General features: G+C 41.0%; 6 protein-coding genes across 6 annotated transcripts; 1 reads left to right on the forward strand and 5 right to left on the reverse strand.

The window, feature by feature from the left end:
• Positions 1-14,040: 14,040 nt before the first annotated feature.
• On the reverse strand, positions 14,041-17,260 carry LOC148100778 (collagenase 3-like). The gene is made up of 10 exons (XM_087847068.1): positions 17,154-17,260; positions 16,750-16,997; positions 16,513-16,661; positions 16,229-16,357; positions 15,609-15,770; positions 15,364-15,487; positions 15,113-15,246; positions 14,850-15,009; positions 14,638-14,741; positions 14,041-14,464 (listed from the first exon to the last, which is right to left on the reverse strand). The coding sequence occupies exons 1-10, from the start codon at positions 17,250-17,252 to the stop codon at positions 14,355-14,357; spliced, it is 1,419 nt and encodes a 472-aa protein (XP_087703194.1). The 5' UTR covers positions 17,253-17,260; the 3' UTR covers positions 14,041-14,354.
• Positions 17,261-19,116: 1,856 nt separating this feature from the next.
• LOC102792335 (matrix metalloproteinase-18) lies at positions 19,117-28,191 on the reverse strand. Its single transcript, XM_087847067.1, has 10 exons — positions 28,060-28,191; positions 24,913-25,178; positions 24,383-24,531; positions 24,145-24,270; positions 23,635-23,796; positions 22,808-22,937; positions 22,550-22,686; positions 22,280-22,439; positions 19,754-19,854; positions 19,117-19,377 (listed from the first exon to the last, which is right to left on the reverse strand). Exons 1-10 carry the CDS (start codon positions 28,189-28,191, stop codon positions 19,229-19,231), a joined length of 1,512 nt encoding a protein of 503 aa, XP_087703193.1. The 3' UTR covers positions 19,117-19,228.
• A 10,050-nt stretch (positions 28,192-38,241) lies between these two features.
• Positions 38,242-49,426, reverse strand: acer3 (alkaline ceramidase 3). Its single transcript, XM_006807238.3, has 11 exons — positions 49,301-49,426; positions 46,335-46,445; positions 46,123-46,175; positions 45,933-45,985; positions 45,157-45,238; positions 45,023-45,058; positions 42,084-42,142; positions 41,849-41,950; positions 41,432-41,536; positions 41,302-41,347; positions 38,242-41,213 (listed from the first exon to the last, which is right to left on the reverse strand). Exons 1-11 carry the CDS (start codon positions 49,401-49,403, stop codon positions 41,160-41,162), a joined length of 804 nt encoding a protein of 267 aa, XP_006807301.1. The 5' UTR covers positions 49,404-49,426; the 3' UTR covers positions 38,242-41,159.
• Positions 49,427-50,711: 1,285 nt separating this feature from the next.
• On the reverse strand, positions 50,712-55,467 carry serpinh1a (serpin peptidase inhibitor, clade H (heat shock protein 47), member 1a). The gene is made up of 5 exons (XM_087847073.1): positions 55,290-55,467; positions 53,822-54,445; positions 53,636-53,734; positions 51,795-52,027; positions 50,712-51,714 (listed from the first exon to the last, which is right to left on the reverse strand). The coding sequence occupies exons 2-5, from the start codon at positions 54,417-54,419 to the stop codon at positions 51,412-51,414; spliced, it is 1,233 nt and encodes a 410-aa protein (XP_087703199.1). The 5' UTR covers positions 54,420-54,445; positions 55,290-55,467; the 3' UTR covers positions 50,712-51,411.
• Positions 55,468-59,688: 4,221 nt separating this feature from the next.
• On the forward strand, positions 59,689-92,730 carry gdpd5a (glycerophosphodiester phosphodiesterase domain containing 5a). Its single transcript, XM_087846765.1, has 16 exons — positions 59,689-59,976; positions 66,204-66,378; positions 74,566-74,669; positions 75,038-75,131; positions 75,211-75,270; positions 75,362-75,460; positions 76,870-76,963; positions 77,243-77,388; positions 83,932-84,014; positions 84,243-84,393; positions 84,674-84,895; positions 85,161-85,306; positions 86,621-86,768; positions 87,112-87,194; positions 91,395-91,507; positions 92,240-92,730. Exons 2-16 carry the CDS (start codon positions 66,262-66,264, stop codon positions 92,329-92,331), a joined length of 1,752 nt encoding a protein of 583 aa, XP_087702891.1. The 5' UTR covers positions 59,689-59,976; positions 66,204-66,261; the 3' UTR covers positions 92,332-92,730.
• A 2,055-nt stretch (positions 92,731-94,785) lies between these two features.
• Positions 94,786-112,795, reverse strand: samsn1b (SAM domain, SH3 domain and nuclear localisation signals 1b). Its single transcript, XM_087846766.1, has 15 exons — positions 112,757-112,795; positions 111,343-111,477; positions 111,137-111,180; positions 111,007-111,047; positions 110,810-110,890; positions 106,922-106,998; positions 103,702-103,813; positions 103,236-103,621; positions 99,820-99,897; positions 99,572-99,697; positions 97,633-97,765; positions 97,235-97,386; positions 96,771-96,953; positions 95,305-95,455; positions 94,786-94,984 (listed from the first exon to the last, which is right to left on the reverse strand). Exons 1-15 carry the CDS (start codon positions 112,778-112,780, stop codon positions 94,794-94,796), a joined length of 1,914 nt encoding a protein of 637 aa, XP_087702892.1. The 5' UTR covers positions 112,781-112,795; the 3' UTR covers positions 94,786-94,793.
• Between the last annotated feature and the right edge of the window lie 31,384 nt (positions 112,796-144,179).

The following is a 144,179-nucleotide window of genomic DNA, read 5'->3' on the forward strand; positions in this document are numbered from 1 at the left end:
TAAAATACAAAATATGAGTAACTTGATTCAGTTACAGCTACTGCTTAAATGGGTGGTAATCAGAATACAGTTACTTTGTTGAAATAAATATAATACACGGCAGTCATTTCCAGTTTCTCCAATTTTGGTGATTAAATGCAGTCAGGCGCAGGTTTAGCTCAGTTGAATAAGCATGTAGTCATATTTTGAATGGCTGTGAACGCATGGCCCGGGTTCGAGTGCAACTCGATTGTTTGTTTGTTTTTTTAACTCAATTTCCATGTGGGATTATAATACAGTTTCTCTGTATTACAAAACAAACAATTGGAGGCTTTAAATTAAGCGTCCTGTTAATGTTGGTGACGTCAGTTACACAATAGACCCACAGCAAGCAGTGCACGGGCAGGAATGCAGCTAACATTGTTAGCTGGCGTTACCTGAGGTTAGTGCACAGACTGCAGACTGTTAGGCCGTTTCTAAATACTCAAGTACGCAAGTCTGTACTCGTGTTCTCACGAGTCTGGACTTCGTAAGTTCACACAGGAGTCCAGACTTCCAGAGAACTCGAGAAGTGTACTCGATGACATCACAGTTCTGGAGTTTTTACTGCCATTCCCTCTTAATTTAAGCACTTTGGCAAAATTCCCTTTTACATATCATCTGTTGCATAATAAGCTTCATACAGTTAAGCACAATCACTACATGACAGAAACACAAGCTTAATCTCTTAATAAAAATAGTATACATATATGACTGAATAAAAACAAACAACTGAGATGTTAGAATGCTTTTATTTTTATATTAGTAAACACTCAAAACTTACAATAGACAGCTGGGGTTTGGAAGAGAATTGAACAAATATTTAAAATATAATCTGATCATTTTTGGAGTAGCCTTCAGGATCTCCACTTATTAATATGCTGTTTTTAGACTTGACGGACGGCATTAACAACCTGCTACCTGCAAATAATCATGTGCTGTTCCACGTGATTATTAACAGACAAAAAGAAAACATCTTACTGATACAGAAATAGTTTTCTATACAAGATCACTGCAAAAAGTGCAGCCTTACCTAATGTCCACCTCACTGTTACTCAATTTATGTTAAGATTGAAAAATCTAATTGGTATAGGTATGGCGAGTAGCCTTCAGTAATAATAGAAAATCACACAGCAATAGTACATTCATGTAGTTGTAAAAAGCATGACAATATATTGTGGCATGTGGGAAGCGGCTAGTTATCTCCCATCATGCCTTGGGAATATGTGTTGCTCTTTAAGATGTTTGTTGTTTATTGTTTATGGTTACGTGACTCTTAACTGTTCTTGCTGATGCTGCAGTATAAATTTAATCACAGTTATTGTTGATGGAAAGAATGTAACACCATGAGTGAGTTCAGGCTTGAAGTTATTGAGCCTCTGAAGCACAGTGTTGTACAGGGAAGGGTTCAATAAAGAGCTCTCCTCTCTGTTTGGGATAGAACACCAAGATCGACGTCTGTGTGGATGCTTTGTTGTTAAGATTCCTCAGCTCACCACAATATTAAGTAATCCAAGGTATTCAGAATACATTACTCTCACTGAGTAACTTAATGGAATATGTAACAAAATACTTTTTGGCTCATGTAATCTGTAGTGGTTTACAATTTAAAAGTAACCTTCCCAACACTGTACAGGAGTCAGCAGAGTCACAGTTGGGTCACCTGGGGAACCGGGATTGGCACAGGTAATGGCTTGGTGTCCGCCATCCCCACCCGAGTAGGTACAGGTGCAGGGACAAACAGAGCCTCAGCCTGCCTGGGAACTGAAGCAGGGACCAGCTGGGCCTCAGGCTCCCTCACCTGAGGAACTGAAATGGGTGCAGGGGAAGCTGGGACCGAGCTCCCCTGGGAGCTGGAACAGGTGGAGGAGTGAGGAGCTCAGCAGTCACAGGAGCAGTAGATTTAACAGTCTCAAAAGCAAAGATTTCTTACTTTTTTTGACAATATTTCCTATTTGTGTAACACGCTACTAAAAATATAAAAAGCATACAGTACTTAATTGAGATGGAACATTTTCACAACAAAAGATACCCCCCCCCCCCCCCCCCCCCCCCCCGGCTCTAGCGCTAAAACTTATAATTGTCCGTAGCCTGCTGCTGTTACCACTGTCCCGTTTGAAATCTAATGAGAGAAACTGGTTATTTTCTCATATGTGCATGTGCTGATATTGAACCCAAGGTACTAACTAGCTAACTGACTGGATGCCCATTAACCTTATAACTCCTGGTGTGTGTGTGTGTGTGTGTGTATACAGAGAGACAGCTAGGTTCATATAAGATCAGATCAAATGATCCGTCAATAAAGGATAATGTTGGATCAGTGTTTCAATATTTATATCTTTTATTAGATGTACATGTGGTTTGGTTATTTGCCTTTTGGTTGAAAGTACACTGAGACCGGACTTTTTTATTAGTGCTCTTAATAGTATTTTTTTTTAAATCTAATTGAATACAATCTATTTGTGTATGATTGTCAGTCCAAGGAGGGAGAGAGGAAAGAGGAGAACATGAGGAGAAAGTACAAGATCTGGAAGAACCAGGTAAGAAAACAGACAGGGAGTACTAACAGGCACAGCACAAACTGTTAAACTGGCAAAGAAAAAAACAACAACTAATTTTACTCATACAATCTGGAAGTTGTGTTCTCCCTATATTAAAGCTGCTATACAGAATCTGCCAAACAAACTGGGTTGTCAGCCCTGGCACTGCATTACCATATTGAGCTTCAGTCAGAGGAAGTCACGGTTGCCAAAAACTTTTTGAAGCTCAAGAGTGAGGCTGGTGCCATCAGAGATATGTTAACATTGTACAATCTTCTGGATAATCAGATCTTCCCCACACTGAAAACTGTTATTCAGGTTGCCCTAACAAACCCAGTTAGCAGCTGTAGCTGTGAGAGGTCTTTTAGTGTCTTGAGTCAGCTCCATACCTGGCTGAGAAGGACCATGGGTCAAAGCAGACTCCAGCACCTGGCTGTGATGTCAGTTGAGAAAGATGCTTGAGAGACTTGACCACCAAAATGTGATAGACAGATTTGCCAACCTCAAGCTGAGGCGACATAGGTTAAAAGAAAAGAAAAGATCTGCAGAGCCATAGTAGTATCTGCAGTAAAGATCTTTTCATACATTGTATACATTGTACCGTAGGCCAAGGTGTCTCAGTTTTTCTAATTTTTTAATAATATTTTGTACATTTTAAGGACTCTATTTTTGGAGTCCATTTTTTATATATCTGTGTTATATTATACATACACATTAAAAGTGAGTCTCTGTCCAAAATATGCACTCAGTTTACTTCTTACTCACTGTGAGCATCATTCATTATTCTCCCACAGTAATTAAGGTTAGGATATGTTTTTTTTTTTTATTCCAATCCATTCTTCTTTAGCAGCATTTAAATAACCTTTATCAGATTTGATGGTTTTCTTACAGACTTTAAAAAAGTGTTTTGCTTTTATTTCACAAATGTGGGGATTAAATTGTGTTTAAATGTACAAAACAGTGATGTCATGTTTTGTGACGAGGACCCAGGCACAGAGAGACTTGGTGAATTTAAGAATCTTATGATTTAATAAAGAAATTTACAGACTTGCACAGAGATGGTAAAATTATGATGATTGATAACGGAGACGAAGAGGGAGGAACAGGGGTTTAAATGCACCAAGGAGACAGTCAGAGGGAACTCAGGACAACTGGAGACGTTTAAGGATGCAGGGACTGACAGAGACAGTCTTGCCTGGATGGGCAGCTCTCTGGGTGCTCAGCACCCCCAAAGCTCTGATCCTAGAATCGCCCCTGCTCAAAAGCATGACAGACCTTGGAATAAGCCCTTCAAAGAATCTCTATACAAAGTGGTGGGGAAACAAAACAGTCATTAGGAGGAGCATCATGCTTAACAGTCTCTGAACTAGGAGCTATAGTAGGTGTGTTGCAGAGTATAGCATGGTGGAAAAGAAGGGAGAGAATCCCCCACTAAACCTTTTGGTTGGCATTACTTTAGGTTTTTTTTTTTTTAATAATTGCATGCTTTGGTGTTTTTGTGTGTGTCTTGTGTGAGGTGTGGGCCACACCCATGTGGGAGTGGAGATTCTACTCTAGTCCAGCTGCCAGCTATTTGGAGTTGAGTACAGGGAGTAGCTGATTGGGAAGGATTGGAGCCCTTCTCTATAAAAGGGAGAGGAAACGGGAAGGGGAGGTTGTTGTTGTTTTTTTGTTTTTTTTAAAAAGAAGGACACTGTTGCAGCAGGGAAGCCTCAGAGACTCCCAAGATGAAGTGTGCACATTTTAAAGGAAAGGATTTTTTTTACCTGGCCTGGTTTTGCTTTTAAAATAATCTGATGATGTTGGAGGGAGGACTCATTTTCATTAGGAATTGTGTGGATCTGCTGGGAGAAAAACACTGTATTGGAGACTCTCTGTGCCCATGGAAAGGAAACTGGCCAAGTTTTAGGGAAGTTTCAGCTCGAGAGTGGAAGCCCCAGCATCTGGTGTGGAGACCCACCCTCAAACGACGCCAGGCCTGAAAAGGTGGGTGGCAACCCAGATAGCAAGGAGACATTGAACAGATGTTGATTTTCCATCTGAACCATCAGAATCGTCAGAATTGAAATGTCAACACAGAACCAATGTTGAAACAACATTGAAATACTGATGAAACCTGACACTGACATTGAAATAACATTGATTCATTGTTGTTCTGTCATCGTTGATTGTTGAGCTATTTATAGTTGACAAGGTGACAACAATCACGTTGAAAAACCATCGATTTATGGTTGAGCGGGAAATTAAAGCTGCTACCACTTGGACTACTCCATAGCACCCCACTCAGTGGTACATCCCATCAGGCAGCGGGAAATTCCATTTAAGCTCAGCAGAGTTGACCGGACATTTTGTCAGAACACCGGAGACAACAGTTTCTGCACAGCACTCTCGGCTGTATCAGGTAAGAATGTAAGAATTTAGCTATTCGTTATTTGAAGGTCGACGTATGTATGATATCAATAAAGCTAACTTAAACAGAAGGAGAAAAGTATAAATTTCACAGACAACACCAACGCTGAACAAAGAAAACATTTTCATGACATACATTCATGTCTTTCCGTTTTAAAGCTACAAAGGTGCTTTTGTTAGCCCTGCGGTCGGCTTGCCCACTGTTTAGCCCGACTGTCGCTCTATGGCTGCTGTATGCAGAGTTAAGTCCCTCAAACGATTTACAAATGTATGCAATATGATCCAGACCGAATGATCACGTGACATGCCCACGTGACTTTAATGTTCCCTACCTGGAACTTATCTTGAATAACATATTTTTCCTCTTTTTATTGACATTGTGTTTTGTTTTTTCATTTTCTCATTTCAGATCAGTAAAGCACATTCCACCCATAAACAAGTAAGATACTAATGTCTTCAAATTATTGTTAAGCCTTTCTGAGGAAGATTTTTGGCTGCTGGTTGACCACCTTTGACCTGTTTGTAATCAGGCTAACAACCCTGACCGCAGTGGCTTTGGGCCTTGGATTCCTGGCCAGAGTTGTTTCCAGCCAGTAGTTTGACTCTGAGGGAAAACAATAAATCTTGTGTACCCCATTGCAGTGAGAGTGTGGTGGTTCCTTACTGGTCAGTATTAGAGCTTACCACGTTCTGGTACTTAAGCCACTTCAGGCCATACATAACAATAGTTCAGATAAGGGGATGGAAAGAGGAAGTGAGAACAAAGAGTAATTCACAGGCAGAGCCTAGCTTATTTCCCACAGTGTTTTTAAATCTGTTGCCTTATGGTTCTAAGCACTGTTACCAGTCTTTGCTTATTATTATCTCGTAACACTTGTTTACAGTTTTTCTCGATTGCTTAAACACTAACCAATCTTGTGAACCCAAATTTCAAAACCATAATGCCACTTTCCAAAAAGCACACCCATTTCCCTGAACTATGACCACTATGCCCCTGCTTTACCACATGAGTCAGATGTGGTGAACTGTTACTGCAAAATTCTACACACAAACCCCTGTAGTTGTCAGTGCTGACACCATGTGGTCAGTTAGAAAGCACTAGCAGTCAATGTTAACTCACATACACAGCACAGCATTGGCTCAATTAGCACCCAATTGCAGTTTTTCATGACTGCTAAGACACAAGCAAGGAGCCCCCCCCCTCAAAAAGAAAAGGGTTTTGTGTGTATTTGTGTACATGTCAGTTTAAAATGCTATCCTACATCCAGCCGCTAGAGGGTGCATTGCGCACAGTGGTATCAAGTAGCGTTTTGGGGCACAGAGGAAGAATAAACCTCGCTGTTGTGAAACTGACATCAGCTCAACGTGTCTCTTTTATAATCTTTATCACAGGTTAGCAGGGGCGGAGAAAGCGTTGAATGTAATTTCAATTTTTTTCTAAAGCTTCAGGCTTGTGTCTGAATGTAAAGAAGTGTGAACTTTTGCCACTTTATGATTGTTTGGAAAATAACATGAGGACAATTCCAGTGAAAAATGAAGTCAAATATCTAGGCATTTATTTAAATAAAGACATCAAAACTAGAGTTAAAAAACCTAAAAGACAACATTGATGGTATGTCCAAAACACTAAATCATTGGTTAACAAGAGAGATCACAATTTTTGGACGCAATCTATTATCCAAATCAGAGGGTGTCTCAAAGATGGTTTATCCAGCTTACTCATTATACATTACCCCGAAAAGTATTAAAAAGATTATCTCCATAATCTATCAATTCATTTGGCGTAATAAAACATTACATTAAAAAAAATCACATCTCGTCAAAGATTACACCAAAGGTGGTATAAAGACAATTGATTTTCAATCAATGGTTGGAGTATTTAAAATTAACTGGATAAAAGCCTTCCTCTTGAAACCTGACTCCATATGGTTCCATATCCCTAAAAATATTTTCAAAAAGGTGGGAGGGTTGGATTTTCTCCTGAAATGTGATTTTTGATATATTGAAGTTCCCTGTGAAACTGTCAGAATATCATAAGCAGGTCTTGTCTTATTGGAAGATGGTTTTTGCCCATAACTTCACGCCACATTGCTCCACCTTGTGGAATAACAGGACCATTACAATTAATAGGAAGTCATTGTTCATTAAAGAGTGGTATGAAAAAAACATCATCTTTATAACAGATTTACTTGATGAAAAGGGGCAGTTTCTCCCAGTGGGTGTTTTCAATGCAAAGTTTAACATTCAGTGTTCCCTTAGAGAATATAACAAGGTCTGTAAGGCGATCCCCTTACCTCTGTTAAGTTTGATACAAGGCTATTTATATCACTCTAAGGGACAAATTAGTTTACCTTCTGTACAGCTAAATCAAAAGGTTTGGGTTTGAGGTGGAGCCATGTGGATTTTGTTTGCAAAATGAAGAAAGTATTGATCATTTGTTTTTTTTCCTGCTCAGTAACGAATGACTTCTGGCAGGATTTGGTAGACTGGTTGAGTGTAAGAATAGATGGGATGACCCCACTGACTCTAACACAGGTTTTATACAATAATGGCGATCCGTCCAAGGAACTTGCCGTGCTCCACAATTTGGTAATAATTATGGGCAAATACCACATTCATAAATGTAAATGGCAAAACAAAAGACCTTCCCTAAGTGCTTTGAAGATTGAATTAAAGTCTTTTTTGTCATCTTTAGAATTACTGAAGGATTCATGTAAAGATGCTGCTTTGATATGTGAAAATGGGACCCAGTTTCTATCCTTTTAATGAATGTGTTTTGTTTGGTGTACCAAGTAAGCAGGATGTATGTTAAAGTGTTCACGGAAAGGATATTGTTAAATGTCATAAGAATGGCCTTCACGCATATTTATATTGTTTTTTGTTTTTCTGTTAGTCTTCTCATATTTCTTTTGTTTTCTTAACATTTCAAGATGTTGTTGCACCAATGTTGTCTCCCAATGAGAGATTGTAAATGTGTGCAAAATATAAATAAATTAAAAAAAAAAAAAAAAGGTTAGCAGGGGCGGATTTAGAAGGGTGGCATGGGGTGGCAAGTGCCACCCTGAAATGATCCCTTGCCACCCCAAGTGCCACCCCAGTCTTGCATATGACAGTATTGTTTATTAAAATAAGATGGCATTAACAGTTTGAGAGTAGTTACAGTCAACAGTGAATATAAATGCTAATACTGAATATATTGCATAGTGTTCCCCCCCTCCACCATTAACAAATGGTTCAGCCCATAGCAGGACCAGCTTTTTTCGTGTTTTCAGTAGCAAGCGATGTTTATGATTGTGCCAGAGCACATTTTGAACAACACCATGGGAATTACGGATTTTACACAGGTGTTTGGATGTTACACTCTGGAAATGGAAGGAAGGTGAGTGTTATTAACCCTCTGTGGTCCACGGACACGCTGCACCTCCAAATCACATGACTATGTTAAGCTGACATAGCAACAAGCTGCAGCCACGCTGAGTCTCTATTTCAGCCCACACTGAAAGTTCAGACTTCAAAGTTTTTAAATTTTAATTACAGGCCATTAAATCCACAGTTATGATAATATATATAAGCCACGCTTTATTCTAAATACTGTCATCACGTTTGTGTGTGTGTGTTTTCTAAGGACAGCGTGAAAAAAAGTAAAGAAAGGGAAAAAAAAAAAAGCCACCGCTTTCCTATCGATGGAAAAATGTACCATGTCGACCAATTTAAAAAAAACAGTCAACACGTAGGATTTGGTTGTTTAGGAAGAGGGAGAGTTTTGGGAGTGACGGTAATGGCAGCGAATGAGCGAGTGAGTGAGAGAGAGAGTTTTTAGATGTGGGAGATTTGTGACGTTTAGTGTGGAGTGTATACTTAGTGTATTGTGCTTTCTTGTGTAGTTGTTCTGTTGTGTAGTCGTTGTTTTGTGTGTCAGTGAGGATACTAATGAATGTCACTAAGGCACATTTGTAATGTAAACACTGTCACTAAGTAAAAAACCAGTGGAGTGATACACCTCCTGTTGTCAGGCCTGCAGGTTTATCCCTGTGCTGTTCTGTCTTTTGGTGGACAAACTTTTTTTTTTTTACTGGCACACATAATTTGCTGGTCATCTTATTGCGAAACCTGATTGTTCTCTCATTTTAGTTTTAGTAATATTTTTAAATGGTTGTACAAAATGAAAAAAGGGCAGGTGTATTGGCTGCATTTTTAGACAAATAGTTGCATATGTTTACAAAATGTACAATTTATATTTACTCAACATGTCTGCGCGTTTTTTTTACAGTAAAAAAATACTACTAAGATTTTAAGTTATTTGTGTGATTTCAGATCAGTAATACTAATGCAGTATGTCAGTGAAAAAAAAAAAAAAACAACTAAATTCAGTTGAGCTGAAAAGAATGATACCAAACAAGGCAAGGGGAAAAACCAAAAAAAACAAAACAATTTAAGGGTGAAATACGAACGTAAATTCAAAAGGAGTCAAAAATGGCCGGTTGTATTTCAGACCTTAGTGGGTTAATCCAACAAATCATGAAAAATTAGGTTTAAATTTTTGTTCATGACAGTGCAGATTTCTGACATTTTTTGTAATTTAACATGTGACAATGTGACTATTTTCTAACAAAACACAGTGTGAAACTTAAGTTAGACTTGTGTTTGTAAATGAACCGCCCCATGTTGTGTAGCTTTCTGGAGTTTATATTTATTGGGCTACATATTTATTTATTATACAGGCTATACAGTACATAAGATCAAAACTCGCATGTTTTATGTAACAAGTGTGTAATTATGTGGGCTACAGACAATAATTAAGTTATAGACTATATTTATATGAAAAATGTGTATACTTACTGCATTTGAATCATTTTAACCGTATGTAACCACCTGCATATGTGTTTGGGGGGGAAAAGGCTTTGATTTTGCCACCCCATTTGATTTCTTTGCCACCCTCATGCCACCCTAAGAAAATTTCTCTAAATCCGCCCCTGGTCATAATGAAGCAGTTCATTTTATTTTGCGGATTCTAGCTGCTCTTCATATTTTTGGCCACCAGATGTCACCAAAGACGACTGTGTTGAAAAGCTTTGAGTAATGAACACAAGCTTCAATGCTTCAGAAAGCTTCATTTGGCCATCACTAACACTGGGAAGCTAGAAAACTAGAAACCTGAAAACTAGAGACTAAGGACGAAGATCACAGGGAGCTCGGAGGAAAAACACAGCACGGTAAGGGTACGACGCAACGACTAACAGAGAAACAAAGAACTTAAATACACAAGCAGGACAATGAGAGGATTGGGAACAGGTGGCAACACAGCTGGGACAAATAAGACCTAATGGGACAAGTGAAGCAAAATCAGACACACTGCACACAGCACCGGGACTATCAAAATAAAAGAGGAAACACACGACAGGCACAGAGGCACGCTCTTGATACTGAATAGGACAAACACGGCGCACAGGGACAGGAGTAACAAACTGCGACATGAGACACAACTAGGGAGCAAGAAAATAAACATGACAGAATTAAACTTACACTTAACATCAGGGGCACAGGAACAAAACCTAAGAACTAGAAATCACAAAACAGAAAAGCTAGAAATACAAGACAGAAACTAAAACACTAGCAGTCATAAACCACGATGAACTCAAAGCTTATTAATAACACAGAACACAAAGCACTGGGTCACGGACCCAGGACGGTGAAATAGCTCCAGTGATAAATCTTTGTTTTTACTTGTGAACTATGTAAGCTGAGACCAATGAACTAATGATCACGGTATTCAAAATCAAAGCTGATATTTTCTGAATTTTTCTCTCAATAGTTAAATGGTGCATCTATTTTTATATGATATTTTTATATGATTTTACTGTAGTTCAGCCACTTCCATTATGAAATAATTAGAACTTAATTTGAATAAAAGTACTCAGAATGACTTGTAATATTTTTGGTGATCCTGTGACCTTCCCTCATCACATCAAAATGCTGACATATCATTTGTTTTGTGCAAATTAGCAAGCGTTAGCATGCTTGTGTACTAGCTAAAGCTATAGGGTTAAATGTGATAATTATTTTATTTTTTATGTACGCTAAATATTAAGCATAATAATATGCTAAAGTCACCATTATCCATTAGCATAAAGCTGTAACAGTTTCGGGTGTAATATCTCTATTTGTATAACTGCATTATCAAAACAGCTCATTACTTTAGGTTTAAGATATTTGAGGTGAGTTGTTTCCTGTCACTGTGCATCTATAAACACCAACTCTTTCAGTGCAGTTTGCTACATATATCTGTAAGTCAAAGGTGCAGCTGCTGTATTTTGTCTACTTATCTAGTCCAGTGTCAGGCTTCACCAGAGTCATTCATACCTATTTAGCATCACCAATTAACCCAACTCCATGCATGTCTTTGGGCTGTTGGGAGGAATCTGAAGTACCTACAAAGGGCAAAGATCCCAGGATGGATTTAAAAATATAACCTTGCTGTGAGGCAATAGCTCTAACCACTATATTACTGTGCTGTCACTGCTGAAGTTCTGTTTTTGCATATTGTGAAGCAACATTTAAAACAAAACAAAGTATGCTAATGTTGTGTTATTCAAAGGCTGCTTGAACAAAAGAGGCACTCTTGTGCAGGCTACACTTGTTAGTTTGGCGTAGCTAATTGTACTGTTGTTGGACTTCATAACAGCTGTGGTGTTCATGGTGTCATGGTTCTGGGTACTTGAGTTTGTGGATATTCACGTTCCATTCATTAATAATATCTGATTCTTAGTTTGCTTATTAGTTACATTTTCTTCTTCATGTATTTTCTTAGTGTATTTCTTGTCCCAATCTCATTTGTCAAATCCGTTTTGTTAAGTTCAATTATGTCTGCATTTCCCTACTTAGTTATTACTTCTCACTTCTTGTTTTTTTTTTTTTTTTTTTTAGAATCACTTATCTCTTGTATTTTACTTTTATTCTACTTGTTCTGCTACCCTACATTGCTAAGAATTTAATTCCAAGTTAAAATACAAATTGTATTCTTTTCTGTTGTGTAATTTTATTATAATATGACCAACTGTGTTTCAGTTAGCTAAAAATCACGGGTCATTTACTCACCGAAGGGTTGGTGGTTCGATCCCAGGCTCCTCCAGTCTACATGCCAAATATCTTTGGGCAAGATACTAACCCCATGTTGCCCTCTGATACATCCATTGGAGTGTGAATTCGAGTGAATGTCAGATAGAAGCACTAAAAACCTTAGATAATGTGCTTGTGTGAATGGGTATGATTGGGTGAATGCACCAGTTGTAGAAAGCACTTTGAGTACTCAGTGAGAGTAGAAAAGCGCTATATAAGAACCAGTCCATTTACCATTTAAAGTCCTTTAATTAATTTTTTTTTTTTTTTTAAATCGACAGTGCACCATATAATCCTACGGAGCCTCGCAGGGGACATGGGAGAAAAAAAAGATTAAGACGGACTTCTGCGAGATCTCACAAAACTAACTCGGGATCTCGCAAAAGTTGAATTCCAACAATGGCGGCAGCTACTTAGTTGTAATATTACTCTTTCTGGGTCACAAAATACACTTTTAAGATATTTTGAGGCGTGAATGTAGTTGTGTAAACGTCAGATATCTGCTCGGTTTACAAGACATCACATATTTGCAAAAGTGCTCCGACGTTTTCGGAGATCTGACACCCACTAGCTTGAAGCTAACGGGAGGTCGAGACCTACTACAGCCGGGAGGAACACCGCTTTCCCGGCACATCGTGCCTCGACCTCCCGGCCGGCAAAACTTTTGCGAGATCCCGAGTTTGTTTTGCGAGATCTCGCAAAAGTCCATCTTAAAAAAGCAGGGGACATGGGAGCGCTTTATGTATGATTTTCGGTGCGCCTTATGTATGATTTCTGGTTGTGCTTACTGACCTCAAACCGATTTTATGTGGTACACCGCGCTCAAACATCTGTCAAAAAATATTTTAGTATGACTTTGCTAAGCTACGAAGCCACAGGCTTGATGGATTGTCGGAGCATTATGGCTACCGTAGTCAGGAGCCTCGCGGAGTCAGTGTTGCCAACTTAGCGACTTTGTCGCTATATTTAGCAAGTTTTCAGATCCCCTAAAAAAAGACGTGAAAGCGCATATCGCTTTTACTCTCAACAAGCAGCGGGTGCTGTAACGCAGTCAGTTCTTCTTTCACTGTGATGCTGTTTTGTGGATCAGGTTTAAAACTACTTATAAACACACACACACAAAGTAACTCCACCAGAGTGCCTATTTCGGGTCACTTTTGCCGGTCCAAGCCCGGGTAAAGGAGCAGGGTTGGAATTGTGACATTAAAAAAAAAAACAATAATTGCTAAAATAAATTTAATTTGTAGTTCTAAATAAACTCTAAATGCATTTAGGAGGTTTTTTACTCACTTTATGTCTCTTCCACGATGTTATTTCTCTCTCCAACAACATAGGTTACAATTACATTAGCATGACCAATTATGCAAATTAGGTGATGACGTCATTTAGCGACTTCTAGCAACTTTTAGGACAGCCAATAGCGATTTTCCTTACTGAGGAGTTGGCAACACTGTGCGCGGAGTAATCTGGGTCCTAAACTCCGACCATTTCAGGTCCCAAAGTCAAACAAACACTGCGGCATCAGTGAGAGTTAAAAACTGTCTAAATTCTTTCATCTTTAATAAAATGATCAGTGTTGATGCTTTACCAGGTGTAACAATTAAGTTTAACAGCCAGGCATCTATGAAAACAGAATTTAGTAAATTTAACAGAGTTAGAAGTTAGCAGGAAGTTAGCTCGCTAGCTTCCACCTAAACATGGTATAGCAAGAAGAATGAGTTGAGTAAAGTTGGACTTATCTGACTGCTGTGTTTGCTTAATGCGCCTTATAATCCGGTGTGCTTTATGGTCTGAAAAATACGATACTATTACTTGAGTAAAGAAGCAGTTCTTCAACTTTTGCAGGAAGATCTGTACTTATACTTAAGTTACCAGTGTGTGTACTTTATCCACCTATGGCTGTAACATTGTAACACAACAGTAACACACTTAAAATGTGCTTATTGATGATGTCAATTTATTTTTACTGTACTCCATTTGACCTTTTGTGTACATAAATAGGTGAAAACACCACAACAACAATTAGCGAGCGGAAAAATTAAATAACTTTTTTAGATTGTGACATAAATAAAACAAAATAAAAAGTTATGGTAAAGCTTAATAAAGTTAACATAACAATAACAGTATTAAGTACATATGCTGCTGTTAACTTTTTAACAATAAAATTAAATATCCAAAAATATATTGACACAGTTACTCTTCTTTCTTTTTTTTACTGTGCCTTATTTAACATTCAAAATCTTCCTTAAACAAGTTAGAAAACTGGCTTCTCTAGTATTCAGTGCAGGGTAAGAAGTAGCTGTTCCTCAGCACGCGGTACAGCCTCCCGCTCCACATGGCATACTCAAACATTTGTGGTCCACTGTAGAGGTAGGTGTACCCTGCAGAACAGAGATGCTACATGTTAGTGCTGCATAACAGACCAGAGGGATTTTTAAACATGTTAAAATAGCAATCATTCATTACATGTAAACTCAAAAGATAAAAACAGAAATATCAAAAACAGAAATCATTGTCTCGTTTCAGTGGTCTTCAAGCCTGAATTGCTGCTCACCTCCTTGCTGCAGAGCTGCAGTCACTTGGGAGGTCATTCCCAAGAAGGTCTCATCCACCTGTTTGGGGAATCCCTTATCCATCTTCTTTGTGGCCTCATTATAACTGGGAAAAGAAAAATGTATTTAGATTCATCTAACATTTGTAATACAACTTGTAAGCTGCCGTATGGAAATCGTTTGCGTAATTTTCTCAGGTCTTAGTGGAACACACCTGTAGTATTCACTGCCTACAAAGAACAGAGTCTTCCCACTTTGTTCGTCATAGAGGGCCGCATCAACTTTCTTCACTGTTTTGGGCAGACCAAAGCTGGATATTGGTTTAGGATAGCCTCTTACAAGATCATAGCCGCTGAAAGCCCACACCTTCTGACCTGTGAACAAATAAGAAGTAGACTTTATAGTAAAGCTATGTAAAGGCACAAAAATGCTGACTTCAAAGGAGTGCTGCATTAGGTGGACACTGGGAAAGCATACCTTTAAAAAGTAAGACACGGTCTGATTGTTGGCTCTCATAAGCAGCATCAATGTCAACAGGGGCATCGGGCCAGAAATTTGTGATGAGAGTTTGCTGAGGTGTGGTGCTCTGAGGGTGGTTGCGCCAGAAGAATCTGTGAAGACACACAGAAAATGTACATTAATATAAATGATCAATCAGCCAATGTCAGAAGCCAGCTCTGCTATGAGAGATTTCTCACTCAGGTATTCATGCATTTATTTTGTGATACCTCTCCTTGAAGAAGAGCATCTCTCCTCGCAGTGTGGCAACAGCATCCAAAACCATCGTTGAATCACAGGCATCAGGAGTAGTGGGGGCTGTAGGTCCAGGCACAAGGATATCCTCATTTGGACCTGGAGGTAATTTAATAAATATCACACTGTTGTAAGTTATTTATGCACAGGTTCTTCTAAGATTTTGGTCAACTCAAATATTTTTAATTGAATAAAACCAAAAAAAGAATTTAGCACTCACCATAGAGGGACTGGATGCCATTAACGTCATCCCGGGGAAGAACATAGGTGTCAGGGTTACTGTATGAGTACACTGGGTACATGAGAGCACCGGGGTCATTGGAGTGAGACAAGCCCAGAGAGTGACCAAATTCATGGGCAGCAACCATAAAGAGGACGTAGCCTGAAGTAGAAAACACAGAATGACAATTGGTTACAGCTCGTACACTCCGCTCTTCTTCAGCTTCCCTTCTGTCAGTTCCACCTGCTCGCCTGACTACCATTGGACTCAGAGCCTTTAGTTGTTCTGCCCCAAGACTTTGGATGCACTTCCACTTGCTCTACAGACCACACACTGTCTCACCACTTTTAAATCACTACTCAAAACCCATCTGTTTAGAATTGCATAGACCTGATCTCTCTTAGCTCATTTTTACCTGCTCAGTTTTTATATTTGCTTTTATACTTTTATGACTGTTTATGTCTAAATTCTATCTACCATGTTTGCTATATATACATTTTTCTTATGTTTTTTTTTGTGGTATGTTTACGTGTTACTGTAAGGTGACCTTGAGGGTCTGAAAGGCGCCTATAAATAAAATGTATTATTATTATTATTATTATAAAAGTAAGCAAACTTACCTGCGTTTGAGCGGAACGTGAACGTTTCATCTTCATCAAAATGGGCATCCCCTCCAATGCCAGTACCGGGAGCAAATGCGTGGGCGAGAGTGCCATCAGGGCCATCAAAGGGGTAAAAATCACCATGTGCTGTTAGAAGATAGTAGTTTCAGAGTTGGCCAAACAAAACACAGACACTAAAAAAGCTTAGTGTTCCTGACTGATAGGTGGGATGATCATGTCTTGTGCAATAATACAATAAAAACGTTCAGTGATTATATTACTTAGTGTGTTTTTAGACTCACCCTGGCGACCAAAGGAGATCATCATATCAGCAATGCCGCTGTAGATCCTTGTGAACCTCAGTGGAGTGACATTGGCCCACACCTGCAGAGCTTTGTCTATGGAGTCATCCACCTCTGCCACAGACATGTCAGGTGTGTAGTTCTCGATCCTGCAGAGCACAACAATATCCAAGAAAATCATTAGTGTGGTCACATTTTCTCACGTTGTGTGTTATGTTGTGTCTTTAGATCATTCACCTGTATGTGAGGCTGTTTTTCTCCCATTTAGCGTTGTTATCAAAAGTGGAGAAACGAGCGACCTGTTCATCGGGAACCCCACAGCGGGGCTTCTTCATCATGGCCAAAGTGTCAGCATCCAGAGACCCGGTGATCTGGAGACCAAAGAATCTCTGCATGTCAGCCAGCTTCTTGTTCAGTGGGCTGATGCCCCTTCTGCCAGTTGGACCCTCCTCCTCTATGAGGTTGAAGAATTTCTTCAGGTAGTTCTGGAAGAGAGAAATATTCAGAGCTTTACACTCAAATATCTGTCAGCATGTTTAAGCTCAAGAAACAAGACAAGTAACAACATGGGATGGACAATTAAAATAATCACAAAGTTTGTCCACTCTAGCCTATGCTAAAAAACAGCCAAGTACACATACCTTTGCAAAACTTTCATCTTGCCCAGTAATCTGAGATACTGGCATGCAGTAAACTGCCACTGCCAGGCCAAGCAGAATGCTCAGAGTCAAAGTCTTCATGCTTCCTCGTTGTGTGCAACTTGTGTCTCAGTGCTGTGAGAAGCTGTTTTATAGGCTGGAGTTTGGATGTGTTGAGTAACTACCTGCCGTCAGTGACTAAAGAAATGCTCCTTTTATGGTGAAGAGGGGAACTCTGGCTTTGATTGCTCATGACGGTGTTACATGTACAAAAAAACAGTGATGTTGAATCATTGTTGCAGTTTGCAGAGGAAATTGTTCATGAGATGATGTTTAGAAGAGCCCCAACATCTGTAATTATCAGATTTTAGTTCATTTGATTTTTATTCAGATCTGACTTCCATATCCCACAGTGTGAAGAAAATCTAATTGATTTCATGATTTTATGAAGCTCACAGAAGCTCAGCTTTCAACTTTATGAAAGTTCTAGAAATAAAATTAAAACTATTCCTATTTTCAAGCTCTTGTGCAGAATTGACTTTATAGCAGATTTAAAGCAGATTTAAACACATATTTGAGGATTTTCTTTGTGTGTATTTGTTCCAGAATTATTACTATTTTTATCACTTTATTGTAATTTTGTTTCCAGAGCTAGTTTCCTTGTTAGCTGTAATTATTTAAACATTTATTTTCTCAATGGTAAATGGCTGCATTTGTATAGCGCTTTACTTAGTCCCTAAGGACCCCAAAGTGCTTTACACTACATTCAGTCATTCACCCATTCACACACACATTCACACATGGTATTTGGTATCTCGACTTAATAAGCTCAGAACAGTTCTTGTCTCATTAAACACTTTCACCTATGTTTTCTTGTAATGGATGTGTTAACATAAATTTAATATTCTGTCAAACACTCAATAGAGGAATTGAAAGGTATTTTTCACTATGAACACTTTGGGTTTTGCACGATCCAACATGATTCCAAATGAAAAAAAGTATTTTGCCAGGAATTGGTCATGGAGGGTTTCAAGTAGGGAGGGTTTCAAGTAGGGATGCACCGATACCGATACTGGTATCGGGTACCGATACCGGGTATCGGGGCCGATACTGTAAAATGTGTGTGTACTCATACTCGTAAAAGTTAACCGATACCATGAACCGATACCAACTTATTTCACTAATCAGAGGGTGGCTTGTCGTTTCTGTTGTAGTTTGTTAGATTGACCACTAGGGGGCCAATGTGGTAGAAGTATCGTTTTTTTATACTCTGTATCGGTAAGTACTCAGATCCAAGTATCGGTATCGTATCGGTTTGGTAATTGGTATCGTTGCATCCCTAGTTTCAAGTGCTGCACATCACATACAGGAAATGATGATTAATGTTGACATTGTCAGCATTTCTATTATAAAAACATTAAAGTCAGTTTATTCTACACATTCAATAGTGCCCAACCGCACAAAGTTTTGGAAACTGAAAACTTTTTTTTTCTGTGAGTCAACTGCAGGTGGGTGTTTTCCACCTTACCTGTAATTATCCCCAAACACTTTGTGTCAGTGTTATAGGAAAACTACATTTCTGTCAGTGTTACACAATACTGGACACAGGGATGAAGAGTTTTGACTTTATAAAGTAACGTTCAGCCTCAGGTAAATTAGGCAACAGCAGTAAAAAGAGACATTCTCACACACACACACACAGTGAATATGTTTCAACATAAAAGCAAAGATGTTTTTTAATCAGGAAAATTACAATTTTTCTTTGCTAAGTAAAAAATAAATCACTCCAATGGAACGACATGAGCTTAAAATAAATGTTACATTTGGCTGAATAGCTCTATATCACACGTTGATGTTTGTATAGAGAGATTTAAACTTAAAATTAGCAGCAAAATAAGATTAAAACACACATTTCAAATCACGAAAACTGTACAAATTCCAATATTACATCACTGTATTACACACTGAGGTAAGACTAACCACACACTAACCACTTCCCTATTTTATACATTGTGATCATTACTGGACGTAAAACTTTGTGTATGCATGCACAGCACCATCAAGCTCCAGGGAAAGCATTACTTCACTGATCTCCTCTCTGTCACTGTTTCATTGCCTTCCTTCACTTCACATTCCAGCAGCTCATTAACACGACTGATGGAGTGCACACGTTTGAAGTTGGAGTCGTATTTGTAGTCCAAGTTTCCTTTGAAGAAGTGCACAGATCCTGTGGGGAAATCAATATTCATTTAGAATTTGAAACTTAAAATGTATTGTGGCAAACTGTGTTTGCTGTATGGGGCAAGGACTGTCTGTGTACAGTGCATTCAAAAGTATTCATAATGAAAAGGTTTAAGTACCTTGGATAGTACTGCCTTGGTTATAAACCTTTATACCTTACATCTTTTTTTTTTACTCTATGTCTATATGCAAGTATTTTCCAATCACAGTTAGTGAAGATATTCTATTAATCTGAGAGTCAAACAGCAAAGGAGCAGAAAAATATCAAGTGTTAGTGTAAATGTACTGTAAATTTTGATTGAATTTCTTTTTATGAGAAATTGACATTTTAAAGGGCTCTAAAAGAAAAGTGATGTAAGTACCATCATAGAAGACAGCTGCATCTATAGGTGTTGGGATCTCTGGCCACTGCTCTTCAACAGACATTGGTGATCCCTCCATCAACCTTTGTTCCTCGTTGTACCTACATTATCACATATAATAATAAAATATAATAGTGATTTTAGAAAAGCAGAGATTTCCATGGGAAGTGTGATAAACTACATGACTAATTTACTTAAGGCACCGTTTTGATGACAAATAGTCAAGTTGGTGACAACAATTGATTCTGCAACCACTTGTACTAGAGATGTGTAATTTTGTATTACATCAAAGCGTAAACAGGAAGCCTGTCTGGTATAGACTGGTTCTCATGCAATGATGTTCTGTTTCTATGTGTGAAATAATAACAGTACTCACATATAGCCATACAAAATTCTTTAAAGTAAATTTTACTTATTTTTTTTTTACGTTTTCAACAGAAGAGGACAGTCTGGATCTCACATATCTGATTGCTCTTTCATCATCATCTACTATCAGGAACACCCATTTATGTAAGATGCCAACAGTTGAAATAGTTTCCTGTCATCTCATTGCATAAAGGTGATTCCAGTACAAGTCTTGCTACAGTCCCGATCAAAAATTTAAGACCACTTGTAAAATGGCAAAAAAATCATACTTTGCATATTTCAGTTTAAACGTTGTTTTCAATAAATTACACGCTCAAAAAATGTTTTGTCTCACTCCCATTTCTTCTTGCTGCATGCTGAAGCTCCACTTGGAACCTTATTAAGATCCAACCATGCAAAATATGATTTTTTGCCATTTTACAAGTGGTCTTAAACCTTTGATCGTGGCTGTATATTGTTTTTAACAATTTTATGTATGGTGATCTTTCACGTTTTGAAAGATGGCTAAAATTTAATGCATATAGTAGAACAATAACACTGAGTAAAGGTTAACGTATATGAAATGTTATTTAGGATACAAACTGTGTCATAACCAGAGATGGGCAGTAACGCGTTACTGTAATCCGATTACTTTCTTCAAGTAACGAGTAAAGTAAGGGATTACTATTGCAAAAACGGTAATTAGATTACCGTTACTTTCCCGTAGAAACGCTGTGTTACTGCGTTACTAAAACCGTGATTTTTTCGTGAGAATGTCTCATGACAATGACGTAAGCGAGTGCGACGTTCGTGACAACAGCTGTGTGCAGATCAACAATGGATCATATATTGAGTGCGGGAGAGAGTATGAGCGTGCAGCGTTTAAAGCGTGGAAGTACTGACCTTACTTTGAGTTTGATTCCATAAAAAGTGACAAAAACATTAGTGTCCGTTGTGCGTGGGAAGAAAACTTCTGTTTACAGCGAAAAAAAACCCTAAACTTCCAAGCAAGCACCGAGTAGCTACGACGTAATGGGAAACTCACAGAGAAAATCACGGATTCTTCAACTGACCGCTGCACCAGGGTAAACCTCCGCCTACCCCACTCCTGCTTTTTGTTGCTTGATGCATAAAGTTAAAAGATTAAAACTAATAAAACAATTTTTAAAAAGACACTTTTCCATTTGATTACATTTTGTATGATGGATTATGTAGAAAAAGTAGAATTGGGCTGAAAGATCTATCGCTTTATCACCTATTCAGGTTGTAAATCGTGTTTTTAAAAAGTAACTAAGTAACTAAGTAATGAATTACTTTTGAAAATAAGTAATCAGTAAAGTAACGGGATTACTTTTTGGGGGAAGTAATCAGTAATTAGTTACTGATTACTTTTTTCAAGTAACTTGACCAACACTGGTCCTAACACATATCACAATATGATGGCTATCACATCTGAGTTAGTTATGATACAATTCATAGTATAACACATAGAAACATAGATAAACATAAATAACACCATTACTAATGACTTATAAAGCCTTTAAATTTCAATTCGCCTACATAAGTTTCACTTGCTATGAGTAAGACATATATTAGTAATTATCCTAAGATCCATGCATAGTAATATTGAGAATCCAGATTGTGCAGATGGTTTCACATCATCCTGCCATTAATAGACACCAACGGGAGGACAAGACTTTTTTGGTCCTTGGATATTTCAAATATAAGTAATAAAGCAGCTTTTTAAACACAGATTTCTATCTACTTATATTAGTCCAGTGTGGGCGTGACACAGATATAGATATTCTTTAGCTTTTTTCCAACTGGAACCCTGCCTTTTAGATTCTTTGGACATGTTTACAATCTTAAACGTGAAGTCTGATAAAGACAGCTTTTTTTCAGTTCCCAAGAACGTAACATACTTTCACAGATAGCCGTTTTACTACAGCTGAGGTTTTTTTCAGAGGATCTGGTAACTGATGTTTGCTGCATTGTGAAAACCTACAAATGGTTTTAAAATTCAACCAATTTTTGTTATTGGTATTTACTTCCTTGGATAGAGTGAGTAACATCAGTGTATTTGTACCGCTCTTTTTTATTTGTTCTGTGTGAGGCTGCCAGCAGTAGGTGGTCAGCATAAAGACTGAAAACGGGACTAAAGAGCTTTATGATCTTACATACCTCCAACACTCGTCACCAGTGAAGAACACAGTATAGCCCTGATCTCTGAAGTGAAGAGCAGCATCTACAGATTTTATTCTGGAAGGGAAGCCCAAGGTTGAGATGCTTCTAGGGAATCCTTCCTCAAGCTTTAACTGCCTCAGCATCCAGTACTGATTACCTGAAACAAAAACACTATAGTAACACATGTACACATGTATTTTAAATCTACTGCCAGACACTAAACCGATGGTTTTGTAGATTTTTTTTAATCCCTTTTTGTGTCTTTACCTTTAAAAAACACAACAACATTTTCCCACGTATTCTCATAAACGGCGTCCAAGTTGGCCGGTACAGTGTCTGGCCAAAGACTGCTAATCAAGGAGACACGCGTTTCATCAAATTCAGGATGTTTGCGCCACATAAACCTGAAAAGCAGGAAGGCTATCTCAAATGAATATTCAGTTTTTCAGTTCAGTTTTCCTGTAATCCTTGGACCAAAGAGACACACAGAGAGAATTATGTCCACGACTGCGCAGATTTACATACCTGTCTTTGAAAAACAAAACTTCCTGTTGCAGTTTTGTTACTGCATCAAAGGACAAATACGGATCACATTTGGTAGGTGTTTTTGGAGGAGGCCTTTTTGAGGTTAGTAAAGTAAAATTGGGATTGACTCCTGTACACAGCAGAGAGGAATAGAAAAGGACACTTGATTACCCCTGAAAATAAAATATTGTAAATATCTTTTTTTTAAGGAACAAAGAAAACAAAGAAAAAGGAAACAAGAATAAAAAGAAAATAACTTGAAATGTTTGTTTTACTGTTTCTGTCATATGTTTTACACCATGACGTCATTTTGCCATAATGATTTCAATCCGTCGTTCTTTAACCAAATTCTTATAAGAAAACAAAATAAAACAATTGTTGTAATTTTCTAATGATGTCTAAGACTAATAACAACAAACCAATCAACCTCTGCTTTTAGACCCTCTTTCTTACAACCCACCTCCTCCCCATCTCCATCACAGACACATTAACCAGACCTCCATTCAAGCCGGGGGGGTCCTGTCCTAACATCTAGTCTAATCGCCAAATATATTCATTTCTCTATTTCAATAAATTATGTTCAATTCTTCTAAATGACCTCTTGTTATTGAATTATTGCTGGATTGGATGTTTAATGCAAAACCAGCCATAATTCTTGTGCCTGTTCTTTTGTCATTATTATTGTTTCATGTACAAACTTTCCATTTTAAAACTTCAAAGTTATTCTGAGGCTAGCGGGCTTTGCTTAATATCTTGTAATGAAACTGCGGCTAATGGTAAGCAACATTTCTGAGCTCAAGCATCGAAAGTATCCAGCAGCAACTCACCATACAGTTTTTGGATGTTTTCGACATCATCAAAGGAGAGCTGGGGCTCATAGTTGGGGTCAAAGTTATATGCTGGGTACATAATAGCTCCAGGATCAGTTGAGTGGGATAAGCCAAGCGCATGGCCAAATTCATGGATTGCCACAGCAAACAGGTTGATACCTGGAGCAGGAGCGCACGTCATGTTAGTACTCGTGTGATGCAGGAAGGCTGTAACACAAAAGTCCCACCCATGTTTCCCTAAATCACTCCAGGTTAGGTCAAATTGTTCTCATTCAGTCCACCAAATATGTAACTTCTGTAAAGTGCACTGTATTACAGTCATACAGCATCTTGATAATAAGCAATAACAATTATGACACACAAAACACACCTGCTGCTGCTTTTTTTACAAAAAGTTCATAAGAATGCAGCTACCACGTTAATTCTGTCTAGCTTCATGTTCAGAGAAAAAGTTGTGACACATGTTTTTAAATTGTTGCTTTTTGGGGTTTTTTGCCCTGGTAATACCGGTAGAATTAAAACTCCAGTCTTCATCAGAATCAAAGTGGACATCTCCACCAATGTGAAGCCCAGGCCTAAAGGCGTGAGCCAGGACTCCTCCTCTGCCATCAAAAGGTGAACTATCATTATGATCTGCAACAACACAGGGTCCTATTATTTGATTATTTAGTAAATCCTTTATGCCTCGCTTTACCATCTGCTTCATTATTATACATGGATGAGGAGAACAGTCTTTAAATCTTACCTCCACTGTAGAAAAAGATGTCAATGTCAGCCACGGTCATGATCCGGTTGCGAAATTTCAGAGGTGTGACGTTGGACCAAAGCTTCCATGCTCTTCTAAAGACTTTCTGAGCCTTCAGTGCTGGGATGGGGAGTTTCTTGCTAACTGTTCTAATGATAAAAATTCACCATTAAATGGATTCACCTTTACTGGTGTGACATATTGAATTTGAATGCTTTTTATGCTATTTTGAGAGACTGACACTCTCTCAAGCTAAGTGCTTGGTATTCAAGCACTTAGCCCTACTTCAATCTGCTGTCTCCTGCCATAACATAGCTGAAACCTGGTAGATCATTTATTACCCTGCTCTATTTTTTAACCAGTACTGAGATTTATAACCAAAACAGCATCAGACTCATGTTTGAGGCTAACGTTCTGATCAGCCTCAGCTGTACTTTGTTAACAGCTAAGCTAGTTAACGCTGTGAACGCTAATCTTGTGAAGTGGCATTTACCATATTGACTACAGAAATCAGTTTTATTGTTTCTAACCTGTAGCTGATGCTCTTCTTCTTCCAGCGAACTGTTTCTCCAACTTGCTCCACATCTGACAGTCCACAGCGTGGCTTCTTCATCACTGCTAGAGTCTCTTCGGTGAGCTCTCCACTTGGAAGCAAACCAAAATACCGTTGCATCTCCTGCACCTTTGTCTTCTTATCACAGGATCTGGTTGTCGAATCATCATCTTTACTTATGTCGGTGGTCCTCTTCTGTCTTTCTGCCTTGGGCTGGTAGCCATAGAAATGCCGCAGATATTCCTGAAGAAAAATAACTGGTATTGCTAAAGTAAATCAGTTGAACTAAACATCTTTACTTTGCTGTGAAAAAGTGTTTCCCCCCTTCATCATTACCGTTTTTGCATTTTTGACACACTTAAATAACAATTCACTTAAAGTTATAACACACCTGCCCATCACGCCTTAGCTGCTGCTAGCCAGTGTTAGCAAAACTTTCTATGAAGTGGATCTGACACTGCGGCGCTCTGAAACTTTGCAAATATACTCTCATATGATGTGAGAATGTGGCGTCATTTGGTGAAGCAGACCCTTATCAATTGATAAACCATACACTAGGTATGATCCTTCATATGTTGAAGTTCAGTTCTCCTCCACCTTTGGGGTATTACTGTATGCGGAGTATGTGGCTAGTCTCTAACCAGATATATCCAGTCGTTAAGTGATGACGTGATGAATCCTACTTCCGGGCTTAAAGTAGTCTGCGTTTAATATGGCTTTTGTGTTGTTAACATGTTTAATGTTTTGTATTTTCTTCTATTTAATCTCAAAAAGCTCCTAAAACAGTCAGTGATCACTGTTGACCTCCCTCGGCTTTTATTACCGCTAATCATTTATTTAAGCTCAGTTTTTAAAACCTTAGGATGTAACTACAGCCCAGTTCTCCTGGCTGAAGTTTGGTCCTTTTACAGCATCCTGTCATGTGATTACATTTGTTCCTGACCACCGAGAACACTCACGTTAACTTTTATCGAGTGGAAAAAAAGTTAGCTTGTTTATATTATGCTAACATAGCTGTGTCGCTAGCGGTCACGTAGCACATCATTATATACCAGCTAGCCAAACTTCAGTAACCCTACAAACGTCACTGCTGTTTAGTTTTCTGTCTTCATTTATGTTGGAAGTGATAGCAGAACTGTACGTTTTAATTTGTTTCCAAAACCCCGCAGTCAGGACATGCTATATTGTACTTAGATAGAAGCTAGCGAGCTAACTTCCTGCTAACTTCTAACTCCGTTAAATGTCATAAATTCAGTTTTCATGGATGCCTGGATGTTAAGCTCAATTTTTACACCTGGTAGAGCAGAACGCTGATCATTTTATTAAAGATGAAAGACTTTAGACAGTTTTTCAACTCTCAGTAATGCCATAGTGATCGTTTGATATATGGACCTGCAGCGGAGTTTAGGCCCAGACACGGCTAGTGACGTCAGACTTAACGACCGGATAGGATGTGATTAGGAAGAATGACGATGTCAATCATTGCCACTGTATTCAAGATGGTGGGGCGACATGGTGGCTTCCACAAACTGGTGCCCACTCCTGGAGGAGGATTCAGAATGTATTGCTGGTAGTTACACACTAGTCAATGAATATTTATGAGTATAACAACCTATATTGTATTTTTAACAACTGAGTTTATCATTAAAAACCTACATTTTGTATTCACTTATTTTTTTGTCTAACATCAAAATTTCTTTTGATGATCTGAAACATGTAAATATGACAAATACACAAAAAATAAGGAATGATGGCTGGGGAAATGCTTTTTTTCCATAGCACTGTATAAAGTACAAATGCTCACACATTGCCATTGTTGCTGTGGAGGAACACAAATGCGCAACCAGGCCTGAAGTAACTTTACAGTAAGAATTCCAGAAATGTTCTCAGACCTTTAATGATAGCACCGTGCAGAAACACTTTAGCACTCATGTAACTGCAAGTGTCAACATCAGACACACTCAGACTTACCTATGTACAAGTACCTGTGTTTCATACTCTGCCTCAGTAGAATCATTGTTATTAATATTATTAAAACTCCGTAGAAGGACACCAGGAGCACACATCAAATTTATCTTTAAAATTGGTAAGTAAATGGTTCACAAAAGATTTGATAAAGATGTCTTTTAAAGTTTGTTTGAAATAAAGCGTAAAACATTCAAATGTACTTCATAAAATAGTAAAAATTCTGTTATTGAAATCAGCTTCAGCATGAACATGACAAGTTTCTGGCAAGTGTTCTAACAGTGTTATTTATTCACTGCTGCTGTCGGCTGACTGCTGTGTTATCTTGCAGTCAATGTTTTCTTCAGAAGTGGTTCACCGGCATTCACAGGGCACCCTCATAAAGAATCATTATCAGTGCACCACATTTCCCCTCAGGTGAGGCATCAAAGGTGAAGAAGACAAACCAAAAATGAATTAGTTATTCAATCAAGTCATTATATCAAAGAGATTCCTAACAACTTATTATTTAAAAGAGAGAGAGAAGAGTTGGTTGGTTTAAGTCATTAAAACAATTAACTGTGTGCAATAATCTAAAACTATAATCTAATTATATATTATGAAGCCGACTCTGTGCAGTTTATAAAAAAAAACTTAAATTCAAGTCCAGGCAGGACCATTTATCAAAATTAACTCTTATTTTATAGTGTCTGTAATTCCAACCTAAAATGACAGTTTCTTAACGAAAAATATATATATAAAAAAAATATAGTAGTGCACAGATGTACAGTATAGTATTACTTGAAAAAAGTGTTGATAGTGTAATCTGCACAAATTGTCAGTCAGGTATAACTGCATGTCCTGCCCATACACACTGAAATTAGGTTATTGAGTTTCTTCACAAAATGTCAGTTTGATAATGTCTTACTCCTTGAAATACACAGTGACCCACATACAGCAAATTCCTACAAGCAGGAACTTTTGGATCAGAGACATCATCAAAAGTGAAAGTCAATATTGCACTTGAAGTAGACAATAAAGTGGGGTTCCAGATTAAACCCCTCTATGAATAAAACAACAATATCGCAGTGCAAAGACCTACAAATATAGCAGCATGCCTTCTTTTCTTTTTTTTTCTTTTTTGTTACAGGGATCATATCCTTCCAAAAATGCACAATACCTCTGCAAACTCTTGGTCAGCTGCAGATGGTCCAGGAGGAGGTTTCTTGGGCAGATCTGCTATCCGGAGAGGCAAAGCCATCATTAGAGTTTGGCTGGACATCACATAAGTCAGGAAATAAAACCAGAGCATCTTGTTTAACTGTCAAGTATCCCAGCAAGTCAGTATGTGTTTGACATGCACAGCTGCTGATATACAGTGCTGTATGCAAAGCTGTGGCCTGGGTCACATGTTTATGTGCTCTTGTCCCAACAAGAACAGGAAGGTGTTTCAGTACACAGTATTGTATGGTATTCCAGAAAGTTTCTTCAAAGAAACACCAGAGCCCTTATTTATAAAGCTTCTCAGGAAAGTGTAGGAAAACAGTCCTAACTGGCCCAAAATTCTCATGTATTCATACTGCTTTTTTATCAACATTCCTGCCATAGTAGCTACTCCTATCACATCCTGCAAAATTAAAATCACAACGGATGCTACAAAGATTAAATTCAGAATTCTTTAGAATGACTCCATTAAGCATAATCTTGCTATGGTATCTGCATAACACTGTCATTGCTACGAAGACGAACTCCTTTCAGTTCCTGAGTTGGATAAAGTTCCAGTTAAAGCTGTTCAAATTTGAGACGCTACTACTCTCATATCATATCTCATATCTGTGTAATTTGTGTATATACTGTATATTCTGTGTATTTATTATCTCACTCTTATTGCATGTTTATGCCCTGTCCTTATATTCAACATCATGCTGCTCTGTTGTATGTTAGCTGCCCCTTGGGGATAAATAAAGTCTTTCTGATTCTGATTCTGATATCACCACACTGAATAGGTTTTACTTGACTTGCCAGAGAACCAAAGCATCATGATTGGACAATGCAAATTATTATCCAGTTTTTCTTGTCCATCAAACCTTACACATATTATAATATCATTTGTGTGTTTTCTATTTGTTTAAATCCATTATCCATGAATTTGCATATTTGAAGCGCTATGGAACATCCATCTAATCATCGCGGTTAACCGAGAGTCAACAACTATGGCAGCTAGCCCAGAGGCATGCATTAATTATAGTACTTACCTTTACTGAAATGTCTGCCAGTTGAAAAACAGCTATGCTGTTATCCTGCATTGCTTTTATTTTTGTGCGCATGTCTCCTTTAAATAAAGAAAATGATAATGATGTCACAAATAAGACAATAAATCAGCTGAAGTGGAAAAAAAATGATGTGAATGTAAGGATATGTATAGATTATGTGTCATATTAAAATTTTTGGCTAATGTTGTTGGAATGTCAAGCTGACATTTTAAAAGGATTAACAATTTGGAAATAAAGTCAAATTTAAATCCACATGTCACTGTCAACGGGCGCCGAATGTGCGAGAGCGTGAAACAGAGGATCCAAACGGATCCTCTCGGGCGCAAAATACATGACAGACCACCCAGAGAAGATCAGAACAGACTTACAGAAGAGGACATAGATGGACCTAAACTAGAATAGACTCATCTAAAACCTAACTAATAATGCAACACCAGAACTACACATATATTTATAAGAAAACACAGTTTACAAAAAGCTGGGTCAGACCCAGCCCCTGACAGCACAAATGTTTGAACAGTGACTCAGTGTTTGGTTGATTTTGATTGCTGTTATCCACATTCTGCTCTTGCTCTTGACGAAGGCGATCGCACTTTTCTCCTCCTGCTCTCCCTTAGCTTCCCTGCTTAGCCTTTTATGTCCTTGTCTAGTCTCGTGTTTTTGTATTACTTTTCCCTGGAACACTCTCTCACAGTCTGTTCTCTAAAACCTAAAAGAGGAATTATGGATTTGATCAACTGGTCCCTAAATGCAATTGACACCCCTTTCTCAACGAGAAGTTTGGGATTGGGTGAGCCTGAGTGCTGAAGATATCTACCTATTCGGAACCATGGTAACAGGGTTCTGGCTAATTGGAGCTGGCTTGGCCCTGACTTATCGAAGAATTAAGAAAGCAGAACCGGCTGTTCAAACCCCCACAAGGCTGCCCGCTGGGATTGGAACGATGGGACGAGGCATGAGTTTCTCAAAATGGGCTCATTGAGTGCAGCACGGATAAGATCTTGGAGAGGCTTACGGCTGCTGTGAATACTCAGAATAAGATCTCTGACTGGATGACATCTTGGGGAGGCTCACTGTGGTCGTGAGTTCTCAGAATCGGCTCTTTGAGCACAAGAATGACAACATCACTGAGCGCAAGTTTGATAACATCATGGAGAAGCTCGCGGATCTCCAACGGGAGATTGAGAGATCAGTGTTGGACTGTTAGAACTGCTTTGAAATTCATATGAGCTGTTCGCAAGTAAAAAGCACCATCACTTCATGCAGATACCCTTTCGGTGCCAGCTGCGGTCGCAAGGCTGGAGCCGAACAACAACACCCTGATAACGACTGTGTTTAGACTGTTCCTTCCCATTCCATGCAAGGCCACCTGGGTTGGCTGGAAGACTGTTTACTTAGCGTACCAGGGCGAAGGACACCCACACACATACATATACACTGATATGCACACACTCGTCCCTCCCTTTCCAAACGCCTTCGATGCTTGTTCCCTCCTGCGAACACGGCGGGTCTGTGTGCTGCGCTGGAATGGTAGCGCTGGGCAGGATGGCTGCTGTGTTTGTTTCGGATTGCGCCTCACCCCCACCCGACCCTGTGGCTTGTCACATGCTCCATAATGTTGTGCTGTGGACATTTATGTGCTTTTTTGTGCAGAGGAGTTTTTTTGTTTCCTGTTCTCATGCTGTCCTACCATGGAAGCACAGCATGAGTAGAGGTCTCTTTTTTCCTCTTGTACTTTCCCATTGTAGTGTATATTTCAGTGTTTTTCTGTAACGCTACCGATCGCCTTGATTGATTGATTGATTAATTGATGCTATTGTGTTGCCACAAGATAGCGCTGGCTATGTGGATACGAGAGTAATTGCTTTCTTGAGAAATTAGTGTAGTGTAGTCTGAAATGGGCACCAAGTGTAACTTGACCTGGAGAGCTTTGCCCAAGAATTCCAATGTGCATGGACTGTTGGTCCTATACGCCAATGGCATATAAAAATCTTGAATCTTGAACTGGCAGAGATTCACAGGAGAGAAGTGATGAAAAATGTTTTGCTTCAGGTAAGCATTCAAAGGGGAAGACAGAGCAGAAATAAATTAGTCGTCTAATTCAGTTATTATACTTACTTGTTCATTTCTCAAATTTTTACTTAATTGAGTCAACAAAAATACGTAACTGTTCCCCTGTAATATTAGAAAATTTCCTGGCAGCTCCATTTGCTCACATTAAAGTGTTACTTCACAGTGTCTGTGACTGCAATCCAATAGTTCCTTATTGTAACTTTATGTTACAATGCTTTTAGCGATTTGCTTTTCATTTGACTTTATTTCAGTGTTCAAAGTGGAGTCTCCAGTAAGAGTTTATTATAACTGCATGTCTTATCCCTAATTTCAGGTTTCTTGCTTTCTTGAACAATAACAGTGTGCGAGTTTGGCATGAGTCAGTCACTGCTTGCATCACACACAACTCATTTTAAAAACTGCCACTGTTGACACCAGCACGTTTCTTGCTAAATATTGTTCTTGGCCCCATAAACACTGGAAACCACGCAACACAGTATAAACACAAAGCAACAATCATCAAAGTACTTCAAAGAGTCCATACGATACTAACAACAAAATCAATAATTGTAGGGCTATGATTATTACTTTGGATCATTTAAATACATTTTGCAAGCAATTAATGTGCAGTGATATAGTGCTGTTATTACTGACAATGTTGTTATTTTACAGTGTATCTAGTGTAAAGTGTCACAGTATGATACTGTCAGCTGATTGTTGTCACTGTAGTGTTCTTGCTTTGTTTTTTTAAACTGTAACAACATATCAGCTTTGTCAGAACAGCTTCACTATGTGCATCCCATAATTATACTACTGCCGCTGTATTCATTTTAACAGCTACACTGAATGTGAACGCAGGCCGGATGTGATTCATCACTACAGTAATCTTGGCTATGTTTGCACAATACCAGCTAAACCCTAACACAGGGACACTGGAAACCACAGCACACATCCATGGGTGTCAGAATGTAAAAACTAAAAAAATAACAATAATAGTACTATCAGTGTTTCTTCTTTTCTTATTATTTTTTATTTAAGCCCTGCTGGAAAAGTTAAAATATTATTCATGAACAGACATAGAACAACTGCACATGTATTCAGTAATAAAAAGTGTGTCAGGTTCCTCGATGACGTCAAAGCCAGCAGACTTGCTGGAGGTGCTCTCAACTCTTTTTAGCTGTTGGGCATTTTACAGCAACTCAGGCATTCCCAACATGAGTCATCTTGGCTTGACAATGCCTCACCCAGAAGTAAGCCACCTGAACCGGCACCACAGCCACCATGCCAGCCAGCTTTTGAGGAGCAATTACTGAGTCAGAGGAAATGGGAAACTTGGGAAAAGTTGTAAATCACGCTCATTAGTGCTCGATTACACATCATGATGGCTCAGACATCTTCTTGCTGTCCCCACAGGCTTAAACCTCTTCTTGTTGCTCTTTGTAAATATCTGATGATTGATCCTGATTTAAAGTTTGCCCTTTGTCTAACTGATAGTATATAACATGTGTTACGAATGCATGGTGCACATTATGTTGCGCATGACTTTGATAAAGATGAACAAATGGAAATAATTTATAGTTCTTTCTTTCTGACAGTATAACAGAGACAATTTAGAACTATCTGTATTTATTTAACGTCAGCTATTAATATCAAAAAGAGTCTTTGAAACTTGAAAGAAACAGAGAAATTATACATCCCAGCCAACAGGATAAGAGTGGGAATTTTTACAGACTGCTCACTTCAGTTGAGTGGTGTTTTCGCCTCTCTGTCACCACACTAGTGGTGCCAGATGTATCTATAAAACTTAGTGGAATTCCCCTATGGGTCTTTTTACAGCTTATGATGAGGATAATATGACAGTTTCTTCAGTAACATCCTACATACCACAACCCTACTGAAAATGAGCTGACTCTAGAAGGATACCTCAATACCACAGTGTTTGTGGATGATACCCAGACACTTATTGTCACAACGAGACTGCACGGACTCACGCGCAGGCTCTAAGTTTTGAAAACACAAGAGTCTTTATTACAGCAACACCAGGTGATCTATTTAGTCCACACACACTCCATCCACGCTTCACGCTCCTCTTCACACTCCACGCACACTCGATCGCTCGGGAAACACAAGGGTTGGTCCAGGGAATCTGTACACAGAGACACGAAGGGATTACAAAGGAAGATCGCTGAGAAACACTCTAGAGTGAACTGAACTGGGGTTACACTGACGAGGGTCGGCAACGGTCCAGCGACGAGAAACACAGAGCTGCCATCTTAAAAAGGAGCTGGAACACTCTCAGGTGATGAGCCACAGGTGCGTGATTGTGACCAGGTGCGTGGGCCAAGGACAGGAGCCCACAGGTGAGCTCCGCCCAGGCAGAGGGAGGAGGGAGAGAGCAGGAACAAAAATGAAAATAAAAACATATGTAGCCATACTGAGCCGACCGGGTAGGCACAGGGACCCTGACACTTATTCAGTGAAGCTGAAGTTGTAATTATGAAGCTGAGGTTATAGTTATGTTGTAATATAGAATATAACAGTCCATTCAGAAGTGTCAAGCAAAGCTGACCATCAAGTACAATGCAGTCAAATAAATGTGGGCACACTGACCTACTTGCGTGCTGTTAAATATCAGGATTTAACTCAACTTCCTTGCAAAATTAATTTAAAGAAAATGGAATTAGATGTATCCAATTTAACAGTAAGAGGTCTTAGACAGTTAAAATATTGGGCAAAAGACAACATCGAAGAAGACACTGTTCTGGCTCGGTATTTGGACAAGGACATTTTTGGAGTTTCCTCATTAGAGTGTTTATAAATCAAAGAAAAAGTGAGACTTTGTGCCAGGCCTTAACTACATCCTCACTCAGTTTGTGCTTATATCTGAATGGGTTGTAAAAGTGTCCCGATATCAAAGATCAAGGGTAATGTGCAGAGCTTTATTAACTACAGATATAAAGTTAATGAGCTATGTGAAAGACTTGTTGAATCTAGGTTAAGAAGAGAGGTGACAATCAGCAAGCAGCAGCATGGCCTAATGCCAAGAACGAGCACTACAGATGTGATGTTTGCCTTATGAGCATTGATGGACTATAGAGAAAGTCAGGAGTAGTTGCACTATGTCTTTTTGGATCTACACAAAGCATATGATAGGGTGCCAAAAGAGGGACTGTGGTAGTGCGTGAGCAAGACAGGAGTGCCAGAGAAGTATGTGAGACTGGTGCCGGACATGTTTGAGGACAGTGCTGAGGTGTGTGATCAGAGTGACAGGTGGGTTTTCAGGTTGGGCTGATAACATCAGAGATCTGCCCTGAGTCCCTTCTTGTTTGCAGTGTTGATGGACAGGCTGACAGATGAAATCAGGCAGGAGTCTCCACTGACTATGAGTTTCACAGATGACATAACAAACCCTGGTGAAGCTAGGGAATGGTTTTAGAGAGCCCGGGGAGGTGGAAGTATGTACTGGAGAGAAGAGGAATGAAATTCAGCATAAGTGAGATAAGATTTTCACTGGGAGTGAGCAGACAAGGCTGAGATGACTTGGACATGTGCAAAGGAGGGATAGTGGATGGTGATTATGGAGCTGAAAAATAGACCTCACAGGAGGTTTATGGATGTAGTGAAGGAGGATATGCAGAAGATGCTAGGGACTGGTTGAAATAAAGGCAGATGACTGACTGAGGCAACTTGTAAACACAAAAACAAGAAGGTTGCTTTTGAGGTATGTTTCTAGATTATTGTTCATCTGTACTGTAAAGTGTTTTCTGAACCTGAATTTGAGCAAAACATAAACTTCCAAACTGACTGTGCTACTTCCTATGGCAGACACAGCATAAAGCATGTCCTTTCATGGTTTCAATCATACTTATCTGAGAAGTCTTTCTCCGTCACAATGAGGAAATACTCTTCCTCTTCGGCCCCTTTCCGTTGTGGTGTCCCCCAGGGCTCGGTGCTAAGTCCTACATTATGTTCTTTGTACATGCTGCCCTTGAGACTCATTTTCAGAAAGCATAATATCTCGTTTCACTGCTACATCCAAATCTACTCCCCCCAGAATCAGGATGTCCCGTCCTCATTAGTGCCTTTGTTCAACTATCTGCAGGAAGTTAAAGATTGGCTATTACAAAACTCTCTAACTCTAAATGAAAATAAAACAGAAATTATTGTTTTTGACAGTCCCCTGGACCAGCTAACTAATACACTGGGGTCCTATGCCAGCCATCTCTCTTATACTGTTAGAAATCTTGGAGTGGTCCTGGACAGCTCACTCAAGTTAGACAAACAAGTTGCCTCAGTTGTGAAAACAAGTTTTTACCAGCTACGTCAAATCTCCAAAGCAAAGCCCTGTATTCCACATAAAGACCTGGAAAAGCTCATCCATGCCTTCATTACTTTGAGACTAGACTATTGCAATTCTCTGTACAAAGGCCTCCAATTCTCTCTCCTCCAGCGTTTGCAATTAGTTTAAAATGCCACAGCACGCCTCTTAACTGGCACCAGAAGGCATGATCCCATCACCCCAGTTCTAGCCAATCTACACTGGCTCCCTGTTAAATACCATATTAAAATCCTTTAGTATACTTTTAAAATTTTAAATAACCTGGCACCCAGTTACCTAACAGGCCTTCTCGACGTGTAGAGCCCCAAGAGAGCGCTCAGGTCCTCTAACCAACTGCTCTTAGTGCAACAAAGGCCCCGACGAAAGACTAGAGGGGACCGAGCTTTTGCAATTGCTGCATCCAAACTCTGGAATAATCTTCCTATCGATGTCCGCATGTCAGATTCCATTCAATTGGAATCTAGCTTTTGAAGCAAATTAGTTTGGACTTCCACCTGGTGGCAGATGTGCTGTGTAACTGTAACTGTAACTGTTTTTAAATGTTTTAACTGTTCTTGTTGCCTTTGTTGTAATCTGCTTTGCTACCTTGTATGAAGCACTTTGATGGACACTGTCCTTTTTAAATGTGTTACAGCAATCAAAGATTGATTGATTGATTGATTGATACTGAAAGTCAAATTTCTCCGTGTAAAATACGCTGAGAAGAAAGACAAGTATCTGTTTTGTTTTTTATGGACACATTTGGGCTGTGTGTTACTGATCAAACACTTAGCGCGTACAGAGCAGTAAAGAAATGGTGAAACCAGCTTTACACTAAGTTCAGAAACTTTATTCAGAGATGCAGTTTTACATTTATATTACTATAACTATGCCAAATTTTTATGACATGTGGCTGAACTGCTTTTGTTGGCGCATGCTCTGCCACATACAAACACAGATACACACCTTTATTAGATTTCTGGAACCTGTTGGCACTTCACTGAAACCGGCTCAAGTGACTAACAAAGGTCTCGATGACTAAAGGAGCAAATCAGTGACCTCAATCAGCGCAGAAAAGTGGTGACACATTTTGAGATTTGTCACCTTCTTTAACCCAGACCAAGCCTTCTTTTACTATTATGCCTTACACAGAGATACAATAACAAACATTCTTCCTCAATGTACTGAAAGGTTTCTCAGCTTCTGCATAGTTTGGGCTGTCAACATTTGGTCATGCTGTGTCAGCTATTACATGTCTTTTATTTTACGAGGTTCCATTTTTTATATGCCATGTTTTACGTATCAAAAAATTATTTGAGAAAAATAATCAGGTCCTTTCCAAGTATTAACATTAGCTCAGTGCAACTCCAGATGTACAACAACACATAACCTATTACACTATACAGTTATTATTTAACAAAAAATAAGCCAAAATGCAGAAGCAGTGTGTAAAAAACGAACTTCACCTTTATTGTTTCCATGGGGTAACTGGCAGCCAGGTGGTTCTCATCACAAGCACTACAAAAGCAGACGTTCTGGCAGTTTGCTGGTCTGAAGCGTTCAGCTGTGTGTTACCACAAAGCCAAGCAGGAAAGACACCAGTGGTGATATTAGAGAACAAACCCCTCAGTGCTAATTAATCTGGAAAGGGTCATTTCCAAACATCCATCCATTCGCTTCCGCTTATCCTTTTCAGGGTCGCGGGGGGCGCTGGAGCCTATCCCAGCTGTCATAGGGCGAGAGGCGGGGTACACCCTGGACAGGTCGCCAGTCTGTCGCAGGATCAACACACAGGGACAGACAACCATTCGCACTCACATTCATTCGCACATTCACACCTAGTGACAATTTGGAGTATCCAATTAACTTATCCCCACAAGCTGCATGTCTTTGGACGGTGGGAGGAAGCCGGAGTACCCGGAGGGAACCTACACAAACACGGGGAGAACATGCAAACTCCACACAGAAAGACCCCGGCCTAATGTTGGAATGTTGGAATTGAACTCAGGACCTTCTTGCTGTGCGGCAACAGTGCTAACCACCGTGCTGCCAAACATTTCCAAACATTTTTTTGAAAATTGTTTTTAATTTTAAGTCTTTCATTTTACAGAAAAAAAATTATCCCAAAACCAGACAAAGTGCAAGTGAATGTCAAAAACTCCATGAGCAACATGTTAAAGTTTAGAACGTTACACTAAGACTGATCAAAAATAACTTGTTTGAAAAGGTTGCCAGCAGAAAGCCTCTTTTCTCCCAAAAAAAAGAACAGCATGGCACAGCATAGGTTTGCAAAGTTACAATGGATGTCTGACCACATAGCACAGAAAAACATGGGGTGTTTGATTTGGGCAGCTTGCAGTCTTTTAGCCCACCATGATCTCTGCTATATAACAAAGTATTCTAGAGTCAAAAAGCAAAGTTTAGCCAAAACACAAAAAAACCAAAATGTAGCAATGACAAAGTCCAAAACTCAGCCTCACTGAAACATGTTAATGCTGCAAAAGGTGGTTGTGCAAGCTACTGAATAATGGGGTGTACTTCCATATTGTGTTTTGTCCTAATGACAGTGTTTAATATGCTGTGCATTCTTCACCCGAGGATGTATTTACCACATTTTCCAGTGTATATGCGTCACAGTAAATTACTGCTTTACTCTAGGGTTGAATGACTCCAACCGACAACATGGCAATAACACACAATACTCACGATCCACATGGTATATGGTGATGGAAGTTTGACATTTCTTTTATTTGACAATACATGACACCGTAAAAGACTGGCACGTGATCAAAGTACAACAAAAACCATGGCAGAATTTGCTCTTCTTCACTGCAAATAATCAGGGGAAGGGCACACTGCAGAACACAAACTGAATGGTTTATCACAAACATCAAGGCAACTCGGATTACACTGCTAGGAAAACGATAAGGCACCTTCTTTGACACCTGATCACCCATACTGATGAGCAACGTTTTCAAGCGATATCATACAGTGATGTTTCCAAACACGCATGTGGACAACGGTAATACTTTTCTTTTGTACATTGTGCTTGTGAATGTTTTTCCAAGACTGGGTCTGTGTACTTATTAGACCCAAGCTGTGACACAGCGTTTAATTATGACAACAACAACAAAAAAAAAATGAATATACTACATGTTGTCTCAAGATCCAGTGCACAGCAGTTGAGGCCACAGAAAATGCCAAAGAATCTCTCACTACTGTAGCGTTGTGCATGTTCCAGTTTTACATAAATCTTCATGGTTTCACAGTAACCAAACAAAAACATTGAAATAAAAAAGCCCTTCATTTCACCACATAAATGTAAGCCTAACAGCCAGATCTAGAGCAGATAGGTAGTTCTTCATACACTTAATGACAAGCTTGGCAATGTCTGAATTAAGCTGGAAATTTACAGCCACCTAGTGGTTGCATGAGAAACTGTATCACAAGGCGTCTGTAGATGTGTATTTGCACAATTTGCCTCGTCATTATAAAGTCGTGTTGTTGTTTTTTAAATAAAATGTGTTGTTTGGCTATAAGTTAAAAGACGGGACTTTGGACATTTAGCCATATTACTGTTCTTTAATATAATGATCAATGAACATTGGGGGGATTATCCGGTCTTTAAGTGATGGCGTGATGAATCCTGCTTCCGGGCCCAAACTACTCTGTGTTTAATAAGGCTTTTGTGTTTTTTACATGTTTTAGTGCTTTGTATCTTGTTCTATTTAATCACAACAAGCTCCTAAAAATAGTCAGTGATCATTGTCAGCCTCTCTCAGGTTTTATTACTGCTATTCATTTTAAAGCTCAGTTTTTAAAACCTTACGATGTAACTACAGCCCAGCCCATGCAGCAGTATATGAATGACTAACCTCGTATTGTGGATGGATTATCTCAGTTGTTCTCCTGACTGAAGTTTGGTCCGTTTACAGCATCCTGCCAAAAGATTGCATTTGTCCCTAACCTTCGGGAACCCTCACGTTAGCTTTTATTAAGTGGAAAAAAGTTAATTTATCCTCCAGCTTCACTGTTTATGTTATGCTAACATAGCTGTTTCGCTAGTGATCAAGTAGCACATCATTATATACCAGCTAGCCCAACTTCAGTAACCCTACAAACGTCACTGCTGTTTAGTTTTGTCTTTATTTATGTTTGAAGTGATAGCAGAGCTGTACGTCTTAATTTGTTTCTGAAATCCCTCACTCAGAACATGCTATATTATATTTAGATGGAAGCTAGCGAGCTAACTTCCTGCTAACTTCTAACTCTGTTAAATTTAGTAAATTCTGTTTTCATGGATGCCTGGATGTTAAACTTATTTGTTACACCTGGTAAAGCAGCAACGCTGATCATTTTATTATAGATGAAAGAATTTAGACAGTTTTAACTCTCAGTGATGTCACAGTGATCGTGTGACTTTGGGAGTTTGGGCCCAGGCACGGCTAATGACTCAGACTCAGACTTAAAGACCGGATAGCTAATGCAGAAGGAGATATTTAGCAAGCCAGAAGTGGACAAGTCCAGTTCTTCATTCACCACAGCTCATAAAGATGTAACAACTCAGACATGTTCCAGTCATTCACTTGGTCCTTTGATTCACTTTCAACAACTGAAGTTCTACTGACAGACTTTTAACTAGTTTCACTATCAACGTTTCAAGTATGACTGTCCTGTACTGTATAACAACCCTGAGGTAGTCTCATTATGGTTCCACTACACCTACCCCCGTGGTGGCTGTAGTTCTTCATAAAGCACAAATTAGTTGAGAGTATCGCTTTAGCAGGAAGAGGAAGCTTTCTGTCTGTTCAGAGAAACTGGAGCTGTAGAAAGTGATTTGTCTTGTGCCATGCACCAGGAAAAATCTTAACTTTGTCAATAATTATTTTGTTTTGTACGAGCACTGAACTATTAAAATACCTCACACATCACATGTGTGTTTTGATTCCCAGTGTAACTTAAATGTTAGAATACTAAAAAACAAACAAACAAGCAAATGAGTGAGCAACTATGACGAGTTGAGACATCTCAGCTACACCGCATCAGATTTCTAGCTGGCATTTACTCCATTTGTAATAAGCATATCCCGAAACTACATTAGGGACAGGATGTGCTGCAAGTAGTGTTCTCTCAGCTTCCGATAAGCAAAGTACTCTGATCTATACTTGCTACTAACAGGGATGCATTTGAAGGGATTGCATTCAAACATTCACAGGACTGAACATACAAAGGCAATGTCATGTGACTTTTGCATTAATGACACTCATTTCCCCATTCCCAAACCCTACCCAAGCTAAAGTCCAAAACCCTTTCAGCATTAGTCACTTCAACAGATCACTTCATTGCATCCAAAATTAATAACCAAATAAAATACTACACTCCAATAAAATTACAGAAAAACTAGTCTAATAAATTAGTGTGATTAAAAAATAATAATTTCTTAGAACTGATCTCAGTGCTATACTGTACTTAATCCCCACAGTGCAGAGCTGAAGGGTCCCTGGGGTGGTGTCTTGGGGCCCACCCTTCCCCTGGCTGGGTCCCCCCAGCAGCTGCAGGGTGACATTGGCAGGTCCCGGTGCCGAGGATGTCTGCCTTTGGCAGTCACAATCCTTCGGTTGGTCCCCTGTCCTTCATTCAGCTTGTCCTCTGTGGTTCAATGTGCAATGTGGGCCACACTCCACATAGAAACTGTACAATGTTAAGATACAGCCACAGGTCACCAGTGAGATAATAAATGTTCAAACAAACACGTGACACTACAAAGAGTTGGGTGTACCTTTACTTTTGGCCTGTACTTGAGGTAGGTTGATCTGATCTGCAAGCTAAAAAACAGAAGAACAATTGATTTGAATGCATGTGGGCAATAAACCTCACTGCAGCTGTAATCTCCTGTGATTGAAGCTTACCTGAAAAGTATGTGTAGATAAGACCCCAGACCTGTAAATATGTGCCACCACGCATGGAACTGTGTTACCACTCCAACACCAGGGGGCAGTGTTTGTCTACTAGCTCTGGGATTCAAAAGTAAGTGTTTACCCAACAACTCGAGACATTAACAAAGTGAAACATTTTTATCAACTACAATAAAAAATGATAATAAATTGACCCAAAGATCGTGATTTAACACCTGCATGGACATTTAAACCTAAACATGCATTTTTTTTTTTTTAGAGAAACAGTGTCAGTTGGTTTGATTGCAGTAACATTGGAGTTACAGTTTATGACTTTGAAGTGAACACTTTTACCATTGCAACTGTTATAAGTGGAGAATAATTAACTTGGTTCTCAGAATTTCACAATTAACCTTAACGTCCACTACTCACCTTAAAGAGTCACAGAAGATATTGTCGATGTTCCAAAGAAGGAAACCCAACAAAAAGATAGCTAAAGAGGTGTAGAACAGTGGCTTGTGCCATGGGTACACCCTGAAAGAAAATCAAACAACAACAACAACAAAAAACACCCTTCAGCATGTTGTTGCCTTACTGAATATTAAAGAATAACACGTCTTTTGATATGTTAATGCTTCTTATTTAATGGACCTTGTGGCAAACTTACCATGTAACAATGAAGATAGAACGCAATACTAGGCAAGCTACTAGAGCACCATACATGACCTGGAAACAAGGGCAGGTGTTTGGGTTTGAAACAGAGTTGGATCATGCATGATATAGATACAGATACAATCTTTCAGTAATTATACATTTCCACTGAGTCAGCAGAGTTCAACTGACAGGAAATTCCTCCGATGGAAACAGCCCGAGCTTGTGCACAACAAATAATAACACAGCTTATTAGCATATGATGTTGGTCATGTAAAATCTCCTTTCATCTAACGTTTTTGTTTTCTGGTGTTTCATGCACATTGTAGCCAACTGCTAACCTTTTGTGATATAAATCATTCGAGCTTTCTAATCAGCATTGTCAGCAGTTTTATTTCTGCTCAGGAAGCGGCATATCTGAGAAGTTCCTTATCATCGAAAAAGAACATGCAGCCAGAAAGATTTCTAATACTAAATCTAGCCAAGCCCAATAATCACATTCAAGTTCTGTTTCATGTTGGCGTTAGCTGAGCTGTGAAAAGCATGGACACGTTTATTAAAAGGTCTAACGCTGCACTAGCTTTGTGCAGGGATCGACTCTCCGCTCTAACTCTGAGCAACAGCTGCTCACCAGAAGGCAGAAAAAGCCTGTTGGAAACAGAAGTCTGTAAATGTGTCACGAACCCAATCATAAAAAGATAATTTTAGCATTTTTCATTAATTTAACTGAAAAACAAATGGGAACAACTTCTGTGTTTCCAACAGTCTGCTAGTAACACAGTGCCTAAAGATACAATTTAAAACAGGTTCTTTAGGTGTCTTTTTATACTTGAATTATCATAGGTCATTTTTTGTTAAGCTGATAAAGAAACATTTCCCTGAAAATGGTCAGGGACAACAAGTCGGTGACAAAGTTAAACTTTGAAAGACCTTCACAAAGCCTGGAGAACAATTACTGAAGAACAGTTCAAAAAGTTCTACGTCTGGTTCCTTGAAAGCAAAATATAAAGAAATTAAGGGTGGCTCAAGACTTTTAGACAGAACTGTAACTAACAGGTAATTGAGGCCCATAATTCAGGACTCACTAATCCCTGTTAGACTGTGTTGTGTTTGACCTGTAGCATTATTGACTTGGCTCTTTTTTAACAACAGATAAAAAGGAACAATATTGTAGCAAATTAGAATATAACTAGAGAAAGGAACCAGTATATACAGCTAGGTCTATAAGTATTTGGACAATTCTAATTCTATTTTTTCTAGTTGGAGGTTATACAGAGCTCTGTATACCCTCCACAGTGGAATTCAAAAACAAAACAGCTTAACCCTTTAAGACCTACCATAGAACCAAGGCCGCCAGAGCTTACTTTATATTTTTACATGCTGTAGTGCCATTTTTGGGACCATTTCAAGTTGCTATACATCAATACAACTGTTATAGCCCCATATTTTAATAATATGTCTGCATTAAGTCCATAGTAATTACATAAATTGCAAAAAAGTGCAATAAACTACAAAAAAATTGAAAATCGTTTTTGTTTTTACATATATTTCTACTTGGAGAAATTTAAGAGGTTTATCCCTCAAAACTTTAAATGCAAAAAATAGTTTACAACAACAGGAAATTTATTTTGAGTGTCTTCATAGTTTTATTTTTGAGATACACCAATTTTTATATACTGCAGAAAAAACAAAAAACAATCCTATGATGCAAATTTGCAAAGAAAACAGCATGTGCATCAAAATAAACTATTTTAAGCAGTGCAATTTGAGTTCTAAGCATCCCAGCAACTATTCAGAAAAGCATAAAGTCAAACATGACTTATAAAAACACCAGTATAGGCTTTTAAGGCCTACAAGTAAAAAAAACCTTCATTTTCTGCAAAAATGACATCACTTCCGGTTTCGGGCAGGAAATGCGATCGTTTGTGCTGACATTTGTTTCAACGTAGGAAGTGTTATGAACAGCTGATCGGATCGGCAAAGCGTGTTTCTTGAATATTATGTTTTTGTTCCTGCAAGCGCTTTTTATGCAATATTTGCAAAGCTATATGTGGAAGGAAATCGTGACCTAGGACAAGCTGATGGCATAAGATGTAAGTACAACTCCTCCGGTTTCATATGCAAAAAAAATTATTGCGCTAGCTTACACGGTTCCGGTTCTACAGGGATTTAAAAATAGTTACGCAAAACGGAGCGTGCCTGCTCCAACCGGCTTTAAAGGGTTAATGTGATTCAAGTGCAAACATTTAACTTTAACTCTAAGGCTCAAAAATATATTGACAACTGGCTAGCAAGCTGTATCAGGTAAAGATAAAAGAATTTAGTTGATTTAAAGTGTTCAAGTGTTTTCACTGGAATGGTTAATATGAGGTCAAAAGAGCAGCACACAACTGTTAACTACACTGACATCGTGTTTCTGTGTATGTTTATGGATGTGATGGCTCACCATGCTAGAACAGAGGGAGTGTTATCACAACCACTACAGACCAGTGTGATTAGTAAACAAATACAGCTCCAAGGACTAAACAAAGGCCACTTTGTCACATTGTCCTTATTGCTGTAACACAGCACATTACCTGAGACTATAACAGGTACAGACAAACACTAACAGCAGCCCTACATAATTGGCTATGCTTATCTTTAATGGTTTTTAGGGTTAGGCGTATTAGATTTATCTCCTTCCTGGCAACGAGTGTTTGACGTGTTTAATGCCACAGTTACAGGTTTGGTTCCGTTTCAGGGCTCTGGATCATTTTTCTTAATGGTACACTTGAAATTCCTCTGCTTTGGTGTGAAATGCTGCCATACATTTAACACCCACAATGCACCAAGCTGAGTTTGCATGCCGCATTGACAAGCTCAGTGTTTACACAAGCCAAAGAAGACCTAAGGCACCCTAATTGCAAACAATGAGCAACATGAGTCAGGTGAACATAATGCAAAACACTCCCTTACCTGGTGAAACACTGGCTCCTTCCACTGCAAATATACCTACACAAGTAAAAGTCAACAGGGACAGGACGATCGTTAATGCTTTGTTCCTGAGTTCAGTTTCAGAGTCAACTGGTAATGAAAACATGTATACTCACCACAGTGACTGAGACACTGAAGATAAATAATATTGCAATAGGAAATAAACTGACACCCTTCTCCTGCTTGAAACACTCATATCTGAAAAACAAATTAATATTTATCTTTTATATTGAGCTTGATAAGAAGAGAACCAAAGGGCAAAGGGCAAATATAAGCTGAGCTAAAACGAAAGTGAAATCTAGAAACAAATCTTTAAAAACAGGCTGTTTTTTTTGAGGCATCAAGTTATCAGTAAAGTACGGAGCCCCGCAGGGGACATGGGAGAAAAAAAAAATTAAGATGGACTTCTGCGAGATCTCGCAAAAGTTTTAGCCGCATTCTTCGGAGGCCGCCAGCTCGAAGCCGACCGGGAGGTCGAGGCACGATGTGCCGGGAAAGCGGTGTTCCTCCCGGCTGTAGTAGGTCTCGACCTCCCGTTAGCTTCGAGCTAGTGGGTGTCAGATCTCCGAAAACGTCGGAGCACTTTTGCAAATATGTGACGTCTTGTAAACCGAGCAGGTATCTGATGTTTACACAACTACATTCACGCCTCAAAATATCTTAAAAGTGTATTTTGTGACCCAGAAAGAGTAATATTACAACTTAGTAGCTGCTGCCATTGTTGGAATTCAACTTTTGTGAGATCTCGCAAAAGTCCGTCTTAATTTTTTTTTCTCCCATGTCCCCTGCGGGGCTCCGTAGTAAAGGATTCACTGGTTCATTTTACAGTGATACTGGATTTGTTCTCAGGTGAGTGCTGCAACAACTGATCCAAAAAGATGAAGGCACTTACATACAGTAGACAAAAACGCAGGTACTGTAAATCATAGGCAACTCATCCAGTAACTGCAAATGACGAGACAGAAAAGAAAAGAAACACGCATTACTACATCACTGTACACGCAAGCATTTGGTCAAGTAGCAAATGCTCATGAGTTCAGTTTATGCCCGCTTTTGCTGACATGTTCAGATTTGCAGCCCACCTGCATCTCATACAGCAGCGTCATGTGGAAGCACCAGGAACCAACACCAACAGCTTGGGTGGGGGGGAAGAGTACACGCAAGACACAAAAATTCAAAGTTAGGACATTCGGCCGGAGGCGTTTGCTGTAAATACTGAGCCACTGCTCTCAATAACTGTCACAAGCACGTTCTCGCAACAATCACAGCATCAATGCAGAGCCAGTGCACCAACCTGCCAGTCCGAGAAAAGAGCAGATGTAGCGGGACTCGCGGCCGTCACGGAATGTCTGGATGGCCCCGTAAATGGGAGGGAGAATCATGATCAGGTTGCTGACAGTGTTCCCTGTCAGCAAAGACAGCGTAGATAAATGAAAGTCGGATGACATGACCTTTAAGATAACTGCACATCTCTGAAAAGCTCAGAGAAAACGTGACATGGCCGCAACGAGTGTTATGCATGGTATCGCATTACCATGGTTGCAGCATAAAATCCAAAGGCTGCACAGCTATAAAATCTCTATTATACGATATAGAAGCAACAGCACTAGGATTCGTTTATTTAAACTGTACAAATATGCATATAGTTTGAATTTAGACTGATCTGGGTTTTTGCTTCTTAGCTAGTCAAAACTGAAACTACCTGACCCCTTTACTGACAAATTAATATGACAAACTCAATCCTGAAATCACATTTTTCACACAGCATGTTACAATCTTGTGTTTTAGATCCTAATTTTATAGGCTGTTTTTCCCCCACTATGTTTTACAGTGTGGCACAGACAGATGAGGGCGATCTGTAGTAGGGTTGTAGTGGTCAGTTCTGATTCAAATGATTCAACCAATTACGCCGAGCAAAACTACGCTTGATATACAAATGTGTCCTCTGACTGAACCGGCGTCACTGTTCAGTCAGAGAACCTCCCTCCCCCCATAGGTCATTAACGTGTGCATGGAGCACTGCTTGCACATCATCTAGTCCACAGGGAAGCTGACAAAACAGAGCTCAACTCTGAACACAACCTTGCACTTTCTGGGTGTGGCTATGTATGCACTGAGGTGTGGAAAACAATCAGACTTACCAGGACATTGCATTGTTTGAAAACTAATTGCAGCGGTTTCCAACCTTTTTTGCGCCATGGACCTGTTTATGCCCGACAATATTTTCATGGACCGGCCTTTAAGGTGTCGCGGATAAATACAACAAAATAAAACTAGTACCTGTACCAAAAAAAAAGAAGATTTATTCATAACACACGTGAAAAGACCCAGGAAAACCGAGTTAACGATCAAAACGATAACAAAATAACGCTGAAAACCGATAAAAACCCTGAAAACCATACATTTCGAGCCTCAACTCTCGCGGACCGGTACCAAACAACTCACGGACCGGTACCGGCCCGAGGCCCGGGGGTTGGGGACCGCTGATCTAGTCCACAGGGAACCTGACAAAACAGAGCTCAACTCTGAACACAACCTTGCACTTTCTGGGTGTGGCTATGTATGCACTGAGGTGTGGAAAACAATCAGACTTACCAGGACATTGCATTGTTTGAAAACTAATTGCAGCGGTTTCCAACCTTTTTTGCGCCATGGACCTGTTTATGCCCGACAATATTTTCATGGACCGGCCTTTAAGGTGTCGCGGATAAATACAACAAAATAAAACTAGTACCTGTACCAAAAAAAAAGAAGATTTATTCATAACACACGTGAAAAGACCCAGGAAAACCGAGTTAACGATCAAAACGATAACAAAATAACGCTGAAAACCGATAAAAACCCTGAAAACCATACATTTCGAGCCTCAACTCTCGCGGCCCGGTACCAAACAACTCACGGACCGGTACCGGCCCGAGGCCCGGGGGTTGGGGACCGCTGATCTAGTCCACAGGGAACCTGACAAAACAGAGCTCAACTCTGAACACAACCTTGCACTTTCTGGGTGTGGCTATGTATGCACTGAGGCGTGGAAAACAATCAGACTTATCAGGACATTGCATTGTTTGAAAACTAACTTACTAGGATCTACAGAAACCAGCATGCCTTTATCTGCAGATTTCTGATTAAAGCCACCAAAATATGCAGATTTTGGTTACTGATAAAAACTACCCATACCAGAAGTGCAGTCTACTATAAAGGACACACAAAACTATAGCAGAAAACCTGCAGCTAGGCAGATGTGTGTAGACAGATGACAAAGGAGTCCAAACTGCAAGGCTTAAGTTCACTTTGAGCCAACTTTGGATCAACTGTTGCACCATACAGTAACTCTGAACACCGCTGACAACAGCAAGTGAACCTTTTCCCTTCAAAGGAAAAGTACTGTAACAGTTACAATGTATTACAATGAACTTGCTGGACACATGGATTCTGCACTGTCACACATGACGACAGTCATTTGTATCACTTTATGTTACAAACTGTCGCCATGAACTATTAATAGGCTGGGTAAACATTTTTGTTTGCTGCACAGGAATGGGTCATTCTTCTGTTCGCTTTTGTTTGTCCAGAGTAAATTATTTCAAAGAGTTTTACTGTCTCCTTAATGAAAGTTCAAGTCTTTGTCCTGTCATTTCTGCTGATACAACAGCTTTTTGATAAGACTGATGGAAACAGCGGTTTAATCTAAGATTACGGTTCCAGAGGGACAGGTTTTTATCGGTGGACAAGGCAGAGAGGCGCCCTGATAATGTGAAGGGAATGTTTTATCAAGTTTCCAGTGGTGTCCGTGACTCACTAACGCACTGTCTTACAGGAAGAACACGTTGAACAGCGGACTTGTAACACAAATGGCTGGCAACGTGGAATAATATGAAGTGAGCCGTTTGTGCTGAGCTGCTTTGCATACAGGTTTAAAGGTTGTTCGATACGTGTAGCGAGTGCTGGCTAGCGTTACGATGCACAGAACAGGTTGATAATATATCCGCTGGAAACAGCGTATCTTGTTCCTCATTTACTTACAGCTCCGGTAGAGCAAACGCCGTGCAGATTAACGTTTACACTACACGGAGAAAATCGTGTTATTAGCCGAGATAACACAATAATATATATGCACTAAATTACAGTTACACCAGTTCTTCCTATGTTTACCTTAGAGGGGCGAAGTACTACGACTCTCCCAGTCTAAAGCCTCATTAAACGAACCTCCAAATTCACCGTTTTTAGAGTAAATGATGGCGCGGGCAGATTTTTACTTACAGAATTCCGCGATGTAAAAGGACACGACATAATTTTCCTCACACCAGTCCAGTGTTGAGGTCGGCCGCCCCCAGTATCCTTGCCTGTCTATCGAGGGAGCCATGATGAAAGAGGAGGAGGCTGTAGGCGCTAACGGATTTGTAGTCCCATCATAGTGCACGAGCGCTCCGCGAGCCCTCCTCCACGCGCGATGGAGAGAGCGATAGCGAGAGCCAGTTGAGCTGCTGCTAAAAAAAACACACGAAAATACACGCTACAAATACACAAAAGTGAAAGCACACCCTGAAGGTATTAAAAACAAAGGTTTCATGTAACGTATAAGTGCACATTTCGTATATATTATATATTTTCTTTGTAAATATGTAAACATCATAGTACTTTTTAAACTTGTAACCTAAAAAATATTGCAATGGCAAAATGTTATTGCTGGTTCACTCCATAAATATACACAATTCCATCATTCTACTACCAAAAAGAGGTTAGTGTTGGCATGGTGGGCTGTTCTCTTCCCGTACACATTAAAGTGTGGACTATGTTAAGTCATAGCAACAATAAACAGTATCAAGACGTTATTACTACGCCAGCAACAATTAGACAGAAATGTGTCACACAGCTCAAGCAAAGAGGAACCACTGAACAGTCTTAACAAATCAGTAACACAATGTAAACAGTGTGCACAGTGACGATAAAACAATAGGCGGGGTGGGGGACTGATACTTCCACTGTTATATAAATCTCTACATAGCTGTTTGTTTCTATATGAAAGGCAGAGCTATTGACTTTAAGTAAGCTACAGTGCAATTCATGTTAAAGAACTGTGTTCACTATATTAAAAATGGCAGGCACACACTGCAACAGAAAGGAAATACATGTCTTTTGTCTAATTGTTATTTTTCCTTGTGCATGTGTCATAAATACAGATGACCTTTAGGTGGTGTGTTGAGCTGTGCTGAGCTGTTGACAATGACAGTGTTTATCTTTAGTATTGATTCTTGCATGCTTTCTTAGGCCCTACTCACTTACCTAACCGGTTTTCTAGCCAATCAAATGATGGATCATCCATTAATTTTATGTTTCGGAGCAGTTGTTATTAGGAAATTGCTGATATGACGATAACCATGTCCCGGAGCAGCTGCAGCAATAACGTGTTTATACCAGAATATTTTGTCAAATATTTAGTTGAGGTCTAAATATCCTACGTTTGTGCATTCAGAGGCCAGGTCTCGTCCCCTTTGAAGGTAGAGCTGTCCAAAAGGCTATATGATCACCTCCAATGGAATCTTCCAGTTGTTATATCCTACTAAAACTCTGCTCGCCTAAGGCCAAATTCCTACTCTTGACAAGCAAACCAGACGTTATTTAGGTCACAAAGTAAAGGGCAGCATCCTAAAATAAGGATAAAACCTGCTAGTTCTTTTTTTATACTTTTATTGCAAAAACCGGACATTTAAAACAGCTCAATCATATTTTGCATTGCTAAACCATGTGCGCACAAATAGAACTGCATTCAGGGTGACTCCAAACAAAGACAAGTGGACACAAAAAGGTAAGGAAGCTTGTAGGATGTGCACATTTTACATAATTTTTTAAGACTTAATGACACCAGAAACCTTTTTCGTGCACAAATTCTGATGTTACTGCTACTTTATTAAAACAAAGTGTGCTTTAACAAAAACTTTAATATGGCATTCTTAATGTAAGTATTCAGTCCATAATGTGACATGCCAACATACAAACAAACACACACACTGAAATATTAACAACTGTCCCAAATTCAAAGATGTGCACATCGCCTCATACAGTAATTACAAGACAAAGTAAGTCTTGTAATTACTGTTCACCTTGAGCCAACTTCGGATCAACTGTAGCACCATACAGTAACTCTGAACACCGCTGACAACAGCAAGTGAACCTTTTCCCTTCAAAGGAAAAGTACAGTTACAATGTATTACAATGAACTTGCTGGACTTAAGTTGTGTATTATGGAATGTTGTTGCCATGTGACATAAAAGAGTGCTCTTACACAGTATCAGATGTACTCTTCATTTCTCAACATGCTGCAGTATAAAATCTACACTCATAACAGCCAAACATCTAACTTACTCACATGGTTACAGTTCATCTCTCATCTTTTCACCCTTTGGTCGGACCATCCTGCCAATGAACAAGATGGAGCTTGTTTTCTGGTCCTTTACTAGGAAAATAAAGGGGTGGTCAGCGTAGAACAGTTTAGGGTTTTTCAGCTTGTCTGTGCCAAAGATGCTCAGATCAATTTCATTTCCATCAGTGTCCCATTCCAAAGCAGAGGCGTGGAACACACTTGACAAGTAGAGGTCCTTCTTCCCAGAGATGTTGGAAAAGTCAGCTTTAGATTTGTCCACAGCCTCGGTCAGGCCCAGCTCCTGGAGGTGTTTCTGAGGAGTAACATGAAATGTTTATAGTGACAATGTAAAAGAGTGTTCTGTGGTAAGGCACAAACTCTTAAATTGTTTACCTGCAGATCGTGACTGACTTCCATGCTGACTTTGGGCAGAGACACAGCTATAGCTGTCTCCTGTAGCAAACCAATCCATTTATCCACCTGCTTCTTGGTCAGCATCTTTTCCAGTCTATCCAAAGGTTCCAGATGGTAGGGCATGATGAATACCACAGTGGACTTCTTATGAGATAGAGGCATGCTCAGGATAGATAACTTATTGTCTTTGTCATCATAGAAGCCAAAGAGACCTGATGAAACAAATTAATTACAAATATCATCAATCTGTCCATGCACTTTAGAGAGTCTCTTAAAATTTCTGCTGGTTACAGTTTTCAAAAAAAGAAAGTGTTACATTTATTACTCATATTTAGTTTTGCATAATGTTGGATATTGAACTGGTAAATGCACAGCTGTTAACCACAGTTTTTACAAACTCCCTAAATAGTATATACTGGAAATTGTTTCTGTATAAATGGGAAGAAATAATCATACATTTGTAACTACTCAAACCATTTACTAATGAGTTGAAAATTCAGCGAGTTATGATTTTTTTTATTTTTTATTGTGAACCAAGTTCCTACCTACAGATACAGTATGATAATAATATCTCCCCAGACATTATTGCAGTTATCTGGACTCATCTCTCCAGTAAACAATAGTGAGAAATATAAATATCTATGTTTAATTAACATGTGTAGTGATCTTAAAGTTGTAGTAGTATCAGTAATAGTAGTACCTATAAATACTTTCACATTTTTTGAAAAAGACTGATTTTATAGGTCACTGCACTTATGTTTTAGCTGAACTTGGCATAAAGACTAAACAGAAAGCTAGCTTAGCTATGCTAGCTAAAAATCCTTCTACCGGAAGTTTTGTGGCAGAGACTTGATGTCTCTATTCAAGGCAATGAGTCCCTCGTCACTCCCTCATTCACTAGTGAAACATGCACATGTAAAGAGTGGAGTTATATTGTTTGTGGGTTTGCGGGTTTACTTTTTCAACCCCTGTGATCCTCTGGAGCTTTGTATTGAAATAAAGGTCCATCAGTTCTGCAAAAACTATTATTATTATTATTATTATTATTATTATTATTATTATTATTATTTGAGTGTTCCACTTGATTCCAAAGAAGTAACTTTTAGATTTTCCCAAAATGTTCTACCATTCCTAGTAGGGATGCACCGATACCGATACTGGTATCGGGTATCGGGGCTGATACTGTAAAATGTGTGTGTACTCATACTCGTAAAAGTTAACCGATACCATGAACCGATACCAACTTATTTCATTAATCAGAGGGTGGCTTGTCATTTCTGTTGTAGTTTTTTAGATTGGCCACTAGGGGGCCAATTATTATTTTATTTATTATTTATTTTATAATAATTATTTTGTTTGCTTGTTTACAATATGGACACTCTGCAATAATTTAAAAGTTTATTTTATTCTCAAACCTAATTTGTATTTTATTCCAAACAGAAGTGTTTATTTATTATTCTGAAAGCTCGAGACAGTGCCCAATAGTTCAGTGATGTTTTGTAAAATTACAATGTGGAGACTCTGCAATAATTTAACAGAAGTGCTTATTTTTCACTTGAAATTTTTTTGTGGTCATTTTTATTAAGATTTTATTTTTTATCGGCAGAGAATAAAATAAAACCTGTCTTCCAATTCATTGCATTTGTGTGTGTGTGTGTGTGTGTGTGGTAGAAGTATCGTTTTTTTGTACTCTGTATCGGCAAGTACTCAGATCCAAGTATCGGTATCGTATCGGTTTGAAAAAATTGGTATCGTTGCATCCCTAATTCCTAGTCTCAAACTGTGTTTCTGAACAAGCTGATAGGAATGTCTCCAGCTACCTGTGCGATGCATCATCTGTACTGAAACAGTGTAGCTAGGTGACACCATGAATCCACGGTTATCCACCATCTGACGATGGAACTGCTCATCCCAGTGACCTGAGAGAAAAAACATTCAGTTAATTTTAGGTGTCTTTTGGGGAACAGTATAGAATACTACATGTATACACAGCCTTATCCACTCACATTTGAAAAACATGGCACTGATGATCATCGCCCCATCAGTCTTTTCTACATTCTTAGTCACCTCAGGCAGTTTGCCATCAGTAGACTTGGCTGCCCATTCGTTGATGGAGTTCACAGCACTCTTCTTGTCTCGGAAATTGATCTTTGAGTGCTCACAATTATAGTGCTTTTTGCTGCTTTTGACAAAGTCTTCCACAAAAGTGACAGAGCTGGGTCCATACAGGCGGTTGCTAATCTTCCAGGTGATGTTGCGAGTCTTCGGGTCGCTCAACTCTATGAGCAGCTCAGCCAAACTGGGGTGGAGATGCTCATCTTTAACTTTAGCTACATTCAGGATGGTTTTTACCTGAGAGGCAGTGGAGGCCTTTCCCCCAAGAGCCACGAGACCCAGAGAGGAGGCCACGACGACAGGGGAAATGATAATGTTCTCTACATTTTTGTCTTTTACCATGCTCTGGTAGACACTGAAAGCCAAATTGGCAGTGCTGTCAGCCAGGATGGTGGCATGGTTACTCAACACTTTGTCTTTTGATGTGGAGGTTGCTGCCGAGGCTGCAGTTGTCAGAAGGACGAGAGATACGAGGTTTGTTGCCCACATGGTGTAATGTTACTAACAGACAAAACCTAAGAGAAGACATGAAGACAAACAGTACATACTTAGGGTTTACTCTTGAGATTTAGAAGATGCAAGCTGTGGTAGGCTAGTAAGTGTGGTTTAGCCCATGCCATTTAAAGCAGCTCTCTCTGTGCAAACCTCAAGCAATGACTTGTATAACAGCCACGTAGGCAGCTTCAGGGTGTACTGTGTCTAAGCCAAAACATTGGCCAGCAAGATTTGAGTTGTTCATGACTTGGGAGTGGGAAAAAACTTAACATAGATAACATTCTCTAATGGAGGACTAAGCCTGCTTAATGCTCATTGGTTACTTGTGGTGAGGGAAAAGTGGCCACTCACTGACGCATGACACACCCCTACAGCTAAAGACGCGTTTTTTAGAGCAGTTCATGTACATAGAGCGAACTTGTACTTTAGGGAGCACAGGCTTTATGCATATCACCACTTAGAGATGTAGTTCAGAGATGTTTAGATCAGTCTAATTGAGCAGGTCACAATCAGTTCATTTTTCTGGACATGTGACTTAGTATGAATGACACTGGCATTTGAAATATGTAGATAAAAGAAGGAGAGGCGTCCCTTGTTACAGATTAAATCAGGTCAAAAGGTGTAGCCAACTCCCTGGAAGTCTGGACTGTCATGCAGTTCTAGTTATGTGCAGCAAACAGTTGCTTTGCTTTCGCACTACTTGGAGGAACTACATGGCTGTAAAGGAATCTTTAACCATGTTAAAGATAGACAGACTTTTTGGCCTCTTTTCACATGCCTGGACATTTCCCACCAGTTGATGGACGCCCTCTACTCTCTCCCTCCCTCTCTATGCTTCCCGTGCTCCGAGCACATTCATCTTACCTTATTGGGTCCTTTGAATAACTCGGCAGGTTTATCGTCAAGCTGCTTACAAAAAGATCCCCCCAGCACTGACCTGACCGGTATTAAGTGAAAGTATCTGATGGCAAAGACAGAAGTGTATGAGACGATTTCCCAGGCCCCAGAGCAGGAAAATCTCTGCCCTGGAATCAGATTTCCAGGCCAGTCCCGCCCATGTGGATGAGTGGGTGAAGAATCCTCACCCTCCCAGGTCCTAAAGCCTAAAACTTTATTTCAGAGAGAGTAATCAAACAGTTAACACTTAAATACTCAACTTAGCATCTCATGACCTCTACTAAAGTTACTCCCCATGACTAACTGTATAAGACCTCCCAATCATTAACAAAATCTGCATAATGTATGTCTTTTTTTCTCTCTCTTCCTCATCCTGTTGTTTTCTCCTCTGTTGCATGATTTGAAAGCCGCACAGACCACTGGGCAGCAGAATGTGGAGAACACCACTGAATACAACAGGAAGTTCTGTGAAGCAGCACAACTGCAACTACAATCAACATTAACTAGATATAACTTCAGGGTACATATTACACAATAAGAAGACTAACTGTCCAGAAAGTCGTTTGGCAGGCTTTAGCAGTTTAGTATTGCTGTAAGTGGTGAACTCTGTACACAATACTGTCAGATTAAATCTGCAGAGATGGTCTGATTTTCAGAACAAGCTTCACTACATACCATATCTGATTCTTTCTGATAGCTGTGTCAGTAGTCAAAACAGGCCCCATACTGTCTGAGTAGCGTTTCCCCCCATGAATCCTTCCTTCTTCCTCGTGTCATGTGCACTCTCACACTCCCACTTCTGTGTTTAGAAGTGGATCGGACAGCAGGAAGTTACAGAAGCAGTGGAAGCACGTCCGGTACAACACTCTCCTTGTTCTTTTGCAGCACGCTGCTCTTTCTTGGCAGCGTTTTTCAATATGAATGTTAACATTTGAATGTAGGACTGAAGGCCTGAAGGTTCGCAGAGAGACGTGGTCATATCAATAGGTAGATCACTCTCATTAAAACGTTGCTATTTTAAATACAGAAGCTGACAAAGTCCTTACAACTATCATTTTTATTACCAGTGTTGGGAAGGTTACTTTTAAAATGTATTCCACTACAGATTACAGAATACATGCCCCAAAATGTATTCTGTAACGTATTCCGTTACGTTACTCAATGAGAGTAACGTATTCTGAATACTTTGGATTACTTAATATATTATCATGCTGTTTACAACTACATGAATGTACTATTGCTGTGATTTATTACTGTTACTGAAGGTCCGCAGCTCCGAACCGTAGTAAAGGGACCTCTGGCTAATACGGTGGGTTCTGTGTTGGGCTCGTAGCTGAAAACTAGCTTTACTTTGTTGTCTGGGTCAACTTTGCTAGCGAGAGACAGAGAGAGGCGTTGAAAGGCTGCTCCAACAGAACTTATTGTTTCAGAGGAAAACACGAACACGGTGTACAGTCGAGTCTTAATAGCTTACTTACAACTGGGCTCGTCAGGCACTCTTCTTGGCTGCAGTGGTTATTACTATATTTACATGCTTCTAGCTCCCGTTTTTTGCTCGATGACAGCACGTGGTTTTCCTTTTTCTCCCTCCCTCGCTCACAGACACATAACGTGTATGGCAGTCCATTCTCCCTGCAGCACGGACTACACTGCCCATGATGCTACATTCTTTAGCGCTACACCTGTAGCATTCTGCCTATTAGCTTAGCACAACAACAACAAAAAGGCCTCTCTCACCCAGGAAACACGCAGAGAGAGAGCGTCACCCTGTAACCATGGCAACTGTAACTCTGCTGCCTGGAACAACAGAACGTAGCTGTCAAACAAAACCCAAACAGTCCTGACCCGCCACAATATGAAACAGGGAAGTACCGCCGTGTAATCCGTTTATTTCAACAAAGTAACTATATTCTAAATACCACCTTTTTAAACGGTAACTGTAACGGAATACAGTTACTAATATTTTGTATTTTAAATACGTAACGGCGGTACATGCATTCCGTTACTCCCCAACACTGTTTATTACCATTAAAATAAGACAGGATAACAGTAACTGTATCGTTCTCGTGTTTTACAGACTCTCTTGTTACAGCTGTTGAAATAATAATGTAATAATAATAATAACGACAAAACTCTGAGTTGTCAGAGTTGTACACCAGATGCTCTTACTGATGCAACCCTAAAGGGGATTTGTGTCTCTGGCTTGAATCAAACCAGTGACCCTCCGCTTGTGGATTGAATGTGTTACGACTAATGGCGGCAGAAAGATTTCATTGACAGTCCTTAGTACTTTCAATGGCCACTAGAGGTCAACAAAGAGCTAGTTATAGATAGGAGATGAAAATAAATCCTCTTATTAAGCGTTCCTGCTGTCACTGCCACTACAACCACTTACTCAGCACAGTTTTGTTAATTCATTTCTATACACAAAAACGTGTAGTAGGTTTTCTTTTGTGTGTGTTCGTGTGTGTGTGTTTTAAGCATCACAAATATCAGGCTTTACAAAATCCCTCTCATGGCATTTGTTCACATTCCAATAAAGTTCTTGTCGTCCTCAACATTTGGTTAAAAACGCTGCACCTGAGCGTGCATTTCATGTGCAAAGAAGTTCTAGCTGAGGTACCTTCATTGCCACTGCTAAATTGCCAAGGATTAAAGGGATCTTATGTAATTATCCAAAGCCAGGGGTTAATCTCTGACTGCTGGGCCTGGAATAGCCAGATCTCTTACAAGACTTTACTCATCTCCTCTCCCGCTTTGCCAGGTGTTGAGGTAAGGCACTGCTGCCATAGTCCTCTGTGGCCGTGTACATAATTATGTTCATATTACAACAATCGTTCCAATTGTTTGAACAGTCTGAAAGGAGGGTGGAGCCTTTTCTGAACACTTAAACTTACAAAAGGCTTTAAAAGGAACTGAATGATGTGAGAAATGTAATGCAGATGCAAATGTCGTGTTACTTTCTAGTTTTTGCTGATAACTCATTTTATCAGTTAGTTTTACAGTCAGTCTTAGCAGGAATTTTACAAATGGTAAAATAGCAGGGATGGGGAAAATGGTACAATTACAAGAATGATTATGACTCCCTACTTCTGCACCTGCATGTCATCCTTTGAGCCTGAGATCTGGCGGCCGCCCGACCCTGACCCTGCTGTCTGGTACATTCCAGGAAACGTGGACATTTCCATGAGCCTGATGCCACGCTTCCCTCCTTGGCAACCTCAGCACCCTCCCCTGCAGAGGTTTAATTAAGTTATTTCTCTTACCATGAGCTCTTATCTTGAGCCTCCTTTCCTGAGATCTCCACCCACACTTAAAATGTGCAAATGTCCCTCAACTCCCTGAGAAATGTGAGATGATTCCTGTCACATTTTTCCTCTTTGTCCGATGATCTCTCCCAGTAACCAAATGTGTGCATCTTGGTTGATTCAAGATACCTTGTCGTCCCCTTCTGCATCTCCCTCTGCCCTCAGCAAATTCTAATGTGTTACATTTTGCTTTGTTTTTTGTGTGCAGAGAAGAAGTAAAGATGCACATTTGTAGCCACACATTGTGAACAATAATCCTAAAGCTTGTAGTCTTAAAGTCCTCTGAAATTATTGAAGAGAATATTTTTACATAGTTTGATTTTTGCATCATTACAAAGTATTTCTTGTCATATTTATGGAAAGTCTGCATTAAAGGAAAACTCAATCTGAAGCCTTCTCAGCTTGGAACGAAGGACTATTTGGATAATTTTCAGTTTAAATTTTGAGAGAAATAAAAAATTAAATTCATTACTTTAAAAATCTCAGATTTATTTCATTTGTAAAATGTCAATTCCAAATTTCTTATAAGGTGTTTTATATATAAGACATACACTATATATTTATATTACATATAAGGTATTATTTCAGTAAACCCCCTTGAATTAAAACCGAAAACCTGAACTTTATTTGCATCTTGATTGTTTCATTTAAAATCCACAGCAGTGATGCACAGAGGCAAAACTACAGACACTGTAAAACCAACAGATTATGGACCTAATTGTTGTTCAGATAAGAGGATTTTTATATCCAGCACATTTGGCTATTAGCATTAGCATTTTGGGCTATCAGTTGCCCAAAAATGTGCAGCAAATTTCTCACTGGGATCCACTGACCGGGCTCTCCAAGCCCACTCAGAGTGAAAGTGCTGCTCAGGTCCACTTACCCGACAGAGAGAGAGAAGTTACCCCACTGCAAGAAACATCCCACATTTCAACAGGTGCTGCCGTGCATTGGTCAGGTGTAAAAACTGCGGAGACAGGATGTTTCTTGCAGTGTGGGCCACAGTTCCGCCCACGGAGTGTCACAGGGATTACAGTTAGTATTCACTCTACTATGAACGCTAATGTAGGTGCATCTGTATCCAAGCAGAGGAAGCCTTTCATTTATTACAAGGGTTGTTTTTCCGCCTCTCCTTTCCCCATTAGCTCTTTTATCCGGATATAAAACACACTGATGCCGCTGCGTCTCTCACACTGACGCTCAAAGTAACCTGAAAGTCTTGTGTGGATCCATAAACTGCGAAGAGACGGCGTTATGTCAGCATCCATGGAAACACTGACTAACTAACAGAGGGACTGAGACTTTTCCAGCAGTGCCAGTGAAAAACAGCCTGTAGTGAAGACGAGGTGAGTGTTTGTGCTTTATGGGATTATTGTCGTGTAAGCCAAGTGACCGCTCCTCACAACTGTCACTTGCATCGCTTTGTTTCTGCTGTGTGATCAGTTGGTGACACTAAATTGAGTGATCTGTCCCGTTTGTCCCCCACAAATAATCTGTTTTTCCAATACATGTTAATTTCGTATAATTTCCACATAGGCACAACAGATTAATGGCAGATGAGGCAGCTAAAGATGAACATACAGTCTGTGCGTGATATTAATCGAGTAAACTGTAATGAATTGACAGGCTAGAGCCAGAAGTCCACAGGTAAATACTTTCAAACTACTTGGATAACTGAATAATTACTTTCTTTCTTTGAAAATGCTGATCCCAGCGTCCCAGTTATGGCACATTGCTTTAATAGAACTGGAAGTTGCTGCAAGAGTATTTGGAGACGTCAGGCAGGCATATTATAGCCTTTTAAAGACTTTCATGCACAGAATGATTAAATGATCTGAACGTCAGATTAATAAACAGTGAAAATAATAGATTCATGTCTAACTGACATTGAATTAGGTATGAAATATTGAATATGTAAGGCGACTTTAGAATGTGAGGCGACTGTTGTTGTGATTTGGGGCTACATACATACAACTGAATTGAATTGAATTCTTGAAAGCCATTGGACCAGGTTTAGTAAATGTTGTGAGACTGTAAACTGACAAGACTGAGACAAAACTGTTCTGCTAATTTTTCCCAAGCGAAGCTTTCAAGTTGCAACATCATCATCTATCGAACTTCATAAACTTTAATTGCACCTGCTTCTTTCTCTTTGTGCTTCCAAATGTGAGTGGAAGACATATCTGACCATCAGTTTGTATCTTTCGGTGTATCCTGGCCATCCTGCAGCATCACCTCCCTTATTTGTCACATTTAAATCACATTTAACAAATTAAAGACCGCCTCGTGAGACTAGCAGGTGCTGCTTGGATAGGAGACTAGATCTCACTCTAAAAGGTGTTTTTTCTGATCACCTGATGATCAGAGCTGACTTTATAGAAAACTCACTGGTTACCAGCGAGGCTTTGTTTCTAGCCCTCGCCCCGCTCCTCCTCCTTTTGAGTGCATGTATGTGACACTAATGGAAATTCTATTTTGGGCAAAATCCACTGAAAGATTAGGGTATTATTAATGAATGCATATATAAATTTCATGAAGGAGTGAAGAATGGAAGCTTAAAAAAAGGAAACAGTGACCGAGATAAAGGGCTAATAATAGGCAGATATGGTAGAGGCTCTGTGGCAGTTGGTGGATTGAGATTTAGTGGATTATTGTATTGCTATTCAATGAGCGCATGTGTCCAACTCAACAGACAACCTGTGGCCTCACAGGCTTCCAGAAAATACCAAGCTACTTCTAGAAGCTGAGAGGAGTAAAGTCCTCTCAGGTGAAGGGGATGTGCATGGGAGAAAATTCGCCCAAAGCCTTCTGAAAGGCTGGAGAGACGGAGAGCTGATGATAGAAGGACCCGGGTGCATTACAGATTTAAAATGAGACGTTTCCAGGCTTGTGCTGTCCTGAAACAATGGACACACTGTGACACACAGTAATATGTAACAGAAGTTATAAGAAACAAGAGAAGTTTTATTAATATTTAATAACATATTAGACCAGCGAGTCCAGCAGCGCAGCACCTGCTGCTGTAAGTATCAGCAGGATGCAGCTGCTGTAATGAGCTAACGCTGATGACTCATTACAGCCCATTTTCTATAGACGATGTCATAAACCACACTGCACTCCTAATTATCATCTAACTAGTGAAAATAACTAGTAGTGAGTCAATGCGGTTTCATCAGAATTTACATTTACTAGTCAGGACTGTTGTTGTGTGCTTGTTCACACTGGTTTTACTCAAGCTTTAGTCAAACTTTCACTGCAAACATTTAATTGTATTCAAAGCTGTCTGTTGTTTCCTCTTGAACGATGGTTAAAGTCATTATTGCGGGACTACGTTACCTGTTGTCTGGCTCCAGACCTTTGAATGTTTCATATCTATTGGGATTACTGCTTTTATCTTGTGTCGTGTCACAAAACAGCAATTTTTAGGTTTAAAAAAATAGATGAATAGATAAATACATAAAATATAAAATAAAAAGTCTGTCCAATAAGTGTCAAAGCAAATGGTGAAACACCCCTGAAAACAGAGTAATAGCAGAATTCAGGTGAGGCTGCTCATCAGTGTGAAAATGTGTTTCCACGTATGCCGTGTCAGAGTGAACTGCATGTGATATGCTGACAGTTCTGTCTGTCATCAGGCTACTTTACTTTGGTTGCACCAACTCTACCTTTTGTTGGAGCTCTGTTAGGATATCTTTTGTTCTGCTGAGCATGGCATTTGTTCTTTGCAATGATTAGCTTGGTCAGAAATATCAGAGCACAGTGCTTTAAGTCAGACATCAGCCCATAGACTGTGACATGGGACGTTTTTTTATTACAGGTTTTGAAGCGTCAGTGTTATCAGCTTTTCTTTTTATTTTTATTTGATAATTTTTTTAAAAATAAGATGTTGGAGGGCTGAGTTATCACAAACGGCTCGTGACCTGAATTCATAAGATGAAGGGGCGATCGTGGCTCAAGAGTTGGGAGTTTGCATTGTAATTGGAAGGTTGCCGGTTCGAGCCCCAGTTTGGACAGTCTTGGTTGTTGTGTCCTTGGGCAAGACACTTCACCCGTTGCCTACTGGTGGTGGTCAGAGGGCCCGGTGGCGCCAGTGTCCGGCAGCCTCGCTTCTGTCAGTGCGCCCCAGGGTGGCTGTGGCTACAATGTAGCTGCCATCACCAGTGTTTGAATGGGTGGATGACTGGGTATGTAAAGCGCTTTGGGGTCCTTAGGGACTAGTAAAGCGCTATATAAATACAGGCCATTTTTACCATTTGCCATGAAGGTACCTGCTAATTAGTGCTAAGTAACAGACTAATCACTACTTTTTGTTACTTAACTTTTCCAAAGTGAACCCCTTTGATATATTATTTGTTATATAATTACATTAAAAATGTTACAGCGGCACCAAAACCACAAACTAAGTAGAGAGGCCCAGCGCGGTGACTTGAATTAGTGGAGACAGCTGTTAAAAAAACAAAACAAAAAAGCAGTATTGATTAATTGAGCTGTAAGTGGACATTAGAAGATGTGCAGTTTTTGTTGCTTTCACCATGGCTTAGTTTTGTGTTCCCACATCACTGCTGCTTGTGTCAGAAACAGTTTTCCCTTTTAGCGCACGTACTGAGGCACCACTTCTTCTTGCCAGCAAAGTTTTATTTCCTTATGCCCTGTTTATGCCTATGTCACATACAGTATGTGGGTGAATATGAGAAGAGTAATTTGTCCTTCAACCCTTGAGGTCCAAGCCATCATGGGTGGAAACTCTAACCATAAATATAATGCAAGGAGTTATGGAAAATTTTGGAATGTCAGTTACAAATTATTATATAATTTTCCCCCTTATTCCTGATAACTGTGAGGTGTCTGAATGTTGTCCAAAGCTATGAGGAAATATTTTCTCTCTAAAGGAGGGTGAACTCGCTGAGAAACTGCACCCAGAATCTGACCGATGTAGGCCGTCCTTAGTTTACTTCATAATGACCACGGCTCTGTGATGATAGCACCATGGTGACGCAGGCAGACAATAGGCTAACCTGGCTGGAATAAGCCCACTGTGATTTCAGCTCCAGTTGGCCCTTGTCTGAGGACAGGGTGAGATTATGAATGCTGGAAATCTGCCAGCGCAAGCCTTCTTCAGGCCTGGGAGTTTCCATGTAATAGCCCGGCAGCAATGAAAGGACAGAGATGTGCGAACAATTTCCTCTTTAAATACTGTTTATAGTTTTAAATTAGCAGTAAATGGTAGACAAATATTCACACTTAAACACTGAGAAGCCCTGAATAGTGTACACAGCTCACAGCGTAAGACACTTTCTTTACTCAACAAGTATAGTTTAATGGGGGGTATTATGCTGGCTCCAGCTCCACATACAGTTGCTGAGAAGTTTACACAGACTCATCATGGACATGAATGTCATGGTAATTTGCGGCTTTGTTGAACAGCTCTTTCCTGGAATGACTGTAAAGCATGAATCTTTAATATAATATAATCTCTAATTTCTCCACAACGCCTATTAACCTACTGGTTAATAGTAGTTAATGCTCTTTGTCATCATAAAAAGAATTGGTTTTGGTCTTTTGAACTCATTGAACTGACCAATACTCAGAGCAAAGGAAAAGTCCAAGAAACTCAGTGAAGATCTACACAAGTTGGGAAGGTCTGATGGAGCATTTCTAAATAATGGCTCCATCAGACAGACAATTATACAAAAGTGCAACACATTCAGATGTGCCATAGCTTTGCTAAGGCCTGGAAAAAAGATCCAAACCATCTCCTCAGATGAGAAGCAATTAGTTTATGCATGCAATGAACTGTCTGAACACCAGTGTAACTGTCCGCTGTGAACTCTGAGTTTTACGTTGCTATGTGTGCCAACCACGAAAGAAGCATCAGTATAATCTGGGACTGTTTTCTTGCCAGTGGTACTGGTGCTTTCTACAGAGGAGTCAGACAAAATGCACACACTTAGACACAACTGCAACACAACAGGACAATGATCCCAAACACACTTCAGAACTAGTTTTGAAATAGATAAAGCAGGCTAACATTAAGATTCTGGATTCTTCCTAAAGCCACTTAAACTCTGTGGACTGTGTTTAAAACTTAGTTCCAGGAACCCCAGTTAAATGAACTCTACCAATTCTGCCAAGAAGACTGGCTGTCAAAAGTACAATAAAAAAGTATGACTTGTTTGAAAGTAGTCTTCTAAAAAAATCTATGTTGAAATCAACTGATTACTAAAACAGCAAAAAACTGCATTCATAAGGACTACAAAAAGGTCTGTAAAGCTCCATATTCAGTATTAAGGAGTTAAAGTATAAATTTTGACCTGACCAGCGCACATGTCACCATTAGCTGTTCCACTATTAGCAATTACCAGTTAGCCACATTAGCCCCTTGTTATCGTTAAGCAGTTATCAGTGGGACATCTGGCTTGAGTTTTATAGGCAGTGTGAGAATCTTGTAAGTCTTTTGTGAGGCCACTGATGAAGCTGAGGAATGCAGAGGGCTCTGCTCTACAGTCGCACTTTCTAGGAATCTTTTCTAAGACTGAAATGACTGAATTCGTTGTTTTATAAAGCAGGAGAATGACCCTATCCATTGGGCTGTACACCTTTTGAAGACTAAGGTCATTTGTAGGACCCAAATCCTGTATTATTTGGATATTTATTGAGTATTTGGTTTGAAGTTTTGGGCGTCAGATATTCACTTTATAGTTGCTCACTTGGAGACTTTGTTATTAGATTTAAGCACTTTTTATACCCCTTTATCGTTACAAAAGGCTTACTGCTTCACAACCACTTATTCCTCTCCTGGGAAAATTTCTATTTCTCTTTCTCTCTGCTGTGACAAACCATCTGAAGACATTTCATTCTCTAGAGCACCAATGTTAGGTGTTTTATAAACCTAAAGGGCCTAAGATCACATGCTTAGAACATAAACCTATTCCCAGGATCCAGGTTTAATTATAGATAGAAGTGACACACACCTTAGGTTACCTGATTCATTATAGTAAATGGAGGTTATTCCATGGAGAAACCATCTGAAAATTCTAATTAAAAAACCCAGAAAAATGCGACAAAGAGACCAACTCCTCGAGAGCCTTAAAAACAGTGCTTTCTATGGCAGCATTTTTAGCTAGCACCAAAGCAGATGATGTTCTCTGAACCAGACGTGAGTTAAGTGCTACACGCTGTCTCCTTCTGACTCCTTTTTTACAGATGTTCAAGGGCTCAGACTAGACCACACAGACATGTGGTACCAGCCGTCTCAGTTCTATTTGCTACTCTTAAACAACCATAAATCCTCACATGTGTAAAGACTGACTCAGCAACTGTAATTCGTGCACCATATTATTATGGCTGTATGAGACAAGACTTACTATTTACTGGTGTGTTGACGGTCTCTCGCAGGTGTTGTGACTCCAAACAGGGTGCAGGGCTGTCAACATCTTCTTGTTGTTTTGTGAAAATATACCTCAGCGACATGACGTGACACGGCATGTTGCTGAAAAGGGTAATTGCATACGTGAAGTCTGAGCTAATGTTTGAAGGCTTGTTTTGTTTAGTAACAGTTCTTCTTCTTCTTCAGGGTTCCCAGTCCTGTGTGGGATGTTAACAGACTGGTGTCACGTTAAGGCTGAAGGAGCATGGTGAAACACCAACCCTTACAGGTCTATGAGAAGCAAGTCTTTGTCTCCTTTGTCACTGGGATCTATGGTTGCCGCTGGAAGCGATACCAGCGTTCCCAGGATGAAAGCTCCAGGGTAAGAATATAGCTCTAACTATAAAGTATGGATGCTATAATAATAGTTAGAACGTTGCAAATGCTGTCTTTGTGCAAACCTTTATGTAACCTTATTCTAATATGCCAATTATCACATAACAGACTGGTAATGACATAACACAGTCCTGCCTGGGCTGCACTGACACTGAGCACACTTCAGGCATAAATGAACTATTTTCAATGTTGTGGTTTCTAAGACCAAATAAGTAGATCAGGCTGTCAAAAAGGTGACTACACAACGGGAGCCTAATATGTGTATATGTATGTCCTGTTGTATTTATACCCTTATCACCTTTTATCTTTAGGCATTAGTCATTGTTTAAAAAGCAATATAATTTTTGACAACTTTACAGTTGTAATTCTTTTTTGAAATTCCAGGAAGTTCTTTGAATATGAAGTTCAAATCATGGTTTGTACATACAAACCACATACGTACAAATACATAATGTGTATTTTCCATAAATGTGCAAAAGCACACTGATGGAAGCAGTATAGAGCTTTTATGCAGACTAAGGCTATGTCCACACGTACCCGGGTATTTTTGAAAACGCAGATTTTTCTATGCGTTTGCACCTTTCGTCCACACGTAAACTGCGTTTTTGGTCACTGAAAATGGAGATTTCGGCCAGGGTGGATATTTTTGAAAACTCAGTTTTTGCATTTACGTATGGACGAGAAAAACGGAGAAAACGGAGAAAACGCAGCGTCAAAGGTGTGCGCCTTTTTTGACGTCACACTGTGCGCCACGTTATTGTTTCGGTGAAATGAATTTCTACAATACTGTTACTGTTAATTGTCTCTGCAGTGTTTAAATGCTTACATATACTCACACAGTTACTGTCCCTCCACACATACGACTCAGTTCTGCTTCTATGCCCCAGCTTTGTTTACTTCTTCCCACCGAGGCTTCTAGACTTCTGATTGGCCAACATTTCTGCACGGTTAGGAATATATCGCCACCTGTTGCTTTGGCATGTTCCTAGCAGCATTTTCCTTCATTTCTGCCTTTACGTGTGGACGGGATTATTTTTTAAAACGAAAACGGAAAATCTCAGTTTTCAAAAATACCCGTGTACGTGTGGACGTAGCCTGAATAGCATCTGCTGAAGATCTTTCAGGCTCAGTGACTCTTATATTTTGTATGGATGAATTATCAAGTGCATTATACTGTACAATCCATACACTCTCATCCAAAGTGTGGTGTATGTCGAATTAGTTGCCACTTACAATTATAATAATTATTAATTGTTATATATTACTAAAAACTAACACAATCTTAAACTAGCATGTATTCTTAACTGTCTCACTGGCATCTTCTTGCTCAGTGTGTCAAACGGGAGTTTGTTTGTACCTTTGGACACCAGGCTCAGTGAATTAGAGACCCAGGTCTACACCGCTGAAAATAATCCTGTAACTAGCCTGACCCCAGTAGCCATTGTAGCCAAAACCAGTAGCTTTGTCCCGGTTAGCTGTCCCTCAGCGTGTCGTCCAGAGTGAGGAGGCGTATTCCATGGAATCATTTACATTTCCACTCAGTTTTGTCAGGTTTGGCTGTGTGGCAGGCAAGAGTAGGACCCGAATGCAGAACTCATAAAGGGAAAAAATGAACTCAAAGCAGCAGCTTTATTTGTTGTGCAAACGAACTACAAAGTACAAAGAAACACTAAAAGAAGCAAACAAAAGATAAAATAGAAACAAAGACTAACTAAGGAGCTTATGACTTGATGTAAACGAGAGACCATGAACCACTCCCTTTAACACAAAGCTAATGTCGAGGACTTGAGAACAAGCAAGAGAAGACAGTGGACTAAATACACATAACAAGGGGATGGGAAACAGGAGGGAAACACCGCTGAAACGAGACAGTGAGGAAGCAAAACTGGATACGCTGAACACAGGAAAAGAAACTATCAAAATTAAACAGGAAACATGAGACACACATTCATGAGACATTAGTCGTGTCCAAATTCATGGGCTGCATCCTCCTGAGGACCCAGCCTTTGCGGTCTACGTGGGCCGGGTCCTCAGAAGGTCGGGTAGGCCGGAAGTAAACGGCTGTGAAATTGGACGGTCTAGCCTTCTGATTAGCGTCACCGCTGTCTCGGTGGAGTTTAATAAACTCGGCCGTCTGCTCCTTGCTATCTAAAATATAACAGGACACTGGCGTAAATTCTCGACCGTCTCACACTTCTGTTTAATCAGTTTTCTGTTTGACGTTTATTCAGCTGTGTGAAAATCCCGGAGGAACCCACCCGGGGATTAATAAAGTTTTATTTTATCTAATCTAATAACTTTAATCTCAGCCAAACCGATTTACTCACGAACAAATAAAACACTGAAAAAAGCCCAACAATAACATTTTTAGGTTGTCTAAGTGACTTATATATTACGTTTAACCTGAGCAGCGAAACTCCGCGGTGATCTGAAAATGATGTGCCGGGAGTTGTGCCGTTCTCGGCGGCTTCAGTGACCCTCGAGCTCCCGGCGAGCTATGGAGCTGGTGGGTAGCAGATGCTCCAAAAACGTCGAAGCACTTTTGCAAATATGCAATATCTTGATAAACCGAGCAGATATTTGAGGTTTACACAGCTACTTTCTCGCCTGAAAATATGTTAAAAGTTTATTTTGTGACCCAGAAAGATTAGTAAGAGTAATTTTAAAACTTAGTAGCGGCCGCCATTATTGGAAACTGGAGTTTGGCTGGGCCGCGCTATGAATTCTGGGATATGGTGGGCCACGAAGGACACACCCGACCCATCCTTCAAATTCGGGGAAAGGGAGGACGCATTTGTCGGCTGCATTCGGAGGAGTCTACGAATTTGGACAGCCTTCGCCGCGTCGCTGTGACGTAATCAATTCAATTCAATTCAATTCAATTTTATTTATATAGCGCCAAATCACAACAAATGTCGCCTCAAGGCGCTTCATAATCGGCCTACAAATGCGGCCTCAGGAGGATGCAGCCCATGAATTTGGACACGACCATTGACTGAATCCAGGGAACAGAAACAAGAACCTAAGAGCTAGAAACTAAACAGAAACTAAACAGAAACTAAACAGAAACTAAACACCACCTGAGAACAAGAGAACCATACCTAAGACAAGACATGAAATTAACCATGAACCTAAGAATCACAGCAAAATGTTTGACAACTTTACAGGCATTGTAACATTTTTTGAAATTCCATGAAGTTCCTTGAATGTGAAGTTCAAACAGCAAAATGTCCAAAAACTAGAAAACATGGGGTCACAGATCCAGTGCCATGACACGCTTACTTGTTAAACTGCAACAGGCTTTTGTGGGGTTTTCCATGATCCACTGAGTATTTCTCATTCACTCATCTCTTTTAACTTTATATATTTATTCAACAGGACTGCATTGAATCATTAGCAATGATTAAACTGTGGTTGTCTCTCCCTTTCATTTGCTCTCATCTTGGTCCCCTCACCTCGAAAAGGTCATTTCAGATAGGTGCACCTCTCTGAGCCTGATGTTGCCAGAGGTTTCTTTCTGTTAGAAGGCAGTTTTTTTCTCCCTGCTGTGACCAAGTGCTTGCTCACAGGGAGTTGTGTGATTGTTGGAATTTCCATCTAATATTGTAACAGCTTTACAATTACAATTACAGTTTTTTATTCCTAAAGGCTGAAGATAAATCTATTAGCTGCTGATGTCATTCCACTTTTTTCAGTTGAATTCCTAAGAGACTTCTAGACCAAGCCCTAGTAACTGGGGAAAACAATCTTCACTGCAAAGCAAGTGATAGAATCAGTGCAGTGTTGGAATGTGAAGAGCAGAGTCAGACACCCAGCTGTATTGGATACCCACTGGGCAGCCACAGCTCCTGCTGCTGGATGTCGTCTTTATCACAAAGAGCCAGTGGCTCACCCATAAATTAGTCTGTTTACTGAAAGTGTGAGCCGGGCACTGATGATGTGCTGAGCAAGAGGATAAAAAACAAGCCCACAGCTGCCTCTCTCCCCACTCTGTCTCATTTACAAAGCTTCATGTAGTGACACACACTGTGCTTGAATATAACTAGAGAAGTTTGAATTTATTAAGTTTAAGGCTGTCTGCTCAGTCTGCTACACACGCTTTGATTGTATTTTGTTGGTAGACAGTCTTTCGATTCATGAACTTCAGTTTTGTTTAGTTTTTGTACTCTGGGCTCTCTGAGTTTTACACTTTGACATGATTAAAGGTGTGTGAAGCAAAAATGTAATAGTAGGTATTAAATCATATTGGTGGAGTCTTTCTGTTCTCATCAGAAGGCCTGTGTTTCAGCGTAAAAGCTCTCATACCTGCCCGTTAACATACAGCAAGGTTTGTTAAAAAGTAGAACAGTTAACATAATAATAATGGATTGCATTTATATAGCACTTTACAATACCACTATTCATTCACACACTGGTGGAGGCAGCTACAGTTGTAGCCACAGCTGCCCTAGGGCAGACTGACAGAAGCGAGGCTGCCATATCGCGCCATCGGCCCTTCTGGCCAACACCAGTAGGCGGCGGGTGAAGTGTCTTGCCCAAGGACGCAACGACCGAGACTGTCCGAGCCGAGGCTCGAACCGGCAACCTTCCGATTACAAGACGAACTCCCAACTCTTGAGCCATGATCGCCCGAACATTTAGCTAATGAACCTGAGACCAAACCACATCTATAACGAGAATAAATATTAGGTGTACCCTGCCCAGACAGCCACGTACAAATAAACATAACTATGTATCTGGTAGCTGAAAATGATGGTACTGGATGATAAAAATCAAACACCTTATCTGAGTTAATCTGGCTGACATCCCATTAAGGATCATTTTTCAGCCTGTTAGCTATTTTAAACTCCATCTGTGGAAGTCTCATTATGTCCTCTTGCACTTCTGCCTCTATAGCGGACGCTGAAACTCCTCCACGGTTTATCCTTCAGTTTGATTTAATGTTGCCTTTGATGTCGGAAAACTGTTTGGTAGCTGAATTGATGTCCACGTGAAATTTGTGTCAGTTTGTAAGAGAAGAATTGTACAAATTTAAGGTTCATGGTGAAATTACAGAGCAGAGTAAGTGATCAGAGCTGGAACAATCTACCAAAATCATGCACACTGGATGGTGTCTGGACTTGGCTGAAAAGCTGATATTGAATGGTAGCTTTTAATTGAGCAAGGTCAGTGGTATGTTTACAGTTTGTTATACAGTCTTTGGCCAATTTTTTGAGGGTATATGTGTCCTTGCATTGTCAGTGACCTAGGCTGTATCCCAATTCAGGGTCTGCAGCCTTAAAGTACGCAGCCTCAACGATCCTCAAGGGCCGCGTACTTAAAGACCGCTAAGGCCGGAAGTGCGAGGCTTGTGAAATGGGACGGTCTAGCCTCCATTGTGCTGCCCAGGTTGCCTAGCAACCATGATACTAACAGCTGGAAACGTTTCATACAGCTTTGTTTGACAGAAATGAAGGAGAAAATATTTTGTTCATTTGTTTGTTTGTTTCTACATGAGCTTTGATCATTCTCTGTAAGATTAAGCTCAGCTATTGAACGGCGTATATTTTAAAGTAAAGGCTTTAAAACCAAGTTAGTACAAACGTCACTAATGTCACATGACTTTGGCCAACAGTAATGTTTTAATGTTCTTCGTTATTAAACATTTGCACATAAATAAGTGACATAATATTCAGTACTTACTTAAAGTTTTCTCTTCGGGCGCCCCTCATCCGCCGTTTTTTTTCGGCAAAATTATCCACACCCACCGCCGCGCTATGCATTCTGGGATATGTTGGGCCACAGTCTACACCGCCACGTCCTTGAAATTCAGGGAAATGAAGGACGCATTTGAGGGCCGCATTTCGGATTGGGACAGCCTTCGTCACGTTGCTGTGACGTAATCGGCCTTAAAATGCGGCCTTTAAGGCTGCAGACCCTGAATTGGGATACAACCATGTTCAGCTCATACTGGTCTGATATAGACCAGTCTGTAGTGTATTTAAAAACAGAGGTTTGTGGTGTGGTGAAGTCAAGTGAAGTAAGAAGATTTATGAGCACTGTCAGTGGATGGGTACCAGCAGTGCTAAATGGAGACTTGGAGGGATCTTTGAAAGCCATATATCACTCAGGAGAAAGCACCATGTGCTGGACAGCTAGACTTCAAAGTAAATGGAAACTGCACAATGAGAATAACTTGTTAAAGGTTACAAAGTGAAAACAACAACCAGGCTTTGGAAGAGTGGATGAAAAGAAATACGTTTAATAGAAGCTATATAACAAAGAAGGTCTCTCTATTTCATTTATTTAGTTCAGTTCAGTTTTGTTTTCATATAAATAAAACAGAACAAATCAAGAAATTCCATCATCTTCATTACTTTGTAAATTAACTTCAAAATACTGTTATATGTTGTCTGTTGTACACTGATGCTACACTTGGCTTAGGCCTTCACATCGGGCAATTTTGCCACGCTTGTCTCTATTACCATTTTCATTACCAAGGACTTTTCTCAGCCAGAGATTACTTCAGCTGCTGGTCACAACCCTTTTCTGACCCCATGGGTGACCCCTTAATCCTACCAACAGCGGGTGGTAGATTAAGGAACTAGAACCCTTGTCCAGCAAATATATGGTTGTTTTTTATTGAGGTGAGGACTGGATATTGCTTTGGATGCTGTATTTTTGACTCCATAACAATGACTCATAGCTTGGACTGCGTTTCCACGGGAGCACGAGGTAAATGTGACGTTGGCTCAGTGTCACATAGTTCTTTATTATATGCTCACCACTTTAAGATCCCGGTAGCTGCTACACAAACTAAAAAGATCCTCTGGCTGTTGTGATATTTCCGCCTTGCTGTCATGTTTTTGTGGCCAAGAAGATTTTCACTGATGGCCTCTCTTCTCCCGGCTAAAACCTTTCACAGGCTTTTCACTGATGGCCCAACACATTCATTAGTGCGGCCATTTGGTCTTTACCTGCACACCCATGTAATAATCTCTGAACCTCTTACATAAGCCACTGGAAATGGTGAGTCCAGGCACGGTGTGATGCAAAGCTGATCAGTGCTCAATAGGATCTGTTGCCTGGCCTATCATACTCTACACCTCCCCTTATATGGAATTAGCTCCTTAGCCTGTTAACTAGTGAAGGGAAGAGTCCTTGACTGGCTGCTCAGGCTCTCCTCTCTGTTTTCGCCCCACATGCCCCAGCGAGCATGTAGAAAGAGAGGCCGTATTTCTCCCTCATTAGCTTCTCTTCATTGGTTTCCCGTCAAATTCAGAATTGAATTTAAAGTCCTTCTCCTCACATACAGAGTCTTGAATAATCAGGTCCTGCTATATCTTAAAGACCTCATAGTACCTTACTAACCTAACAGAGCATTTCACTCTCAGACTTCAGGCTTACTTATGGCTCCTAGAGTTTCTAAAAGTAGAAGGCGAGGCAGAGCCTTGAGCTATCAGCCCCTCTACAGTGGAACTAACCCTCTCTACTTTTAAGATTAGGCTTAAAACTTTCCTTTCTGATAAAGCTTACAGTTAGTGCTGGATCAGGTGACCCTGAACCCTCACTTAGGTACACTGCAATATGCCTTGGCTGCTGGGGGCTTCCCATGATGAGTGTGTCTTCGTCATTCACCTCTTTTTACTCTTTATGTGTTCATAAACCATTTGCATTTAATCTCTGGCTCTCGTCCAGGGTGTGTCTTTGTCCTGTCTCCCTCCCCTCACCCTCAGTCGGTCACAGCAGATGGCTACCCCACGCTGAGCTTGGTTCTGCCAGATGTTCTTCCTGTTAAAGGGGAGTTATTCCTACTACTGTTGAAACCCTGAAATATTTGGGTCTACTTATGTCTTTAACCACTGCAGTTTCCAAATGGGCCATTAGTTAGTTTAAGATCTATTCAGGTTCATTTCAAGCTAAGTGTGCAAAAGATGCAAAAGATTGAAAATTAATAATAAAAAAAAAACAAGTATCTTTTGGAGTTGCATATATGGCGACTGGATGAACATGATTTCGTCTAAGCAAGACTTTGATAGTTAGAAAGAAAAACATCTGTCAGTTTTAACTCTTCAGATTTATTTGTGTAGCACTTTTCAAAACCAATGTTACAAATGTTTCCCAGAAACAATGAATAAAAGAACAAATTGAAGGGAAATTATGTCCACAATCAGCTGTTTGTGTCCTCTTCCAGTGGGAGTGTACGTGGTTCGTCATCCTGTGCAGCTCCTTTCTTCTGCTTCTCTTTTGGGGTTACTTCTGGTTGATGGCTCGAAATGATTTTAATGACTTCAATTGGTGAGTCGTTTTTTTTTTCATTATATTACTTTGGCTGAAAAGCTGTTTAAGACTTGCATGTTTGATAATGGTTGATCAAGGACAGCAGAGTGGTGACCTTACCACAGTGGGGTGGCAGCAAGCCCCTTCAGCATGTGTATTTTAAATAAATACCACGAACAAATATGTTGATGCATGCAGGTAAGTAAATCCCACAGTCTTTCAGTGATGAGGAGTGTCCACGTGGACCCTCTTTCAAGGATGAGGATGTACACATCCTGGACAGGGAGCGTCATGAGTGTCACGATGTCATGTGCAATTAAGGCAAATTACTGTATTTGACAAAACTGAATTAGTCATAGCACCAACATTCGTTCTGTTCATTCCAGGCTGGTGTACAACCGTTCTGGAGAATGGAGAGATGAGACAATGCCCATCCTCGCTTCCACCACCGTGGGATTCAGCTACGTCACATTCTTATTGGTAACACTCGCAAATGTTAGCAGACTTGTTCATTGATCAGTTAAGACATACAACTTAATGAATCTTACTCTTTTTGCAGATCTTAGCACTTTTCCACATATCTTTGGGCCAGCAGCTGAATCTCTACTGGGTTCACAAGGTACGGTGTGAAAAAACAATCCTGCCATTGATTTGCTCCTCTGATGCTTTCAAAGCAAAGTCAGGTTCATCGAGGTGTCTGTTCTCCACAGATGGGGGTGCTGGCTACACTGCTCACCACCATCTCTGGTGTCATTTTTGTCGATGACTTGTGGGGAGACGAGTGGGACATTCTGCTTGCGTCACTGCAGGTTCGTCTACAGTTAACAACACTGTACTAAAAGTTGATTATTCTCTATTTTTCTGATCCAATTGGCTAAAATTATGTATTTAATGCTCCATAAAAATAATTCAATTGTACAAAAAACTGAGTTGAACTGCTTCCGCATATATTATTTGGAATTTATACTGGGATGGTGAGGTCTGCATTTTCAAAAACATTATCGCAAAAGAAGAATTTCCAAATAAAAAATCTCTGCACTGGATTCATGTTTCAAGCTCTGCCAGGTCTACAGGCAAGTGTTAGGGTGAGGTGGGTCAAATATGGCCAAATATGCAAATATGCTCAATTAATTCTATGCAGTTTTCTGGATCAGATAGATAACTTTCATTACAAAAATATAAACATGTAGGTTTCATAAACATCTTCTCAATTGTTCTCTGATCAGTGACTATGAGGCATTGATATGATGTCAAGTGTGTTACAGATGTCCTGTTCAAGTGTTTAGAATCCATATCGACTCCTCCCCTACTATTTGTTATTTAGTTAGTCCCCCTGAGCCTGGTTCTGTCGGAGGTTTCTTTCCTGTTAAAAGGGAGTTTTTCCTTCCCACTGTTGCCAAGTGTTTGCTCGCAAGTGTTCATTTGATTGTTGGTGTTTTCTCTCTATGATTGTAGGGCCTTCACCTAGGGCTGCTCAATTAATCGAATTTTAATCTCGATTACGATCTGGGCTTTCAACGATCATTAAAAATGACTGAGCCGATTATTAGCCCCTCCCTCGTGCTTTACTCTCGCGCTGCTCCGTGTGGCAAATCGAGCGCACCTCTCTGCATTTCGAACACGCGTCACAACAATTAAGAGGACCCGAGGGAAGCTCGGAAAGCTAAGCAGAAGTTATTTGGAGAGGAGAGTGACTGCTGTTGGTTGAAAAGAGGTAAAAAAAACTTCAGTGGTGTGGAAACATTATGGGTTCAGAGTCAGACGTGGATCAAGTAGACACAGTGTGTAAACTTTGCTACAGTGTCGTAGCTGCACCACAGAGCAACACTGCAAAGTTCACTAAACATAGATGTTTACATTTTTTATTTATTTTTTATATTGCAAACATTTGCACACTATTTTATATTATTTTTGACAATCTTTAAAGTCATTATTCAACACATTGTTATTGTTAAATAAATATCGTCAAATAATCGAGATCTCCATTTCAGTGAAAATAATCGTGATTATCATCTTTGCCATAATCGAGCAGCCCTACCTTCACCTTGCAATACAAAGTTATTTGTTCTATGAAACGTAACATTTGATATATTCTCCTGTTCAATCATTATACTGTGTGTGTATTTATCATAACAATGTGGCAAAGCTTTGCTCTGATGCTGTGTAATGACCAACCATCCTTTAAGGCCAGCATTTCACATTTACGCTTTGTTATCAGTACACAGCACCTTTCCTGCATCTTGGCGCCCTGGTAACAGTGACAGCTATCAGCTGGCTGGTAGCTGGATATGTTGTCCGCAGAGAGAGATCCAGTAAGTGCTGACTTGTGTTTCAAGTAAATATCATGTTGGGGATTGCTTTTGATTTCTTGTTCCTATTTGAAACGTAAAGTTGCATTCAGTATTATTTGTCTGTACACGTATTGTCTAATTCACCCTGCTTTAGTGGATTGTTTTTCCTTATTCAAGCAGCTGCCTGCAGTCTTACCACCCATCAAAGCGCACAAAGCTAACTACTGTTTGTTATTAGGAGTAGATGGAATGAGCTAAAGTTGCATTATGACACTAACAACCCTTTTTGCACTCTCTTAGATATCCAGGTGATGGTGTTGTTTATCTACACTGTAGTCCTCCTTGCTCTCTGTTTGGCACCGCTCACGTTCACCTGCCCCTGCATCATGGACCGTCATAGCCTCAAACCGCGACCAAGCGTCATTGGCCGAAGAGGAGCTCCTATGGTAAGTTGGGGCTTTGCCAGACTTTACTACCTGATCCACTTTGTTCAAATCGGCTCTTTGTGGGAGAGGCGTGGCTGCCAGGAGTACCAAGTGTTCGGTTTTTGCTGGGTTCCACAAAGCTGTTTGGGTAATAACAAAGAAAGGAAAAAACAGAAAGAAGAAGATGCAAGAATTTTTCTATACACTCTGTACGACAAATGCGGTGTATAGCTACAGAACACAAGCGATAGTGTCGGGCTCAGTGTGAGAGTGCGTCAGCAACATGCTGTCATTTCACAGCTGGGCAGGTAGATAAGAGACGCACAGAGACGTTCAGAGCTGTGTTTGCTTTCACCTCAGTGCAGTGTACCAAAACTGCACGTAGGTTTTACATAAATCAACACAGACTAATATAAAATGCATCTCTCTCTCTGTAAGTGGATGCTCACATTGATCGTGCTGCTGCACACAACCCTCGTATGTAACGTACAGCATGCGTTGATATGATAATGAAGAACTCTTATATTTCCTCTGCCTGTCCCTTACTCCAATCGTAATGTCATTTATGGAACTAAACTATGATGTGTTGTGTAGGTGTCATAGAAAAACCAGGGCAATGTTGCTGAAATACCATTTGCACACATCTGTTTGAAACAGCCTTAACAATTCATAATTCACAGGACTGTTTACAGACTAAATAATGTATCAGTTTTGCAAGTCTGAGCCTGTCATCATTTATATAGAAACAAACTACAGTAAATAATAGAGGTGGGAATCACCATACATCCCACGATACGATATTATCACAATGCTTAACGCACGATACGATATTATTGCAATTTTTAAAAATATTTTGCGATATTCAGATTCTGTACATAAAGGTAAACTTTATCAATATTCATTTTATCTAATATCAAAGTCTCACACTCAGTCTTTCTCTCATTTCAGTTTGATTGTTGACAAACTGAACGGTTTGTATTACAGTCTAGTCCAACTTAACTGAATCAACCATCTGGTACAATTATAGCTATTCTGAACTATGCAGTTTATGAAAACTATGCAGCCCCTTCAGCAACTGAAGAATTTGAAAGTAAATTAAAACAAAATATAATTTTACATGAAATAAAAAAGTTTTAAACTTAATTAAAATAAAACATGTCTTAAATTAAAATAAGTAAACTGTCATGTTTATTGCTGCCAAAAAACAAGTTAAACACATTTGGACAGTGAAGGAATGTCAGGATTCGTGCTCAGAAAAAGGATCAACATGCTCTGAAGTCAGAGCACAAAAACCTTTTTTGTAACAAAATATCGATTTCTGCTGTCCCTGTATCCATACATTATTAGCAAACAAAATATCACCATGCTACACAGTATCGACTTTTTCCCCCCACCCCTAATGGATATCACAGTGCGGGAAAACAGTTTTGCTACAACTACAACATCACTAAGTTTTGCATCGTGGTTTCAGAGCTATTCCAACCCTGCTAAGTACAACTGGACACTGTGTAGCTGCGGGAGAAGCTACATTAGCTGCAGACTACTCGTAAATTAGGATTCGGAGTTGTATGTTTTTTTTTAGTGTGTGATTCAGGTTTAGCTCAACTACACCATCTCGGTGTTATTATCTCCATCACGTTTGTGTGTGTGCGTGTCATTCTGTCTGTAAACATGATAGCTTGAAAAGCTTTGAATGAATACTGGTAAAACTTAGAGTTGGGTCATGGTAACAATCCATTCAAACTTGGCTTATATCCTCCAAGGTCTTCAATGTCAACTTGATGATTTATTGGTCAAAAATTTACAAAAAGCCTTAGAACTATAATTAAACTATGATTCGGTTTGTGCTCATGGAGCGCTATAATTTGTTATGTTATTTGTATTTCATACTTAAATCTTTTAGTGTTTTTGCAAATGAGTTTATGTCGCACTCTAAGGACCTGACATGTGGGGTCCCACAGGGTTCATGTTGGAGTCAAATTGTTGAATGTTGTCATTGTGTTTCTTAAATTTGTAAAGTCTTAGTGCGAGCAGCGGGATCAAAGACATTCCTTTGTCTCTGAACACCTCTCCAGCTACTCTGGAGCTGGGGAGGCTGAACAGGCTTCATTATAGGCACATCCTATATGAAAGATCTGTTTCTTGTGTTGTAAGCTTCCTGTTGTTATGATCCTTTTGGTGAGCAGGAGGACACACCTATGACACACACATTCTCACATACACACACACACACACACACGTTGTTGCACATGCATACACATGCATACAGGTGCTTACACATACACACACATAGTGCCTTATCTTTTAGAACCATAGGGGGGTTTTACGAGGGGAGGTGCTTGTGTTGTGTAAACTGTAACTGTCATGGGAATAAAAGGCTGCGAGGAGGGCTGCTCTTTGAAGAGGTTGTTGGTTTTTTTTGTTTGTTTTTTTTGCCTGTCCCGTTTGGTTCTTTTGCATCAGAATTATTGTTTAGAGGCGAGGAAAGATACCCAACGGATTTACTTTACCAAATTGACCATCCCAGACTTGCCGTAATGGTCTATTTGATTCATCTTTTATTGTTTATTTTATTTATTTATTTATTTTTCACTTGCTAGATACGGGACAGACTTGAATGAGGAAAAGAAAAGGGAGAAAGGAAGAGGGGGGAAAAATCAGTGGAGAAGAGGGACGGGGATAAAGGGCAAAAAAACAAAAACCAACTAAATAAGCAGACAAAAAAATATCAATCACCTGGATCACCTGTTGAGAAAGGAAAAGTAAAACAAACAGAAGAAATGAGAGTAATAGAATAAACAACATCACGATGATATATGGGAATATGACAGTAAATACTAAATATTAAACATTATTGTGCAGCACGTAAGATCGACAGCACAGTGTGCTTTGAGGTAGGAGCCAAAAAGGGTGTAGTTTGTGTGTGTGATCACTCGTGTGTACACCTGTGAGCATGAACGCGCTTGTTTTTTAAAAGGTTCCTTCATGTAATGATCTGCTAGAGGGTGTGGGGGGCCACAGTGCCGTCCACCAGGGCATGAAGCAGGTATGGAGGAGATCAAAACTCCAGACATCCAGAGGCCCCCAGAACACAAGAGACCAAGGAAGACCAACAGAGGGGCAGCCGCGCCACTATCCCAGAAAGAGCTGAGGAGAGTCCCAGATGAGGGGTCACTCAGCAGCCGGGGAGCAGAAGCCAGGGGGGGTTGCAGTGACGTGCCCGGGAGCTCCGCCGGCAGCCAGCTGTGCCAGAGTGACCGAGCCCCAGGCCGAGGGCACCCCACCCCCGAAGTGGCCCGAGCGAGCCCCAGGCTCCAGGCCCCGATAAGCAGCCGCCAAGGAGTGAGCCGGTGTGTACCTGGGCGCCCATCCCCGGACACAAAGACCCACCAATGCACCGATGTCTGAGGGCGTCTGCCACTGGCAGGGGAAGTAGTGGGGGGAGATAGGCCTCCATACCTTGGAGGGCCTGAGATGTCCCCAGAGAGGTGGCGTCTGATACCCAACCTGACATATAGACACAGACAAACAGGCACACACAGATACAAACATCCATTCCCACCCTCTTGCTCTCATATGCAATTAAGTTGGTTTAAAAACAGGTGAGGAGCGTTGAGCCCCAAGAGCCTGGTTCCGACCAGTCTTCCATCGCTAGCAAGTAAAAGACCGGTTGAAGATGTTCTGTCTTGTTTTTGTCCTTCACGAGAATAAGTCTCTAAACTAGCGGAGCCTGTGGAAGCGCAGACCCAACAGTTCAGTTCTGGGACCTTTTTCTCCTGTACATGTTACCCCTAGGACTTACCATTAGGCAATTCCAGGCCTCAAGGGCCGGTGTCCTGCAGGTTTTAGATCTCACCTTGGGTCAACACACCTGAATCACATGATTAGTTCGTTACCAGGCCTCTGGAGAACTGCAGGAGCTAATTTAGCCATTTAAATCAACTGTGTTGGTTCGAGGACACATCTAAAACCTGCAGGGACACCGGCCCTCGAGGCCTGGAGTTGCCCACCCCTGCCCTAATGTGTCTTATCACTTTTATGCTGTTGATATTCAGCTTTACTGCTCTTTTAAGCCGATGGAAGTCCATAAACTGTCTTCTTGAATAAAATATTTAGCTTCCATTAAACAGTGGCTTGGAGACAACTACTTGCAGTCGAATTCTGAGAAGTCAGAAACACAATTATTGCCCCTGACAGCCAGATATTTATAATCAAACAGCATCTTGGTTCTCTTGGATCATCTGTTCACCTGAGCCTCAGGTATCTCGGTGTTGTTTTTGATTCTGCCATGTCCCTAAAACAATACTCTCAACAGTTAATTAGGAACTGCCTTTTTCAGCTAAGAAATATCTCCAAACTGCAAACTTTTTTGTCTAAATCTGAGTTAGAAATGATTATTCATGAATCTTGACTGTCTCTAGTCAGTCCAGAATGCTGCTGCAAGGCTTTTAACAAAGACACAAAAAAGAGAGCACATTACACCAGTGTTACGCTCATTACACTGGCTTCCAGTACATTTTAGAATTCATTTTCACTTAATAGAGACCTTTAAAGCTTTGAATCGTGACGCTCCTGTCTATATTTCTGATGTTTTAGAACCTCACGCTCCCTCTCGGAGCCTGAGATCATCTAATCAAAGGCTGTTGGTCGTCCCCCGAACATGTTTTAAAACCAGAGGTAACAGATCTTTTAGATCTTTTAGAGCGGTGGGCCCGAGGTTGTGGAATTCTCTCCCTCCATCTTTACGTTGCCTGGATTGTATTTATTCTTTTAAGCATCATCTTAAGACTTATTTATTTAGACTATCTTTTAATTAGACTTGTGCTGAATGTTTGATTGTGCTGTTTTATGTTTATCTGCTTTATGTTATTGTGAAGCACTTTGTGGTTTTTATCCTGTGAAGAGTGCTATATAAATCAATAAAGTAAGTAAAAGTATTATCTCTACCAGTGGCGGTCCTAGCCTGTTTGGCGCCCTGGGCGAACACTGCCTCTGCCCCCCCCCCCCCCCCCCCCCCCGCACACACACACACACACACACAGGCACACAAAACATATTAAGGATTGTACATTAACATAAAACTGTTGTACACACACACATATGAAGACAAAGAGAGTATGCATAGTATTCAAACGGTTACCAAACAGCCATCATAATTCATCATACAATGAGAACAGGACAAATCAACAATTGACAATGACTAATTAATATTAAAATCTGTAACATAATGTATTGTTTGGAGTTTAGTCTGTTACTGTTACTATTTTTACCATTTCTTCTTGGAGCAACTGTAATTCACATAATTTCCTTAGGGATTAATAAAGTATTCTGATTCTGATTGTTTCAGGATGACCTGCCATTATCCAATCACACATCTGCTTACCTGCATCTTTTGCTCGTTTCTCTTCCTCTTCTTTTCTCTTTTTTCTAAACTGAGGACCTGATGGCTTTGACGTTTTCTTGTCCATCTTCCATTGGTTTTAATTTTGCACTCCAGTATGAACACTCATCCCCCAACCCGAGGATCACCACAACATAACCTAACAGACCAACACCTTAGTTCACAGATTCACTTTGTCTAAGGTTTATTTCTGAGATTTCACACAACCCAGGATTAAAATCATGAATACATAATGGACTTGGATTTACAACATTATGAATGAAATGTGCTCTATTTGGAAGCAGCCGCCCCCCCTCCCCTTTCGACGGGTTGTGTGTGAGACTTTTAATCATCAAACTGTAAATTGTAAATTTTAAATTGTTATTGATCCCTGTGTATGTTTATTTTCTTACTCTTCTTATATTTATTGTTTGTTTACTTGCACTGTTGTAACTGGAGCCTCGTCGTCTCGTCTCTCTATATACTGGACTGTATGTAGCGGAGATGACAATAAAGTTTACTTTGACTTCAGCAGCAAGCAGGCGCACCGAGGGCTCTCGCGCTCACTTTTCACGTATAGAATTTCTAAAAAACATCGGTGCAAATTATGAGTCTGTATCATGATGTCTGGTGTTTTCGTGTTTTTTGGTTTGCTTTTATTTTCTTTTATTTTGCGAGCTCCAGCCAGCCAGAGAATCCCCCGCCGTCCCGCCCTCTCCTCCTTGTGCCACAAGCAGCAGGCGCACCTCGCAAACGGAGGGCGCCCTTACTCCCAGCAAATGGGCGATAGAAAACCGATCGGTGCGCTGGCTGATGTCGGGGCAGCATGAGTACGAGCAATTATTATTATTATTATTATTTATTTTTTGCCGATGCCCGTGATGCCGCCCCCCACCATGATGCCGCCCCGGGCAACCGCCCGTGTCGCCCGTATCAAAAACTGCTACTGATCTCTACATATGAGAAGAATGTGAGAAAGTTGTGATATTAACATTTAAACTTAGGATTGTGAAAATAATGAGCTGCTTGGCTCATAAAGAATGTTTGATGACTAGATTTAAAGGGAAGGAAGCCTTTTGCACAAGTCAAACATAATGTTCTTATAATTCTATTATTTCCTCTTGGTGTGTGTTTTGTGCACACATCAAGTGACTGACAGTCTTTCTGTGATCTCTTTGCTCTAGCTGGCTGCAGAGAACACCGTGGTGTCCTTCAACAGAGCCCTGCAGCATGGTGCCAGCTCCTTGGAGGCTGATGTCACCATAAGGTTATAAATCACACATTCACTTTTGTTTGCATTTAATGCATGTAGCTTGTGCTGAAGGTCCACATATGGATCCCATTTGACACGCAGGAATTACGAGAGAAATGTGTGATTCAGATCTGTTGCCCTTCAGTGTTTGGTGATTATTAACACATGTCGCTGCTGCTTTTTCATTTAAACTGCGTTATGTTTAGTTTTCCTATAAATTTTAAAGTGCTTTACTTCTTCCAGTGTCGATGGGGTTCCCTTCCTCATGCGAGACCACACTCTGAGGCGGACCACAGATGTCACTAAGGTGTTTCCAGCCAGACAGTATGAAGATGCCTCCTTTTTCAACTGGACAGAGATCCGCTCTCTCAATGCAGGCCAGTGGTTTTTGGAGGTACTAAAATCCACTTCATCTAAACCCACCTCAAGTCCATCAGCTCTAAAATAAATTTTCCCCTCAAATAGCAAAACTGTGTGTCTCATTTTCCTTTTAGAATTTAAGGGTTAAGATCTAAAATCTGCAGACGCTTTAAAAATTTTCTAGAACATTTTATCAAAAATAATTTAATGCCGATTTCAAACTGCTACAATAAGCTGCATATAATGTGGAAAGATAAACAAATATGCTCCACCTCAGTGTCTGCCTCGCTCTTGTTTCTTTCCTCTGCTTGTAGAGTGACCCCTACTGGACAGCAGCCTCACTGACAGCGAAGGAGCGGAGCAGAATAGGCAACCAGACGGTTTGCAGTCTGGTGGAAATGCTTCGTCTGGCAGCCAAGGCCGACAGCTCCGCGCTGCTCAACATTCACAAACCTCCACCAGAGCACCCACGCTACCGCAGCTGGTTCATGGACACGCTGCGGGCTGTGCAGAAAGCGGGGATTCCCCTGAAGAGGGTGAGGACCGTAGCTCCCTCCACAATAATCCTTTAGCCTGTAGTAGTGTTCCCCCTTTAAACACACTAAATATTAAATATTATAAATAATCCAATAAGGAAATGATTCTGTGAATTGTTGTGACAAATCTTTTAATTGTTTTCCTTAAATACTGTATACCAGTGTATGACAGCTTACGATATTATAATAAGCACCTTCTCGCGAAGCATTTAAAACTACATTTTGTCTGATCTGGGTCTTTCCATGTGATGTGTGTTTGTCCCAGGTGACGTGGACCCCCGACACAGACAGGGGGAGGGTGCGAGGGCTTCACCAGACCACAAGTGAGAAGCTGTCAGTGGAAGCGATAAGGCAGAGAGGAATTACAAGTCTGACCCTCCACTACAGCAAGGCTAGCCACAAAGAGCTACAGTAAGAGCAAGCAGCTGCTACTAAGCAAAGGAAAAAAGGCTCAGAAGAACCCTAAAGAAATGTCAAAGGAGGCGTTTTGTGTTATTTTAAGCAAAATAAAAAAACAACAACAATTTACAAACCTAAGTGTTTGCTTAACTTGTCCTGTAGCTTGATAAAGTGTATTTAAAAGGGGAACTAATCCCTGAAACAGTTGAATATAGTTAACACTAAAGGGAATATCTACTCACTGGTTTTGGATTTAAAAAGCTCACTATTTCTGCTCGAGGTTAGCTGCTTCAAGTGACATTTGCCAGTACCAAGCTCAGGGCTCCAGGGCTGAAGAATTACACCAAAAATGACCTAAAAGTGCTAAAATCTGAACTTCCTCTAGTGGTTAACGTTAAGCTGGCTCCAAAGGTGAGTCAGTCCTCAGAGACTCTCATGTCAAACGATCCATTTTTACATCATTAGAAAGTGGTAGAGTTAGTGCCCCGTTCATTGACAGCAGTCTACGGATGATCTGATATCGTCGTGTTGGTGTTGTTCCCAGATCATCATGAAAATGTTGTTCCAGGTTCAACATTGCAAGTGACCAATCACATTATTGTGACGTTATTCTTTTGCGCACCAACCCATTCGTGCATTTATAAAATTCCAATGTTGCAAGGACAATATCAATTCTGCTTAGGGTCAGGGTTAGGGTCTGTTGATCGGCGGACAAAGGCGGTTTCTCGCAGCTTAAGTACAGTTTTTTGTTTTACGCCGGTTTTTCCCGAAGTCGCAAAAGTATGACATCACAACATTCTGATTGGTCACTTGCAATGTTGATCCTGGAACAACCTTTAGTATGATGATCTGGGAACAACACCAACACGAGGATATCAGATCGTGCGCAGTCTACTGGGTGCTGTGTCTTTAAACAGGCGAGTTAAACTGCCAACTACCTAGACTTTGGTTACCTTGCATTACATTTGCTCTACAATGTTAAACTTGGAGGATGTATTCTACACAGCACCTAAGAAAAAAAAAGTCAGTTTTCTTTGAATTAGCAAAAACTTGTTTTATAAGAACAGAACAGTCTGGTCAATGAGCTACACCCACGTAAGCCCAGCAGAATTACACTGTTATGGTCCTTGAACACAAGCTCTACCCTCCTCTGGGACCTCTGTTGCAGCTTTAGATGAAACAAAGTCAGCTTCACGATGCACACAATATTTTCCAGTGGCTGCAGAATGATAAGAGGTGAATGTTGACAAGGGAGTAAAGAGGTGAAATGAAGTGGACCTCTCTTTCTCTCTTTTCAGTGCTGACTTGTATTTTTCTTTCCCCCAGGGAGTACCTGGCCAATAATGTGAGTGTGACTGTCTACCCGGTGAATGAGCCCTGGCTCTACTCCATTCTGTGGTGTAGTGGGGTGCCTTCTGTGTCTTCTGATGCCCCCCATGTCCTCCGAAAGGTGCCTTATCCCATCTGGCTCATGGTAAACAGCTCTCCGTTCTTTCAATAGATGCAACACACACACGCACAGTGCACAAGCAAACAAGGTCACGCATCGAGACGAAAGGACAGCAGGAGAGCGGACAGAGACTGACGATGGCCCAGCAAGACTTGAGGGCTAAGGCGCAGAGAAATATGAGCCGAGCAGCGGGCTTTAGGTGCACTGTGACATTATAGAACAAAAGGACCCTGGCAAAAAAAGTCTGAGAAAATCTAAGACAAGGGCACAGATCTGAAGAAAACTGCAGCCTTACTCAAGACATGAGTGTTTATGGGGACCTCTGATGGCAATGAGCAGAAACGACTCTTCTTCTCCTGTCTTGCAGAGCCAGAGCGCTTACAACTTCATCTGGATGACTTCAGATCTAGTGTCCGTCGCCATAGTCATAGGGGTTTTCTTTTTTCAGAAGTAAGTACAACACATACATGTAATGAACAGGGACTTTAAACACAGTATAACGCAATAATAATTTAATGAATACCAGCCAAGTGACTCATGCATGCTCCATAATACACGAGATACCAGCCTAAGAATGGTTCTTCACACAGACGTAGATGTCTGGGTGATGACAGCAGATGTTAGTCCTATAAATGAATGATTGAAACAATTGGGTGGGAAAGGAATACAGAATTCCCAATACAGCGGTCCCTCGCTATAACGCGGTTCACCTTTCGCGGCCTTGCCATGTTTGTTTGTTTTTTTTCTTACAGCGCATTGTGTTCTGCGTCCTGATTGGCTGTAGACCATTGTCAATCAATCTCGTGTCGTGTCTCCTGTACAGTACAGAATGACAGCTTGTCAAATTTACCTACATCTTCAATCGCTGTGTGTGACTCTGTGCTGTATGTTTGTAAGTTTTCTCCCCATCAAACACAACGACGCCGACGAAACGTTTTGCACCGTCAGAGGCTCCTGCACTGCCTTTGGTTTCATTCTATAACACTGGACTTACGTACATACGAAGGTTTGAATTTTGAGAGTTTAAACAAAAGAGAAAAGTGTGAAAATGTTCGTGCCTGTCTGAGAAAAGTGTATAAAGTGTGTAGTGAGAGGTTTTGCGGATTTCACCTATAGCAGGTTATTTTTAGGATGTAACTCCTGCGATAAACGAGGGACCGCTGTACTGAATTATTTTAATAATAGTTAGGGATGCAACAATACCAATTTTTTCAAACCGATACGATACCGATACTTGGATCTGAGTACTTGCCGATACCGATACTTCCACCACACACACACACACTGCCTGTGGATTTTCTCTTGACATTTTTCATCGCTTTTCCAAAACCTGAGTTAAAGTTGGCTGTTCCACACTGCTGACATTTTGCTTAGCCTAGCTACAGCAGCCTCCAGTTTCTCTTTTTTATCTGGAGCCGCCAGTCTGACTCGTCTAACCCTGTGCCTGTTTAGTGCGGGATGTCCCCCTAGTGGCCAATCTAAAAAACTACAACAGAAATGACAAGCCACCCTCTGATTAATGAAATAAGTTGGTATCGGTTCATGGTATCGGTTAACTTTTACGAGTATGAGTACACACACATTTTACAGTATCGGCCCCGATACCCGATACCAGTATCGGTATCGGTGCAACCCTAATAATAGTATTATTTTATTTTAAGGTCACTATCTAAAATGACTCATGGTTGTTAAACATTATACGGCTTTTTTTGGGTTTTCTGCCCCCAAAATGCAGATTAATACAATTTTATTTGCAGTGCAGAGTTTGAAATGAAGCTAAAGAGGCATTAGTAGAGGGCCCTGAGAAAACATTCATTTGGGTAAACTGGATATGTGACATCATTAGACCAGTGTTGTGTGTGGGAGTATAGCTGTTCATAATAATCACTTCATTTACTTTCCAGTTTTGAAATGTAAAATTCAAACCTCTGAACGATTCGGTGTCTAAATGTTTGTCAGTGTTGTGAATGCGTTCACCGTGTTAACATCAGCCGGGTTTGAGTTGAGCCGTGGCTTTGTCTGGTCTGCTGCTTCGACACTGACTGTTCATTCTACTCTTTCTTTTCTTTCTTTTTTCTCCTCTGGGTATTTCCATGTTTCTTCTCCTTTCTACAACCTCTCCCTGTCTTACTGTCCTCTCTTTCTCCTCTGACATTCTTTCTTTGTCCTGTGCTCTACCTGATCTGCATGCAACCTTCCTCTGCTGCCCTCTGGCATCTGTCAGCTATCATATGATCAGGTAACTGCTATGTCTGCCTTGGCCTTTGTTTCTGCCTCCTTGTCTGTCCTCCTTGTGCTTTTTGCGCCCAACACCCCAAAGCTGGTCCCCTTCCTATCTTTCACTGCACTGCCTTTTACACTGGTGGAAGTAATTATCTGATCCCCTGCTAGATTTGTACGTTTGCTCACTTGCAAAGAAATACAGTCTTTAATTTTGTAGTAGTTTCATTTTAATGGAGAGAGAGAGAATAGCAATCAAAAACAGAAAGTTATAAATGGATTTGTGTAACCGGTGTGATTCTGCGTTGTGTCTGATAAAAAAGGTAAAAGAAAGAAAGGCCTCCAAGTAAATAATTTGTCCACTCCAGCTCCTCTCCCACAGGGGAATTGTAGAAAAGGGCTGGCATTTATTTTTACATTAAACATAAAGTATGGATTTACACGTAACATATTTGACATAAGATAAAACAAAAACAACAACACAAAATCCGACATACCTGATAAAAAAGGTAAAAGAAAGAAAGGCCTCCAAGTAAATAATTTGCCCACTCCAGCTCCTACGACCAAATACAAACAGTGGGGAAGAGGGTTACCTCAACCCACCACAACTAAAATCACAATCAGAAACATCCAGGTGGCTAAGTATGCATTATATGAGCGTTTTACAGTGTTGGGAAAGAAATTATACCAACCTCTCCCACAGGGGAATTGTAGAAAAGGGGAGAGGCAAAAGGGGTACACTGTATTTATAGGGTTGCACCAAAGAAGAAGAAGAAAAGAATGAGGAGGGGCTGTAACTGATAATGAACATAACTACAGGCTTGGAGGTCCTAAAAGTCAGGTATAAAAGGAACGGTTTGGGGGTTTATAACACATTTTGTGTAATTATAACAATGTGATTTATGACCCTGTTACATTTGCATATCACTGAGTGAAACATCCTACAACGCAACTAGAGCTTTGGCTCGCACTGACTGGCTGTGTGCACATGTGTGCACACGTCCTTCCCTCAGCCACAACACTAAGATGGGTCATGATGGGTCTTCCCAGCATCAAAAACAAGTCCAAGGCAAGTGACTAAAGAAGAAGCGCATTACGGTCATGGGGTGGCTTCAGTCTCCAACGACAATAAACTTACCGCTTTTGCTTGCCAACAAGGGTTTCTCAGCTGTTGTTTTGCTTGGGGATAAAATACTTAATAGAGTCAGTGACATGCAGGTCAATTTATAACTTTTATGTGTTTTTTTTTCTTGATTGTTGTTTGATATTCTGTCTCTCTCAATTAAAAAAACTGCCATAAAAATTAGAAACTGTTCATTTTTTTAAAAGTTGGTTCTGTTCATCTGGATGTAGAGCTTTCAGTGAGAGAAACGCTTATCACTCATGCGAGTGACTGACTGAAGAAGACATTCGGATGAGAGTGGGATTGATCGAGCACGGATCAACACAAGTGCATTTCTTTGTAACTGAGCGAACTTACAAATTCAGCAGGGCTTCAATAATTATTCTAAGTGTGTATATTATGTGTAAAAATATTACTGAATTAAAGGATGTCTTGATCAGTGTTGGTCAAGTTACTTGAAAAAAGTAATCAGTAACTAATTACTGATTACTTCCCCAAAAAAGTAATCCTGTTACTTTACTGATTACTTATTTTCAAAAGTAATTAATTACTTAGTTACTTAGTTACTTTTTAAAAACACGATTTACAACCTGAATAGGTGATAAATCGATAGATCTTTCAGCCCAATTCTACTTTTTCTGCATAATCCATCATACACAATGTAATCAAATGGAAAAGTCTCTTTTCAAAACTTGTTTTATTAGTTTTAATCTTTTAACTTATTTTCTGCACATTCCAGCACATAAAATAATTTTTTTGTGCTTGCACTCACTCTTTCGGTAATCAAATTATCGTTTTTGCAATAGTAATCCCTTACTTTACTCGTTACTTGAAAAAAGTAATCAGTACTTCCCCAAAAAGTAATCCCATTACTTTACTGATTACTTATTTTCAAAAGTAATTAATTACTTAGTTACTTTTTAAAAACACGATTTACAACCTGAATAGGTGATAAACCGATAGATCTTTCAGCCCAATTCTACTTTTTCTACATAATCCATCATACAAAATGTAATTAAATGGAAAAGTCTCTTTTTAAACTTGTGTTATTAGTTTTAATCTTTTAACTTTAAACTTATTTTCTGCACATTCCAGCACATAAAATAAAATAAGATTTTTGTGTTTGCACTCACTCTTTCAGTAATCGAATTACCGTTTTTGCAATAGTAATCCCTTACTTTACTCGTTACTTGAAAAAAGTAATCGGATTACAGTAATGCGTTACTGCCCATCTCTGGTCTTGATAACAGCTGCAGTTGCTGCCTTTCATGCGATGTAAGAATCTATCTGTGTGTGTGCTGTAACAGGTGGAGGATGAGCGGGATGCAAAACTATAACCCAGAACACATCATGTTGAGCGCTGTAGCGCGACGGTCCAGTCGTGACGTCAACATCATGAAGGAGAAGCTCATATTCTCAGGTGAAGCTTAGAGAGCAGTCGCGCATCATCACAACTTATCGAGTCAGCTCCTGTGGGAGGCACACACTGTTTTTATTATAGCCTGTAGAGATTTGTTTATAATGCGAAAACACACCTTCAATAGCAAGGCAAGAGCAGCAGCAACAGAATGAGCTGTAACTCTGTTTGTCTGGGGTTAAGTGGGCTATGTTTTTGTAAGCTGTTCGTTTAATTTTCATAGAAGCCTAAGAATGAACTTCAGAGTTTTTGTATCGTAGCTTTTGAACCTGGTGGATTAAAAAAAAACAGTTTTTGTTTGTGGATACTGTTGTTGGTGTTAATTTGGCCCATATTTACCAAAAGTCTTTGGATATGTGATGACCTAAACTTAATTCTAGACCAGGGGTGGGGAATTCCAGGCCTCAAGAGCCGGTGTCCTGCAGGTTTTAGATGTGTCTTTGATCCAACACAGCTGATTTAAATGGCTAAATGACCTCTTCGACATGTCTTGAAGTTCTCCAGAGGCCTGTTAATGAACTAATCATTTAATTCAGGTGTGTTGACCCAGGGTGAGATCTAAAACCTGCAGGACAGCGGCCTTTGAGGCCTGGAGTTTGCCACCCCTAGTACACCTATTAAGTACAAACCCAGCTAATGCACTTTGCCCATATGTGTTCACGCTGTGGTCTAAGAACGATGACTGAAGGTGACTCTGCAGTGTGTATGAATCCTGTTTGTCGTTGTTATTTCCAGAGCTTAACAATGGGCTCAGCAGTACAGAAGAACTTTCTCTGTATCCCGAGAATGGCTACGTCAGATATTCTCATGGAGGCCTCAGTCGCTGACCAGAACAGCCACAGCTGCAAACTTGAGTTTGACGTCAGAGATCTGACACGTCTTCTTTCATCAGGGTGCTGATCTGCTGAGCACATATCACGTTTAAGTCCTGACAATTAAAAGTTTTCCATTTATGGCCTGTTGCTTACTTTTCTTAATCTTCCATCAATCTACCCATCCACTGGGTAGTGATTTCTCCATGATGACAAACTTGGGAGTGTTTTAATATCATGTATTTGGCTGTTTTCTCAGTTGTTCCATGTACTATTACCAGTTTCAGCCAAATTCTTCTGATAATGTTAGCCATTAACATTTCTGTTCTAAGAAGATATTTTGTTGGCTTAAATTACCGTATTTTCCGGACCATAAAGCGCACCGGATTATAAGGCGCATTAAGCGAAACAAAACAGTCAAACTTTACTCATTCTTCTTGCTTCCTCCACTTCTGTACCATTGATTCATTAATGTTGAATTCTCTGGCAGCTGCTCTATTCCCATGTTGTTGCAATATATTAATGACTAACCTCATATTGTGGATGGATTATCTCAGTTGTTCTCCTGACTGAAGTTTGGTCTGTTTACAGCATCCTGCGATGCGATTGCATTTGTCCCTAACCATCGGGAACCTTCACGTTAACCTTGATCGAGTGGAAAAAAGTTAGTTTGTTTATGTTATGCTAACATAGCTGTGTTGCTAGCGATCACGTAGCACATCATTATATACCAGCTAGCCCAACTTCAGTAACCCTACAAACATCACTGCTGTTTAGTTTTCTGTCTTCATTTATGTTGGAAGTGATAACAGAGCTGTACTTTTGAATTTGTTTCAGAAATCTCTCAGTCAGAACATGCTATATCATGTTTAGGTGGAAACTAGCGAGCTAACTGCCTGCTAACTCTGTTAAATTTACTAAATTCTGTTTTCATGGATGCCTGGATGTTAAACTTAAGTGTTACACCTGGTAAAGCAGCAACGCTAATTATTTTATTAAAGATGAAAGAATTTAGACAGTTTTTAACTCTCAGTGATGCTGCAGTGATCGTGTGACTTAGAGACCTGAAATGGACGGAGTTTAGGACCCAGATTACTCTGCGAGGCTCCTGACTACGGTAGCTGTAATGTTCCAACAATCCATCAAACGGTGTGGCTTCCTAGCTTACCAAAGTCATGCTAAAACATTTTTTGACAGATTTTTGAGCGCCGTGTAGCACATAAATTCGGTTCGAGAGTTAGTAAGCACAACCAGAATTCATACATAAGGCGCACCAGATCACTGTGGATTTCTGTGAAAATTAAAGGATTTTAAGTGCGCCTTATAGTGCAGAAAATACGGTATTTAAAATCTGTTTACAAAAGTTAAAATAGAACACGAGTTTATCATTGGCTGATATGTGCCTGTGGGATTAATTGATGGGCAAAAGCTCTCAAAACATTATGGTACCAGAGTTAGAAAGGAATTCTTATTTTATTTGTTTAATTTTAGCCAGTTATGTCAACATTTTTTTTTTTAAAAAAAGAAAAGATTTGAAAAAAAATCCCTGATTAGTCTCACTCATACTTATAAAGCTGTACAGCTGGATTGTTCCACGACACTTACCTTACTCTGGTTTTATAAGAGGACACAGACTGGAGAGTGGTCTCTACATGTTTCTATTGTAATTCCCCCTCTGAGAGGACTCTGACTTATTTGAAATTGTATATTTTATCCTTGCACTGAAGAAGTGTGACAGACAGAATAAGGCACATGTGGAAACCTGTTTCCTTGCTAATCTAATCTGCCTCTGCCTCTTCTGTTATGCCATGATTGTTTTTTTTCTAGACGTATCAAGTATTATAACTTTCACATGGCTGCCTTTTTGTTAGAATATTTTCATCTTAGTTTTATAATAAGGCAAAATGTTGAAGTGACAACTACTACAGATTTAGCTACAGGTGAGTTGACTGTTCAATAAAAGTGAGAAATTCTTGAAAAATGATCTGTTTTGTGGATTCTTCTTGAGTGAGACAAACTTCCAATCGTGTGTTTTGGGTGCTTGACTGCGACTTTTATTTTTATATGATAGTCATTACGTTAATATCGTGATAATTCTGGATTTTGTTTCTGCTGCCTACTGGTTAGAGTTACCAGTATAGGAGGAAGGCATGTTTTACATGCGTATATACACTTACCAGGCTAAATTCCACATAGTTGTTTACCTTGATGCACAGACCAATAGCCGCTCAGTTTGTTCGTTTTTGCCATTTGCACATTTCATGGAGTGTTTCTCTATCATTTCCATAAAAATGGTAACTAAGGTGAAAAATGGTTTATAAAATGTCTTACTTTGGAAATCAAGCCAACACATAGAGGAGGTATTAGGTCAGAGTGTGCCTTTTATTGTATGTTTCCATGTTTCACAGCTGTGGGAAAAACAAGTCAACAGCAACAGAAGAAATAAAACAAGCATGTCAAGGAATAGTTTTCTCTTATTAAGCCGTCACGTTGGCTGGTAAAGCATGGTCAGAGAGAAAATGAAGGTCTGCTTCCTCTGTGATGCTGTCAGGGCTGTCAGATGGCATGGGGCAGCCAGAGTCTCTGGGGCAGTTACTCACATCTGCCTTCATGTTCTCAGCGGAGCTCTCGGCCTTTTGATCAGCTTCATTCTCCAACTGACAATCAGCTGCAAAGTAGAGAAGACTGCTTGGTTGCACGTACTGCTGCAGAGCTGAATTGACGAGCAGTCGGTAATCATTCAGTCACTTTTATTTCTGTGAATTAGGATCGAACAGGTTATCTGCCTCCTTTATTCTTAGAGCTACAACTCAAAGACCTGTTGTCTTTAATCTCTTTAACTTTGGTACCTTTCCATTCTCGTCTAGGAAAGGATTAATGTGTCCTGTTCTTTTTCCTTTCTGGATCCAAACATCCCAGCATATTTCTTTGTGGTTCTATTATAGCACATCTGTCCTTCAATGACCTTGTCTGGGGTTCATTACTCACAGCGCAGTTGCTGCAGGGAGTTGACAGCAGCGAGCAGACGCTGCCTGTGCTCTGGATCAGTCACATTCAGCTCCATCAGATGATTCTCCCTCAGCCCCATCAAGTCGTCTACAGTTTGGTAACCGCCCAGCTGCAAACATGTGGAATATTCCTGAAAAAGAAATAATGGTACCGTTCAGAAGAAAGCTGAAGGAACAGCTTCCTGTTGGAAGGGTGGTTGGGTTACTACATCAATCAATCTTTATTTAAAAAGCACTTTTCATACAAAAAAAATGCAGCACAAAGTGCTTTACATGGTTAAAAGCAGCCCACCCCACCCCGCCCTCCAACTCACTCCCCACACTTTCATTAACATAAGCGATGTGAATACAGACATATCCCTCCCCCCCCCCCCCCCCCCACACACCCACACACACACACACACACACACACACACACACACACACACACACTTAAAAAGTAAAATTGGGCTGGGTACGCATGAGCCAAGTGAGGAAACACTATCACAGGGAGCCGTCTGCACCGGAAGCCGGTCACAGACCGCAGCCTCCAGGCTGGGCACACAGCAGGAGGGAGGCAAAGAAGCCCCCCAGCCAGGCTGAGAGGACCCCCAGAGCCCCAGCAGCCACGGTCGATCACAGCCCCGGTGCAGAGAGCGCCCTCCGAGGAAACACTGGAGATATGACACAATAGGATATATACAGGGTAAAAAGATAAAATAAATAAGAACGGGATACAGTATAAATATAAATATAAATAGAGTAAGAAGATTAAAAAATGAATAAGAATAAAATCAATAAATATTAGGTAAAACCTAGATTAACAATAGAATAACATGATAGATAAATAAGCATAAAATAAATAAACATTAAGTAAAAGCTAAATTAAAAAGGTGGTCTTGAGCCTGTTCTTAAAAACATGTACGTTCTCTGCGGCCCTGAGATCCTCCGGCAGGCTGTTCCACAGACGAGGACCATACCACTGAAAAGCTGCCTCTCCATGAGTATGTGTCCTGACTTTAGGGACAATCAAAAGGCCAGTACCAGAGGACCTCAGGGTCCGCGAGGGTTCATATGGTAAAAGCAGATCTGAGAGATAAGAAGGCCCAAGACCATTAAGACATTTAAAAACCAATAAAAGAACTTTAAAATCGATCCTGAAACACACGGGGAGCCAGTGCAGCGTTTCTAAAACCGGTGTAATGTGGGCCCGCCCTCTCGTCTTCGTCAGCACAAGAGCTGCAGAGTTTTGTAAAAGTTGTAAAGTTGAAATATTCTTTTTAGGAAGACCAGAGAGCGTTACAGTAATCAATGCGACTGGTAATAAAAGCATCAACATCTCCGTGTTGGCCCGAGAGAGAATAGGGCGGACTCTGGCTATATTTTTTAGATGATAAAATCCGATTTTGGTTACATGTTTAATATGTGGGATAAAACATGAAATCAGTTCAAATAAGAGCAAAATACCTCAAGACTGAGACGCTTCAGCACTTCCTGGACAGTTGATTTATGTCTGTGGATTTGTGTTTCCAAGTTCTCCTTCCTCAGTACGTCCACGTAGATGAACTTGAAATTTCCTATTCTGCCATTCAGCATGCCTGTCCATATTCCCATGGGAGGCTTGGTTATGATGTCAATGACATCTCCCACCTGAGTAAAATCATTCCATTTTATTACATTTCTTAATAGATAATAGTACGTAGAGAACATTGATAAAGATTCAAACTTTAATCTCAAAGATATGGGAGCAAAGTACACGTTTTGGGCCAATCATTGGACCAAGGTGATAAAACTGTAGCCAGCATGGCTCAAAAACCAGCAGAGATTGCCCTAAAATTAGCATCTGAACATCAGTCATAACTTAAATCCACAAATATCAAAGATAATATAGTAATATAATAATTTTCCATTTGCTTGCCGTACTTGTTTACCTTGAGTTTGAGGGACTCGGTGTCGTATGGACTTGGCACATACTCTGTATGGACTCTGGCTCTGCCACAAAACTGTCTTGTGCACAGCAGATCGTCCTCTAGCTTCAGACTGTTTCTGTTACTGGAATAGTCTGACCCACTGGTGACTCCACCTGGGAAGCAGAACACAAGAGGCTTCAGCAAAGGGCAGCAGAATTAAAATGCTCATCCACATTTCAGTAACACAGCAGCACAAGTGTGAGATGGGGATTCTGTTTTTGATATGTCAGCGGTCAGTGTAGCTGGACAAATTAGTGCATCAGAAGAGGGGTAATCGGATACTCAGAACACAAGGACTGCATAATTCATTGGGTTGTGGTGTGAAGGATGCGCTTGGGTCTGTGCCCAGAGGTGCTTACTTGAGGAGCTTTGTCTGCTGTTGAGGCTGTAGAGGCTTTCCAGAGAGATACTGGACCTATGGTGCGCTTTAGTAATTGGTCTCCCATGGTCAGCATCCGTCTTCTCTGCTTCACCTTTCTGCATGTCTCTGTTCTGCACAATAAAAACATTCATTCGTGTTGTTATCTCCTATGCAGTATATGCTTTTGCTTCTCTGTCATGTTCTCTGTCGATTTTGTGCCACAGGAATTTTAGGATAAATAAAAGACGAAGCTAACCAAGCAGAAAGCTGAGTCAGGGCCCTAAGCTGCTGTGTTTGATTCCTCATGTGACTGAACAGCTCAGTATCCCAGACACGCCAGCTCCTCTGGCAAGCAAAATACCTAATCCTGCAAACACTGCTTTGCTTTTTATAGCAGAAGTCCAGGAACTTAATCCCCAACTTCCTGTGCTCAGCTTTTAACATCCTGTTTCTCTGAAATCTAAATGAGTTTGGCTAAACTGTATACTGCACATCATCTTTTAGTGATTTCTTTAAACTGCACTTTTTACAAGGTGCAATGGTTGTACTGCATACATGTCAAAATGATTAAAAAAAACAACAAGAATTGGGTACACAAGTGTACATTTTGGGGGATTTTATCTTAATACACATGGTCAAAAATACATATCCATACAACCCCACTAATAGTCAGTTAGTGACCTTTAGCAAGTTCCACCAGATGCTTTTGGTAGCCATCAACAAGCGTCTGAAATAATTTGGCTGGATATTTGAGGTTGTGGTCGGGGCTTGGGGAAAGTCATTGCAGAAGCTCAACTTTAGCCTTTGACCAGTTCTGATGTGAGTTTGGGATCACTGTCTGTTAGAAAACCCAATTGTGTCAAGTTTCAACCATGTAGCTGCAATTGGGAGACAGACACTATCTCTACTTTTAAGATTAGGCTTAAAACTTTCCTTTTTGCTAAAGCATATAGTTAGGGCTGGACCAGGTGACCCTGAATCCTCCCTTAGTTATGCTGCAATAGACGTAGGCTGCCGGGGGATTCCCATGATGCATTGAGTTTTTCCTTTCCAGTCACCTTTCTCACTCACTATGTGTTAACAGACCTCTCTGTATTGAATCATATCTGTTATTAACCTCTGTCTCTCTTCCACAGCATGTCTTTATCCTGTCTTCCTTCTCTCACCCCAACCAATCACAGCAGATGTCCCCGCCCCTCCCTGAGCCTGGTTCTGCCGGAGGTTTCTTCCTGTTAAAAGGGAGTTTTTCCTTCCCACTGTCGCCAAAGTGCTTGCTCATAGGGGGTCATATGATTGTTGGGTTTTTCTCTGTATCTATGAAGCGCCTATATAAATAAAATTGAATTGAATTGAATTTGTGGTGAAGTTGAAAATTTTGAGGTACTCCTTGTCCTTTATTATTTCATTTACTTTATGCATTATACCTGTACTACTGGCAGCCAAACACAGCATAATGCTTGACAGTGGGGACAAAGCCTCGTCTTTACACCTCCAAACATACGTCTTATAAGTATCTGGCTCCCAACATGTGCAAATCTACAATTTTTTTTTAGATCTTCTCTGATTTTCTTGGACTTTTACACTATTCTGAGTTTTGGTCAGTTAAATAAGTGCTGTGAAGGTAATCCTAAAGAAATGCATTCATTGTGTGTCTATGATCAATGCAAAGAAAAATTCTGGGGCGCTAACAAAATTTAAGTTCCCTCAGAAGGCTAACCTGGCCCAGCATTGTCCAATCATACTGAGCTGAAAATGTTAGTAATGCTAGCTGATGATAGGATGTCATTTAATGCATTTAAACAGGAAAATTATTTTCATATTGGAGTGTGAAGATGTGTTTCACAGCTGAGCCTCTCCTACTATTGTTTGTTATTTCATTACATGAAGCCATGAACAAATTTCTGCATTAACACAACATTTGCAGATGCATGACATACAGAGATGATAGTTTGTGTTCCCTCTGGTGAGGCCTCGATGTGTTTCCTGTCACTCTGAGATAGATGTTCCAGCTCTGTCCTCCGCACTCTCGATGTGGTCAGCTCACCGTTCTGCTCCCGCGTTCGCTTGAATAACAAAGCACACTGTAAACAGAAGGATCCAACACAGCTCCCGAAAATAAACATTTAAGAAAGTTTGAATCCGTAGATGAACGAGCTGGCGGGACGAGGAGGCTGGGCTCTCTTACCAGACAACTTTCATTATCCTGTGGTTTCATTAAAGGCGAGTGCTGTCTTAAGGCTTCAAATCTCTCAAACCTGGTCAACTGTTTGAATAAAAGACAGATTAAAATGTGTGTTTTCTGGTGGGCAACATGAACACCAACAATATAAAACCTGTGTTCTGAATTAGGCTAAACACTGGAAGCTACACAGCTTGCAGAAATGCTATTTTTGTTGTGGTTGGAGTTTCTTAAATATACATTTTACAAGTTATTAATTCCATGTGCTTATGTTTGATCAGCTGCACATATTTCCTAAAGTGTCACTGAAGCTGGTGAAGCATGAAGCAAAGCATCCTTTCTTATACAGGTTGCCCATTAGCATCAGCTTAGCAGTAATTCGATGCTGTTCTCAGAAATCTGTTGCAGTGTGTGTTGGCTAATTTCCCAACAAGGACGTAAACTGAGGCCTCGCTGTCATGCACAGTGAGTGGTTGGATAAGCACCTCTTAATAGGGATGCACCGATACTGGTATCGGGTATCGGGGCCGATACTGTAAAAAGTGTGTGTACTCATACTCGTAAAAGTTAACCGATACCATGAACCGATACCAACTTATTTCATTAGTCAGAGGGTGGATTGTCATTTTTGTTGTAGTTCTTTAGATTGGCCACTAGGGGGACATCCCGCGCTAAACAGGCACAGGATTAGGCGAGTGAGACTGGCAGCTCCAGATAAAAAAGAGAAACTGGAGGCTGCTGTAGCTAGGCTAAACAAAATGTCAGCAGTGTGGAACAGCCAACTTTAACTCAGGTTTTGGAAAAGCGATGAAAAATGTCAAGAGAAAATCCACGGGCAGTTAAAATAACAGAGGCTCTGACTCATTTTATCGCTCTGGATGACCAGCCAATGCCGGCCGTGGAAAACATAGGATTCTTCTCAGCATACTCGAGCTGCGGTATGAAATTCCCAGCCGCCCACACATCAGGGAGATAATGGTGCCAAAACTTTCTAAAGAGGTAAAGACAAGCAGTGTGTGCGCGATGTCAATCCTTGGTTTAACGGCACAGTGGACTGATGATCCACGGGCAGATGAGGAGTTCGTCAATGCCAAATACTTTCTTTATTTTGTTTGTTTACAGTATGGACACTCTGCAATAACTTAAAAGTTTATTTTATTCTCAAACCTAATTTGTATTTATTTTATTCCAAACAGAAGTGTTTATTTATTATTCTGAAAGCTCGAGACAGTGCCAATAGTTCAGTGATATTTTGTTAAATTACAATGTGGAGACTCTGCAATAATTTAACAGAAGTGCTTATTTTTCACTTGAAATTTTTTATTGTCATTTTTATTAAGATATTATTTATTATCGGCAGAGAATAAAATAAAACCTGTCTTCCAATTCATTGCATGTGTGTGTGTGTGTGTGTGTGGTAGAAGTATCGGTTTTTGTACTCTGTATCGGCAAGTACTCAGATCCAAGTATCGGTATCGTATCGGTTTGAAAAAAAATTGGTATCGTTGCATCCCTACCTCTTAATACCACATACAGGAAACAAGTATAGTAAGGCAGATGTTTCTGAAAAGTAAATATCTGCCTCTCCTAACCATCCTGCTGCTTCATCCTGCTCTCTGAACCATGTGCTCTGATGTATGATGTTGAGTCTGATTTCATTCAGTAATTTAGTCACATTGGCAAAATGATATTGCTGTAGTCTCGAGAGTCACTTTAACTCAATTCTAAAGAACCACTTGATAATTTAAATGTAGGCTGAAGCCACTGAACACGATTTGTGGTTACTGTCGCAGCCTGAGGTGCTGTGTGGTAGACTTTAAAAATCATTCATTACTAGTTTCTTGATTGCATCACGCTCTCGAGTCTTCAATGAGTGTGTCATTATAGATTTTTGGTGTTGGCACAGAGGGAACTGAAAGATATCTGAGAGTGTTTGTAAGTCTGGATGCAAGCTGAAGCTGTTCAAAAAACTACACTAAGCTTCCAAATTATACAGACAAGTCTACACAGTCTCTATCTAAAACGAGCACAGGCTAATATGTTGCAGTATTAGAATAGATTAGGTTTACTTAAATGACAACATAAACTGCAGAGTGATAATATTCTTTTGATATTGTGAAATTAAGCGTTTCAGTGTACACTACTGATACAATTGTATGTAATGCTACTATCACATCAATCACAACATGCACATTAACAACAACAAAAATGAATTGTGGAAATCAAAATAGCAGCAAGATCTGCAGGTTTAGGCTTCAGTGGGTGGCAAATGGCAAATCTACCCTACCCACAATGCAGTGCAGCTTTTTCCTGGTTACAAACTTAATGTGTAAACATTAAGTTTGTAACCAGCCACTGTCAACACTGTGTGGAATCCCTTCATAGAAACAGTGCATTATTGATTTATTTTAAAATTATGATTATGATGTTTTGAAGAGCTAACAAAACATTAATGATAACTGAGGCTGGAAATTAAAACCAGTGCTTAAAAACCTCCTGATTTCATTAAAACAAGCGCTAAGCGCTAATTTCAGTTACAGTTCAGTTAGCTTAAATGTTCCCAAAAGAGCCCTGAAGCACATTTAGAACAGCGAGCCCTGCAAAGCACAGAATAATTATGCTTAGGAGAGCTGGGAGGAGGAAGTAGGTATCTTGGATTGGTTTGCTCATTCAAACAGAAAGCTGCATTGGCTGACAGGAAGACATAACTCCATCAATGCATCTTGATGCATGCTCAATCATCCAGGTGAGGACATCACAATTATGGGGATTTGGGATGTTTCCAAAAATATAAAAAAGAAAAAGAGATTTAAATTCATAATCATTTAGGGAAAATTACATTTGATAAAAAAAATTCTGCCATTCTGGTAAATATTGTAGCACTGTAAGCTACTAGTTAGTTTAGCATAAAGTAATGGAACAGGGAAACTGCTACATTATACCATATGCTCCCAAATAATCTGGTATAAGGACTTTAAAACACAACTTGTTGTTATTTTTATGGGTTTATTAAAAAAAACATTATGCTTTAAGTTAATAATTATTACAAATTATTAATAAAGTTAATGATGCACCAATGTTCTCAGCTAACGAGTTGCCAGGAAGTAAATAAGCCGACCTTCTAAAGTGTTGCATTGAATTGGATAAATTACTCTAGACTTTCCTAAAGAGCTTTTGGTCAAGTTTCAAGTCTTATTAAATGCAAGTTGATGTTCATTGTGTAAATTATGGTCTGGATATGATAGTATATAATTTAGGACATGGCATTTGACCACGAGCCGTAATATCCTGGCCCATATCACAGATACTCCCAATCAAATGTTGTCAGTTCCTGATTTACAGCTTTGTTTTCTCTCAGTTGCTTAGAAGCTATTGATAAAGTTTCACTGATGGATGGTAATAGTGACAAGGTTAGAACTTACAGTGTTTTGGTAGAGATGCAAATCTGTGATGGAGCGGATCATTTGGGGAGGAGACAGACCCGACTGTTTTCTATCCGGCTCTGTCCAGTGTACCAGGGTCTCAAAACTATCCCATTCTGTGGTCTGTGGCAGCTCAAGTCCATGTCGAGGTTGGTAGCAAGTCTGAGAGAAGAAAGTCTGTGGATAGTCAAAAGGGCTCCACAGGTAATTTCCAACCCTTGTGCTCCAAGCTTCATTCTCCTCTGGATCTTTATGGAGATTCCTGGCGTGTTGCTGTAACAGCTGCTGTGGCAGCGGAGCAGCTTTGGAGAGCCTCCTCTCAGTCTTCCTCCTCCGGCCGATGCAGGTTAGGACCGAGTTGTTGTTGCTCACAGTTTCTGCATCTGCTACATGAGATCACCAGATGTTGCATGTATTATAAACATGTTCATTGAAAAACTGGAAAGCATCCTCACGAGTAGCTCACCGTTACATGTGCTCTTTCCCTTTCCACTTCTTGCTTGCACAAAATTTTGTAATTTCCTTAGTCTTGCTGTCGTTTTTATTGATTCTGATGCATCAGCTGATGTCTTACTCTCCTAGATTAAAGCAAACAAAACAAATGCACACATTCAGTGCAGTGTACAAATATTCAACATCAACCACGTCTCCAGAACAGATAGAACAACACTAAATACTAGAGTAATAGGGTTTTTAGTTGTATGAGGTCTTCCACCTTACTGCCAGTAAAGTATAATACTTTCTATGTTTAACAATGATTTACTTCATGCTAAACGACTGCTGCCGAATCTATTCATGTTCATTTTCAAATCATACTAAGAAGATTAAAATCTGTGGCCCACATTTGTTTCAGTACAGCTTTGATTTGAATCCACTATATACAGTTTAGTCAACTATATTTATAACACATATAGGTAACATATATGATATCTCTACACTGGATCAATGGGTCCCACCTGCCTGGCTTTGCTGACAGCCTCAGGATTTTCTCAGCTGTTCCGCAGCACTATGATTATAAGACATGACAGCGTGGCTGGTCGTGTTTCTAGTTTGTAGAAACACGACCAGCTGCATCGTGGAATATGTCTAGAAACCTACTGCACCATAAACCACTACTGTTCCTCCAAATGAAAGCGACATCTGTGTTAAAGCCCCTTTTTTGCATTGAATTGCTGGTACACCTGACATTCAGTTTGAGGCTACATCTCATTCCCACAAACAACTACAGGGCTTGAGATCATTCCAGTGATCTTGGTATGCTCATTTTATACCGCAGACAAACTGCTGCTTCCTCACATCTGCCCAAAACAAGAAAAAAACAGTCAGAGTTGGTCAGACTAGTGTGCAGTCTGCACCAACTGCATGTCCCGCTTCCAGGTTTTCAATTTTTGCAAACTGTGATATTTTGACTCGCTACTGCTTATGTGAACGTGAGATCTAACTGAGGCTCATTCATTAGACTTTGTCCCATTAAACCTCGGGGTGACACTCTTTAATAACCTTTATAAATATGTGTATATTTTTTACTGGTACTAATTACACAAAATGTAAGGTATTATTTGGATGATATTGTAAATTTACAACTGGTTTATAAAGATGACTGGTTGGGGGTCATCTGCCTGAGCCTGGTTCTGCCGGAGGTTTCTTCCTGTTCAAAGGTAGTTTTTCCTTCCCTCTGTCACCAGGTACTTGCTCATAGGCAGTGTTGGTCAAGTTACTTGAAAAAAGTAATCAGTAACTAATTACTGATTACTCCCCCAAAAAGTAATCCTGTTACTTTACTGATTACTTATTTTCAAAAGTAATTAATTACTTAGTTACTTTTTAAAAACACGATTTACAACCTGAATAGGTGATAAAGTGATAGATCTTTCAGCCCAATTCTACTTTTTCTACATAATCATCATACAAAATGTAATCAAATGGAAAAGTCTCTTTTTAAAACTTGTTTTATTCGTTTTAATCTTTTAACTTTATGCATCAAGCAAAAATTTAATTATCTGCAACATTCTCTGACTGGAAGAAATTAGTTTAACATTTAAACCTATTTTCTGCACATTCCAGCACATAAAATAAAATATTTTTTTGTGTTTACACTCAGTCTTTCAAATAGATGCAAGTAAAACACAGCAGAAAATAAATAAAGTCAAAGACTAGCGGTCCTGTTGCTCTATTTTCACCTGTAAAGCAGGAGTGGGGTAGGCGGAGGTTTACCCTGGTGCAGGTGTGCAGCGGTCAGTGGAAGAATCCGCGAGTTTCTCTGTGAGTTTCCCATTACGTCGTAGCTACTCAGTGCTTGCTCGGAGGTTTAGGGGTTTTTTTCTCTGTAAAAAGAAGTTTTCTTCCCACGCACAACGGACACTAATGTTTTTGTCACTTTTTATGGAATCAAACTCAAAGTAAGGTCAGTACTTCCACGCTTTAAACGCTGCACGCTCATACTCTCTCTGCACTCGATATATGATCCATTGTTGATCTGCACACAGCTGTTGCCATGAACGTCGCACTCGCTTACGTCACTGTCATGAGACATTCTCGCAAAAAAATATCACGGTTTTAGTAACGCAGTAACGCAGCGTTCCTACGGGAAAGTAACAGTAATATAATTACCATTTTTGCAATAGTAATCCCTTACTTTACTTGTTACTTGAAAAAAGTAATCAGATTACAGTAACGCATTACAGTAATGCATTACAAGTAACGCGTTACTGCCCATCTCTGCTCATAGGTGGGGATCTTTATTATAAGGTGCTACAATCTTCTGGATTAATTAAATCTAAAGACTACTTTGTCATGTTGCAGTTACAGTTACTTAAAGCACTGTAGAGACAAAAACTCCATAGGTTGGTAACCACTGGAACAACTGCTAAAGTAAAAGATCCGAGCATTTCCTGCCTACGTTCCAGTTACATCATTCAAAAAGTGTAACCGTGGTGTACACAGGTCTCTTTGTGTATTTGGTTTTTGTGTGATGTTAGCAATGTTCCATGGTTATCAGCAGTTGGCATGAAATGCGGTAAACGGTATCAAATTCAGGTGTTCTAAAGACCTCGGGGAAGATATAAAAGGTCCTTATAAAGGAGATTAAAGATTAAAGAGCAGATTACAGGACTCTGTATCTGATTTGGTTGACATACATTTGACCTCTCAGAGATTTGTTTGAGATGTTGAGTTCTTACCTCCATCCGAACCTACGAAGCGTATCTTTTGTTATAATTTAATTATTATCTGACAGATGTATTATATTCTTATATCTTTATTGGTACTTTACACAGTTTTTATCTAATCCCCCTTTTTCCTTGGTTACATAAGCAGAGCGTGGATGGTGAGCAAAGATAAACGTGCACAATCGTTTTGCTCACATGCACACATGGCAAGTGCACAAACATCCAGGAATGCCAGGTATTTGTAAGCCTGTCTGGCACTCGCATCCATGTGGGTACAGGATTACCAGACCTTTAACTCTGCCATCTGCACAGCTTTGCAAATAACTATCATTTGTGGTGCTAAAGTGATTGCCTCCTAATCAGAAGACGAGTGTGAGAGTCCCTATTATACAACGTACTGCCCTGTGTGCTCTGGCTCTATTTCAAAATGTAATCATTATAGAGAGACTACAGAGTTGTGTTTTCATGGCTTTTGTCTTCTACTCATCATAAATGTGCTGTGAAGTGATGTGGTTGTACCTGAGTAGTCTTTGTCCTGTCAGACCTCACATCCTTCACTTTGTCTTCTCTTGTCAGTTTGCTGCTGTCACACATCTCTGCAGGATCAATCCACATATTGCATAATAATTTATTCACCTTAATTTGTATGAAGTCCAACAATCAAGTGAGTAATGCAGTTTAACAAATTGCTTTTCATCATACATATCGAAGAGGAGCAGATTCTCCTTACTTTGCTGTTTTACCCCAGCTATTGCTGCCATTGGTCAATTCTCCCGTAATGTAAAATTAACTGTTTGTTAAACCTCACTGGACTTCCATCTTCATCCGCTTTATCCGGGGCCGGGTCGCGGGGGCAGCAGCCTAAGCAAAGAGGCCCAGACCTCCCTCTCCCCAGCCACCTCCTCCAGCTCATCCGGGGGAACACCAAGGCGTTCCCAGGCCAGCCGAGAGATATAATCTCTCCAGCGTGTCCTGGGTCTGCCCCGGGGCCTCCTCCCGGTGGGACATGCCTGGAACACCTCACCCAGGAGGCGCCCAGGGGGCATCCTTACCAGATGCCCAAACCACCTCAGCTGGCTCCTTTCGATGTGGAGAAGCAGCGGCTCTACTCTGAGCCCCTCCCGGATGGCCGCACTTCTCACCCTATCTCTAAGGGAGATGCCAGCCACCCTTCGGAGGAAGCTCATTTCCGCCGCTTGTATCCGCGATCTCGTCCTTTCGGTCACTACCCACAGCTCGTGGCCATAGGTGAGGGTAGGGACGTAGATCGTAAATTGAGAGCTTCGCTTTTACACTCAGCTCCCTCTTCACCACGACGGACCGGTGCAGCGTCTGCATTACTGCAGCTGCAGCCCCAATCCGTCTGTCGATCTCCGGCTCCCTTCTCCCATCACTCGCGAACAAGACCCCGAGATACTTGAACTCCTCCACTTGGGGCAGGACCTCATCCCCGACCCGGAGTGGGCACTCCACCCTTTTCCGGCTGAGAACCATGGCCTCAGATTTGGAGGTGCTGATCCTCATTCCCGCTGCTTCACACTCGGCTGCGAACCGCTCCAGTGCGAGCTGGAGGCCCTCACCCGATGAAGCCAACAGAACCACATCATCCGCAAAAATCAGAGATGAGATCCTGAGGCCACCAAAGCGAAAGCCCTCCGCCACTTGGCTGCGCCTAGAAATCCTGTCCATAAAAATTATGAACAGAACCGGTGACAAAGGGCAGCCCTGGCGGAGCCCATCACCCACCGGGAACGAGTCCGACTTATTGCCGGCAATGCGAACCAAGCTCTTGCAACGGTTGTATAGGGATCGAATGGCCCGTAGCAATGGGCCAGACACCCCATACTCCCGCAACACCTCCCACAGGACACCCCGAGGGACACGGTCGAATGCCTTCTCCAAGTCCACAAAACACATGTAGACTGGTTGGGCAAACTCCCATGCACCCTCAAGTATCCTCGAGAGGATGAAGAGCTGGTCCAGTGTTCCGCGACCAGGACGAAAACCGCATTGTTCCTCCTGCATCAGAGGTTCGACTAGCGGACGAACTCTCCTTTCCAGCACCCTGGCATAGACTTTCCCGGGGAGGCTGAGGAGTGTGATCCCCCTGTAGTTGGAACACACCCTCCGGTCCCCCTTCTTAAAGATGGGGACCACCACCCCGGTCTGCCAATCCACGGGTACTGCCCCTGATCTCCACGCAACATTGCAGAGGCGTGTCAGCCAGGACAGCCCTACAACGTCCAGAGCCTTCAGGAACTCGGGGCGGACCTCATCAACACCAGGGGCTCTGCCACCAAGGAGTTGTTTAACTGCCTCAGTGACCTCGCCCCCAGAAATTGGCGGGTCATTCCCCTCATCCCCAGACTCTGCTTCCTCCTTGGAAGACGCGTCAGTGGGATTAAGGAGGTCCTCGAAGTATTCCTTCCACCGCCTGACAATTTTCTCAGTCGACGTCAGCAGCGCTCCGCCAGCACTATACACAGTGCAGGTAGAGCACCGCTTTCCCCTCCTGAGACGCCTGACGGTTTGCCAGAACCTCTTCGAGGCAGTCCGAAAGTCTTTTTCCATGGCCTCTCCGAACTCCTCCCACACCCGAGTTTTTGCTTCAGCCACTGCCCGAGCCGCATTCCGCTTGGCCTGTCGATACCTGTCGGCTGCCTCCGGAGTCCCACAGGCTAACCAAGCCCGATAGTACTCCTTCTTCAGCCTGGTGGCTCCCTTCACCTCTGGTGTCCACCATTTGGTTCGGGGATTACCACCACGGCAGGCACCAACCACCTTGCGGCCGCAGCTCAATGCAGCAGCTTCGGCAATGGAGGCGCTGAACATGGTCCATTCGGACTCAATGTCCCCCGCCTCCCTCGGAATGCTGTTGAAGCTCTGCCGGAGGTGTGCGTTGAAGATCTCGCGGACTGGGGCCTCTGCTAGTCGTTCCCAGCACACCCTCACTACGCGTTTAGGTGCACCAGGTCTGTCCAGCGTCCTCCCCCGCCACCTGATCCAACTCACCACCAGGTGGTGATCAGTTGACAGCTCAGCCCCTCTCTTTACCCGAGTGTCCAGAACATATGGTCGCAGGTCTGGTGATACGATTACAAAATCGATCATCGACCTACGGCCTAGAGCGTCCTGGTGCCACGTGCACTTATGGACACTCTTATGTTCGAACAAGGTGTTCGTTATGGCCAAACTGTGATTAGCACAGAAGTCCAATAACAAAGCACCGCTCGGGTTCAGATCAGGGAGGCCGTTCCTCCCAATCACGCCCCTCCAGGTCTCGCTGTCGTTACCCACGTGAGCATTGAAGTCTCCCAGCAGGACAACAGAGTCTCCAGGTGGAGCACCTTCCAGCACCCCCCCCAGGGACTCTAAGAAGGCTGGGTACTCCAAACTGCCACTCGGCGCATAAGCGCAGATGACAGTCAGGACCCGTTCCCCGACCCTAAGGCGCAGGGAACAAACCCTCTCGTCCACCGGGAAAAACCCCAACGTACCGGCAGCAAGCCGAGGGGATATTAGAATACCCACCCCAGCCCGCCGCCTCTCACCAGGGGCAACTCCAGACTGAGACAGAGTCCAGCCCCTCTCCAGGAGACTGGTTCCAGAGCCCAAGCCGTGCGTAGAGGTGAGCCCGACTATATCTAGCCGGTACCTCTCAACCTCACGCACTAACTCAGGCTCCTTTCCCACCAGAGAGGTGACATTCCATGTCCCTATTGCCAGTCTTGGCAGCCGGGGGTCAGTCCGCCAGGGCCTCCGCTCCTGGCCGCCACCCGGCACACAATGCACCCGACCCCTATGGCGCCTCCTGCGGGTGGTGGGCCTGCGGGAGGATGGGCCCATGTCTCCTCTTCGGGCTGTGCCCGGCCGGGCCCCATGGACTAAGGCCCGGCCACCAGACGCTCGCCCTCGGGCACCCTCCCCGGGCCTGGCTCCAGGGCGGGGCCCCGGTAACCCTATCCCGGGCAGGGTAAACTGTTCCCTCTGTGTTTTTTTCATAGGGGTCTTCTGAATCGCTCTTTGTCTGGTCCCTCACCCAGGACCAATTTGCCATGGGAGACCCTACCAGGGGGCAAAAGCCCCCAGACAACATAGCCCCTGGGATCCCTGGGACACACAAACCCCTCCACCACGATAAGGTTGCGATTCACGGAGGAGAGACTTTGGTTTCTGCTAAGTGCTTTGTTTTAGGTGATGTTGGAATTTTATTTAATTTTTTATTATTACGTACATATTTTTATTGCATACACACACACACACACACACACACATATACATATATATATATATATATATATATATATATATATATATATACACACATATATATATATATATATACACACACATATATATATATATATATACACACACATATATATATATATATATTCTTTTTTGTACCTTTTTCTTGGACTTTCATTTGATGAAACAAGTCCTTCTTGTCACCACATGACAACCAGCAGGTATGATGAATGTCTGTTTCTGCAACACACGGGGAGGAGAGGGAAGAAGCTGTCACATTGTAGCCGTATAGAAAGGTACAGCTACAATTAGAAATAGAAATGTGAACATCTGAGACGGGATCCTTTTGCACCAACCTAACATTTCACTGTCCAAGGCTGATTTTGGCACGCATGATCTAAAATCACAAGTAAATAATTATTGCCTGACTGAAATTTCAAATTGAGATAAACTCAAGATGATAATAAAAATATATGTAAAACTCACCTTTTGCTCTCTCTTTTAAACTTCATCTTTCCCAGGGGTCGGTTCTTGGTAAAACAAAGAACACAACTTTTAGTAAGCAAATGTGCACAAAAATTGTGAACACATCTATTCCGTGTGTTTTGCATTGTGTGTTTATAAGTTAAATGTAACAGTGAACGTTTGAGTATTTGATTACGTCTATAAAAGCTCAGAGGCAGCAGACTTACAGAAGTAATTGAAGGATCTGAGCCGCCCCAGTCGGCATTGCGCCTCAGAAGAACAGGACTGCAGTGGTACTTGGGCAGGACTTCCTGGAGCTTTTGGTTGTTTGCTGGTTCATACATGCTTTCTGTGGAGCCCTCCTAAACAGAAAGCCAGCACGCATGTTGTTAAGTACTGTAGTATTTGACCCACCTAAGAACTTTAAGAGTAATCAGGATTCAATTCAATTCAATTTTATTTATATAGCGCCAAATCACAACAAAAGGCGCTTCATAGATACAGAGAAAAACCCAAGAATCATATGACCCCCTATGAGCAGCACTTTGGCGACAGTGGGAAGGAAAAACTCCCTTTTAACAGGAAGAAACCTCCGGCAGAACCAGGCTCAGGGAGGGGCGGGGCCATCTGCTGCGACCGGTTGGGGTGAGAGAAGTTGATAATCAGTCACAAGGCTAACAAGTAGAGACAGACAACCATTCCCACTCACAGTCAGTTTAGAATCAGTTAACCTGTCTCAGTCATTGTCTTTGGATTGTAGGAGGAAACCGGAAACCCAGACAGAGAGAATACAGGCCCCAGGCGGGGTTTGAACCTTATTTGTGTACGCAGGTTAGCACGGGGCTTCCTCTTTTTGCTACAGGCTATGCAAAAACCACTCGTATTAATTCAAACAAAATTCAGTCGTGGATACAAATTTTGGTGGTCGTTAAGTTACGTACGGGCTAACTTAAAAAATAAAAATAAATAAATGGGGAACACGATATTACATTCCCAGAGAGATGACGAAATGAAAATATTATATTGGAAAATCAAACCGCTGCTCCATGTGTGCTGATGTCTGTTTCGTTCAGACTGACCCACCCGTTAAGGCAACAATAGGGTACATGCAGACATATACGCACTAATCATTCATTATAATAAGATAATAGAACATTTAAAAAAGTCATCTACAGATAGTTACTGCCCAGTCGGTGTGTGAGATCAGCTACACCATATAATGTTCCCACTCATGAAGGTCTCACTTCCAACAACAAATAAAATTTGACACATGATGATATCCCAGCTCCTTAATATCAATATTTATTTTATATGAAACTAACTATAAGCTCATCTGTTGATATGATAATCAATTTTCTAACACTGTTGTAATAATGGAATCATTTATCCAACAAAATGCACAAAATGCAGGAAATCGAAGGATAGTAAAGAAGAAAAAGACTGCATCAAAGAAACCGGAACGAATCTCGGAGGAAAGTTGTTTGCTGTATTGTCTCATCCCGCAGAGAGACCTGTCAACGATAATAACATCAGCAGCGTCTCCCATAAGAGTACCATGACTTTCCTCTGTTCACCAGTTCCTTTAAGTGTCTCCTCACAGGCTAACCTCACGTTTAGAGCAGTTCAAAAGACGAATCTTACCAGTGTGAAGCAGAACAGGTTCATGGCTGATGGTCTGGGTCAAAGACAACGAAACCAAGTGGAGACAGGCTTAGCCTCCGGGTCACGTAAGCACACTTTCACACACCATCCTCCATCTCAAACCCACACGAGCACCCTACCACACCCCCGTGATGCAAAGGCTCACGCAGCCCCTGTGCTGTCTCCAGCCTGTGGCCTATTCCTAGAGTCAAATCCCTCACCTAATCCAATAGATGCAGTGAGCCGTTGCTGTCCAACGCTGGCCTCAGAAAGCATCAGGACACCTGTAGCAAGAAGACAATCAACCACACAGGCTGCCTTTGTTTTGCTCGTGTCTAAAATGATTATGATAATGACTTCATGGAGATTATGCAATCGCTGAGTGAGGTTAAACTTCCAGTGACCGTTTTTACTCAGTTAAAAAGTGTTTTGGATGTAATTCAGGCAGAATATCAGGATTTATCGCATTATCAAATGTGTCTTTGTGTCTGCACACATGCTGAAGTCAAGCATGCTTTACACAGATGGTAATCACTTAGGTAATACTTTAACCTTCTGTTACTCAAGTACTCAGCTACTTTATTTTGATTTTATTGTACTCTGTTTATTAGACAATGAGAAACTACTTACTGTCATAGACATCAGAAATATGGCATTTTTTATGGAAGTGCACATGTGCAATACTGGGAGCTGTGTGTCTGTGAAATTTCGGTTCAGTTTGTTGTCATTTGTCCATCAGAGATTTTCAGTGTTGGGGAGTAACGGAATACATGTACCGCCGTTACGTATTTAAAATACAAAATATGAGTAACTGTATTCCGTTACAGTTACTGTTTAAAAAGGTGGTATTTAGAATACAGTTACTTTGTTGAAATAAATGGATTACACGGCGGTACTTCCCTGTTTCATATTGTGGCGGGTCAGGACTGTTTGGGTTTTGTTTGACAGCTACGTTCTGTTGTTCCAGGCGGCAGCGTTACGGTTGCCATGGTTACAGGGTGACGCTCTCTCTCTCTGCGTGTTTCCTGGGTGAGAGAGGCCTTTTTGTTGTTGTTGTGCTAAGCTAATAGGCAGAATGCTACTGGTATAGCTCTAAAGAATGTAGCATCATGGGCAGTGTAGTCCGTGCTGCAGGGAGAATGGACTGCCATACACGTTATGTGTCTGTGAGCGAGGGAGGGAGAAAAAGGAAAAGTACGAGCTGTCATCAGCAAAAACGGGAGCTGGAAGCATGTAAATATAATAATAACCACTGCAGCCAAGAAGAGAGCCTGACGAGCCCAGTTGTAAGTAAGCTATTAAGACTCGACTGTACACCGTGTTCGTGTTTTCCTCTGAAACAATAAGTTCTGTTGGAGCAGCCTTTCAACGCCTCTCTCTGTCTCTCGCTAGCAAAGTTGACCCAGACAACAAAGTAAAGCTAGTTTTCGGCTACGAGCCCGACACAGAACCCACCGTATTAGCCAGAGGTCCCTTTACTACGGTTCGGAGCCGCGGACCTTCAGTAACAGTAATAAATCACAGCAATAGTACATTCATGTAGTTGTAAACAGCATGATAATATATTAAGTAATCCAAAGTATTCAGATTACGTTACTCTCATTGAGTAACGTAATGGAATACGTTACAGAATACATTTTGGGGCATGTTTTCTGTAATCTGTAATGGGATACATTTTAAAAGTAACCTTCCCAACACTGGTGTTCTGTCTGCCTGTGTAAGTTTATTTGTATTCTCAGTTTGGTTATATTTGAGTTCAGCATTAAAGCTGTTTTCAGTTCATGTTTTTCCTCCGAGTGTCTCGAGTGTCTGCACATTGGGTCCTCCTTTCTACCACTCCTGCCTGCACACAGCCCTCACATGACACACAGGACCTGGGCATCTTGCAGTCACCGTGAATTCCTCTTTATACCAAAATATTTTAGAGTCAAATGTAAGGCCATCTGTCTGACAGCTAAAGCTGCGTCCAAACTGGCTCATGTTTGGGACAATTATCCCAATCTATAGACCAAATCTATAAAAAAGAAAAGAAACAAGGTGTCACATTGGCCCAGTGCAGACCTCAATCCAATTAAAATCTGTGGCAGGATCTTAAGAGAGCTGTAAATAAATGAATGACTGAAAATAACATAGAAAAAAAATATATAAATAGATAAAGTCATACAGAAAGGGATTAGTCCAAGTTGCTGGTAAAGGTGGTTTTACGTGCTACTGAATCATTGGGTACACACTTTGTTTTTCACAGGACTGTATCAAGCAGCCAGGAATATGTATTTTTTTTCTACAACACTACTACTTTTACTTTTCTAAAAATATTTCTGTGATTTTGAATGGAACAGGGCTCCATTTAACAGAACAGAAATACAAAAAAGGTGAAAACTAATGAATTAGAAATGTCGAAGAGAAAGAAAATCAGGAGGAAAAAAGCATAATTTCAGTAGTTTATCATACTGTATGAGACGGGGGAGCTTCACTGGCATGAACCTATTTTCATAACTGTGCCACTTGCAAAATAACTATGCTTCACTCTGACAAATCCCATAACTCCTTAAATATAAACCTCTTATTCCTGTCACTCCTTCTCATCTATTCTGAGGATAAACATCGTTTCAGATCTTGAGGTTGGTCTCATTCTCTGCAGGTGGCCGTCCCATGGAATCAGCTTCTAACAATGACGTTGTTACAATTACTACTGATGTCTGGATTTAAAGCCCCGTCCCCCGTTGCTCCACGGTACAGTTGTCTGCGACTTCTCCTACCCTGCTGTCTTTTTGTCTCTCATCCAGAGATAAAGAAGAGCTTTCATGTTGCTGTGATCGGGGCTGGGCTGAAAATTAGGTCAGAAAATGAGGACAATGCTCTCTGCTAATAAGAAACAATGATGCTACTCACAGTTTGTTCTCTGAGCAGAAAGAATACTGAAGAATCTTGTAGAACATTTACATTTTAAAACCATTTATTTTATACAGATAGTAACGCAAATCAGATCAGTGTAATTCTTTTAGTTACAGTTCACAGACTGCAATAACAGCATCATCTTCTTTCACACCAAGCCTCTGCATGTCCTCCTTCACTACATCCATGAATCTTCTCTGTAGTCTTTCTGTTTTCCTCCTGTCTCCATACTCAGCATCTTTTTTCCAATATATTGACTTTCTCTTCTCCACCTCAGCCTCGCCTCTCTGACTCTTTCTCCAAACTGCTCAACCTGAGCTGTCCCTCTGAAGTACTTGTTTCTAATCTTGCCCATCTCTGTCACTCTCAATGAAGAGCAGAACATGTTCAGGTCTGCCACCTCCAGCTCAGCGTCCTGTCTTTTTTGTCAGCACCACCATCTCCAAACCTTCACCAGGGTTAAAATCGCCTGCCCTCACTACATCTTTTTTTTTTATAATTCAAGTATTTATTAGATTTTGCATTTTATAACAGCAAATACAAAGATGCAGCAACCAAAAGCAAGAAGCAAACAAACAAAAACAAAACAAAAAACAACCCCCCCCCCCCCCCCCCCCAAAAAAAAAAAAAAAAAAAAACCCAAACAAAACAAAAACAGTGAGGTTTTAACATATGTTGTATTAAGCTCAAATGTCCAAGTCAGGTAGACAAGTAGGTGCAAAAATTGTCCCACTGTTCCACCGCAGCTTCCGTCACATGATGTATTTTTCCCAGCATCTTTTCGCACGCAACATTCCCAATCATTCTTTCTTTCCACATTTGAAGCGTTGGAGTATGGGAGTCCTTCCAGTGTTCCAAAATGACACGGGCACATGTTACCAATGCAGTACTTAACACTCTAAACTGGTGTTTATTTAATTGCGGCACCTCTCCTTTGTCTCCTAGTAAACATAATTTAGGTGATCTGGGTCGGTTACAAAGTGTCCACACCTGCAAATAATTCAGTGCAGTGTTCCAAACTGGGAAAACCAGCGGGCATTCCCAGAGGGCATGTATCAGAGTACCTTTGGCTTGTTGGCATTTCCAACACAAGTCATCTCTACCAATCCCCATTCTATACAGCCTTGAAGGAGTATAATAGTATCTGTTAAGAATTTTGTATTGAATAAATTTCCCCCTGGCTTCCCTAATGTATAATCCATTGTTCGACAATATAGAATCCCATGTACCTTCATCCATTGTACGCCCTAGATCCCTGTAGTGGCGAATTTCTGTCCCAAGCTTCGAAAAAATAATTCTTCCACTTCTTAATGTGAGCTGTTCAGATTTATTTCTGACTCGTACATACAAACAAAAGATGTCACGGTCAAAAAACTATTTGCTGCTACAGCGCACATTTCCATTGCCGTCCTGGCTCACTCTAACCGGCTACCACACATGCGCTGTAATGCTTTCTTACCCGACACAAATTAAATGCGCAGCATTTATTCTCTAACAACATATTATACAAAATCAAACATGTAACATAATAACTGAAACAGCATCAAAAATATCTCTCTATAGATTGGCTCTAACATTTCCAGCCCCCTAATTGGAGGGCGTGAAGACTGACAATTAGCGAACACTTACAAAAGAGCCAAATAACATTAACACTTCCTGTATCACACAGGGTCATTCAAATTATCTTTCACAAAACTTGTAACCGACCAGAAAATATACTGTATTTTCTCATTCCAAGTTACATGACATTCTCACAGATCAAGCATAGCTTGTTAATGGGTCTTTCTAAGGTGTTAGTCTTTGTCTTGATGATCACACGCCGCACCAGACCCTTAGCATCTGGAATGACACGAAGAACTCTCCCCAACATCCACGAGCTTCTTGGCGCTGACTCATCGACCACCATTACAATGTCCCCCACAGTTACGTTTCTTCTGACCTGAGTCCACTTTTGACGCTCTTGAAGCATAGGCAAGTACTCGCGCACCCACCTCTTCCAAAACAAGTCAGCAAGATATTGCACTTGCTTCCAACGGCGGCGGGAGTATGAGTCTTCCTTTCTGAAAAGTCCAGGAGGCAAACCCGGCTTTTTCTTCATCAGTAGCAAGTGGTTAGGAGTCAGGGGTTCCAGGTCTGTTGGATCATCTGTTACTGTAGTCAGCGGTCTGTCATTTAGTACTGACTCCACTTCACACATTAGTGTCAGTAAACCTTCATCATTGACCAACTGTTCCTTCAGTATAGACCTCAGGACCTTCCTCACGGTTCTGATCTGCCTTTCCCATATCCCTCCAAAGTGAGAACCAGCGGGTGGGTTAAATACCCACTGGATTCCCTTTTGCATGAGACAATCTAGAATCTTTGACTGATTCCACTCTTGAATGGCTTCGCGTAACTCCCGTTCAGTAGCAACTAGGTTGGTGCCATTATCTGAACGCATGACAGATACCTGACCTCTTCTGCACACAAAGCGTCTGATGGCGTTCAGACATGAATCAGTGTCCAAAGTGTGCGCAATTTCAATGTGCACTGCTCTTGTTGTAAGGCAGGTAAACAACACACCATACCTTTTTACTGTGCTGCGGCCATGCTTCACATTAAACGGTCCAAAATAATCAACCCCAACATTAGAAAAGGGGGGTTCATCAGGTAGAAGCCTATCCTCTGGCAAATCTGCCATCTTCTGTTCCAGTGGTTTGCCTCTAGTTTTCCTGCAGATTACGCACCTTGACAGAAACTTCCTCACTTCTGAGTTAGCGGATGGAATCCAATACTTCTGTCGCAGCCGTGAAAGCATATACAGTCTTCCACAGTGCCCAATCTTCTCATGTATATCCTGCAAGATCAGTGTGGTGATATGTGAGCCCTTTGGGATAATGACTGGGTGCTTCACATGTTCTGGCATCCCAGCAGCTGCGAGGCGACCACCAACTCTCAAAACTCCGTCCTGCATCACTGGATCAAGTTTCCTCAAGTGACTAGTCTTTGTCACACACTTGCCTTTCTTTAACATGGTGATCTCTTCTTGGAATTGTTGACTTTGACAGAACTTAATGATCTCTGTCTCAGCTTGCACCAGATCTTTCAGGGTAAGTGTTGTCTGCATTGATTCGTTGTCTTGTTCTTTCTGTTTAACGTACGTCTCTTTCCTTTTTCCACATCGTCGTAGCAGTAAGTCTTTGAGCTTGATCATCCATGCCACAGCTCTCTTCACTCGATGCCAGCTGGAATAGTGATTAATCAGCTTGTTCAACGTGTGAACATTCTCAGCTGCATCTGTGAGATGTACCATGGTTGCATGCCTCACTTCGCTGTCATCTTTATCAATCCTTTCCTTGTCAGGTCTTTCTGGCCACTTTCTTTCTGGGGTTTTCAGGAAAGCTGGGCCGTGGAACCAGCTTAGATTCTTCATGAGCTTAGATGGTGCAAGCCCTCTGGATGCACAATCAGCTGGATTGATTGCTGTACCAACGTACCTCCACTGCTGAGGATTTGTTAGCTCTCTAATGACCGCAATGCGATTGGCCATGAATGTCTTGAAGCGAAGATTCTCATTTTCAATATACTTCAACACAGTTGTGCTGTCAGTCCAGAACGTAGATTCAAGAAGATTCATCTGAAGCTCTGTTCTTAACATTTTGTCTGTCTTTGCAGCAACCATAGCTGCAGTCAACTCTATTCGTGGAATAGTGGTTTGCTTCAGGGGCGCCACACGGGATTTTCCCATCATTAACGTACAGTGAACACGTCCGTCATTGCTGGTCATCCTCAAGTATGATGCTGTTCCATATCCACTTTCGCTCCCATCAGAAAAATGGTGAAGCTGTGCTGTTGCGACAGGACCGAAGTCCAATGGTCTCACACACCTGGGTACGATTACCTCTGACAGCTGGCACAGCTCTTGTAACCACTTGTTCCACTTATGACTGAGCTGTTCTGGGATCTCATCATCCCAAGCAAGACCCTCCCTGCATAACTGCTGCAAGATCATTTTTGCAGGGAGAGTTCCTGGGGAAAGGAATCCCAGTGGGTCGTAGATGGAGCTGGTGACGGAAAGTATCCCACGTCTCGTCACAGGTCTTTCTTTGACGTTAATCTTGAACTTGAATGCATCAGACTCAGGGCACCATAGAACTCCTAAAGCACGTTCCATAGGCAGCAGGTCATGGTTCAAGTTCAGTTCTCTGACATCTTTGGCTCTCTCATGCTCAGGGATGAATGCGAGCAAGGCACGACTGTTGCTTGTCCATTTCGTTAGGTGAAATCCTCCACCAGAGCACAATTCAGTGAGGTCTGTGTATAACTCCATACCTTGAGTTTCCGTGGCAACAGACTTCAAGCAGTCGTCAACATAAAAATTTTCCAGAACTGTGCTTACAGCTTCAGGTGATGATTTGCTGCGGTTCTCCTCTGCTGTTCTTCGCAGTGCATAGTTGGCACAACTGGGAGAAGAAGTCGCACCGAAGATATGCACCATCATCCTGTACTCAGCAATGTCTTGATTGAGGTCCCCTGCTGGCCACCACAGAAAGCGCTGCAGGTCAGCATCGTCATCCGGGACACACACCTGATGGTACATTGCTTCGATATCTGCTGTAAAGGCGATAGACTCTTGCCTGAACCGTGTCAGCACTCCGATCAATGAGTTTGTTAAATCTGGCCCTTGTAGAAGTTCACTATTCAGTGACACTCCTTGGTAGCTGGCAGCGCAGTCAAAGACCACCCTCAGCTTCTTTTTTTGTGGATGGTATACCCCATGGTGGGGAATATACCACTGTTTTCCATCCTTGCGGTTTAACTGTGTTGTTGGAACCTCAACGGCATATCCCTTGCTCAACATGTCACTCATGAAGGCAGTGTATTCTTCATGGAGTGCAGGATTCCTTTTCAGCTTGCGTTGAAGGCTCAGTGCACGCTGTAACACTGCACTTCGATTGTTCGGCATCTGAACGCACGACTTCTTCGTAGGAAGACTTATGGAATAGTGTCCTTCAGTGAGACGAGTAGAGCTTGACACAGACTCCATGAAGTGGTGGTCCTCTTGAGACATTCCTGCTTTATCATCACAGTGACGCTCTGGAAAGTCGTGGTTATACTGTCGTACAAGCAGTTGTTCCACATCGTCGATGGCTATTCTGTTCACAATAGCACATGGTTGTACATCATTGGCTGCAGTATCTGTTTCTCTTAGTGGTCCATTCAGAATCCATCCAAGTGCTGTCTTTACGGCATATGGACCATTGTCCTCACTTGGGATCACCTTCCATGGCTCCAATATGGTGTATTCTTTAGTTCCAATGAGAAGCTCCACTTCAGCCTCAATATGAGGCAACCTCACCTCGCTGAGGTATGGCCACTTGTCAACCTCTTTCTGGAGTGGGATGTTCTCTCTGGAAACAGGAATACTTTTCTGCGTGAAGACCTTTGACAGTGCGATAAAATTGTTGTCTGCCAGACTGCTGACTTCCAATTCTGTGAGCACATAACTCTCCTCTCGGCTTTTGGAATTTATGGTCCTCAACGTTAGCTCGGTTCGTCTGCCCTGCACCTTCAACTGCCTTGCCAAGGCTTCGGTGCAGAACGATGCAGAGCTACCTGGGTCAATGAAAGCGTAAACCTCCACAGCCTTGTCACTCTTGCAGGACTTCACCCTTACAGGTACAATGGCAAGCACGCAGCTGCCTCCAGCCCCAGTACAGGCACTTGTCTCCTTTTCTTCAGACAACCCTGCTGGGCCTTTAGCAGTGCTACCCGTATTGACCTCAGCGGGAGGCTTCTCTTCCTCATGACTTGAGAAGTGCAACAAACTTGGATGCTTGAGTGAACAAACCTCGCACACCATCTTCCTTTTGCAATCTCTGCTCATGTGACCCTTTAGCAGGCATCCAAAGCAAAGTCCGTTTTTCTTCAAGTAGTCCACTCTATCCTTATGAGTCTCCTCTCTAATCTTGTAACACTCTTGCAGTGTATGAAGTTTCCCACAGAACATGCAAGGTCTTGTGAAGGCGCAATTGAGTGACAGGTCACTCTGGTTCTTACTCACTCTGCTTCTTTTGTCCATTTCTGAACCTTGGTTAACCTTGATAGCAAAGCTGCTCCCATGTCTAATGTCTTTCTTCAACTTATTTCCTTGCTGTGGCTTTTTCATGACCTTGTCTGACACTGCTGTTTCAAGATCGCCAAAGAGCGGGTTGGACATGATCTTTGCTTGGCGTTCAACGAAGGCCACCAGCTCTGTGAATCTTGCTCTGTTGCAGCGCCGCTCCTGGATATCATATGTGTGGATTCTCCAGCGCTCTCTTATTTTAAATGGCAACTTGGAAATGATGATCCTCATAGTTGCAGGGTTGTCCATCTCTTCCATATAGTCCACATCCTCCATGGCATTACGACAGCTCACCAGGAATACAGAGAATGCGCTCAACGCCTTTCCATCTTCAGCCTTAATTTGTGGCCACTTCGATGCCTTCTCAATTAGCGTGCTAGCAATCTGTAACTCATTTCCATATTTATCTTGAAGCAGCTGCAGAGCCCTTTCATACCCCCGATGTTCAGGCATATGCTGACAACTCCTCACAAGATCACGAGGCTCGCCTCGAGTATACTGCTCCAGAAAATATAGCTTGTCTGAATTGCTATCAGCTCTGGTGTCAATAGCGTGCATGAACGCCCTCATAAATGACCTGTACTCCAAAGGATCTCCGTCGAACACTGGCACATCCCTTTGTGGTAACCGAGACAGCTGTTGGTTCTTTACAAGCATCTCTGTGATATCTGCCTGTTTCTGCATAACTTGATAAAGCTCACTTGGTCCGGTCTCCTGAAGCGAGACACCATCTTGGCGTTGGCTTGGCCCCTGCAGTGGAGTTCTATGTGTCTTAGGTATGGCCCCTTCTGCAGCACCTGAATCACCAGGATTCCTCCAAGAGGCAGACCTCTCTATCTCTGTTGGCTTCCCTGGTGTGTGTTTTACGTTGGCATGACCATTTTCATTATTCGTCTTCAGGAGGTCACGACGTGGCATTACCGTAAGTCTGGTTTCACTCACTTGAGACTTAACCCCTTCACATTCCTCATACACTTTAACTTTGGCAGTAGACACTGCAATGGCTGTTTCAATTTCCAGTCTTTCTTTTGCAGCTTTAATTTCTGCTTCTTTTAACTCTAGAGCTTGTTTTTCTTTCAGAGACGCTGCTCGTGCCATCAGAGCTGCTCTGTTAGCTTCTTCCTTGACACGCTCTGACGATGCTGTCGACACCCTTGACGTGTTGGATACTTTAGACGTGTTTGACACTCTAGATGTTTTTGACACTCTGGATGCACTGTCCATGGGAGTTATCTCTTGATCACATGTTTGAATTTCAATCCATGTATTAACTCTATTAATGAACTGCAAACATTGTTCTGACATTGGCTGGAACCAAAGTTGTTGGTCAGCCTCCTTTTCCTCCTCATCTTTAATACACAGCAACACTGCATAATTGCATTCTTGAAACTCTTCATACAATTTCTTGTAAGCTTTCAGTGCCTCTCTCACATCATTTACAGCCGGCAGAATTTCACGGCTCAAAAGTCGCTCAGTTTCATCTTCCTGTGCTGTCACTTGTCCTAATTTGCCTCTTCTCACCTTTGTGAGCTGATGCAGTTTGAACTCTAGACCTTTGTCTGTCATCGCCCTCTGGCTGTCATCACGCGTAACTACACCCACACTGTCATTAATGTCGTCCGCCATTGTAATTATATAACACCGCTAAGCCGTAATGATTTTCTTCGGCACAGCTGTCGGGTGGTGTACTGCACAAACTCCTTTATGCTACTTCCACAGGTAAGATGCATCTGAGAAAACACCTTTTACTTAGCTGTTCGCTGTGTCGTTGTGTGTAGGCGTCCTTATGCCGACGATCCGGTGACTTTTCTATGTCTCAGTCGGTGGCTCCACCGCGGAAAACATTCCTCCGTTACTCGCTAGTTTTTTGACTTTTATGTAGTGGCGAATTTCTGTCCCAAGCTTCGAAAAAATAATTCTTCCACTTCTTAATGTGAGCTGTTCAGATTTATTTCTGACTCGTACATACAAACAAAAGATGTCACGGTCAAAAAACTATTTGCTGCTACAGCGCACATTTCCATTGCCGTCCTGGCTCACTCTAACCGGCTACCACACATGCGCTGTAATGCTTTCTTACCCGACACAAATTAAATGCGCAGCATTTATTCTCTAACAACATATTATACAAAATCAAACATGTAACATAATAACTGAAACAGCATCAAAAATATCTCTCTATAGATTGGCTCTAACAATCCCTTTCCCATGCTTTTTTCAGGCTCTTATTTATATTATTTTTATGCACCTCCAACCATAGAATTTTCGAAAATTTCAAAATAGGGTTTTGCGTCTTACCGTGATTATTCACTTTTTGTGATAAAATATCAATTGGTGTGAATGGAGATGCAAGCTCTCGTTCTATTAAAATCCAATCTATATTGTTTTTCCTGCCCAATGTTTGCCTAATCTAGCCATTTCAAAAGAGATGCTATAATACTCTATATTGGGCAGGGCTACATCTTTATTGTTACTGCTGTTTAACTGTCTAACTGTTTCCCTCTTATTTACACACCTGTATTGTGTCCTGCTTTTAATGAAGCTCATGTGTAAGCTGTGTGTTCCTGGATTTTTTTCTGTTAGTGTATTCTTCACATTACTTCAACTTTCCCACACTCATTGCTCTAGTGCAATAATTGCCTTGCCCACCTTCTCCAAGCCAATCAGCATCCATCCTGCATGGTTTAAATCTCAGTGCTCTTTCCTCGTTCTGCCATTCAGGCTCTCGCAAACTGTTTATAATATCACGGTCTCGTGTCTCTCTGGCTGGCCCACACCGGCAGCAGGGTTTGTTTGTGTTTTTCTCTCCCCCTGTCGCCTGGGCGGAACTCGTTACGGGTTCCTGCCTTTGGCCTACACACCTGAGAAGGATGATGTTCACCTGTACCTCATTTGCCTGCTACTATTTAAAGGGAAGAAGCACGGTACTCATCGCTGGATCGTTGTTAGACTCACGTTAGTGAAAGCCTGGTTAAAAACCATCAAAAATGAATGCCCAATCCTAACCATCCTAATTATCTACCATAACCTAACCATAACCTAACCATAACCTAATTGTACCCCTAAAACTAAAACCACATTTTGAGCCTCAAAAATGCCTTCAAACTTGTGGGGACGGCATTTTGTCCCCATAAGTATAATACCATGCCAATTTTCTGTCCTCACAAAGATGTCTAAACATGTACACACACACACACACACACACACTCCTCACTTTTTCCTTGCTGTTGTAAGGGTCAGCTCAGTGAGCATGAAAGCTGTTTTCCATCCTACTTCACACTCACCCAGTTGAACGCACTCACACCTGGGAGCACCCACTCAGCAACAATCTGGTTTCTGTAGCATGCGTAGATTACAACATGTGCCTTGCACCTGGATTTGGATGCTTGCTACAGAACATCTGCCACAGGCAGAAGGACATTTGGTGTAGAAATTGTGGTTTAGAGTCTTGAATTTAAACTGTGTCACTGATCTATTTTGCTGCATTCAGCGTTTATGCTCCTTATATCTGGAACAAACTCCCAGAAAGCCTCAGATCAGCTGAAACACTCAGTTTATTTAAATCCAGGTTGAAGACTCACCTGTTCTCAGCTGCATTTGAATAAAGCACCAAATCCGCACTTAAGCTTAAATTTCAAAACTTACATTTTAACTACTGATTTTATCTGTTTTGATTTTTGATTTTATATACTGTTTTGCTTGTTTGTTTGTTTGTTAGTTAGTTAGTTAGCTTACTTGTTTGTTTGTTTGTTTGCTTGCTTGTTTTAATCAATTTTAAATCATGCTTTTTATTTGTTTTTGTTTCTAATGTCTCTGTAAAGCACTTTGAATCACCTTTGTTGAATTGTGCTATACAAATAAACTTGCCTTCCCTGCTTTTTTATTCTCTTCTCTTGCTCCTGACCTTCCAGCCAGCTGAGGCAGATGACTGCCCCTCTCAGATTCTGCTAGAGCTCCTGTTAAAAAGAAGTTTGGAATTTCTTCCTCTCCATTGTCACCAAGTGTTTGTTCAAAGAGGCTCATCTAATGTTGAAGTTCTCTTGGTGATGTTGCAGAGTCTCGGTACTCTGACATCAGATCAGATAAGCCGTGTTGAACTTTGTACTTTACCTCTCTGACCTGTGACTAGGGATGGGTATCATTTAGGTTTTATCCGATACCAAACCGGTACTTTTGAAACGGTGCCGGTGCTTAAACGGTGCTCAAACCGGTGCTTAAAGAATGGAGAACACAAACTTTGTCCAAAAACCTCTCATGTTCAGCTGTTTTTTTGTAAAAAGATAACAATGTTAGCCTTTTCTGCAGCTATGGGGCATATATGGCATCACTCTTGGCTGGAAGCAGTGCTTAAACAATGGAAAAAACACAAACTTTGTCCAAAAACCTCTCATGTTTAACTGTTTTCCACTTTTTCTTTGGTCATTTTAGCCTTTTTGGCCAGGGTGAAGAGAGCATCTGCCATCAAACAAGAAGACAGCCGCATGTAGCTATGATGATGTTTGCTAGTTCACCTTACATGCATTAATGTAATAACGTGGTTAGCCTACTCAACGTAGTTGCAGAGTTTGCATCTTTTGCTGTGAAGTACAGCCAGACTTTTGACCGCTTCGCCTTGGGCATTTTTAATCTGTAGCTCTGCTCTAAAAGAACGTACGTACCTGGACCCGCCTACTATCCTCAGAAACGTAAAATGATTGGCTAGAATCTAAAGTGTATCACAGCTCAGGGAAAAAAAAGCACCGAAATGTGCGCTGCTTTTCGGTCTGGTTACTACCGTTTATGTCAGAAGATACCGGTACCTATCCCTACCTGTGACCAGGTGAAACATTTGCTGTGTCATGAAATAAAATAGAATCCTCTATCAGAGAAGACTGTCCTCAAACTCCAGCAACTAATCAGTTCCCAGATGTTTATGGCCACAGTGGTAAACACAGTTTTCTGAGGTGAGCTGCTGCCATCAAATTCAAAGTTTTAAAATTTACTAGTTTTGACATTGGATGTGTTTTCTATGTTCTATTACAAAAAAGAAAAAGGGACTTATAAGATTTGCAAATCATTACATTCTGTTGTTTTCTTTTTGTTTGTTTGTTTTTTCAGTGTCCCAAAGTTTTGGAATTGAGTCAGTAAACAAAATAGAATTCACAAAGTTTACCGAGTACAGCGACGTAAATGAGCAGCCCTCCAAATGTCTGAAACTGAACTGAAATTAAACTGTATCGTATCAAAACAAAATATTACTGCATAACAGAGATTTTCTATCTGATTACTAAAAATCTGTATTTACAAACAAACGTTTTTATTACATTTATTACATTTAATGTTATTTATTATAACATTTTTGTATTTACAAACGTAAAAAGTTTAGAATAAATTCCGAGAAAACCTCGTAAGGGTGTAGAGTGGGATCATGTTAACAATCAATTAAAATCTGGCGTATAGTAGCTTATAAAGATTTAAAATATCATGTAACATTTGACCTCTGACCTCTCCTTTAGGGTGAAGGTCTGATTTAATAATCCTATATACAACTATGTTAAAACTATGTTTCTTATAGCCATTGTTTGTATTGACAACATATAGGGGATGATATATGGGGATTCTAAATATCGCCTTACTTTGGACCTCTGACCTCTTCTTTGAGGTTGAAAAAGGTCAAACTTTCATAAAATGTCTTTTATCTTTAAAACTGTTTAAAATTCTACTGCTTTTGTTTGTATTGGCAACATTTAGAAAATGATGCTGGTATGTGGGAATTTTAAATATCACATTTGACCTCTAATCTCATCTGCCTTTCTTTTCAAGCTGACACAAAATGTGTCTTTAAAAAAGTATTGTCAAGAAAAAGAGAATGAGCTGCCTGGTTAGTTAGAAAGATACCGTAGTATAATATTATACAATGAGCTTGAAGTTATTCATGTTCAGGTATTTACAAAGCTATTATCCATTACCTACTCCTGCATAAAGTTTGTGTATTCAAAGCAAACATCTGTCATGCTACGCTTATCTGATTTGTACGGCACTATAAACTTATTAAAGAACAAAGAAAACAAAATCAAGTTTACTAAATACAATATTCTTCCCATAAACAGAAATACTGCCCAGAGAGTGAGAAACACACTTATATAGTGTTACTATTTTTGCACAATGGTGTGAGCTATGATTTGTAATGCTTTGATGTTGTTTTATATGGACTCTTATGTGAATATTAAAGCTTAAACACATCAAAATGCAGCTTTTAGCCATTTTCATCTCATGTTGAATATCTGTGTATTGCCCTCTAGTGGAACAAGTTGGGAATGCAACTTCAACAATTCCCAACCTCAGTAGCTTTCATCCTTGAATCTTCCAACCTAATAATCAGCAACGACAAAAATAGCCTTTGTTGTTTTTTTCTGTCCGGATGAGGCTCGAGCACAGATCTGAGATCAGCCTCTGGGTTTTAGAGCACAATCTATCAGCAGTTATATGTTAAATGTAACATTTTAGCCATTATTGACTGTAGCTGAGTGAATAAGGAGCAGTTTGGTGTCTGGGTTTTCTTATAGCGAGAACAGAGAGATCTACATCTGACAGCAGGGTCTAATTAACACGTTAAATCACATTTTCAGTCACTCTGCTGCAGTCTTCTTGTTTTGTGTCACCACATTAAACTCTTCTAGTAAAGTCACGTTCTGTAGAGCTCACTGGTACAGTGTGTAACAAAGCTGGCACCACCCAGGCTGTTTTATGTTGCTCCTGCAGGTGGCAGTATCACACCTACTCATTCCACTGCAGCTTTGAGCCCATCTCAGCGAGATGCATCTCACAGCCTTCTGCTGGTATAAGTGATGTTCAGAGAACATCTGAGGAGTGTATCTATCTACTTTATTGTCCGCTATCTTAAACCTTTTACATGTTTTCTGAATTATTGAACAGCCTTGGTCTTGCAATAAGTTATGCAACCCGCTAGAATCTTGTAAGAATGGCTGTCGAGGGATCTTATATTAACTGCATAAATTTTATCCAATGCAGCAACAGTTAATCCTGAAAGGTTTAATTAAACACTGTAATTCTTCTTTTGACAGATTAAATATAATGTGATCCATCAATTCCCATAATATACCTTCCACTGTGTGTAATTATTAAAGATTAAATCCCAGTTACACCTTCAGCCTAAATCTGCTGCTGCTGTAGGTAAAGTTTGATCTCCACTTGCAAGAATAACACCGAGTTCAGTTCTCACTCACTCAGACATGTTCATCCGAACGGGGAATGACCCGGCTCGCAGCTTCTGGTTTTCCCGGCATTCCTGCGCCGACCTCTGACCCCAGGACGCATAGAATGGCAGCCCAGAGGCTACGACCTTGCGCCCTTTATTGTGACCTTTTGAACTTTCAACACCCCGCAGCCAAAAAGCGAAACACTCTGTTCCCCTTGGAATAAATGACCTCTCATCCCCTTGCCTGGCAAAGGTATGCGAGTTTGCTGACCTCGCTCAACCTTTCATTAGCGCTTCCTTTTATTACGCCGCTTCCTCCCTGCTGCCTCATCAGCAGAGCGGGGGATGGCGGAAGGAGGGAGAGGTGGAGAGGGAGCAAAATGAGAAAGAGGAGGAAAGCAGAAGAACAGTGGCAAAAAAAAAAAAAAAGAAAAAGTAATGCAGAGACGGCGAGAGGCAGAGAGGACGAGATAGGGATGCAAAATGAGAGCAGGAGATAGAGCCCGGCTATGACAGATTGGCAGCATCTGCTGGGTTGACTGAAATGTCACCTTTAAATGGCTTCCCTGTCCTTGATGCCGGACCTCCCTATCTGATCTCTATTCTCCTTGGGAGTTGTAGTTCTGATGACTTATATAGGACACAAAACAGATCTCTTACAAAATATAACCCCTGTTCAAGATAAGCTTTCGGCACAAGGCAAAACAATTTCTCCCGCCTCCCGTGCCGCTGCGAGTTCTGCAGAAATGGACCATTTGAATGTTAGGTCAAAGGTCGTTGTGTCACGTATGAATAAGATAATTGGATTTTGTGGTTTGCTGATACTCCAAGCTTACCCGGTGATGCAGCTATTCACCCCGACAACTGTAACTCATTTCCTGCCGTTTTGATCTCACGTGATATAAAATCTGTTCTGCTGAGCTGCTACAGTAACACCTCTGCTCATACTGAGCCTATTTAGCTTAAATGTAGCTGAATGCAGCGGCCGCGTATGTGCTGTTAAATACAACAGCATTTACTTTAATGCTCCAAATATTAAAAAAATAACAAATATAAGAAAAAAGCCCAAAAAGCATACTTCATGTAAATATCATGCAGCTAAATCCGCCTCAAGGTGAGAGCAGCACATACACATCTGGAAGGTGGCACATCTTGTTAAGTGTCACTTGACATGAGAAGCAGCTGACATGTGTAAGAGAAATGTGTGTATGTGTGTGTGTGTGCTCATCACAGGGGGTGGGAGTCCATAGCATTTTGGGGCTAAGTCAGATCACGCTGACATTGTCTCCATGTGGTGGCTTGCCGCAGGGCACAGCAGTACCGTACTTGATGTCATTTCTATCTTAAATGTCACTCTCAGTAAGCCCATCACCATCTATTGGCTCGTGTCCCTGGGGCCACATTCACCCATCAACCTTACAGTATTCGAGCAGAGGAGAGGGCAGCCAGAGCTCCTCTCGCTCTCTTAAGATCGCTGTTTACTGCTCTTTTACATAATTCATTGTGTCACTGTAGGACAGTAAACTGAGAGATACACTGAGAAAAATATAATGAGGTACAGCAGACCTAAGACATCCATACAGTGTGAAATTAGGTGGACACTTGATGTTTGCTCACCACTCATACTGTTAGCCCTAAAGTGACCCTTGATCCAGAGTGACCCCGGGGTCATGCAGGGCCTTTATATGGTGACAGCAGGGCTAATTACCTACACTGTGTCTGTGAGAGCCATAAAAGCAGTTATGGCTGTAAGATGACAAAGCACTGTTGGTGTTCAGTTACACAAGCACTGAATGAAAGTGTGGTAGCGCTCAAACATATAATAATGCTGCTATACGAGTGAAAATAACATCTAAAGAACCATCCATCCATTCGCTGGAGCCTATCCCAGCTGTCATAGGGCGAGAGGCGGGGTACACCCTGGACAGGTCGCCAGTCTGTCGCAGGGCCAACACACAGAGACAGACAACCATTCACACTCACATTCACACCTAATGGGAATTTGGATTATCCAATTAACCTATCCCCACAAGCTGCATGTCTTTGGACGGTGGGAGGAAGCCGGAGTACCCGGAGGGAACCCACACAAACACGGGGAGAACATGCAAACCCCACACAGAAAGACCCCGGCCTGATGGTGGAAGTGAACTCAGGACCTTCTTGCTGTGCGGCAACAGTGCTAACCACCGTGCCACCATGTAGAAGACAAACAGGAACGTTTTACATGTTTATGCTTTTATGAAGAAACTAAGTTGTAGTTTAAATCTACGCACATCTCATTAAACGTGTTGTATCTCATGAGGACTTTGAGGCGTCTAAATTCATTGAGAAATAAAATATATGCTCACATTCCTGGCATGTAGAGTTGACTGTTATATAACACAAACTTGTAGCCATAACAATAGACAGCTTCTAATATGGATGATACTGCAAAGAACAGCTGATTACATGTTTCTAAGGTCCCACCACTACCTCGTTGGTGATACTGATACAGCTCATATCTTATATTAACCAGTGTGGAATCTCATGTGACAATGTAATGGTGTACTTGGTAACAGATGGTCACTTTCTGCCCAAAATCCTTACATGCACCTCTTAGAACTGGAACACGCAGAGAAAACCCACCAGAGAGAACAAAGGACCTTGAACCCAGAACCTTCCTGCTTGCAGACAAAAGCGCAGAACTTTGCAGCACACGGGGCAGAAATACAGTGAAACTTGTCAGGATGTCACCACAGCAGATGGATTTGCATTTATGATTTCACACAGATTACTCCGGATGACGCAATGCAGTGTATCCAGGCTTGGGATGTGGTGCTGTTCAATGTTTTACACGCTCTAACTCGATGGATTTAGACATGTAGACGTGGTCGAGAATGAGGAGGTAACGTGATTTAAACTAAACCTACAGTTTACACAAGCTCGCCAAAATTTGACAGCTGTAGCCTGGTGAGATAAGACTCCAGTGTGAAGATAAACATGAAAGCATGGTAAGTGTGAGCATATAGTACCTTTTATACTTTTAGATAGATACTTGAAAGGTTACCTCTAGGTCCAATAATGTGCCCTTGAGGTGCATTCATATAGAGTCCTTCCTTCTCTCACCCCAACCGGTCGCATAGGGGGTCATATGATTGTTGGGTTTTTCTCTGTATCTATGAAGCGCCTTGAGGCGACTTTTGTTGTGATTTGGCGCTATATAAATAAAACTGAATTGAATAGATTGAAGCTGTGTGCATGGAAAGTGAATTTTACTGTCCCCTTATTTTTGAGAATGTAGTTTTATATGAGCGTCACATTGATCTGTATCAAACTTAACACAGCTGTTTACGATAATACATCATATTATAATTGTTTTACAGCTTGTTATGGCAATCTAAAAAAGAAGATGTAAAACATTATGTAAATCCCTAAACATTCAGAACTATAAGCTTTCACGTTAGTTAAGCAGTCCGTTCCACATTCACACTTTTATTTGTCCTCTACAAAGGGCTGCACCTACATTCACATTGCATACTGTTACTGAAGGTCCGCGGCTCCGAACCGTAGTAAAGGGACCTCTGGCTAATACGGTGGGTTCTGTGTCGGGCTCGTAGCCGAAAACTAGCTTTACTTTGTTGTCTGGGTCAACTTTGCTAGCAGAGACAGAGAGAGGCGTTGAAAGGCTGCTCCAACAGAACTTATTGTTTCAGAGGAAAACACGAACACGGTGTACAGTCGAGTCTTAATAGCTTACTTACAACTGGGCTCGTCAGGCTCTCTTCTTGGCTGCAGTGGTTATTATTATATTTACATGCTTCCAGCTCCCATTTCTGCTCGATGACAGCTCGTACTTTTCCTTTTTCTCCCTCCCTCGCTCACAGACACATAACGTGTATGGCAGTCCATTCTCCCTGCAGCACGGACTACACTGCCCATGATGCTACATTCTTTAGAGCTATACTTGTAGCATTCTGCCTATTAGCTTAGCACAACAACAACAAAAAACAGGTGCTCTCTCACCCAGGAAACACGCAGAGAGAGAGCGTCACCCTGTAACCATGGCAACCGTAACGCTGCCGCCTGGAACAACAGAACGTAGCTGTCAAACAAAACCCAAACAGTCCTGACCCGCCACAATATGAAACAGGGAAGTACCGCCGTGTAATCCATTTATTTCAACAAAGTAACTGTATTCTAAATACCACCTTTTTAAACGGTAACTGCAACGGAATACAGTTACTCATATTTTGTATTTTAAATACATAAAGGTACATAATACATGTATTCCGTTACTTCCCAACACTGATTGATGATGATCTTGATATGCACCGTCCTTGGCTTTTTTTTTTTTTTTTTTGACTGAATGTATAGTGTGCAACTCCTGAACACATTGATGTGATATATGTAGGACCTACAAGAATGATCACAGTGTGAGGAACTATAATATTACAACTGCACATGAAGGTGTAGCCCCATGATGGTGGGATGTCCACCCTATGAGACCAAAAACAAAAAATCCCCATGACATGAGAAATGTTATGTTGAGAATATGTTAAAGGTTTGGATTAGGGTTGGGGTTAGGTAAAGATATGGTTTAGATATGGGGTATGGTTAAGAAGGAGAGGTATGGTAAAGGTTTGTACACAGGAAATGTGTTTTCTTTAGATTTTGAACACAAGAGCCATCATCAGGCTCCACACTCTTTCCACTGTGTAGTGTGTGACAGTACAGACTGAATCAAAGCTGGAAAAATTGTTATGTTTAAAACAGTAAGAGCTGTCTGCTCACAAACACACTCTACACAAAACTACAAACTAGATAGATTTAAACTGTATTAAGGCTTTAAGTCATATAAATATAAATATTAAAAACGTTGTTCACTCATCCTAAAAGACTCTTGTAACCCTAATGAAGTCAGCAGTTAAATTTGTGTAATAAGTAACCAGGGCAGACTGACACAATAAATCTGGGTGGGACATCACACACTTCTTGTAGTCAAATTAATTTTCAAATAGCAAATGAAAATGCATTTTAAGACTGAAATAAGATGAGGATCAGTACAAAATATTTCAAAAGCTATACAAAACAACAATGATTAGCACAACATAACAAGGTGGTCTTCATTTTCTCCCCGGAGAGTGCGAGAGAGTGATGGCTGTCAGCTGGTAAGAACACTTTGTTTTGCTAGCAGGCAGCTAGCTAGCTAGCAATACTCGGATCAGAACAAAGGAGCACGAAGGCATAAAGTTAGCAATTAGCAGGTAACCATTATATGCAACTATTTGGCTACAACCTCAAGAGGTTGTTTAGACCCCTCAACCAAAAAAGAGTGTAAGAGTACAATTTTAAAGAGTGATTTTTCTTGATCATGTGACCACAAATACGACTGAAGAATGCTAATTCTGCTTCATAACAAAGTTACCTGCTGCAAGTTTAAGTAAGCAGATATACCAAATGTATAAATATGATTTAAAGCCCAAAATACAGACAGTTTAACCTAACAAAGCCAACGGCTCATGCATCATGTATGATGAATAATGCATGCATGCAATTTTCAGAACTTATGCATAATTGAAGGCGTCGGCTGGAGCAGATAACTTTTGGTAGCACAAAATAATCAATCAATACTTTTCCCCGAGCAGAGCGACGTGACTTAAGGGTGTTTACGTTTTACTGTAAAATTCATGTCATAAGAGTGTCTGTGTTTTTATTTCACCACTTAAAGCAGCTGGGCCGCGCAGCTCAGCTAGCGCTTTATCAAAGGCGCGATAATGAAATGCATCCTTACATCTAAATATAGAACGCAATGAAAGTGGTGTCAAAAAACAAACAAACACAAAATAGATAATCCATTTGTGACCTATTTCTGTCCCTGTGTGAGCGCCATTGTTTGGAATCGTAAAAATAAAAAATTAAATAATTCCCTTCCCCAGGCACCTAAATATGTACAAAGCCCTCAGAGCAGACAAAGAGTTTGCCACTGTGGGACTGTGTGGAAATGAGGACTCCTGAGCGAGAGGCTTGTTCAGCATCCAACACCCCTCATAAAAAAAGATAAAAGTGAAGAACTGTCACTTATTATACCACCAGTGTGATCCCACTTCTAATTTTGAGATTCCCACCCCTACGTGTGCATCCAAGAGTGTGAAGCCGAGAGCATTAGTGCTGCTTCTCTGATTGTGCACTGGCACAGGAAGGACATTGTCACCATGTGTGTTTTTAATAGGATAGCAAAATAAACCTGTTTTCTGGTCAGCAATTAGCCATTCTTCTAGCTCAGTGTAAATTAGGAAAAGCTCCAGAAAAGAGGCTTTGAAGGCTAGAAGAAGGAGGGGAAGACATAGACAGGATCTCAAATTAAATCCTGGTTCGTTTTATTATTTCTGTGGCTTACACTCCAGCTCCATCGAGTCCCCCTAACTCCTGTGTGAGCTGTGCTGCAGCGTCCTGTGCTCCCTAAACACCGCCACGTTTCGGCTCTCGAGTCATCGCCTCGTTCCATGTGATTGCTTGTTATCAAATGTGTTTGCTGGCTTGTGTTTTTTCTTCTTCTTCTTCTTTTTAGGCGGTTATGCTGCTGGCATAGGGGGAAATCAAACACCTTTCTCTCCTGGCAAACCACAGAAAACTGGAGCCCCACCTCCCCCACTGCTAACTGCTAAAGAGCAATGCACAGATTTCTGATCGCGTCACGATGTGGCTTTCTGTAAAGGAGTTACAAACTGATTTCTTTAAAGTGATGATGCTGCAGTCAGGGTTTGGAAAAGGCGTTCGATCACACTCCAAATAAGGCCATCGCTCAAAGCCTGGAGGAGACTGTATGGACACAATGCATGTGATGTATGTCACTTGGGAAGTCTTTGGATAGAGGTTGTTCATAAAAAAGCGACTACATAGAGAGGCCTCAGGGGCAGGTGATGCGCCACTGTGATGCCACCTGACATCTTCCTCAGAGGTGTTTCAGGCAACAAATAGCAGGTCTGTCTGCTGTCAGCCTGTAGGCCACCCAGGAGGTCAGTCCTGACACTCTGCGCCATGACAGCACAAGCGTCGTCCCTCCCCCACCCGTCTTCTCGCAGTCCAGGGCAAGGCCGCAGCCCCCAGAATGCACCGTGAGCCGTCATGACCGATGAGGAGTGATGTCCGTGAGGAGGGAGAAAAATCCCTCTTTCCTTAAGGTGCAACAAAAGGTCAGAAGCCCGGTATCACTGGGAGAATTACTCACCGCGCTGCCTACCTTGACATCGACAGAGAGCCGACCTGCAGGGAGCGAGCGAGAATGAGAGGAGGAGAGAACAGGTGGAGGGCCGGAGCGCGGCGGCAGATAGGTGGTGAGGGAGTAATGAGTCGGGTGGGGGGGTGACAGGGTCAGGAGGAGGTAGGGAGGCAGGCTGAGGTAATGGGCTATAAGAAGTGTGTATGTGTGTCCTGATGTTTTGAAATTCCACTGTGCGCGTGAGCTCCACTCGGAGGTTAGGCGCGGATGGGTGGTGACGGTGGTGGAGGGGGTCGTAGAAGACGTCTTGCCCTTGCAGCACTTCATCACATTCAGTTTTTTAGCCACGCTTTCTGAACTTCCACTGCCTTTTTCCGCTCCAGTTGGCTCTCAGCGGACAATGCGATCAGAGTGTCCCTGCGTGTGCATTGTGTAAGCATGTTCCGCTCTTTAGTTAAGATGTCAGTGGTGCATGCACCTCCCCAAGGTCACCACCCTAATGAGAAATCTCTAAGGACGCCTGTAATTATCAAATAACGAAGTGCTAAGCCAGTCAAATTGTGATAATTATTCCCGAGTTTACCCTTGAAAAAGATCCATTGTATCCCCACTTTCCCCCCCAAATTCTTTCTCGACCAAGTCTGCGTGGATGTCACACACTCGCAGCTTGTTATGGCTCGCCACATTGGGATTCTGAGACCATCTGCTAATTCATACATCCCCACTAATAGCTTTCTTTTTCCATCAGGGCTGTCTCACTATCTGACACAGTGTAGTTTTACAGAAGACGCCCACTCAATATTCAACAAAACACTATGTGGCATTCTCTCAACCTGCCCGCCCCGGAACATAATAAGAATTTAAGCATATGAGCACTTGGTATTTGACTGCTCTGGAGTCTGAATAGGCTGAATGGAGGACTGAGATTGATCAGCATTGAGACAGTGGTTGTGCCGCTCGCTGAGTGTCTCAGATTTTTTAAGGTCACCCTCACTAAAGCCAAAAGGGCACATCAATTTTAGAGCCCTCACGAGGAGGCACCGCGTCTCCTCCTCGATCACTCAGCCCCCCGTGGAGAAACGACATCTGAAGGTGCACTTGATTTGTGTGGATCCCAGAAGCGTGCATGATCAGAATGAAGAATAAACAGGCACAACCGAGGTAAACAGATGGATACACCCCAACATCCGGTGCTACAACTGGATGGTGGCTGATTAGCAACTCGGCAGTTGTCAAAAGCAATATGGACCTTTCGTACTTACAAAATATAATACGTGTGGAGACAGCTGCATATGCGTGTGTTTAAAAGTCAGCAAGGGATGTAGCTGAACAGTTGAACTTTTCTCTGCCAGACACTCCCACTGAGCGATAGTTCAGTTATCAGAACAAAAGCATGTTTAAGTCTTTATGTCATCGAGACAAAAAGACGGCAAAACAGCAAAAAGGTTTGTTGAGCTCTGCCAGGGTCTAAACTAAACCAAATTACTTTTATTTGCAGTGGGTTTGGGTGTAGTACGAGCATATGTACAAGAGCTTGTATCAGCATCAGCTGTGTCAAGTCAAGTACACTTGTTTGTAAGGGTTTGCAGTACAAGCAGGCAGCTCATACAGCTACAGGAAGCCCTGAGGGGGAAACACAGATAAGCCCGTCCCCAGCTGCACTGCGTAAAGCTAAACTTTAAGTAAAAAAAGTGAGTTTTTGACACCATTTAAAATTCTGTATAATTACATTTGGACAGCTGGTTTAAAAAAGAAGGAAAAACAACTGGGAACATGGGACAACCAGTCCCCAGTAATAAACCTCATGACTGTAAGTGAATTTCTCCATGTTTACAGGCAAATATATAATTGCATAAAGTGTAATTGGCCTAGACACGACCTCCCCTCCCTTGAAAACAAAAAGGTCAAACAGAGTGCAAAGCTGCTCAAAGTTCACATCCAGGAACGCACTTTTGGAAAGCGGTGCAAGGACAAAAACAATGAGGCGTTCATCCCCGAGACAGCTTCAGGGAACAGCAGTGAGTGGGAGGAGAGTGACAAGATAACATCGCAAAAAAAAAAAACACAGACAAGAAGAGGGAGAACGCAGGCAAGAGCAGGAGGAGGAGGAGGAGGAGGAGGAGAGTCATCAGAGATCAGGGTGACCCTGCGCCACTCAGGAACATGTTCTGCCTATAAGCTAAGGGAGAGGCCTGAAGTTTGCCACCGAGTAATCTCTCCACTGTCAGTGGAGATTCAGCCTTGACAGTGTCCCAGCAGCGCAGGGCCACGCTGCTCTCAAAACTCTTCCTGCCATGAGTGAAGCATGTTTTGGCAGAAATGTTTAGCCACGTCTCGGTGACCTGACAGGAGAGACTAGACACGCATACATAAGAGCGTTATTAAAGTCGCCACAGGCTGACGATATCTCAAAACGAATATTTCTATGGTGGTGTCAGAGCACAGGGAGATTAAGAAGCCTACACAACATCACAGCAAACAATGCTTGCTTGTATATAGGTGTGTCAGGTTTAATAAAGGCTATCTGCCAGGTTGAATATACCTCACCAAGATCTACAGGGGGGGAGCTGTATATGGTCACAATAGCAGTGTTAACAAATTATGAAGAAATTCAGCGTAAAGTAACATTCAGAGTAACACTTTGAGTGATGTTTACATGTTTCAGGTGATGGGTTCATCCTTTCCCAGTTTCCAAACGCTGTGGTTTTGGTGTTGCACCAAAGTTTGTATCATTTTTATAGGTGCTACCCAGTGTTGGGGAGTAACGGAATACATGTACCGCCGTTACGTATTTAAAATACAAAATATGAGTAACTGTATTCCGTTACAGTTACCGTTTAAAAAGGTGGTATTTAGAATACAGTTACTTTGTTGAAATAAATGGATTACACGGCGGTACTTCCCTGTTTCATATTGTGGCGGGTCAGGACTGTTTGGGTTTTGTTTGACAGCTACGTTCTGTTGTTCCAGGCGGCAGCGTTACGGTTGCCATGGTTACAGGGTGACGCTCTCTCTCTCTGCGTGTTTCCTGGGTGAGAGAGGCCTTTTTGTTGTTGTTGTGCTAAGCTAATAGGCAGAATGCTACAGGTATAGCTCTAAAGAATGTAGCATCATAGGCAGTGTAGTCCGTGCTGCAGGGAGAATGGACTGCTATACCCGTTATGTGTCTGTGAGCGAGGGAGGGAGAAAAAGGAAAAGTACGAGCTGTCATCGAGCAGAAACGGGAGCTGGAAGCATGTAAATATAATAATAACCACTGCAGCCAAGAAGAGTGCCTGACGAGCCCAGTTGTAAGTAAGCTATTAAGACTCGACTGTACACCGTGTCCGTGTTTTCCTCTGAAACAATAAGTTCTGTTGGAGCAGCCTTTCAACGCCTCTCTCTGTCTCTCGCTAGCAAAGTTGACCCAGACAACAAAGTAAAGCTAGTTTTCAGCTACGAGCCGACACAGAACCCACCGTATTAGCCAGAGGTCCCTTTACTACGGTTCGGAGCCGCGGACCTTCAGTAACAGTAATAAATCACAGCAATAGTACATTCATGTAGTTGTAAACAGCATGATAATATATTAAGTAATCCAAAGTATTCAGAATACGTTACTCTCATTGAGTAACGTAACGGAATACGTTACAGAATACATTTTGGGGCATGTATTCTGTAATGGAATACATTTTAAAAGTAACCTTCCCAACACTGGTGCTACCTTTAGTTTCACGATTAACCACATAAGGAGAGACTGTATGGCTATATTAAAATAAAATTTAAAAAGTCTGGAATTGTGTTTGGACCACGACGGATCTTTATAACACAGAGAAAAAAAACATCGTTTGGCTGTTATGGGATGGATTCATGGCCTAAAGATGAAGGTGAGAATTTGACATGGAATCATTTGCTTAATGTAAGAAAACAGGTTAAATATGATGATTTGTCTGTAAAGCAAAACCTTCATGCTGCTCTCGAGGAAACTGAACTACGGCATTATGCGAGATGGACAGAATTACAAAGAAAAGTGTTTGAAACATGTTTTAATAAAACCAATATTATGAACACATAATCAAATCGAGTCTTTAATCTTGAACCTTGTTCGAGCCAAATTGTATCGAGGAGTTGAATAAATGTGAAATCCTTCCTGATGCCCTGGAAACAGGCAGACTTGCAAACATCAAGGACATCAGGTTGTGTGAATTATGTGAACAAAAAAAGAAGAAAAATAGTCAGATTTTCTTTTATTTTCTTTGTTGTGATGAAATAAGAATATTTTTCTAAAATGTCTTTTAAAAATTCCAAACTGTTTTAGTGATTTTGATGAGCTGCCTTTGTTTTTCAAAGCTTAAAGCAGCGGTCTCCAACCTTTTTTGCGCCACGGACCTGACAACATTTTAAGGCCTTTAAGGTGTCGCGGATAAATAAAACTAGTACCGGTACCGAAAAAAAGAAGATTTATTCATAACACACGTGAAAAGACCCAGGAAAACCGAGTAAACGATAAAAACGATAACAAAATAACGCTGAAAACCAATAAAAACCCTGAAAACTTTACATTTCACACCTGAGCCTCAACTCTCGCGGCCCGGTACCAAACGACTCACGGACCGGTACCGGTCCGAGGCCCGGGGATTGGGGACGGCTGGCTTAAAGGACTTCAGGTTGGATTCTTCAGTATTATAATTCAAAACTTGTTTCTTTTTAATGATGTTTTGTAAGGTGATGTTTTATGCATGACACAGCACAAATCAGTCGATCATTCAGTCACCTATAGTTACTGACAGCAGCACTTTCATCCTGATACATTTGGATTACCTCCACTGTGTTTTTAAAGAGCTGAAATGATTGAATATTATACTAAAAAAAGACTTCTATAAACCACACATTTTAAAAAATCGTTCCAATAAATGATTTTCATGAGTTAATATCACTGGGTGTTATTAATATACAGTCTTTTCAGCTCTAACCTGATAGTAAATGATGATTATAGTTACTTTTCTAATCTGATGACGTAATCCTAATTAGGTTCCATGCCCTCCATCACTACACAAGTCTGTTATATATACGGTCGATGTTGGATTGGACATTTTGTTTCCTATAAATAGAAGCATATCTAAGATTGAAACTGGAATCTTGGCATGCTGTTTTAAGCTATAAAGCATCCAGCCAGCATTGTGAACATCCCATAGTCCTTACCTCTCCCTGTCAGATCTCTTTTAATTTAAATTCAGTATTTGAAGTTGCATCTGATTATTTGAAATGCTCTTTTAGCCCACTTCTTTGAACTGTTGCATATTTATGCTCCTCTTTAAAGTTTTTTTTACACAATGTCTGATAAATGGATTAAAAGCTGACTGTCTTCCAAAACATAATCTCATATACTTCATAGTTCACCTCTGCAGTACCCTCCCTCTGCTCCTATGCAAACTAATAAAGCTGCTAAAGCCAAACAAGGGCGGCTTAAAACGGATAACCCCAGCAGAAATGACTGGCCCATACTGACCCGATACATAAACAACATGGGTGCTGAGACCTGGGGACATGCTGAAATCTGTCTAGTTAGGATTTAATGCGGCGGCCATCCCTCCTTTGCCTGACCTCTCTGAAACACTGCTGACCTCTCCCTTAGGTCCTTTGTTAGTACAGCAGCTCTTGAGTGTATACAGTCATTTGCATTTTAGAGTTGTTAAACAAATACCCACCCATGGCTCCTTCTCCCTGTCACCCACTGTGACCCTCCACCCACTCTCTTCTCAAGCCGGCCAAAGGTAATGCAGTCATATGGTGCTGTGAGATGAGGGAGGGCTGCTCCAAATGTTAGTCAGAGGGAGTGGAGTCAGCGGCTGAATAATTTGTATGAGTAAAAGAAAGAAATACTCAACATAAGGGAAGAGTTGAAGAAGCTATCCAGCATCACCAACTTGCCAGAGTCCTCAACTTGACAGCAAATGACTCAAATGAAACGGAGTCATGTTGTTTCATTTATTAAAGAGCTCACTGCAGCACTGCACACGTGGACCTGTTAAACTATTGCAGTATCGAGCAGGGCCTGTGTGGGTTTGACGTGACACATTGGGCGATGATGTCACGGACAGGGAAACGTGTTTTTGCCACTTGGCATTTTGGAAACGCCGTACGGCTAATGCTGTCACGGCCCGAGTGCGTGCGACTGCAGATCAATAGCACAGCTATTGGGTAGATAGTGGCAGTGCACTGTGGTGCAATCTGGGAGTTTCCTCTGGGGAGGAATAGGTCACATGGGGTACAGAGCTTCAGGCTGCTCATGTTGTTTAAGATGGGAGTACAGGCTAGCGCTGTGTGTTTGTGTTGCAGCTGCTGATGCGTGAAATGGAACTCAGGTAGCTGGGCGGGCCTCGGGCCTTCGCTGTATCTTCCGCCAAGTGATTACTTTACTCCATTGATTTTTCTTCCTCCTCCACTGATCTGAGAAGATCACTGGAAAGAGAGAGTTAGGCAGAGAGAGACGGGAGGGGGGGGCACTGAGTGACCTAGTAGCAAAATTCAACGACTGAGAGCAGAACCTTGAGTAGCAATGCTCCCTCTTAGCCCGCTAATCTACGACTGACATCCCTGCTGCACTCACAAGCCGTGTTTTGTAAATCCTTACAGATGGAGGCCGAACCTTTCCTATCCAAACATGTTGAGGCGCAGAAAAATGAAGCTGTATTTGATAAACGCATCTCCATCACATGGTGTTGGGAGAAGGTTGCATTTACTGCACATTATAGTTTGTTTCTTTCACGGTCTTATCTGTGTTGACCTGACAGCACTGAGGAAATGTATTCATGAGTTTTTGAAATGTTTATTTTATTTTCATCTTGCAGTGCATCTCTGAGACAGCACGCCATCTCCAGGTATCTAAACCATTCTTCATTTTCACATAACACAGATAACATGAACATATATGCAAAATGAGCATGTCAGGCCATGTGATGGCCAGAGATGGGTATAAACATTACATAACTGCGTCACTGTAATCACATATGCGTTAATAAAACATATTTTACTAAATTCAATTAAAGTCACATGGCTTAGACTACATGCAGTCTTTCAATTTAATTCAATTCAATTTACTTTTCTTTATATAACACCAAATCACAGCAACAGTTGCCTCAAGGCACTTTGTAAGGTAAAACCCCTGCAATAATAGAAAGAAGCCCCAACAATCGCATGACCAGCTATGAGTAAGCACTTGGCAACAATGGAAAGGAAAAACTCTTTTAACAGGAAGAAGGAATCGCCAGCAGAACGAGGCTCAGGGAGGGGCAAGCGTCTTAATCATCACTAATGATTAAATACAGCAGTGGTGTGTAAACATGCTGAGAGTGAAAAGAGACGAGTGAAGAAGAAACGAACGCAGTTAGACATCTGCAGAGCCACATTTATGCTTATATCTGGATCATTATGTTTTGGTTTCCATGCGGTCACTTCCCAATGCTTTTAATATTTGCCAGGGGCTACTTTTCTTTAAAAAATGTAAATGCCTTCTTTTAAACAGAGATGGGCAGTAACGTGTAATCTGATTACTTTTTTAAAGTAACGAGTAAAGTAAGGGATTACTATTGCAAAAACGGTAATTAGATTACTGTTACTTTCCTGTAGGAACGCTGCGTTACTGCGTTACTAAAGCCGTGATTTTTTTGCGAGAATGTCTCATGACAGTGACGTAAGCGAGTGTGACGTTCGTGACAACAGCTGTGTGCAGATCAACAATGGATCATATATCGAGTGCAGAGAGAGTATGAGCGTGCAGCGTTTAAAGCCTGGAAGTACTGACCTTACTTTGAGTTTGATTCCATAAAAAGTGACAAAAACATTAGTGTCTGTTGTGCGTGGGAAGAAAACTTCTTTTTACAGCGAAAAAACCCCTAAACTTCCGAGCAAGCACCGAGTAGCTACGACGTAATGGGAAACTCACAGAGAAACTCGCGGATTCTTCACCAGGGTAAACCTCCGCCTACCCCACTCCTGCTTTACAGGTGAAAATAGAGCAACAGGACCGCTAGTCTTTGACTTTATT

Source organism: Neolamprologus brichardi, chromosome 10 (genome assembly GCF_056152115.1).
Source record: "Neolamprologus brichardi isolate AB-2024 chromosome 10, ASM5615211v1, whole genome shotgun sequence".
NCBI classification, from domain to species: Eukaryota; Metazoa; Chordata; class Actinopteri; order Cichliformes; family Cichlidae; genus Neolamprologus; species Neolamprologus brichardi.

What these genes read in the sequence shown, in the direction of transcription:
- LOC148100778 (XM_087847068.1), bottom strand. Translation starts at nt 17,252, where the DNA reads ATGAAGACTTTGACTCTGAGCATTCTGCTTGGCCTGGCAGTGGCAGTT. An exon ending in CACGTTCCGCTCAAACGCAG is followed by an intron (nt 15,771 to 16,228) that starts GTAAGTTTGCTT and finishes TTTCTACTTCAG; the next exon opens with GCTACGTCCTCTTTATGGTT. An exon ending in CCGTGTCTTACTTTTTAAAG is followed by an intron (nt 15,010 to 15,112) that starts GTATGCTTTCCC and finishes ATTTGTTCACAG; the next exon opens with GTCAGAAGGTGTGGGCTTTC.
- LOC102792335 (XM_087847067.1), bottom strand. Translation starts at nt 28,191, where the DNA reads ATGCTCTGGTTTTATTTCCTGACTTATGTGATGTCCAGCCAAACTCTA. An exon ending in CATCTTTTTCTACAGTGGAG is followed by an intron (nt 24,271 to 24,382) that starts GTAAGATTTAAA and finishes GTGTTGTTGCAG; the next exon opens with ATCATAATGATAGTTCACCT. An exon ending in CTGGAGTTTTAATTCTACCG is followed by an intron (nt 23,797 to 24,144) that starts GTATTACCAGGG and finishes CTCCTGCTCCAG; the next exon opens with GTATCAACCTGTTTGCTGTG.
- acer3 (XM_006807238.3), bottom strand. Translation starts at nt 49,403, where the DNA reads ATGGCTCCCTCGATAGACAGGCAAGGATACTGGGGGCGGCCGACCTCA. An exon ending in AGGAGCCAGTGTTTCACCAG is followed by an intron (nt 42,143 to 45,022) that starts GTAAGGGAGTGT and finishes CCTTGTTTCCAG; the next exon opens with GTCATGTATGGTGCTCTAGT. An exon ending in TCTATCTTCATTGTTACATG is followed by an intron (nt 41,951 to 42,083) that starts GTAAGTTTGCCA and finishes ATTTTCTTTCAG; the next exon opens with GGTGTACCCATGGCACAAGC.
- serpinh1a (XM_087847073.1), bottom strand. Translation starts at nt 54,419, where the DNA reads ATGTGGGCAACAAACCTCGTATCTCTCGTCCTTCTGACAACTGCAGCC. An exon ending in CAGTGCCATGTTTTTCAAAT is followed by an intron (nt 53,735 to 53,821) that starts GTGAGTGGATAA and finishes TTTTTCTCTCAG; the next exon opens with GTCACTGGGATGAGCAGTTC. An exon ending in ACAGATGATGCATCGCACAG is followed by an intron (nt 52,028 to 53,635) that starts GTAGCTGGAGAC and finishes TTGTTTCATCAG; the next exon opens with GTCTCTTTGGCTTCTATGAT.
- gdpd5a (XM_087846765.1), top strand. Translation starts at nt 66,262, where the DNA reads ATGGTGAAACACCAACCCTTACAGGTCTATGAGAAGCAAGTCTTTGTC. An exon ending in CGGGGATTCCCCTGAAGAGG is followed by an intron (nt 84,896 to 85,160) that starts GTGAGGACCGTA and finishes TGTTTGTCCCAG; the next exon opens with GTGACGTGGACCCCCGACAC. An exon ending in GGGGTTTTCTTTTTTCAGAA is followed by an intron (nt 87,195 to 91,394) that starts GTAAGTACAACA and finishes GTGCTGTAACAG; the next exon opens with GTGGAGGATGAGCGGGATGC.
- samsn1b (XM_087846766.1), bottom strand. Translation starts at nt 112,780, where the DNA reads ATGAACCTGTTCTGCTTCACACTG. An exon ending in CAGATCCTTCAATTACTTCT is followed by an intron (nt 111,181 to 111,342) that starts GTAAGTCTGCTG and finishes TGTTTTACCAAG; the next exon opens with AACCGACCCCTGGGAAAGAT. An exon ending in CTCCCTGCAGCAACTGCGCT is followed by an intron (nt 94,985 to 95,304) that starts GTGAGTAATGAA and finishes TCTACTTTGCAG; the next exon opens with CTGATTGTCAGTTGGAGAAT.